A 143,370-nucleotide genomic window follows, 5' to 3' on the forward strand; every position below is an offset into this window, starting at 1 on the left:
GCTGTCTTATTTGATCCTCAAAAAACATGGGGCGAGCATTATTATCTGTATTTTACATATGGAAAACAGAGGTTTGGGGAGATTGAGTTCTCTAGGCTGCCATAGCTAGCGAAGAGAATTGAGATCAGAACCCATGTCCTGTGCTCTTCCCCACCATAGCCAGTTGAGAGGAAGGAAGGTGGAGGCAGAGATCCACCCATTCTATAAGGAGGGAAACCAGAGTTTAGACAGTCGAAGTCACACGTCTTTCTGGCCACTAACAAGCATCTTAGCTGGGGCAGATCCAGGACAGAAACACAGCATCTTTAGGACAGCCAGCCCATGCCTCTCTCCCCAGTCTGGACCCAGGCTGTGTGCTGGGACATGATGGGACATCCTTTGGAAAGAGGGTAGGAGAAAATGTACTTGGAGAAAGAAAAGAGGAGGAAGGGAAAAGGAGGGAGGAGGTCTAGAGAGTGAAGGAGCTTAAGTAGGCATAGACTGCATAGCCTGGCCAGGCAGAGCTGTGACATAGGGGAAGTTCATTGTCAGAGCTCCCAGCTACCCCTTTCTTTGCCCCCTTTTCCCCACCAGGTGCCCTCTCCCCCCACCAACCCATGCCGCCCTGGGGCCAGATGCCCACTGATACTCCCATGCTTTTCTCCCATCCTAATGAAACCTGCTCCGGGAGGGAATCCAATGTATTCTTTGATGCTGTGGGGCAAATGCCTGATAACTGCCCAGTGTTCACCATCCTCCTGGATGACAAGCCCCAGGGAATCAAATCCTGAAGTAAAAGAAAGGAAGCACTACTGAAATGTCAGACTCCTGGAGAGAAAAGGAATTTGGGAGCAATAGGGCCCACCTGTGACAGGAGAGGCTATGTATAGCACCTGTTTGCAAGGTGACTGCTGGGTTTGCATGTGCATACAGCTATGGGCAAATGTCGTAGAGGTTAGCAAGGTAGAGAGAGGGGTCCTGGGATCTGTGCTTTGAATGCCTTCTGCTTCATCCTTCAAGTCTCAGCTCAAATTCCACTTCACTGTGAAACCTTCCCTGATCCCTCCCCACTCTCCAAACACTTTGCTTGTACTCTACATCTTGCATATCACATCCTTCAAGCCTTTGCATGTTGCTTTTTATTAAATCGTGAGTTCCTCAAGGGGCAGGAATGTCTGATTTCCCTGTGTTTCTCCTACAGCTCTTCCCAGAGGGCTTTGCACAGTCAGGACTCAATATTGATGGGACGGATTGAATTGACAGGCGTGCACAGCACACATTTCCCCACACAAGGGGTAAGGACTGGGATACTGACAGCAGAAGGGCCAGGGGCAGGCACCCCAGCTGACTCCTGGAGACTGAAAGGTGTGGGGCACTTATTTGTCCCAGACCATCAGCGACCACTATTGAGTGCTTATGTCCTACCACTGTGGTGGCTGCTCCGGGAGAAGGGGCAGCCCCTCCCAGGAGCAGTCAATCCACCCTCTAAACTATGGAGCAGCATGTGACACTTCAGCCTCATCCTGCCCCGGCTACTCCATGCCTTACAGGATGCTGGCTCTGGGGTTAAACCTGATGGCTCTAGCTCTCTGGCCCCCTCAGAGCCTCTTGCTTCAGTGATAATTTGGATTTGCTGGCCCTCCAGTCAAAGTGGAGTTATGATATAATAATTCTTTTAAAAGATAGTTTTTAGGGGTAAGACAGGAATAAAGACACAGACCTACTGGAGAACGGACTTGAGGATATGGGGAGGGGGAAGGGAGAGCTGTGACAGGGCGAGAGAGAGTCATGGACATGTACACACTAACAAACGTAAGGTAGATAGCTAGTGGGAAGCAGCTGCATGGCACAGGGATATCAGCTCGGTGCTTTGTGACCACCTGGAGGGGTGGGATAGGGAGGGTGGGAGGGAGGGAGACGCAAGAGGGAAGAGATATGGGAACATATGTATATGTATAACTGATTCACTTTGTTATAAGGCAGAAACTAACACACCATTGTAAAGCAATTATACCCCAATAAAGATGTTAAAAAAAAAAAGATGCTCAACAACGCTAATCATCAGGGAAATGATGCAAATCAAAACCACAATGAGATATCAACTCACACCTGTTAGAATGGCTATCACCAAAAAGAACACAAATAACACATGTTGGCAAGGATGTGGAGAAAAAGGAACCCTCGAACACTGGGTTCCACTGTTGGTGGGAATGTAAATTTGTGCAGCCACTGTGGAAAACAGTATGGCAGTTTCTCAAAAAACTAAAAATAGAACTACCACATGATCCAGCAATTCAACTCCTGGGTATATATCGAAGAAAAAAAAAATGAAAACACTAATTCAAAAAGATATATGCACACCAATGTTCATAGCAGCATCATTTGTGATAGCCAAAATACGGAAGCAACCTAAATGTCCATCAATAGATGAATGGATAAGAAGATGTGGTATGTGTGTATGTATACACACACACACACACACACACACACACACAATGGAATATTACTCAGCCATAAAAAGAAATGAAATTTTGCCATTTGTAGCTACATGGATGGACTTAGAGGATATTATGCTAAGAGAAGTAAGTCAGACACAGAAAGACAAATACTGTATGATATCACTTATATGTGGAATCTAAAAAATACAAGAAACTAATGAATATAAGGAAAAAGAAGCAGACTCACAGATATAGAGAACAAACTAGTGGTTACCAGTGGGGAGAGAGAAGGGGGAGGGACAATAGAAGGGTAGAGGATTAAGCAGTACAAACTATTAGATATAAAATAAATTACAAGGATATATTGTACAATGCAGGGAATATAGCCAATATTTTATAAGTATAAACGGAGTATAACCTTTAAAAATTGTGAATCATGGGCTTCCTGGATGGCGCAGTGGTTGAGAATCTGCCTGCCAATGCAGGCGACACATGCCATGGAGCAACTAAGCCTGTGCGCCACAACTACTGAGCCTGCACTCTAGAGCCTACGCACCACAACTACTGAAGCCTGCATGCCTAGAGCGCGTGCTCTGCAACAACAGAAGCAACCGCAATGAGAAGCCCGTGCACCACAGTGAAGAGTAGCCTCCGCTGGCTGCAACTACAGAAAGCCCCTACGCAGAAACGAAGACCCAACACAGCCAAAAATAAATAAATTTATTTTTTAAAAATTGTGAATCACTATATTGTACACCTGTAGACTTATATAATATTATACATTAATTATACTTTAATAAATATATGTATATATGATCTGATTAAAAAAAAGAAGAGGGCTTTCCTGGTGGCGCAGTGGTTGAGAGTCCGCCTGCCGATGCAGGGGACGTGGGTTTGTGCCCCGGTCCGGGAGGATCCCACATGCCGTGGAGTGGCTAGGACCGTGAGCCATGGCCGCTGGGCCTGCGCGTCCGGAGCCTGTGCTCTGCGATGGGAGAGGCCACAACAGTGAGATGCCCGCGTACGGCAAAAAAAAAAGAAGAAGAAGAAGAAGAAGAAATGATAGGTATTGCAAATTAAATAAAAAGAAATAATTTCATTAAATAAAGAAATAAAAACGGCTCCTTGGACTTGAATCAAGATGGCAGATGCAGAACTCATCTGCACCTGTGAACACATCAACAATGTATCTATATGTGGAACAACTCTCACTGAAAACTAACTGGAGACTAGCAGGACTCCTGCACAACCAAGGCTTTAAGAAAGATCACACAGAATTGGGTAGCAAGGGAAGAAAAGCAATCAGGTCAGGATCCGTGCCCCTGGGAGAGGACTCAGAGTAAAAGAGAGACTACACAGGTGGAGACCCTCCCTAAAGAGTGAGTGTTTTGAGCCACACACTGGGTGCCCCAACACTCAAATCCAACAAAAGGATGATGAGCCCCTTGGCTGACTGGAGGACCAGTGAGACTAACAGGAGGGCTGTGGGAAGCCTGGACTCTGCTGCAGAGGAGTGCATAAACACTTGCTTGCTTCCAAAGCAGGGCAGAGAGGGCAGACTGAAACTGCTTGAGTGACTGACTGGTGTCTTGTGACCACCCTGGTACCTGCCCCAGCCTGAGCTGATTGAACCCTCCCGCACCACTTACCTGGCGTTGCAGCTCCACACTGGAGCAAGGGCTGCCATGACTAAGGAAAAGGCTTGGCTGTGAGATGCCGAAGTAGTTCAAACCATAAGCAGCATCTGAGCAGGGAGGGGGCAGCCATTACAGATGATTGCAAAAGGCAGCCTATCAGAGGCAGTCTGGATTTCTGATAGCAGCCAGACAGCAACACACCATGCTTGACCCTCACCAGATACCCACACCAACCCCTCATGCTCCGGTACTGCTCTCCTCTGGGGCGAGGGTTTCAGTGCTGGGAGGGGGAAGAGCACGCACTTAAAGGGAACTGACTCAGCTTGGAACTGACCCTCAGGGATTCTGCTCCAGTAGCTTGGGACCTGACCTCACCCCCAGTAGGGCAGTGACAGCCACTAAGCAGAGAGGAAGTCCCGCCTCACAGCCAACTCTGGCTCTAGCCCTTCTATTTTCAGCCCCACTTCTTACCAAGGTGATAGCTGCCAGCACATCCTGAGGAAAGACAGGACTTGTGTTCATGTCAAATACAACTCTCCCACCAAAGCCACTGGACACACACAGACTATAGGGAAGCTCCTACATAAGGACACTCCTTCAAGACTGCTATAGGTAACTGTTTCACCTAATTTCATAGAGACAGAGAAATATAAGCAAAATGAGAAGACAGAGGAATTTGACTCATTTGAAGAGCCAGAGAAAAACCCTGGAAAAAACCAATGGACAGAAATAACCAATTTACCAGATAAACAATTCAAAGCATTAGTGATAAGAATGCTAATGGATTGGGAAAAAGAATAGATGGACATAGTGAGAATTTTACTTAGGAACTATAAAATATAAAAAAAAAAAACCAGTCAGAACAGATGAATACAATAACTGAAATGAAAACACATTAGAAGAAATGAACAGCAGTCTTGGTAATACAAAATAATGTGCAAGTGATCTAGAAGATAGAATAATGGAAATCACCCAATTAGAACAGCAAAAAGAAAAAACATTCTCCAGGATACAGCACATGCTAGGCCACAGAATAAGTCCCAGCAAGTTTAAGAAGATAAAAATTATATCACGTATTTTTTCCAACCACAATGGTATGAAAATAGAAATTAATTACAGGAAGAAAAATGGGAAAAGAACAAACATGTGGAGATTAAACAACATGCTACTAAAAAACCAATGGATCAATGAAGAAATCAAAAGGGAAATCAGAAAATACCTCAAGACAAATAAAAATGGAAACAACTTTCCAAAATCTATGGAATGCAGCAAAAGCAGTTTTAAGAGGGAAGTTTATAAAAATATGGGCCTATCACAAGAAATAAGAAAAATTTCAAATAAACAACCTCAAATTCCATATAAAGGAATTAGATAAAGAAAAACAAACAAAGCCCAAAGTCAGCAGGAGGGAGGTAACAATAAATATCAGCAGATAAAACAGCAGATAAAAGAGACTAAAAAACCCAGAAAATATCAAAGAAACCAAGAGCTGGATCATTGAAAAGGCAAACGAAATTAATAAACCTTAGCCAGGCTCACCAAGAAGGAAAGAGAGAGGACCTAAACAAACAAGATGAGAAATAACAACCAATACCACACAGATACAAAACATCATGAGAATACTATGAACAGTTATATGCCAACAAATTGGACAATCTAGAAAAAAATGGACAAATTTCTAGAAACATACAACCTTTCAAGACTGAATCAGGAAGAAATAGACAATCTGACGAGACTAATCACTAGGAGTAAAATTGAATCAGTAAAAACAAACAAACAAAAACAAAACAAAACAACAAAACCTAGCAAACAAAAGTCCAGGATCCAACAGCTTTACAGATAAACTCTACCAAACATATAAAGAAGAACTAATACCTATAATTTTTAGACTATTCCAAAAATGAAGAAGATAGAACACTTCCAAATTCATTCTATAAGGCCACCATTACCCTGATACCAAAACTAGATAAAGACACTACAAAATAAAAGAAAATTACAGGCCAATATCTCTGATGCAAAAAAATCTCTACAATTATCAGCAAATCAAACTCAATAATCTATAAAAAGTGTCATGCACCAACGATCAAGTGGTATTTATTCCAGGGAACCAGGAATGATTCAATAATCGCAGGCTTCCCTGGTGGCGCAGTGGTTAAGAATCTGCCTGCTAATGCAGGGGACACGGGTTCGAGCCCTGGTCCGGGAAGATCCCACATGCTGCGGAGCAACTAAGCCCGTGTGCCACAACTACTGAGACTGTGCTCTAGAGCCTGAGAGGCACAACTACTGAGCCCACGTGCCACAACTACTGAAGCCCATGTGCCTAGAGCCTGTGTTCCACAACAAGAGAAGCCACCGGAGTGGCCCGTGCACTGCAACGAAGAGTAGCCCCTGCTCGCTGCAACTAGAAAAAGCCCGCGCACAGAAACCAAGACCCAACACAGCTAAAATAAGTAAATAAAATAAATTTTAAAAACATAAAATGATTCAATAATCACAAATCAATGTGATTTACCATATTAACAAAATGAAGGATAAAAGTCACATGATCATCTCAACAGGTACAGAAAAAGCATCTGACAAAATTTAACATCCATTCATTGTAAAAACTCTCATCGAAGTTCGTATACAGGGAACATATCTCAACATAATAAAAGCTATTTATGACAAACCCACAGCTAACATCATACTCAATGGTGAAAAGCCAAAAGCTTTCCCTCTAAAATCAGGAATAAGAAAAGGATGCCCACTCCTGCCACTTCTACTTAACATAGTATTGGAAGTCCTAGCCATGGCAATCAGACAAGAAAAAGAAATAAAAGGCATCCAGATTGGAAAGGAATTCTTAAAACTGTCACTATCTGCAGATGAAATGATACCATATATAGAAAACCCTAAAGTCTCTACCAAAAACGCACTAGAACTAACAAACAAATTCAGTAAAGTTGCAGGATACAAGATTAATAGACAGAAATCTGTTGCGTTTCTGTATACTAATAATTTCTCAGAAAGAGAAATTAAGAAAATAATTCCATTCACAATCACATCAAAAAGAATAAATACCTTGGAATAAACTTAACCAAGGAATGAAATACCTATACTCTGAAAACTATAAATTATTGATGAAGGAATTTGAAAATTATAGAAAGAAATGGGAAGATATCCTGTGTTCTTGGATTGGAAGAAATAATGTTGTTAAAATGTCCATACAACCCAAAGCAATCTAGAGATTTAATGCAATCCCTATCAAAATACCCATGACATTTTTCACAGAACTAGAACAAATAATCCTAAAATTTATATGGAACCACAAAAGATACCGAATTGCCAAAGCAATCTTGAAGAAAACAAGAACAAAGCTGGGGGTATCACACTCCCTGACTCAGTTCATACTACAAAGCTACAGTAATAAAAACAGCACAGTACTGGCACAAAAACAGACACATATATCAGTGGAATAGAAAAGAGATTCCAGAAATAAACCCACACACTTATGGTCAATCAATCTACAACAAAGGAGGCAGGAATATACAATGGAAAAAAGACAGTCTCCTCAGTAAATAGTGCTGAAGAAACTGGACAGCTACATGTAAAACAATGAGATTAGAACATTTCCTCACACCATATACAAAAATAAACTCAAAATGGATTAAAGACCTAAATGTAAGACTAGAAACCATAAAACTCGTACAAGAGGACATAGGCAGAACACCCTTTGACATAAATTGTAGCAATATTTTTTGGATCTGTCTCCTAAGGCAAAAGAAATAAAAGCAAAATAAACAAATGGGACCTAATTAAACTTAAAAGCTTTTGCACACCGTAGGAAATTGTTGACTAAACAAAAAGACAACCTACTGAATGGGAGAAAATATATTCAAATGATATGATTGATAAAAGATTAATATCCAAAAAATATAAACAGCTCATACAACTCAATATCAAAAAAGCAAAGAACCCAATGAAAAAATGAGCAGAAGACCGGAACAGACATTTTTCCAAAGAAGATATACAGATGACCAACAGGCACATGAAAAAATGCTCAACAGTGCTAATTATCAGAGAAATATCAATCAAAACCATGAGATATCACCTCACACCTGTCAAAATGGCTATCATCAAAAAGACCATAAATAACAAATGCTGGCAAGGATGTGGGGAAAAGGGAACGCTAGTACGCTAGTGGTGGGATTTTAAATTGGTGCAGCCACTCTGGAAAACAGTAGGGAGGTTTCTCAGAAACCTAAAAATCAAACTACCATATAATCCAGCAATTCCACTGCTGGATATCTGAAGAAAACGAAAACACTAATTTGAAAAGATACATGCACGCTAATTATCACAGCAGCATTATTTACAATAGCCAAGATATGGAAGCTACCCAAATGTCCATCAAAAGATGTATGGATAAAGAAGATGTGTACACACACACACACACAATGGAATAGTGCTTGACCATAAAAAAAAAAGAAATTCTGCCATTTGCGGTAATGTGGATGGACCTAGAGATTATGCCTAGTGAAATAAGTCAGATAAAGACTAATACTGTATGTTATCACTTATATATGGAATCTAAAAAATAAAACGAATGTAATAACAAAACAGAAACAGACTCACAGATACAGAGAACAAACTAGTGGCTACCAATGGGGAGAGGGAAGAAGGAGGGGCAAGATAGGGGTATGAGATTAAGAGACACAAACTACTATGTATAAAATAAGCAAGCAACAAGGATATATTGTACAGTACAGGGAAATATAGCCATTACTTTGTAAATGGAGTATAATATATAAAGATATTGAATTACTATGTTGTACATCTGAAACTAATATAATATTGTAAATCAACTATACTTCAGTAAAAAGATAACTAAAACATTGACAAGAATAAACAATAAGTTTGTGTAAAAAAAAATTAAGGGACATAAAAGAGGATGTTATTAAATGGAGATGCATACCAAGTTCCTGAGCGGAAAGACTCAAGAGTATATAGATGTCAATTCATTCCCAAATCAAGTCTATAAGCTGAAGGAAATTTAAAAAAAATTTTTCAATAAAATTCTTTCTGGAACTTGAAAAAACATAACAGCTCTTTTAGTAACTTTTACAACTTGTCTCTCTAGAAAGAATGTGTATCTTTGAGTTTGGAATTTAGCAGTGTCATTAATTAAAAATTGCTGCTTTTTAGTAAAAGGTGAAATAAAAGATTTACATGTGTTCGGTTCCATTAATGTGGCCAAAGGACTTAAGAGGAGCTTTGCTTTAGATCTTCATATTCTTGAAATTTGAAAGATAAACAGTTTTGGGGTTAGCACTTCTTTCATTCCAATGAATTAAAATAGTAATTATACGGTTGAAAATGAATGTTTCAGTTAAAACCTTTAAGTCTCCAATAGTGACGGCATAAAAATAGGCTTTATTTCTTTTGCACATTTGATTTCCTCCAGAGTCTCAATGTCTCGGTGTTTTCAACAGGGTATCACATTAGCAGAAATATACTTGCATGTGGGCGTTATGAACTTTTTATTAATGTTGTGAAATGAGAAGGCTTGGTGCTTTACCAGCTGTGTTTTGACTACAAACATCAATCATGGAAAAATTATTTGAAACAATTTTCTTTTAGTTCAGTCTATTAGACCCTTGTTCATGTTATAACTTTAGATAAATTTGAATAGTTCACGACTATAACCAATTACTCAGTTTCAATTACAATTCCTAATTGATTCAACCCTATTAGCACCATCTCTAGCGATAGTCTGTTACACGATGTTAGTAAAAGGCCAGTGGTTTGCGCCTAATGAATGTCTATGTATTGAGTAATTAAAAACAGAAGTCTGCTTCTAAATATGTTAGGGTGGCACTGTCTGGTGGGTCCAACAGTTTGGATTCCTGGTCCCTAAGTACCATGCTTCTCAAGCCAGGGATTAGCACATTTTGGGAGCTGCAAAGAACTTAGAAGGACAAAGAACCTAACTTAGGACACACAATAACTTATTCGTACTGGTGATACTAGACCAGGATCCTGCTCCCTCACAGTTCTGTAACCTTCGCTCGGTTTTTTCTCAATACAAAGGAAAGACACCATTCTTTCCTCATTGATCCTTCTAGTATTAAGTACGGTGGTAAATTAATAAACTTTTAAGAACCCCTCCCCCAACTTTGAGAATTCAGAAATTTACAGCTTTTGTATAAGAAATTAGAGTTAAGACTCTTTTAGACCCATGTTGGACTATGTCTACGTGGCCTGAGAGATGGAGCACGAAGATGACAATAGATGTGCTTTTGGGATACTGAAGAGAACCTGGAGTGTGGACAGAGGCAGTAGCAGAAAAATCGGGGAGACCATAATGTAAACTCAGCTCTAATCAACGGGGTTGTGGGTTTCGGGTCGGAGACACCAAATCACCTTACAAGACGTATGATAAAAAACCCACACTGCCCAGAACGGGCAGCTACCCTTAGGGAACCAGATGCAGGTTGATCCTTAGGCGCTGGGTGATGACGTACTGCCTTAGACCAGGTGGTGATTGGTTTCTGAAGAGGGGGGTTGGCCTCCAGTGCGACGCGGAGCCCTGTCCTAAGCCTCGCGAGAGCTGCGGTCCTGGAGCGGGATGGCCGCGGAGCCGAGCAGAGCTGGCCTTTGGCTCCTGCTTCCCGCTCTCTGGCCTGAAACATGGCCCGGGGTCCTGGCCCGCTAACCCGGCCTCGCCCCGGCACAGTCGCCATGCCCAAGAGAGGAAAGCGACTCAAGTTCCGGGCCCAAGACGCCTGCTCTGGGCGAGGTGGGCGAGGGCCGGGGCGTTGAAAGGCTTGGGGCTGGAAGCAGGGAGGGGGCTGGACAGCACCGAGGCGAGTGCTCGCCTGCCTGCGACGGGAGGGCGGCTGGACTGGGGACTTGGAGTGAGCAGGAAATCTTGGTGGGGAGGAAGCTGAGGAGAGAAGGCCTCCTCCTTTGAGGTTTGGTGCTGTGTTTCAGTGACTGTGGCGGATTATGCCAACTCGGATCCGGCCGTCGTGAGGTCTGGAAGGGTCAAGAAAGCCGTCGCCAATGCTGTTCAGCAGGAAGGTAGGCTTCCGACGAGTCTTTTCAGACTCAGTGAAGAGAGAACTAGGTGCTTTATTTTCCTGGGATTCTGCCTCAGTGTTTTTCTTGCAATCCTTTAGGCATCTTCCTGTAAACATGTTTGCTCTCCTCGATGGTTACTCATATATTCAGGGGAGGGGAAGCATTAGTCAAGAGCAGTAGCAGTTTCTGTAGCAGAAATATTTTATTTCTGTCTTCCCATAAAAAAACAAACAAACAAAAACCTTTGTGTACTCTTCTTTGGTTTCCACAGCTTTCTTCCTGGTTATTAATCTTATTCCTGTTGTTCACATATATTCTCCACTTAACTCTGCTGTTTGCTTCTTTGTGTAATAACCTTGAAGTATTCTTTTCCTTTTGTCATGCTTCTCTTACTTTCAAGCTTCTTACTCAGGGGTCCGTGAAGCTTGTGTTTTCATGATATGTACTGTCTCCAGCCCAGGAATAAGGTTAAATTGGGTTTAATTCCTCTCAAACACTGCTCCTCAGAATTTATGCAAATGAAAATAGCATTCACCTTTTGCTTTTACCCTGAAGGGTTTATAGTGGAGAATAATTCACTCCCTTTTTCTTCAGGTCTTAAGCAGTTTCTGCAACTTTGGAGTCAGTTTGCTCATTACTTTCCAATTTTTTGTGTTTAAAATGCTATTTTTTTTTTTTTTAAGATTCTCAGCTTCCTTTAGCAGACTCTCACACAGCTTTTGCTTTTTTTTTCTTTTTTCTTTTCCTTATGGATGCTGATATCCTGCCTAAGCCATGGTACTCTGCCATCTCATTCTCTTCTTATTTTCTTCTAGTAAAATCTCTTTGTGGCTTGGAAGCCTCCCAGGTTCCTGCAGTAGAAGCTTTCTCTGGGGCTGGTGAGCCCTGTGACATCATTGACAGCAGTGATGAGATTGATGCCCAGGAGGAAAGCATCCATGAGAGAACTGCCTCCAGAAAAAAGAAAAGCAAGAGGCACAAAGGTACAGGGCTCGCTCTCTTTTGGATTATTAGTCCTATCTGTGGTGATAACTTGAAGCTGTCACTTTGTCAGTAGCACAAGAGGTGATACCAGTGGAGAACCAGAGTTTGGATCTTTCTAGTGGGACAGGACTTCAATATACCAGGGCTTTCTACTTATATCTAAAGTTGAGAGGAAAGGAGATTGGTAACAGTAGTAGCCATTCATTGAGAACATATCATTATCAGGTAAAATCCATGTAGCAACAGGAAAACAAAAAGCCTTTGCATTTCTGGATTTCTGAATGTGTAAGGAAGCAGAGTTGTGACAAAAATGTTCTCTCTCCCAAATATGTGGATTGTATATAACCAATTTCACTTCAGCGAAAGTTAGATTATTATCGTGGACTTTTAAGTGCTCTGCAATTGTTAATGCCTGCTTTGTGTCTAGCAGGTACTGTAGGAAATAGAGAAATGTGTGATGTTTATGTATTAGTGGCAATAAAACTTACACAAATGAAACAAAGAAAGGTAAACTAATGGTATACAATGTGCCAATGCATCATTCACTGGTTTGCTCCAGACTTAAGGAATCAGACTCTTGGGGTAGAGCCCAGAATTCTTAAAGCTAAAGTGGTTCTGATGATCAGCTAGAGTTAGGAGGAAACTAATGTAATAAATGATATGTGTATTTTTGGTCTCAGATCTCTGAGAACTTTCACCTATACTTGAGAATCAGATGACAGACTTTTGCATATGTTAAAATATATTGAAATAATCAATAAATTAATGAGCTGACTTTGCTTTGAAGTTATACCAATTATTGTCAGTGATACCACTCTTTTCCGGAACCAAGAATGTTAATAGACATTCCTCACACTTCTTCGTTCCTTAATTTCTTGCTTTAAATCCCTACTCATCATCATCATTGTATTAGATATTTCTCTTGATTTTCCTTTTTGGTTTTGAGCACATTCCACAGAAGAGCTTACAGACTTTAAAAACATCTTTATTGAGATAAAATTCATCTCTTTAAAGTGTACAATGCAGTAGTTTTAGTATGTTCTCAGAGTTTTTTTTTTTTAACATCTTTATTGGAGTATAATTGCTTTACAATGGTATGTTAGTTTCTGCTTTATAACAAAGTGAATCAGTTATACATATACATATGTTCCCATATCTCTTCCCTCTTGCGTCTCCCTCCCTCCCACCCTCCCTGTCCCACCCCTCTAGGTGGTCACAAAGCACCTGAGCTGATCTCCCTGTGCTATGCAGCTGCTTCCCACTAGCTATCTGTTTTACATTTGGGAGTGTATATATGTACATGCCACTCTCTCACTTTGTCACAGCTTACTCTTCCCCCTCCCCACATCCTCAAGTCCATTCTCTAGTAGGTCTATGTCTTTATTCCCGTCTTACCCCTAGGTTCTTCATGACATCTTTTTTCCCCTTAGATTCCATATATGTTAGCATACGGTATTTGTCTTTCTCTTTCTGACTTACTTCACTCTGAATGACAGACTCTAGGTCCATCCACCTCACTACAAATAACTCAATGTCGTTACTTTTTATGGCTGAGTAATATTCCATTGTATATATGTGCCACATCATCTTTATCCATTCATCCAATGATGGACACTTAGGTTGCTTCCATCTCCTGGCTATTGTAAATAGAGCTGCAATGAACATTTTGGTACATGACTCTTTTTGAATTATGGTTTTCTCAGGGTATATGCCCAGTAGTGGGATTGCTGGGTCATATGGTAGTTCTATTTGTAGTTTTTTAAGGAATCTCCATACTGTTCTCCATAGTGGCTGTACCAATTCACATTCCCACCAGCAGTGCAAGAGAGTTGTGTAGCCATCAACATGATCTAAGTTTAGAACATTTCTATCAACTCAAATCTATTAGTATTATTCCTCATTCCCTCCCAACACTCTCTCCCACCCATCCCTTCTCCCAGGCAACCACCAATCTACTTTCTGTCCTTATAGATTTGCCTATTCCGGACATTTCATATAAACAAAATCATATAATATGTGGTCTTTTGCATCTGGCTTCTTTGACTTAACATAATGCTTTCAAGGTTCATCCATATTGTAGCATATATCAGTACTTTATTCCTTTTTATTGCTTTTTCTTTGACTGTCATAAATAATGCTACTATGAACACTCATGGACAAGTTTTTGTGTGAACATATATTTTCATTTTTGTCAGGTAGGAGTGAAATTGCTGGATCACATGGTAACTATGTTTAACTTTTTGCGGAACTGCCAAGTTTTTTATGAAGTTTCCATTTTATATTCCCACCAGCAGTGAATGAGAGTTACAGTTTCTCCACATCCTCCTCAACACTTGTTATTGTCTAACTTTTTAAACTATAGGCATTCTAGTTGATGTGAAGTGGTATCTCATGGTTTTGATTTGCATGCTAATGATGTTGAGCATCTTTTATGTGCTTATTGGCCTTTCGTGTATCTTCTTTGGAGAAATGTCTATTCAAATTCTTCACTCATTTTTACATTAGGTTATCTTTATATTACTGAGTTGTAAGAATTCTTATGTATTCAGGAGACCAGTCACTTATCAGATACATGATTTGTGGTTTACAAACTCTTAGCTATAATTCATCTTTTACTGCCTTGCTGCACTTTACCCCCATTAGGGTCCTTCATTCTCATCAAACTGGTCTTTTTTTTCCCCCTCTTTTTTCTTTTAGCTTTTTAAAAATGAAACATATACAAAAGAAGAGAGAATAGTGTAATGAATCCAATGTGGCTATTACATAGCTTCAGTTATCAACTCATGGTCACTTTTGTTTCAGCCACTACCCCCTCACCCCCACCTAACACACACACACACACACACACACACACACACACACACACACACACACACACACACACACACACACACACACACACACACACACACACACACACACACACACACACCATACACACTTGATTATTTTGAAACAATTTCCAGATATTCCATTTTTATGTCTGTAAATATTCTGGTAGTTATCACCAAAAGATAAATGCTCTTAAAAAAATTATCACATCTAAAAAAGTTAGTAATTTCCTTTTTTTTTTAAAGCTACTTTATTATTATTTTTTAAATTTATTTATTTATTTTTGGCTGTGTTGGGTCTTCGTTGCTGCGCGTGGGCTTTCTCTAGTTGCAGCAAGTGGGGGCTATACTTCATTGAGGTGCGCAGGCTTCTCACTGTGGTGGCTTCTCTTGTTGAGGAGCATGTGCTCTAGGCGTGCCAGCTTCAGTAGTTGTGGCACACGGGTTCGGTAGCTGTGTAGGCTGTAGAGCACAGGCTCAGTAGTTGTGGCACACGTGCTTAGTTGCTCTGCGGCATGTGGGATCTTCCCGGACCAGGGCTCAAACCCGTGTGGCCTGTATTGGCAGGTGGATTCTTAACCACTGTGCCACCAAGGAAGCCCAACAGTAATTTCTTAATATCATCAAAATCTTGTTAGACTTGTCTCTTTATTGCCCTCACATGTGTTTTGTTTTTTTAAATATCCAGGCTTCATGTTAACTGTTTATTTCACTTGGAATACTTTTCCCCTTAACCTATGAATATCAAATTTTTTGTCCTTCATAACTTACCTCCATGAAGCTTTCCTTTACTGATTCCATTTCCTACGTTTTGAAATTTCTTAATAATTGTGTGTAAAACATTGGCAATTTTTATAATTACTGAGTTTTGTCCCTAAAAACAGAAAATTTTTAATAGTACTCTGCTTTGTGAAAGTCCTCATGGGTCTCAGTGGAGGAAATTCTGATAGTTGTTTGCCTTCTCTTTTAGAGAGAGATTTAATGTGGGAGAAGGGGGCCCCAAATGTGGTAGGCTGAGCCTTAAATGGTTACTGGAGATATCAAGAAGCATAAGAACCAAAAAAGACGATGTTGTTTTAGAAGCATTGGTCTCTGTTATGAAGAACCTAATGCAAGAACCTGATTGAGTCATAGGGCTGCAGGAAGCAGCTAGAAAAGCAGAGGCAGCTTCAGGGAGGTAGTTGTAGGGGCTTTTTGCTCAGGAAACAGAAAGAAAAAAGCTGTGTTTTGGATAGCTATATAACTAAGTCTCAATTAAAGATTATGGTTAGCCCAGATTCTGGTATCTCTGTGGAGTGTGAATTTTTATTTGAACCTGACATGTATAGTGGACCTCAGGGTCAAGAGAATTAACCCTAATGAGGTCTGAAGGAGGAAGAGGTGGGGATACATCATCACAGGGTATCCTTGAACACTGGATGCTTGTGGCCAGAATTGTAGATCAAGCTGACAATGAAACAAGAAGAAACCAGAAGACACATATCTAAGGCAATTACTGAGTAATGAAAATACACTGTAACTTACTTGTTTTTTTTTATTTAGTTTGTACTTTGAGGTTTCCTCATACCATCTTAAAATCAGTTTTATTTTTTAAGTGACTGAATTGAAGAAAATGTTTGGTGGATGGGGACTGCAAGGGAAATCAAGGGCAGAATTTATAGTGAAAAGCTGGACTTTGGAGAAAACTGGGTTCTGTTTACCTTGAATACGTGCAACATTCTGTTTTCTTATAGTAAAATGGACACAATAATATTTTCCTTATTTCCACTGAAAAATTATTATAGTTGAATGATATAATGTATGCAAAGGTACTTTGAAAACTTCAAAATAGTATGTAAATAGTGGTTAAATAAAGACCTTAAGAACAAGACCTATTCACTTGGGCAACAGGAAACAAAAGTTTTCAGCAGCTAGAATAAGCAGGAAATGATGAGTTTCAGAGGCTTCCTTGGACCTATTTAAACCATTTTCTTAACTGTGCAAGCCCTGGGAGAATTGAAATGATTGGGGATCTTTATATGTGCATATAATAGAAGATCAAAAGTTATAGTTCTTTTTTCTGTTTCAGAAGATCTGGATGGGGCTGGAGGAGAAGAGTATCCCATGGATATTTGGCTCTTACTGGCCTCCTATATCCGTCCTGAGGACATTGTGAATTTTTCCCTGATTTGTAAGAATGCCTGGACTGTCACTTGCACTGCTGCCTTTTGGACCAGGTTGTACCGAAGGTGCGACCACAGAGAGCTCACTGTGTTATCTGTGTAGCTTATTTCTTGTTGTTTTTGATTTGGAGCTACTCTCTGGATGGTGACCTCTTTTCACTTTCTCTACTGCATGCCTGGGCATGAACCTAGCTTTGAATTCCTTGAGCTCCTCTTTAATTTAAAATTGATATTAATTCATCTGGTAATTGTCTTCCCTATGGTTACCCACTTTTCTTCAGCGGTTTATCTTAGTTAGAATTTTCAAAAGTTATAGATGCCCATCTGTTTATCTTTGCAACTGGATTTGTTGTTTCTTAGATTTGCTAGTCATCTTGAAGTATCATATAGTCTTTGTAGTTATGCTGCTCTGTGTATAGTTGTAGTGGTGAAGAGGGAGTGAATGATGTGATTAGTAAGAGGGCTGACTTTTGATGCAGGGTTAGAAGTGTAGTGAAGATTGTAAATCATCAGTAAGAATGTGGTGGAAGGGGATGGTGAGGTATCAGGGAGTAGAGAACTTTCTGAGACATGTGACAAGAGAACTTGGTGGATCTTCCCCAGTGCAGGTTCTTTTTGAGCAGCTGAAGTATATTGTACTGGTATAAAGTCAGAGACTTGCCCCTTTTTTAAAGTGAAATAGTGAGGATTTAAAATTTTTAAATGAATAGAGGAGTGCAGGATTACAAGGTATATTGGGTTTTGCATAGAAGAGACGCAAAAGTAGCTAAGAAGTGAAGGAGATAGTGATTTGTGTGTGTGTATGTGAGAGCACTAGGGACAAACTAACTACTGGCCAGTGGAATAGTATAGTAAAATTTGTACTGAGCCCAGGAGTCCTAGGAGACTGGCCTAGAGCAGAAGAGAGAGGTCACTTATTGGTAGGAGTAATGTGTCATGTTTTAGGCACTACACGCTGGATGCCTCTCTGCCTTTGCGCCTGCGACCAGAGTCAATGGAGAAGCTGCGCTGTCTCCGGGCATGTGTGATCCGATCTCTGTACCATATGTATGAGCCATTTGCTGCTCGAATCTCCAAGAATCCAGCCATTCCAGAAAGCACTCCTAGCACATTAAAGAATTCCAAAGTAAGTGACAATTAGTGTTGGGGTTTAACAAATGGACTCTTGTATAATGGGCCTGTTATCATGGCTTGTTTCCAGCTTCCTTGATGGGGTGGTCTAAGGCCATAAGTACCAGGCTGCTAAGGGACTAATGTAAACTTTCAGGGCTCATGGGTATCTCTTCTCCAAGACATTCCTGCTGTGCTGGGTTGGCTCATGTTATCTTTACCTTAAAGCTTTCTTGTGCTTTTAGCATATTCCTTATTCTCTTTATTTTAATTTATTTTCATGCCTTATACACTGGGCCACTTTAGATGGTTTAGATGGTTTGATGGTTTGGGCTAGGAAGAACACAACTCAAATGGTAGATGTAAACTATAATTCTTAAAAGGTGCTTTAAATCATGATACAAAGATATAAAACGACTTACTAATTTTCTTTTTCTAATGTGACCTTGACATCTGGATTTCCACTTTCTTGTTAACCTTAAAAGATTCTGGTGTGGACTTCTTCAGCATTTGCAAAGTGCCCACTATTGCCAGGCTCAGGGGTGGGTTGTTTCAGAGACTATAAGGTACTTCCACTCATAGACTTTAGCCCTCTAAAATTCTTACTGTGTTCTAGGCCATTCCTTATATCTTGGAATTTCCCCAGTAGTTTATATTTGTACATTGTATTCAAGGTTCTGGCATTCTTCTGATTTGTAAGTAGGTCTATAAGCCTTTGGTCCATTCTCTCCTTTTTTCTGCCATAATGAAATATCTAGTGAACACATCTTTGCCAAGCTAGACTAGTATAGCATATATGATTATTTAGGCAAGTTGATGTCTCGGCCTTTTTCTCATTCAACTAATACTATTGTCTAAATTTTGTATCTTTTGCGTTTGTTAATAATTTTTATTACTCTGTTCCTACCCAAAGTCTGGTGTTCTATAGCACTTCCTATTCTCTTCTGTTTTGTTTTTATGCTTTGGATGTTACATAATGATTCTTTTCCCCTAGTTCAGCTCTAGTGTGATAACATTCTACCTGATACGTATTGATTAAAAGGGTACTGTTGATTCAAGATCATCATGGTTCCCCCCAGGGTTGCAAACTGAGGTGGTCAGGGCCATTGGCTGAGCCAATTTAATGTCACACTAGCTGATGGATTTAGGGCAGGATTAGAATGCTGGGTGAGTAGAATTTCATTCCTTCTCCTTGTAATATGAGTGGACAGTGTATCATTTCACATTTATAGTTTTTCTCCCCCAAAAAACATTTGATCTTGTCAGGTGAGGTGGGGATCATCCCAAAGCTAACCATGCTAGGGGTGAATCAATTGTTGGGAGCAGAGCAGCATTGGGCAAACTCCTCATGCTTGACACATCCTTGCGGCTCCAGTGCACAATGCAAGTGCTACTGCCTAAATCTAAAATACCCATGTCTTCATATTCTTATAATTGTATATTAAGTTTTTTAAGTGGACTAAAAAAGTGACTTTTAAGTGGCTAAAAGTCAAGGTGGTGATAACTAAGGTCTTAATCCAGACAGGAAGGCTAGGCCACCTGTCTGCTGCTTTTGTACCTGTTGTTAGAGATCTTCTGAAGAGGATGTGGGACCTGCAGTGGCAGGTGTCCCATGCATGGCCTTGCTAGTATAACCACATTGCATGGCATTCAGGAAGTTGCCAGCATGCCTAAGGGAAGTTGTCCCATGTTCCTGGACTCCACCTTTTCGTATTTGATTCTCCCTCTCTCTCTTTTCAGTAGCATAGCTTGTGTGGGACACTGGAGCCGTTGTGTTGGCAGCAGAAGTGTTTGCCCCTTAAAGCCAAGCCCATTATTTTTGATGGAACAGCAGGACCTACAGGGCATGTCTGAAGGGCAGGACAGCTGGCACGGCGGACGACCCACCCCTTATCCCCTGGGAGGTACTTAACTTCTTGTGTTAACCCTAGCTGTAGCCTGACTTTCCTTGAGGGGCTTACTCTAGACTGAATTCAGCTCACCTCTGTAGTTTCCATACCGGCTGTCTGCTCCCAGAAGGTCCTGAGTGGTTTGCTCCTATTACGTACAGGGCTGGCTGTCTCTGCCTGCCTTATGGCTTTGTTATCATCTTGTCTGGTGGCTACTGGCTGCCCTTATATTTTAATATAGAGGAGTGGCCTGCTGAATCAGATAATGCCCCAGTCTCTAGAGACCATGTTTCTGTCTTTAAAGATGAGAACAATAGGGGTTGACCTCAATAGCATCTGAGGTTGACTTATATTGGTACCTCTTCTCTTTACTGAATAGCCTTGGGATTGTCTCTTTTCATGTTGCACCAGTGTCAAATTGTAGTGGTGGTGCGGGGGAGGTGGGGGTTTCTATCCGTGCCAAAGTAAAAATCTCAGCATTGGGACCGTGGCTGGCTTTAGAGCTAGCAAACAGAAAGGTTATTTTTATTTTCTTACAGTGCTTACTTTTCTGGTGCAGAAAGATTGTTGGGAACAGACAGGAGCCAATGTGGGAATTCAACTTCAAGTTCAAAAAGCAGGTGTGTGCTTTTATCATCTCTTTGCTTTTCAGGTAATATATTACTCTAATTTTACTAGACATAAAATTGCCTCATTAAAATCAGATAATACACATTAAAACATATAATGTCATAAAAATAAAAGAAAACTGTTTTCTATGAAAGAGGCACAAAGATTTAATAGCTTAATGCAAAGAGTAAACCTTGAGTGGATCCTGGATTAATGAACAAAGAGCAATAAAAGACATTTTTGGTACAATTAAAGAAATTTGAGTATGCCCTGGATATTAGATTATATGAAATTATTGTTAATTTTCTTAGGTGTGATAATGTTACTGAGGTTATATATGTATCTTTATTCATGTTGAATAAGGGTGGAATGCCAGTGTTACTTTCAAATGGCTTTGCCTCCCCTACCCCAAGAGTTCATGTGTTTTTTTTCTTAATATGTGAATATATATAAAATGAGAGGTGAGGGAGAGAGAAAACAAACGTGGCAAAATATCCAGTGGTAAAGGGTATACAGGAGTTTATTGCATGGTTTTGTTAACTTTTCTATATATTTGAAGACTTTAAAAGTGGGGAAAGGGAAAAACTTGTTATAACAATGTACTGAGGTTATTTGACTAAGAATTTTTTTGTTTTTCAAAGCAAATGTATTTGTAAACAACAATACTTCATATGGTTTTATATCTGAGGCAGTTTGGGCAAGCCATGGGGAGAGGGACTGCCAAGAGTCTATTTATAAGAAGAGTAGATACTATTGCACCTTTATCTCTGCCTTTTTCTTGGACTGTACCTGAGATCTTGGCTACAGTGAGGATCTGTTCTGCATGTCTTTACTTCTTGTCCTCAGCAGCCTCATTTCCTCCATCTGTCTCCCATACTTAGTATCTCACTGAGGTGACACATTACAAATAGAATTACAGTTATCCCTCACTTGATGACAAATGTGTTCCAGATAAGTTTGTATTTAAAGTAAATCATATTTTTACATTGATTTTTCAAAAACACGGTTCTAGGGATGAATTTTGGCTCTGATCATTTGCTTTTAATAAGATGTCCACAATCTATGATATCCATTAGATGTTGGTAGAAAGTCCACCATAGCACCTTTTTGGGAGGGAACTGAGGGGCAATCTTTACAGTGTATACAAGCTAAGACCAGAGCTGCTGCAGGAAAGTGAATGCTAAGATTTCCTCTAGCTCTGAGAGTTGTGACTCTTGTTTTATGATGCCTGGAATTAGATGACCACTTCTGCTTCCATCCCTTTTTGTGCAGCAGATGTTCTTTGGAGTCTGACAAGTCACAAGGAATTTGTGATCTCTCAAACATTGGAGGGCCTCTGATAGAGCTATAAGTTTCCATGTCTTGCCAGATGGTAGGAAACACCATCTAAATGAAGCACCCACTGTCACATTTCTCATCCAAATGTGTTTCCATGTCTTTCAAAGGTCAGATTTTCCTTGATCTGTATAGAAACTGATATGTGTATTAAAGAGAGAAGAGATAACAGAAAAATGGATCTCAGCAGCTTTAGTTAAGCCATACCATTTTCATTGGTGGAGTCTTAGAGCCATAAACATTTCCTCTAACCCATTAGAGTAATTCTTAATTCTCTTCAGTCCCCTAGATTAAAGAGCAAGTGTATGGGAGGATTGCAGCCTCCCATTCAGTACGAAGATGTTCATACCAACCCAGACCAGGACTGCTGCCTACTGCAGGTCACCACCCTCAATTTCATCTTTATTCCAATTGTCATGGGAATGATATTTACCCTGGTAAGTGGAGACAGGATGTCATCCTCAGCTCTTTCATAGACTCACTATACTTAGGGTTTGAAAGAAATTTGTAAATTTAACCATTGAGGAAGAAATCTTTCAAGAATAATTTTAAACAAAATCTGAAAGCAGACTTGTATACTAGGAATAGACATATTTGTGAAGTTAATTATGTCTGAGAATATTTTACTTCTGTTTCCTTCTCTATAGTGAACAGAATGTTTTTGCATCTCCTGTGTAGTGTTCATTAATGTTTGAGAAACATTATCCTGTTAAGGTTAATGATGAAGCTTATACATGAACACTGTATGTCAGGACCTGAGGCATGCATGTGGTATCATATATGGAATATTAAAATGTAGGGTTACCAGCTCTGTCTTTTGTGTGATGCTCTGACTATTCAAGGTTTAGCTAAGAATTAGATTTTAGCTAAGAATTAGATTAGTAAACAACAAATATGCTTCTGGTGTATTTTCCATGTTTTTAACATTTTTAACTGGATTGGCAACTGGAGAGTTCATGTAATTTATCTTCTCTGTATTTTAAGCTTATGTTCAGAGATGTTTCCCCCTCCACATTGAAAATAGCTTTATTCTTTTTTTAATGGTAAAATAAATAATTCATACTTCATGTGAAGAATTTAAATAATATATAAACACATTGAGAACAGTGAAGGTGACTTAGACTTCCGCTCTCCTATAACTGCAGTTAACTTTTGGGGAACTGTTCTTTAATGTATCTGTTAATATATATTCAATACATGTATACACCCACTCTCTTAAATAATTTTGTATAATTGAGATTATGTCATATATCTGTTTTTATTGTAGGCATCTCTCATTAAGCCACATTAATGACTTATTTATATACTTATTATACTCCATATACTTCCTACTCTTAGAATTCTATACAGATTTACGTATACATAAACATTTAGAGATTTTGTGGTTTATTTTCCAAAACAATGTGATCAGATCAGTTTCATGCATCTTGCTTAACTTGCTCAATAATATCTCATCAGAATCCCTTCGAGTCATCTCTTATAGCTCTAATCCAATTTTTTTAAATTGTCATTAAGGTAGTCTATGTGCATGTGTCCTAATTTGTTCAGCCATTGGAGAGGCTTTCTTTAGCACAGTTTAAATATATGAAGCTAAGAAAAACATAAAAATCACCCTTAATTTTTAATATCTTTGCAAAAAAAGATAGTATAGTGCTGTTGGTATAACTTAGAGATTATTTTGTGGCCTAGTTCATGTCAGTTTTCTAGATTGTCTCATTTTAGAGTGAGTCATAGGAAAACAAGGTTGTTTAATTTGAGTACTGAATTTATTTTTCCCTCGCAGTTTACTATCAATGTGAGCACGGACATGCGGCATCATCGAGTGAGACTGGTGTTCCAAGATTCTCCTGTCCATGGAGGTCGGAAACTGCGCAGTGAACAGGGTGTGCAAGTCATCCTGGACCCAGTGCACAGCATTCGACTTTTTGACTGGTGGCATCCTCAGTATCCATTCTCCCTGAGAGCATAGATACTGCTTCCCATCACTGAGGGCAGCCCTGAGCTAGGCCAGTCCATTTGTAATCAGATTCCATTTTGGAAGGGGCAGCTGATTGTATATCTGGTCAGTAATGCACATGCTCTTCAGGTTTCTGGGGCTCCTTCTAGGGGAAGGAGAAGGATTGAATCAGGAGTAAAAACATTATGATTTATAAACATATTTTAATGTAAAATTTTGCATTTGAAAGGTGAAACCTGGCCCTATTTTCTGTGTTAAACCCCATTTGGTGCTACTGAGTTTGTTCTTTATTCTTTTATCCCAGCCAGAGTGGATGATCTCGCTTTAGGGGAAAATTAAACTCTTAAATCTCCAAACAAGGAAATTTCAGCATTCCCTTATGGATCAGAGTAACCTTAGAGGCTTAAAATTGTTGCTACTGTTGCTTCCAATTTAGCTGCCCCTCAAATTCAAGTGAATATTTCCTCTTCTCCCTTTACCCCTCTCTAGAAATAAAGCAGGTGACAGGGTTTTCATAAACTTATGAGATTGACTTGTGTATCTTTCTTTAAAAATATTTGTCACATAAATATTTTTTTGCCAGTTTTGGATTTTAGGTATTTTTTTTTGGCATGAAGCTGATAGTAATGATGATGATTTTGTGCTACACTAGGAACTTTTCGTATCTCTAGTTCTCACAATCCTGCAAGGTAGGTGATACTATTCCCATTCTCTGGCTGAAAAAGCTGAATCAGTGACTTAAACAAGGCCATACTATCCAATAAGTGGCAGAGCCAGAATTCTGACCCAGGTCCTTTTGCTGTGCCACAATTAAAAAGGTCAGTCTCATTATTCTTGTGGTAGATGGTGGCACAGGGGAGTAGGCAGAGTGTACATAGATAGAAAGAGTAAAAGGGTGAGTAAAAAGTTGATTGTGGTATACCTTATCCCTAATCAGCCTAAAAGTTATATAAGATTGATGAAAGAATCTTTTAAATATGTGTTTCCAAGTAAAATGTAAAACAAATCAAGACAGTTATTGCAGGAAGTATAGTGATATTTTCATTGAATTGTTAGAAGGGCATTTATTATGAAGGTTCATTAAAAAATTGCATTCTCATATTGAAACCAGACTCCTGCACTATAAGAACTTAGTGACTCCTTTGCTCTGCTCTGCCCTGTGCTGCCTATGAGAGCTTGGCCTTTTATCCCTGCAGAAATGCTCATGTCCTCTTGGTGAGAGGACTTGGTATAGCTTGTGTACTCTGAGAAGAGGATCATGTTTTTGTTTTGTTTCTGCTAACAAGATAAGTTTGCTGCTTGTCTCCTCCCACCTGCCCCCCACCCAAATTAGCTAGGGAGCTGGATATTAGCTAGAGGTGGCATTACGACCATATTCTTTAAACATGAAAATCTCATGGGGGTAGTTATTATCATGAGCTTGACTGCTAAATTAGTGTGTTGTTTTTTCCTTACCATTCCCTACCCCCTGCTATTTAAAGAATATTCTTAGGAAGCCCCTGCTTAATACAGCTGCTAACAGCTAACCTTACCCTGCACTGAGGGTGGTACTAAAGCTGTTCACACAGAAAGTGAGCCTGGGTCAGTGAAAACCAGAATTTGGGCAGTTAAATGATAAAAACAAAAAACCCCTGAACAATATGCACCATCTCTACAATCAGAAGTTGCCTCTTTGAGGCAAGAGGAGAGAAGCACACAGTCCCTAGTTCCCTGAATTAAAGATGCCATGGAGCAGAAGGGAGTTGTCCTGGTGGATTTTGTGTCCCCCATTTAGGAGTTAACTTTTAGAAGGGGAGTGAAATAAATTTGGCTTAATAATTGTGTTCTGACTGATCTTCCTAGTTTTTGTATGAAACTCCATGGTATGATGATATTGCCTCAGCTGTTCTCTTAGTATAATATTGACAAACACTTGGTAAAGTATGTTATCAAAGGTTGTCATGGCTTCAGCCTTTCCTCTGCACTGACTGAGTTGCCTTTTCTAGGATGATTCCTGATTCATTAGTGAAAGGATATGAAGTGTCTCAGGGATTTCCTTTTGATGAGAACCTGAAACTACCTGGAGAAGAGTTGGAACTTTCTGAACTGCTTTTGTAAAAACTGCTTTGTACTTGTCACTTCCTTAAATATGTACCTTGATTTTGCTCTAAGGGTCAGACAAACAAAATACTTAGCTTCATTTCTTACCCCTCAAATAAATCGGAATTACTCAGATTTTCCTGCCTTCTACCAAAGATACGAGGAAACTAAGCCAAGAGGTGAATATACTGCGGGAAAGAAAAATATTAATTAATTAATGGTTATATGTGCCACTGATCTCAACTACAGCATTTGTTGCTGATATAGAACATGTGTGTGTATAAGTCTGTACACATGGCATGTATATAAAAATCTTTCACACTTGGAGCAGTGTGTACTGGGTATTGTAAAGGATTGAGTAGGCACTGTGATGATACTTCACAAACCAGATGGGAAAGATGCATTAATAGCCACCGGTGACAGGGTAAGGAGCAATTCAAGAAAATGTACAGATTTAACCAAAATTTGTCAGGAATTTTGGCATTGAGACTGTCTTCATACTATGTATATATAATAGACAAACATTTCATTTTATAGTAAGTGTTAGCACAGCCAAATACCTGAATTCAGGCAAGCGACACAATTCATTGAAGTGCACCCTAGGGAAATGTATCTGGATTAGGTTTCTCCACTTAAAAAATGGGTACAACCAGAGTAAAAGTAGTAAATGGGCGCAAGAGAAAGGTGACGAACCATTGGCAAACAATCACAAGGCCAGTACTGAGGCCAATTTAGAGAGCAGGTGGTTAGAGGCAAAGGTAAGTTCAAAGGGATATGTGCTGCACCTCACTGGGAAGGAGGCAGGACTCCGCTGGGCTCTGAAACTTTACTGGCGTTGGGTAAAAACCTCAGCTCTCCGCCACCTCGTAAGGGACTCTCCGGGCAGCACCAAGATGGCGCGCAGCATCAAAGAGGCTCCTGTGTCACGTGTGAGGGAGCGCCGGGGCGGAGGCGTGGCCTCGAGGGAGTCGGTCAGGCCCCGCCCTTGAGGTGGGGCCAGGGACTGTCAGCAGAAGGAGGGGGTAGGACCTTGAGGAGGGGCGCCACGGCGCTGGTGGAGGCTGCAGCTACGTTCGCGCCTGCTCGGCTCCCTAGGACGCGTCGGGCTCCCGGGGTCCGGGGTGGCTTCTTGCTCGGATACGAGCTGCCCGGCCTTCAGTGATTGCAGGCAGGTGAGCGTCCAGAGCCCGGGTTGGGGAAGGATGCCTCTTTTTCCCACTTTCAGCTCCCCTCACAGTTTGGGGAGGGCGTCTCAGTGTAGCGGTTCTGGGGAAACAGCACCTTTTTACTCAAATGTGTCGTCTCCTTTAGACTTCGCTACTGCTTCTTCTGCCGCCCCTCACCAGCCTTTGTAGTGCCCTGTGCCCTTGGAGGTGAGAATGGGGGGACGATGCCCGATTTGCGGGGAGGGCATGGAGTTCGCCTTCAGCTCCATCAGCTTGGGGCGGGGGGGCTGAGTTGGCAACTCTCCCGGTGGAAACTGGATGGACTGCGCCCCCATTTCCCCTCCAGGAGAGTCAGAGAAGAAGAGCCTGGGCCATCTCCGCTCCTTTGGCACAAGAGGTACTGAGGTCTTCGCTCTTCCCGGGGGTCTTATTCCTTCCCACGTTGCTCATATCACCCGTTCTTAATATTGCTAGCTCTCCATTCCTCGAACTGCCAGTCTCAGGCTGTGCCAGAGATGCCCCCATCTCTGCAGTGCCAGGGCGGTGGGGTGGAAGGAGCGGCCAATCCGAGGTCTGGTGAAGGTGGGGTTGAGTGTGGGCGCAACCATAAAAGAGTGCTGGAATACAGATTCCTGAGCTGGGAGGGTGGGAGTGGGGAACTGACTTTCGACCACGCAGTAGGGATGTTTTACCCGTACAGTTTGGTGGTGGGTGGGAAGAGAGAGGTCCGGTTGAAAGACTTGGAAACGAGGTGTGGCTGGGTTTTTTGTTTTGAGGAGGAGGGATTGAGGACAAGGTGCCACCAGGTGCTAAAGTCACCTTTGAGGAGAGGTATGCTGGTAGAGGGGTGGGGGAATTGGGGCTGCTGTCCTATGTGGTGAGCAAGTGGTTAAGGAGGAGACTCTGCTTAGCATGGAGATCCCCTCCTGGCGGGAGCTTAAGGGGCTCCTCCAGTAGCCACGTTTCAGGTTCTTCCCCCAGTCTTCCCCGTTGGAACTGGTACCTAGTACTTTGTTTGACATCCAACAAATGTTAATTGGGCACCTACTATAATGCCAGACACCATCCTAGGTGCTAAGTCTTCTGAAGGCAATTTAGGGCTATGGAGCACCTGAAAGGTACACACAGTAGACACTGTTAACAGCTCTGCACACCGCCAGCCCCCGCTCCCCGCCCTCCACCAGCCCCAATTTTGTTACATTGCTATTGGATAAGAAAAAGCCAGAGCCCTGTCCACATCCTTTCAAATAACTGTCTGAACTGGATTCCAACCTATCCGCCCCCTACCACTATTAATTAGCAGGGAGTCCCAAGGAAAACTACCTTAGCAAAAGGAACAGTTTGAATGATTTCCTTTGGCTATTTTCTAGGACTTTGTCCTGAGGTGTGAGGAGGCTGCCTGGGATAAAAGGTATCTCAAGATAAAAATGAAGCAATGAATGGCACAATGGTTATCGGGGGCCAAGAATGCACTAGACACCCAGCACAATGGGAGACACCATCTCTGGAAGATAGAAGAGTAGGGGTGGGGGGATGTGAAAGGGAAATCTCGTCCAGTGGTATCTGGGCATGTGCAGCTGAGCACGTCATGATGCCGGAACTGTGGCATGTATAAGGAAGGTCTGGCAGCTGGGTGCTAAGGAGAGATTGGAGGGGCAGGGCAGGGCAGGCAGACAGGCTGCTGGGTCTCCTTTCTAGGAGATTGCTGAAATCTTAGAGCTGAAAGAGCTGTCAGGGATTGCTTGTGGATCCTTTCAGAGAGAGCCTCTGAGGATAGCAGGGTGAGAGCTAGGGAGAGGAGCAGGGCCAGGGAGGTGGGGGCCAATGGGACTTTAGGATATGGGGGAGATAGCTGAGGTCTTTCTATGCCAGGGATACTCTACTCTGGGGCTTTAGGCCCTTGGATGGGTTGACATAGAAACAACGTGTGGTTTCTGAGTGGTACGGAGTTGTGTGTGGTGTGTGTGTACTGGAGAGGAGGAGTTGGTATGGAGCACGGAGGACTGAGTGAAAGCTGCCTCAGAGTCTAAGTCCCAGGTAGGGAATTGGGAGAAATGGAGGGGAGGGAGTGGGGTCAGAGGGAGGGATGAGTGTGTACTGCAGCCACATGAAGTCACCATACATCCCCCCCCTGGCCTGCTTGCTCACTGAGCTATAATTAGCTCTGGAGGGCGTGTGGTGCTGGCTCACAGGAGTGGCACTTGGGATGGCCAGCAGAGTAAAGAGTACTCAGAGGTGCTGGTGCTGGGCGAACTCTGAGAGGGGGTGTTTCTAGGGGACCTTTTCTGAATTGGGAGTGGCCTGTTAGGACCTGAGAATGTCATGGGGAAATAGCAGTGGGGGAAGGAGCTCTAAGCCAGGATGGTATGAAACTCCAGGGCTGGCAGAGCCTGAGGACTCCCCTCTTATCTCCTGGCCGCTGGCTTACCAGTCACACAAGAAGCATGATTGCTGCCCAGCTCATTGCTCTGCTTTCGGAGAGCATTGGGAGCGGCAGCCCCCCGCCTCCCTCGAGTGTCTTCTGTTCCCCCAGGTGAAGTCAGTTCTAATCCAGAGCCGCTTCTTGCCTGTCAGTCAGGGGCTGAGAGGCCTTGGCTGGGGTTGCTTCATCCTCAAAGAGCTGGAGGAGAAACTATCACCAGTTAATTCAGTTGGTCATACTCCAAGTGGTGCTCAGTGCTGACCCCCAGGCTGTGCCAGAGACTGAATCTTTGATCACATGCTACTCCGTATTGCTCCCAAATGATTACTTGTATATCTTAAGTTCTTTCAGGTAGACTGTGAACTTGTTAAGGGTAAAGATTGTATCTTACTTGCCTTTTGTATCCATAACAATTCCTAGCTAAGTAAGTAATCTACTACAGCATAGGAAGTCTACTGACAGTAATCGTTGGATTGAATTAAAGAGATCTGTCTTCAGATCCTCTGGGTTCAATGAAACCTCCTTGCAACTACAAATATTTAACCAGGAGCAGAGGATCCTCTGGGGACCCAATACAGTGGTATTACATCAGTGGGGGAATTAGATTCTATAGGCAGTGAAGTGAAAATTCCTAAATCTCCCATAAAGCCATGGTATGTGGTTTAGGTTTATAACTCTGAATAATAATACTAATGTACAGATATAGTATATATTATATAGTAATTATAAAAATACATAATGTATACAATGATTTAAAAGAGTATTTAAGTACAAGTATAATTTTGTAGTTAAGTGTCAGATGAAATAGCTGGTTTGCATTTAGAGGCCTTTATTGCTCACTTTGCCCAGTCAGTGGAATTTTATTTATTCTCATAAATTAAATGCATGTCTGATGTGACTTCATGGCCACTGTCTTCAGATAGATAACTGTCATTTTAAAGGAGAGATAGGTTTCCATTTAATTTAAGAAAAACTTCCTTAGGACAATGAGGGATTCCTCATTTAGCTGTGAGCTCCTTATTCCTGAAGGATAATCAAGTAAAGACTGAACTGTCAGGGATGTTGTGGAAGGAGCTCCCTCCCAGGGTGGGAGGTTGGCCTGCATGACTTCAGAAAACCTTTCAAGCCGGAATCTGCAGTTCCAAGTATGGGCAGGGGTGGGGGTCGGCACTGGATGATAGAGGTTCTTGACAGCTACTACAAAAGAGGATTTTCCTGTGTTTGGCTTAGAGCAGGGGTCCCCAACCCCCAGGCCGCAGACAGGTACCAGGCCAAGGCCTGTTAGGAACCAGGCAGCACAGCAGGAGGTGAGTGGCGGGCCAGCGAGCGAACCTTCATCTGCCGCTTCCCATCTCTCACATTACCACCTGAACAATGCCCCCGCCAACTCCGTCCGTGGAAAAATTGTCTTCTACGAAACCAGTCCCTGGTGCCAAAAAGGTTGTGGACCGCTGGCTTAGAGGATAGCTGCTGAGAGGAGGGCCTGGGAAGTGCAGCCAGGTCAGGAGCTTGACGTTGACTGTTCCATGAAGAGTGAGCATTCTGGGAGACTTAGGGGGTGACCACTGCCATCTCTAATGCACACGGAGCCCTGGGCTCGGGAGATTGGGCAGTAGAGCTCTGATGGATGGTGGTAAGTAGAAGGGTGGGCTCGGCCCAGTTCCTTGACCTCAGCTCACACTAGGCCAGTTGTGGAGTACCCCAAAATTTTGGCCCTTGTTTGGGACAGAGCACATGGAACAAGTGGAATTTTCATTCTTTCATTATTATCCTCATCCTTCCCTCCTTTCCCTCTCATACATTCCCACAGAAATTCAAGACCACATATACACTTACACTCTTTCATTACCAGTGATACGCTTTCATGATCATGCACACACACAAAGCTCTCACGGCACCCATGAGCTCTTATGAACATACATGATTTCATGACTCCCAGATGCATTCTTATGACTGCACACACACATGCATTCTCACGACCACAGTCGTATACCATCATGAGCCCTGTCATACACTTATGACCACACACATCCACACACAATCTCACCGTTATACATACTCATGCTCTCTCATGCACATGCGCTCAGGACCCCATTCTCATGACCATACTCTTACACACACACACACACACACACACACACACACACATGCTTCTCTTTCATGATTACACATTTACGCCACAAATTCTCATGACTATGCACTTACACACTCTGTTGTGTGAATATACATGCCTTCCCCCACGTTCTCTCTGTGTCATAACCACATATAGCCCCCATACTTTTGTGACCACATACACATACACACTTTTTGTGGTGCCTATATGTCTCTGGGTAGTTCTGTGTACTCTAGACCTTTCACACCCCAGCACCTGGCAGCACTCCCTTCTGGTGTTCCTGATTACCCCTGAGCAGTTCTGTTTTCTGCTATGTGACAGCTCTCTAATCTGATGGGCTGACCTACAAACGCAGAAACCTCTGAGCAGTTTTTTGTGAACACCAGAGGACCCAGATTTGTCCCACACAGACCTCTAGTTTGAAAGATTTTTATCCTCCAAATAAATGACATTTATTACTTTGTTTCTTCTTTTGCAAACATTATTTGAGGACATCTATAAGTGTTAATCAATGGCTCTGATTAGCAGAAGATGGTTAGGGTTACTGTACTTAATGATGTAAGTTCAGCGAAAGCCAGGTCCTGCCTATCTTAGCTTTTGTAAATAAATTATCTCTACTAGACATTTAGAATGTGGGCCCCCAGTGTCACCTGTGTAGCCTTCCCAGGTTTTTTTCTCTGTTGCATTGATGTGCTGCCTCTCTGAGAGAAAATGTATCTATTTTAGCAGAGGTCTCTGTAGACAATACTTACCAGGGATCTTCTAACCTCTTTTAGGCCTGGAACCCTTTTATACAAATGAAACCTTAATCACATGTCCAGTAAAATTGACAGACTTGGAGTTGATGAGATTAAAGAAAGGAAAGAGAGTTCAGAGCCCTTTGTGTCTGTCTCACCTCTTTCCCCTTTTTTCGTCCCGGGCTGCCCCAAAGGTACTCTATCATAAAGCCCAGTTTGCAAATCCCTGGCTTAATTTAAAGATGTAGTTGTGATGGCTGTAATTTTGAAGCGGAACTATTTTGGAGGTGCACAGAGACTTGCAGTCCTTCTTTCCCCACTAGCCTTTGACATTAGTCCTCCTGGGGTGGTGAGAATGAGAGTAACCATACGGCTAGGCATGCCCGGGGCAGCTGCAGTTTATATCTGTGCCCTGGTGTGGTTGTTAACAGTGCTTCCTTTCACTATCCTGGTTTGGACAGAAAGTTGTTTGCTTACCCAAATGATAGGCCATGTCTTAGCAAGAGGTGGTTCATAACTAACTCCTGGGGAGCAGCTGGAGGGATGGGCTTCACAGATACGGGCCCAGAGGAACCTGTCAGATAGAGAGGCCTCTTCCTGAATCAACAGAATGCACTGATGTTCGGAAGTTGAGTATCTGGGCTGGCAGTCAGTGCTAACCTGTGCTTGGGTAGCATTTTATACTTTTCAGAACAGTTTCATGTCTCTTAACTCCTTTGACCCTCATGACACCCTGTAAGATCACTGTATCGTGTTGTGTGTTACAACCTTCATTTTCCAGATTTGGGAACCTGATGCCCAGAGAAAGTCTAACTGCTGGCCTTTTAGGGGCCCAGGGAACTGGATGATTTAGAAGTGATTTGTGGCCAGCAGTGAGAAACTGTCAATAAAGCTTTTCCAAGAGTGTTTTTCTCTTGGAAGGCTTCCTGTAGCTAATATAGATTTTTAGTTTTCTTATTGTAATTGGAGTGGGCCCAGCCTTGAGGTGCTTCAGGAGCCTGGGGTGCTAAGAGTTAACACTTACTGAGTGTTTGCTGGACATGGATGTCAACACTTTGCATATGTTAACTCTAGTAATCCTCACATCAGCTATGTGAGGTGAATATTATTGTCATCTCCATTTCACAGATGAAGAACGGAGGCTCAGAGAGATTAGGTGTCTTTCCAGAGTCACATGTCAGTGGAGGAGCCAGCCCATCAACCTGCTCCAGAGTCTTCCTTTCGAGGCAGGAGTGGCCTCCATCTTGCTGTAAAGAAGCTTTAATTTTTCAGAGGGGAAGACAAATGAACCTATTCCCAGGCCTTGAGTCAGTTTTTTCTATTTTAGAGTTCCCCTTCTTTAAAGTTGGTCAGAGATGCACTTCGCAGAATGACTCTGTCACATGTATCCATTCAGCTCCTTGTATGTCAGGACCGTGGTAAGTGTTGGAGCATCCAAAGATAATTAGGTTATGGTTCTTACCTTAGAGTCTTCAGATGAGTCTATGTTGCACAAACAGAGGGAAAGGCTGTGCTGGGTCAGTGGAACAGCCAATCTTATGTATGGGGGGGAATCAGAAAAGGCTCCTTGGAGAAAGTGGTATTTAAGATGAGCTTAGAAGGGTGATCAGGAGTTCCTTAGACTAACATGGAAAGGAAGACTGAGGCAGGCCAGGTGAGGTGCTAGAAGCTCATGAGCAATAGGTGGGCTCTGAGAGCATGACAGTGGGCAGAGCTAGGGAGTAGCAGGGGAGAGAGGGCTTGACTGGGCTTTGGAGAAGAGGATGAGTGAGGGCAAATCTTCTTGGGATGTTGAGCTGGATAGGGAGAGGAACAAGGGAGGAGGAGAAGCTTCTCGATTAGAGGAAAAGAGAGGTGGGGAGTGAGACTTCATGCTACTGGGAGGATGGTATCTGAAAACGCCACAGGGTGAGTGGGGCTGAGGGCTCAGAAGAATGTGTTTCTGTAGCTCCTGTGGGAATGTGGTATGGTATGGGGAACTCAGGCAGTCTCCTTACAACTCAGTATGGAGCCAGCTAGGCGGTAGAGGGAGAGAATTGGATAGGTGGTAGATGAGGCTTTGGAGACAGGTCACTTCCAGTGGGGAAGTGACTGCCTCATGACCATGATGCCTGCTACACAGAGGCCTTCGCTCAAGCTAGAGGAGGATCAGTGGAGGAGGCCCGAGGTGAGCTATCCCTAGGCTGCCATCTCCCTGGATGAAGGCGACAAGGGCCAGGGCCCAAGTGCCTTGGCCTCTTGGAAGAAACACGATGCCAGAAGGAGTCATGTCCACTCCCTCTTCCTCCATCCCCTACCCCTCTTTGGAGTCAGACAGACTGGACTTGAATCCTAGCTCTTCCTCTTACTAGCTGTAATGGACTTGATTACATGACTTAAGTCCCAATTCTCACATCTGTGAAATGAGAAGAAGAATTGTGTCTTCCTTGCAAGGACTTGTGAGGATTAAAGTAAGTTAATATATGTCCACTGACAACACAGTGTCTGGCACATGGTAAATATTGAATAAATCATAGTTGCTATTATAATTGTTATTATTTTCCTAGATGACCACTTCCCTCCCCATTTCCTCAGGTCTTCACCCTTTTGGGTGGGTATCTGACCTTCCTCTCTTACCTCTTTACCTTGAAGCGCCCTCTTTGTGTGGCTCATGGCCCACTTAGACTTGAGCACAGCTCCTGGAAGCTTTGCCCTGGCCCTTTGGCTTCTATGGGAGCTGGTAGCTTTGCCTTTGCTGAGCTGTCTCACCATGGTGGGGCCTGCCATCTGGCAGGGCAGTGGGGAGCCAGCCTGTCTGTGTGTGCATGTGGCCAGCTAGAGCATCAGACCCAAGTGCCCATCCCTCCTGTTTGTTAGGAAAAGATGGGGGTGATTTGGGGGGAGCCAAAGAGGCCTCAGAGTCTGCCTCTTCTGTGTTTAAAAGCCCAGAGGCCTGGTTTTCATCTGACCCCTCCCTCCTCACACACACATCAGCTCAGTCTGGAGCCCTTCTTTGTTGTGTCACAGCCTGCCCACACTCCTCACTTGGCAAAACCCCTCACATATGTTTGCTTTGGGGGCTGGTAGCTTTCGTCTCTGAATCAGGACTTGTGAGTGTTACTTAGAAATTATGCAGGAGTTGAGGAGGCTTGTGTTAGGCTGAGATGATAATTGCGCTATTTAAAGATGGCCATGGAACCAGGAAAAGCCAGGCGTCCTGATGTGGCTGTCTTCAAGCTCCCTTCTGCTCACCATGCTTGTGCAGTTTGTGGGGACAGGGAGAGGAAGTCCTGGACAGTCATCTCAGGGGCATCTGTCTGGCATACATCTCTGGGCTCATCTTCAACCTGCTCTACATGATGCCAGTTCACTAGGGTAAATGGAGTCGCTACCTGGCTCTCGGTTTGGAAGGAGGCTGGGAAAGGGCTGATGGCACTGAAGCCAGCTTCTCAGCTACCAGAATGACTAGGAGGATTTGAGGAGGCCAAGTCAGTCCAAATGGCCAGCACATCACTGTGGGCAGCCTGAGGTCCTATGTTTCCTTCCTGAGAACTTCCCAACCCCTTTCCCATAAGGAGTCATAAAAAACCCACCCACAGGGCTTCCCTGGTGGCGCAGTGGTTGAGAGTCCGCCTGCCGATGCAGGGGACATGGGTTCTTGCCCCGGTCCGGGAAGATCCCACATGCTGCGGAGCAGCTGGGCCCGTGAGCCATGGCCGCTGAGCCTGCGCGTCCAGAGCCTGTGCTCTGCAACGGGAGAGGCCACAACAGTGAGAGGCAAAACCCACCCACAGGCCCGCCTTTGCCCACTACTAAGGTAATTCATACTCCCCTACAATTGTGGGGTGCTTCTCCAAACTCTTTATCCATGATCTCATCCCTCTGAGGTGGACTAAATAAGGGCTGTGGGTTCTTACAGTAGAGGCCTTAGTAGGTCATGACAAGCCCAAGATCACTCAGCTGGTCTGGCAGAACTGCAGCTCAGGTCTCCAGAGTCCCCGCTCTGGGCTCCTTCCTCTATATTACACTGCAGGCTGCCTGGAGATCTGTTGGACTGAGTCCCTGAGCTCCTGAGCACACTATACTCTTCTTCAAAAGACAGCCTCTGCCATAGGGGGCCCCTTCCCCAGACTGGCCTTCTTTTCTGCTTCTCATTTCTTCTTGGGATGGGGGTAGGGGAGTGGGAAGGGATGAGGGCCTGGCTGTTGATGAGCTTGGAGAGGTATGGGGGGCCAGTGTGGCCTTTAAACCTCACAGATTGGAGCTTTAGGGTGAAGTGGGTTGGAGAATCAGAGGACTTGCTGTTATTAGCATTAGTGAGATGGCACCTCTGGCAAGACTGGGGTAGCAGCCCCTCCTACCTGCTCCCAGCTGCTCTGTGGGGCAGCGATATTGGTGTAAGGTAGGGTGCAGACCAAGGTGCTACTTTTCACCTCTTGGAACCCTGCCCTTTATGGTGGCTGTCCGGCTTGGGGAATGGATCCCTGGATCAGAGTGTGTATCCAGTTTTTGTGTCTGGGAACATGTGTATGTCCTAAGTCTCCAAGTTCTTGTGTCTCCCTGTGTGCCTGTGTGGGCACGCCCACATGCTGCCTGAACTACTGGGCCCTCTGGGAATGGCTGTGGGTATGAGCTTGGGAGTTCTCAAGCTGGCACTCTAACTTTTATCTTATCCATGCCCAAGTTCCTCCCCAGCCTCACCTTGGCTATCCCCCGTTTCTGGGGGAGGGGATAAGGGGATGACAGGGGGGTTCAGGTAGAAGAGACACGGCCCGTTTTTGGTTCCCCTGCTAGGTTCAATCCTGCCACAGGCCAGAGGTTCCCTGTGTCTGACTTTTCACCTCATACTGGGTCCAAATGCCGCCTGTCCTCTCCCTGACCCTCCCAGTCTGCCTATTCCCCAGTCTGCTACCTGAGGGGTGAACAGGAAGCTGTCTCTGTGTCTCCCAAATGGGGATGGGGTAGGGAAGGAAGGAAAGCAGCATTTACGGGGCTTCTCTGAGTGCCCATTACTGTGCTGGGTGTCTCACATCCCATCTCTCATAAAACAGGAGCTCTGAAGACAGCTCCCTCTGAAAACTGATTAAGGTGGTGGCCTTCCAGCAGCGAGCAGGGAGGTTGGAAGCTGATGGCAGGCAGAAATCCCTAGCTGCATGCTGCCTTCCTCGGTTCACCTTCCTTTGCTCTGACCACTGGGCTTCTCTGTGCCAGGCTCAAGGCGTTACTGCCAGGCTGTCAACATGCTAACCACCCTAGCTGGTGACTTTCTGACAGTGCCAGCATTGGGAAGTTACATGGAGGGAGAAGATTCCCAGACACGAGCAGGGGCCCCACATGGAAGCCCTGCCCTAGGAGAGTAACATCTCCCCCACCTACCAACATGAATCCTTTACATCATTCTGTCTCTGCTCCAACCCAGAGGTGGTAGGCCATGAGTTCAGAATGGAAGCCTGCTGTCTGCCAGGTTTCAGGAGTAGGGGATGACTTGAGCCAGAGCCTCCTCCCTGAATGATGGGCATGGAGCAGGTCAGGGCTGTCTGCCTGCCCCAGTGTCCAGCCTGTGCCTTTTCAAGGAGCCATGTTGTGCCAGTGGTCAGGGTAGGAGGTACTCTGTCCCTGTTTCCTATGAGCCCAGTAGTCCATCCTGTATGGGACTCACACCCACTAAGAGCCCTTTAACCCGTTCTGTGCTTGCCTTGGCCTGAATGTGGGGGAGAAACCTATGGGGTGGGGCAGGGACCCTATTTCCTCTCCTCCCACTCTCACAGCCCCAGGTCTCGGGAGGACTCTGGGCAGCCTTCCGGCTGCTCCCTTGCCGCTTACTGAATTATTTCTATATTTGGCCAGCAAGCCACGTGGGAGGGGGAACCACTCCACTGCGGCTGCACTTCTGACAGCTGTGGGTGGGGGAAGCTGGTGACAGAGGCTACAGCAGTGGGCATGTGCATTTCTTGGGAGAACTAAGGAAGGCACCATCTGAGTGAGTAAGCCCGGAGAAGGGGCATGTGCCAACTCTTCACCCTCTTTCCCCACGTTCTGGTCCACGTTCCTGCCTCCTCTCCCCTCACCCACCTCCTGGATGCCCTTCTCTGCTCAGCTGTTTCTCACAGCAGTCTCTTCTCCAACAGATCACTGCCCTCCGGAAACGATGGTTGTTGCTGGACCCAGCTGGGACTCTGCCAGGCTCCAGTGCTCAGTCTAAGGAAAGGGCCCTCTTCCAGCCCTGCTCTCCCTGCCTGTCATGGCCACACTCAGCTGCTGCCTGCTTGCCTGGGGACATAGGGCACCCAGCCCCAGCGCTGAGAGGTTAAACCAGGCCCTCTCACTCCATTTCACAGGGGCACTCTGGGCACCAGTCCCCTTTCAGACCGAGAGCAACTGATGCCATGGGAGAAGCCCCTGCCCATCTGTTCACTCACCTGGTACTGCCTGCTCTGAGACCCCTACACGGGTCGCCCTGGAGGTGCCAACCCAGTGAAACCCTCCCCTGTGCCCTGACACTGAGAAGGCCCTGCCCACCCCCACCATGTGTGAAGTGATGCCCACAATCAACGAGGGGGACCCCCTGGGGTCTCCCCATGGAACGGATGCTGACGCCAACTTTGAGCAGCTGATGGTGAACATGCTGGATGAGCGGGAGAAGTTGCTAGAGTCCCTTCGGGAGAATCAGGAGACTTTGGCGGCGACACAGAGCCGGCTCCAGGATGCCCTGCATGAGCGAGACCAGCTGCAGTGCCACCTTAACTCTGCCCTTCCCCAGGTAAGGCCCGATAGTCTTTCATCTCCCTCATCCCCTTCCCCTCACCCAGCCTTTCAGAGCCCTCAGCTTCTGGGCCCTCAGCTCTCTTCGTCTATTAGCATCTCAACAAATGGAATTCACAGAGCATTTACTCTCCTTCGCCTTGCTTCATAATACTTTTCCCTGTTACTCCCAAGCTCCTCAGGCTGAAATTGGCTCCACCTGGAGAAAAGGATGGACTTTGATGCAGGAAGAAAACCCAGCCTTAGTTGCCAACTGCAGTGAACCCATGCAGCCAGAAGGTGGCAGGCTATACTGGAAAGACACCTCCACCATGGAGGCTCCTCACCAGGGTCCTATTCTTGGAAGTGGTGGGTGGCGAACCACAGAGAATGGAGATGGGAGAAGCCTTAGAGGTTATCTAGTCCACCTCTCATTGCACAGATGAAAAAAACAAGAGGCATCACATGGAATATTATAGGCAGAGCTGTGATACCCCTCTTATTCTCCTCAATCAACATGACTACTAGCAATAATGGTCACCATTTATTGTGTTTTCTGTGTGCTAAGCACTTTGACTGGAATTTCCTTCACTAAATTCCACAGTGCTGAAGTTAGTGCTGTTATCGCCATCATCTCTGTTTTACAAATGATGAAGCTGAAACTTGAGGAGATTGGTAAACTGCTCATGGCCACCCTGCCTGTGGGGGTGCTGCAAGGGTTAGGGAGGCAGCCCTGAGGGGCCACACAGCTCAGGACTCAGCTCCAGGCCCTTTCCACACGTGTGGGGAGAAGAACCAGAGTGGCTGAGTTTCCTACCCAGGGTCCAGAAGCGTTCGGGGGGCAGAGTCTTGTGATGCTCTGTAGATAGGAATATGGAGCCCTGGTGAGGAATTGGGGTGGGAGATGGGCCCATCCTATCCCACTGTGTTTGGAGCCCTGAACAAGCCCCCCCAGGATGAAGGAGCCAGTCCCTGCCCCCAGGGAGCTCGAACACTAGAAAGGAGATAGACAAGAGCCCAAATGATAGGAAGAAAATGTGGAGGAAGAGAAGAGGGGCCCCCAAAGGATTGTTAAAACAGTGTCAACACCTAAAATAGCTTCCAGATAATTGATCCTCAGAGCAACACTTGAGGGAGGATTGTCTTTCGGATTAGAGGTTCAAAGGGGTTAGGTATCTTGTCCAAGGTCACCAACGGGCAGACCTGAGATTTGATCTCAACCCCTCACTGGGAGCTTCATGAGGGCAGGGATTATGTCTTTTCTGTTACTGTGTTTCCAGTGACCAGCACAGGAGCTGGTACATGGTAGGTGCTCAGAGTGCCTGTGTTCGTAACAGTTTTCAGAGGAGGGAGAAAGCCTTCCACTGGGAAGTCTGGAAAGGTCCCAAGGAGGTGTGTCCTTTGAGATGGACTTTGAAAGATCAGGTGTTGACAGAAGATTGGGCTTTCAGGGGTCGGGGGAGCCCACTGAGCAAAGGTGTGGAATTAAGAAGTTTACTAGTGACTGTAAACAGCGGTTACCCAGGTTGACCAGGTCTTAGGGTGTATGGAAAGGATCTGTGCGAGAGAAGCTGGAAACCAGGATAATAAGTTTGTATTTAACGGTGTAAACAACACTGTGCTTTGGGAGATTACCCTGGCAGCAGTGTGTCAGAGGGGTTAGAGTTGGGGAGGGACGTTACTAATGCCAAACCAGAAGTGAAACTCCCCTCCATCCACTTCTAAAGGGAAATGTCACTGGATTGTTGGAGAAACAGAAGTACAAAATGGGAGGGAGGACATAATCAGGTTATATTGGTGGCTGGAGGGGGAAGGGGCGCAGAGCAGACCTGGTGGCTTTCTCACTCTTCTATGCAACTGTATTCCATTGCACCCTACCACACCCTTGGAATGCTTCCCCTCTGGAGAAGCACATGCTAGTAGTATGGATGGATAGGGATATTTCTGGGGACAGTTGGTGGAAGTAAGGGACGAGTGAGAGGATCCCACCACTGACTCGGGCGTGCAGGATACTGCTTAGGTGGTGGATCCCCAAGCACTGAGGGGCCTTGGGGGTTTTCAGGAGTTTGCCACCTTAACCCGGGAGCTGAGTATGTGTCGGGAGCAGCTTCTAGAGAGGGAGGAAGAGATATCAGAGCTGAAAGCAGAGAGGAATAACACAAGGGTAAGTGGGGTGACCTGGCGTGTGTTTGTGCTTTGGGGGTGGGGGGTATGACCAAGGGAGCAGGCATGGCCAGGGCCAGCACATCCCCAGCCCTATCCTAACCTCCTCCTGCCTTATATCACCCTGGGGTGATAGTCAGTTTGTTCAACCATCAGTGCTAGGCTTTTCACCTCTAGTTCGGGGTCAAGGGAAAGGTCGGGGTCTTGGGAGAGAGGCTAGGGCAGGTATTCAGTTGGGGCAGCAGCTGTTTACCCACATAGAAGTATTTCACCATTCTGACAATGGTACACATGGCAGTACTCGTGTCTGCTGGGTGTTCGTGTGGACCCTGCTTATAGCCCCTGGGGCATAGGCTCACAGCCCTTCCTCTTGCCCTCCCCTTCTCTCTGCCAGTTGCTTCTGGAACATCTGGAGTGCCTAGTGTCCCGTCATGAGCGGTCACTGAGGATGACTGTGGTGAAGCGTCAGGCTCAGTCACCTTCAGGGGTTTCCAGTGAGGTGGAGGTGCTGAAGGCTCTCAAGTCACTGTTTGTGCACCACAAGGCCCTGGATGAGAAGGTACCTAGGCTGGCCCACAGCCTGCCTCCACCCCCAATCCAGCCAGGCTTCCCCAGAGCCTCCGTGCATCCCTTCTCTGAGATTTCTGAATCCTGTGTTTAGGGAAAACTGCCTTCTAGCTTCATAACTGGCTCCCTCCTACCATTAATCCAATTTCCATGTCATCCTATTAGGTTCCCTCTCAGAAATTTGCCCCTTGGCAGGTCCTTCTCTTTGCCTTATGCTCAGTGGTGGTAGACCAAGCCCAGGCTTCTCCAACTTGAGTCCATTGGGGTCCCTGTTTCTTTCTTCATCTCCCCTTTTATCTTGGACAGGTGCGAGAGCGGCTCCGGGTGGCCCTGGAGAGAGTGACCACCTTGGAAGAGCAGTTGGCAGGTGCCCACCAGCAGGTAAGCTGCTTGCCCTCCCTCCATCTGTAGACTACAGCTCCTGGAAGCCAAGGCTGGTTTACCCCTTTTCCCCACTCTGTTCCTCATCAGATTTCTCCCGTCTGTCTCAACTGGAGACTGTTAGCCAACAGGAGACATCTCTCTCTAGGAGGTGGGAGACTTGGAAGGGTCTGGAATATATAGGAGGTTCTCTTCTCTTTGACTCATTGCCCTGGGGACTGTGCCCTACAGGTGTCTGCCCTACAGCAGGAGGCAGGGGTTCAGGATGGAGTGGCAGAAGAGGAGGGGACTGTGGAACAGGGACCGAAATGCCTGTGGAAGGTGGGTCATGGGGAGCTGCATAGAGGGGACATGTTTTACCCCAGACAGGAGGTGGGGCCCCTGCCCTGCCTTAGTGCAGTAGAGCAACTGCTTGAATTAAATTTGGAGCTTTCTCCAATGGTACCATCTCTCTTTCCTTCTTCCCCCTACCCCATCTGCAAAGAACTCTACAGATTTTTGTTTTAGTGCCCAGTACACACACTGCTAAGCATATAATGTGTTTGTTCACTTGCATTGTTAGGTGCCATGTACCTAAGAGATCACTTCTCTTTCTGAGCCTCTGTTCCCCTAGTCATGCCCCTTCCTAGGTTACAAGAGGCTGAAATAGCAGGTAAAACTAGGCATGATTATTTTTCAAGAGATACACAGGAGAGTGAGAGTGTTTGGTCATTGTCTGGAATGAGCTTCTGGAGGCCAGAGGAAGAAGGGTGTACCTGGAGGTGTGCTCTAAAATTGGGGGCAGAGCTGTGATCTGCTCTGGTTGTGCTGTCCCTCTTCCCACCTCCCCAGAGCAGGGCAGGGGAATGGGATGCCCAAGGCTCTGATGACTGACTGATAGTTCACTGTCTCTGGAGCATGACGCGGGCCAGGTAGAAGAGCTGCAGGAGCTCCTGGAGAAGCAGAACTTTGAGTTGAGCCAGGCCCGGGAGCGACTGGTCACCCTGACAGCAACCGTGGCCGAACTTGAGGAGGACCTGGGCACGGCCCGCCGGGACCTTATCAAGTCGGAGGAGCTGAGCAGCAAACATCAGCGGGACCTCCGGGAAGTGAGCAAGGGCCTGGGCCCGACCCTATCTTTCTGGGTGCAGGTATTTGGCACTCAGGAAGGTAGCTGCTGGATGTCCTGGGTGTAGAGGGAGAGCCAGGCAAGGGCTGAGGTGTGTAAGACTGAACACTTGGTAGGGTCCAATGTGGGGACGAGTGGTAGGAGGGATGGGTCAAGGTCAGAAACTGATAGGGTAATGTGGATGAGATATAGCCAGCCAGATTTGGTGGGGAGGTGCGGACACGATTAGGGCAGGAAAAAGCTGATGACATTCATCTCATCCTCTCCTGTACTGCTCAGGCTCTAGCCCAGAAGGAGGACGTGGAGAAGCGAATAACCACACTGGAGAAGCGCTACCTGGCTGCTCAGCGTGAGGCCACATCGATTCATGACCTCAACGACAAACTGGAGAATGAGCTGGCCAATAAGGAGTCCCTGCACCACCAGGTAACTCCTGCAGATGGGGTTGGGGGACACTGTACTTGACCCTGGATGTCCTAATGATCATGCTGGAACCTCCCCTTGGTGGCCCAGGAGACCCTGAGGTGCTGGCCGCCTTGGGAAGGGAAAGTCAGGTATCTCTGGGTAGCCAAGAATCAAGATTGCTCCCTGCGGCTTCTGACCTATCACTTGCTCTCTACTGAGGATGGGCCAGGGGGTGGGGGAAGCTTCAGTACTCCCTCTTGACTCTTCTCCCCACCCCCTACTTTGCTAGTGTGAGGAGAAAGCCCAGCATCTGCAGGAGCTACTGGAGGTAGCAGAGCAGAAACTGCAGCAGACGATGCGCAAGGCTGAGACGCTGCCAGAGGTGGAGGCTGAGCTGGCCCAGAGAATTGCAGCCCTCACCAAGGCAAGCGGGCCAAGGGCCTGGGAATCTTCCTCTGTTCCCTGCTTCCTGAGCTCTTATGTAGCCAGGCAGTGAATGGAGAGAGTGGGAGGCACGTTGGGCTGGGGGCCAGGAAACTGCTTCTCATTGCATGACTCCAGGAAACACACTTTGTTGTTGTGTCTGTCACATGGAAGAGTAATCCCTGCCCTCATCACCCCACAGGGATGTGACAGTCCCATAAGAAGGGATGTAAGAGTACTTTAATAAGTAGAAGAAACTGTGCTGATGCAAAATATTTTTATTATCATTTACACCATTGTAGTTAATACTTCCTTTGGGGGGGGTCTGAAGTGGAAAAAATAGGACTTTCATTTCTGGAAAGGTGAAATCTGAGAGGAAATATGATCAAAGTTTATACATCTCTGAATGGGGTGGGAGTTTAGGCTGAGCATATCTTTTTTTTTTTTTTGTCAAATTGAAGCATTCTAGATCTAGGGACCATCCCTAGCTGTTTGAAGGCTTCAGCTTTTGGACAAATAAAAGGGAATATAATTTTACCCAATGGATAGCTAACTTTATGGAGGTATGCAGGCTGAAAACATCCTAGGTCTGGAAGAGCTATGTAAATGCATGGACATCTACATGTGGTGGCTTAATCAAGAGAATTTAGGAGTGTTTACAGCGGGTCGGAGGCTTTCAGGGGTGCCTCATGTGGGATCACCATAGCTACCCACCCAAGCAATGGAGAGAAGAAAACCAATATTTAATAAGCATCAGACCCCAGAGCCTCTGGAGGATAGAGGCTGGCCATTGTGCCAGTGTGGCAGCTTGGGGGCTCTGGGGATGGAACCTGCAGCCTGGCTGTACCTCGGTAGACCCAGGACCACGTTTGCTTCTGCCACTGACTTGCTCTGTGACCTGGGAAAAGTCACTCCCTCCCTAATTGGGCGTCTGTGTCATTATCTCTGTGATGATGTCATCATCTCTATAATGATGGGGTTGAATTTGGTCGTCTCTAAGGCCTTTCAGGCCCCTAGGAATGAAGGGCAGAGTTTAAAGTGCAGCAGAAGACATTATGTGTGGGATGCTGAGCAGTCAGTTTTAGTAACTCTCAAAACTGACAAGAAGGGATGGACTGAAGTGATTAATATGTTCAAGGGAGTCATAGTAGAAGGGCCTTAAGGAGGGATTTCCTGACTGTAAGATGTGTGATAGTCTGGAATACCTTGTCAGAAGAGGCAGTGGGGTCTCCATCTCTGAAGATGCATGAATGGAAGGGGAGACCACTCCACCCAGGCTGCTTTAATAACAAAGGTAATCACCATGGCTACCATTTGTTGAGTGCTCATTGTGTCCTAAGTGTTTGCCATGGATTATCTCCTTTAGTCCTTGCCATGGGCATAGGTGCTGTTATTACAACTGAGGAGATAAAGGCTCAATAGAGGTTCAGTAACTTGCCGAAGGTCACACAGCTGGGAAGGGAGGGAGCCAGGATTTGAACCAGTCTGGTTTGAGTCCATGCTCTTAAGGGCAGTTCCATCTATCTGGAGGCATAGAGATTTATGGTCGCTCATACTTTCAAGTGGGGTTTCTTTCTGGAAGCATAGGGAGAATTTAGCCTCTTGAGCTGCCAGCTCTGGGATGTTTCAAGGCTATAGCCCTGAGCAGGAAGGAGAGGGTATGGGGGCGGGGGGAAGCGGCAGGGTTGGGGTACTTGGGAAGAAAGGCAACGGCGGTGGCAATTATGCTCCAAGATGGTAAGTGGAGAGCTTGGCTTCCTTGGTCCCTGAGGCCCTGATTCCCAAGGGCCGCTCTGGCACCTGGGTGCATGGGATACAAGGTCTGAGCAGGAAGGCAGATGATCTTCGGGCTGCACTGATCCATTCCTCCCTCCAGGCTGAAGAGCGGCATGGCAGCACTGAGGAGCACCTGCGGCAGCTGGAGGGACAGCTGCAGGAAAAGAACCAAGAGCTGGCAAGGGTGAGCTTACCGGGCCAGACTCTCGAGCCTCCTCTCAACCCCAGGGTGGCATCCCAGGATGGTCTGTGGGTAGGGAAAGGAGGAAGAGTGAGAGCTAGGGAAGGACCTGTCTAGGGACAGAGACAGAGCCACAGAGGGGTGGGAGGAGGTGGTCAGGAAAGCTGCAGACAGGGGCCCCCGGAGGATAAGAAGGGGACAGGTGAGTGGGCTGGAACCACAGCAGGAATGAGTGGCTCCCTGGGATTGCAGTGAGATGGCCCTAGGGTGGCTTGGTGCAAGGTGGTCTGGTTATGCAGGTGCGCCAGCGGGAGAAGATGAACGAGGACCACGGCAAGCGACTGTCAGACACCGTGGACCGACTGCTTAGCGAGTCGAATGAGCGCCTGCAGCTCCACCTCAAGGAGCGCATGGCGGCCCTGGAGGAGAAGGTGCTGTGGGTGGCGGGCCTGGATGGGCAGTGCTGCCCGGAAGGACGGCGCTGGCGGAAAGGGGCGGGGTGGGTAAAGGTGTGGGTGGAGCCGGGCGAGCAGGAATGGTTGGGATGTGAGAGCTTAGTCGGGAGCGGGCGGGGCTGGGGGGCTGGGCGAGGCGGGGAGTGCGGAGGGCTGTGGAGTGGAGTTAGGCTGAAGAGGAGCAGCCTGGGCTGGGGGTGGGGCGGTCTGGCAAGGAGAGGTAGGGCTGGGAGAGCAGACCGGAAGGCAGATCTTGCTGGAAGGGGAAGGCCTGAGCCGGAGTAGAGGAGCCGGGGTGGAGGGGAAGGGGGGCATCTTGGCTCACAGCTGTTCTCCCCCAGAACACACTGATCCAAGAGCTGGAGAGCTCCCAGCGGCAGATTGAAGAGCGGCAGCATGACAAGGTACCCAGCTGCTGGCCAGCCCTGCCAGCCCGGGAGGGCTGAGCTTGCTGTGAGGAAGGAACACGCCTGTGTTTCAAGCAGCTGCCCTAAAACCCAGCACTGTGCTAGCCAGTTTGTTAGTCCATGTACACACATTATTTCACTAATCCTCCCTAAAGCCTATCGTAGTAGATGCATCACCCACCCACCTGTAAAGAAGAAACTTAGCCGTAAGCATAGGGCAGAGAGTGGGTAGCAGAGAGGCAGGAAGGACTGTGAAGCCCTTCATAGGGCTGTGAAGGACTCGACAGAAGGATTTGGTGGGGCCGCAAACCTGGTGAAGCTCTTGCTTTCTGGTGATTTGGGGCGGATTAGCCACTATCCCTATGCTAGCAATGTCTGTGAGGTCTGGGAGTTCACTGAGGGCCCCTCTGCTGCCCAGCCTTATTTGTCATGCATTTGCTTGTTAGTGAGGGCTCAGCAGGCCTGTTCTGGTAGAGTCCTTCCAGACAGACCTTCCTTCTGGCCCTGCCCCTGCCAACCCTTCTACTCACTCTCCAGTTGGACCTCTTCTCTTTTGGTGTCATCTGTGGGCTTGGCCTTGGGTCCCTGGCTTTGGACTTTGCAGTGCTTTCTTCTGCTTCTCCCCAACTCTGCTGTTCTCTTGGTCCTTCTCTCCTCGCTCTTCCCCTCCCTCGCCCCTACCCCCACCATGGCTCTGCCTGGCACAGGGCCGCCTGTCTGAAGAGATTGAGAAGCTGCGCCAAGAGGTGGACCAGCTGAAGGGTCGAGGAGGGCCATTTGTGGATGGCATCCACTCCAGGTACTGGAGCTCAGGAGGCTTAGTGTGCTGTGATGGAGTCCTGGACAGACCTAGATGGGCCCTGGGGGAGGAGACTTCCTCCCACCAAAACACCGCCCAGGATCTCAGGGTCCTGCTCACATTCAGGGTGGGACACTGAGGCTTAGAGAACTTTGTAAAGTCACCCAGCTCACTTGGGCAGTTTAGAAGGGAGCACCTGTCCTCTGAGGGATGCTGAGAGGCAACTAAAGCACAGGATGATCCTTCGCCACTGCCATGAGACACAGGGCATGATTCCTGCTTCCTCGACAGAGGGCACGCCCTTGAGAGGGGTCTGCTGAGTTACATGCTCACCTACGTCCCACAGGGCCTGCTCACAGGGAGTATCTGGTTCACTCTAGTTACTTTTTTTTTTTTTTGCATTACGTGGGCCTCTCACTGTTGTGGCCTCTCCCGTTGGGGAGCACAGGCTCCGGACATGCAGGCTCAGCGGCCATGGCTCACAGGCCCAGCCGCTCCGCGGCATGTGGGATCCTCCCGGACCGGGGCACGAACCCATGTCCCCTGCATCGGCAGGCGGACTCTCAACCACTGCGCCACCAGGGAAGTCCCACTCTAGTTACTTTGAGACACCTTATTTACGGCTCTGAACCTAATGCTTAAATTAGGCCCATGTTTTAGGGAACTTCTGGATTTTTCTTCATATTTTGTGAAGCATTTGGCAGTGAACTCAGACCTCAAACCTGCGCTCAGTTCTTTGCCCAGAGAGGCAGGCTGACGATCGAGGAGACTGAAGTGGATGATGCCACTCAAGGTTCATGGCTCCTGGATATTTTCTGTCCAAACCAAAGTCTCTTAGATCAGAACACATAAGGTTCCCTATGGTCATGCTCTCGTTATATCAGGGAAATAGGGATCAGCTTCTTTGAAGAGAGGTTAAAGGAAAATTGTACATGTATATGTGCAGAGGGGTAGGGCTTAAATTAGGGAAAGAGATGTTGAACGTGAAGAAGAGAAGCCTGTGGGTTTCTGGGGTGTTAGAGACTTGGGTATCAATTTCAAGTTTGTTAGGAATATTTGTATAGGAGTGTGGAGAGAAGCAGGGAATAGAGACAGAAAATGGTAGTTGGAATTCCTCCTACTTCTCCCTTCCTGTAGGTTGCTCAGAAGAGACCAACCCCCTACGCCAACTAAGAAGGCACAGCCCAGAGCACACCAAGCTATTTAGCACTGCTTGCTTTCCTTAGTGGTTGGGAGTTCTTGGCTTTGACTGTAGAAGCACTGGCCCCATCATGGAATTGGGACTGAGTTGCAGGGAAAAGGGGGGAATAAGCAGAAACTCCCCCATCCCTCCAGATAGCTTGTGTAACCTGTTGTAGGCTCACCCTGTCCCTTTGCTCTGGGCTCCCTCAAGTTCTAAACTGGGAAGGCATAGGGAAGAGATGTCAGTAGGGGAGGCTCCAGATATTCCAGAGGATCATTACTGTGATCCTAAAATTTCAGGGTTGGGATAGACCCTTGGGGCAGTCAAAATGCTTTCTCTAGCCCATGTCTCTGATACAGTGTCAGGGCCTCCTGAAGCTTCCTGGGGACAGGGAGTATGCCTGGCTTGAATTTTGGCCAGGGATTTAGTCCAGAGGAAGACCAGAGGTAGTTGCTAGGGAGAAGACCAAGAAACAAAGACGCTCAGAATTCAAAGGACTTTTAGAGCTCATTCCTTCCAACTTCTCTTGGTGCCATGATCCCTCCCACACATTCTTGTCAGGTGGCCAGAGGGTCTCCACCTGAATACCTCTCTGAGGGGAGTGCAGCTTTTTTAAAGCTACCAGTTGTATCATAAGCCAGCTCTTGCTATTTGAAGGTGCCTCTTGTGTTAAGTGAAAAGCTGCCTCCCTAGAACTTTCTCCCCTGGATCATACTGATCCCTGGAGCACCAGAGAATAAACCTAATCTCTTGCTTACGTGGCAGCCCTTAAGGCATTAACAGAAGCTCATGTCCTGCTAAGACTTCTCTTTTCCCAGCTGAAGATCCCTTAACTCTTTGGGCCCAGTGGGTGTAACCTGGGGCTGTCAGTCCTCAGGGCTCGTCTTCTCTCCCCCATCCGCCACTCAAGGGCGCACATAGGCAGTGCAGCAGATGTGCGGTTCTCCCTGAGCGCAACCGCCCACGCACCTCAAGGTCTGCATCGTTCCTACTCAGCACTGCGGGAAGAGTCTGCCAAGGTGAGGGGGTGGAGGGGTGAGTGTGGATGGGTCTACCCTGGGGAGTTTGGGGTCAGTTCAGCCACGCGCCTTGCTCCAGTTTCACAGACGGCTGGTATGATGCAAATCCTCCCCCTACCCTCCCCCGTGTCAACGACAGCTGCAGCCTTGGGGTTGGGGCCATCACTGCAACAGCTGTGTCTCGCCTCGACCTCCTGGTGGGCAAGAGGTAGAGGCTGGTGGGTGGTCAGCTAGTCCCTGAGGCCCCACTGAAGCCTGTGCATGTGTACCTGGGTGTGCAGGCACGTATTTCTAGTGGTTGGGCTGGGGGATGCAGGGGCAAGATGGAATTGGCAAGCTTTCTGGAACAAAAGCTGTGGTTTATGGGTAGGTGAGAGAGGATGACAGGTTAACTGGCCATGGGACGGCACCTGAAGTTTTCTGAGAAGCATGTAGCTCATGTGGAGTCTGCCTAGGGAGATTTAGAGGGAACAGGAAAGATTAGGGGCAGAAAAGGACTGACTTCGATCTTTTGGGGAAGTCTGATTCCTTCCTAGCCCCATAATTGTTAACCGTGCTCTGTCTCGAGCCCAGATCCTCTACATGCTCTAGGGCACTAGAAGATATAGGTGGAGAAGGAGGGAACTCCTAGTCTGATGGCGGAAGATTCATCTCTGCCATTAGGAAACGCCTAGTGTGAGGGGGGAGTTGAAGTCGGAAGTCATCTCTTTTCTCTCTCCCCTCTCTCCCTTTCCTCTGTTTATAAGAGCACAGCAGCTACCCAGGACCTCAGTCTAAAGGCTGCAGGAGTGGGAAAAGAGCCCTAAGGGGATCTTGGGGGTCTGGGTCATACAGGATGGGGTTAGAGATTACCTCTTTCCTTTTCTTCCGCTGCTCTTCTCACACTCCCAGCCCAGTTCTGTGCTCTTTCTGCTTCTGGACCTTTGTCTACCGAAGGGGTTTGTAGAATGATTTCTGAGAAGCTACCTCCTCTGAGGGTTGATCGGAGGGTCCTGTAATGTGCTGAAACTCTGAGACACAAGACAGTCATGCCTGCTTGGCTTTTTCTCGTTCCCTATATCTAGTCACCTTTTGTGTGAGTAGAAACAGATTGCCTTTACATAATGCTGACTTGGTGCCAGACCCTGTGCTAAGTGCCTTACGTGCATTTCCTAGTTTAATCCTCAGAGCTACCTATGAAGTAGGTACTATTACCATTCCCACTTTACAGATGAAGAAACTGAGGCACAGAGAGGTGAAACAACTCTCTTGTAGCTTGTATTGGGTGGAGCCAGGATTCAAAGCAAGGCAGTCTCTGGAATCTGTTCCTAACCATTCTGCTATCTGGCTCCTTGAGTTTGCGTAGTATTTCTTAGACTTTAACATACAAGTAAGTTACCCGGGATTTTGTTAAAATGCAGATTCTGAATTAGTAGGTCTGGGATGGGGCCAGAGATTTAGCTTATCTAACAAGCTCCTAGGAGATGCCAATGCTGCTGGTATAGGTTGGGAGGGTCCTGCTCCTTAGTCATCTGGTGTGTCTTATTACTACTCCTCTACCCTCCTTCTCTGCTAAGGACTGGGAGCCATCTCCACTGCCTGGGGTGCTGGTCCCCACAGCCACCCCTGCCTTTGACAGTGACCCTGAGATCTCTGATGTGGATGAGGATGAGCCAGGGGGTCTGGTGGGCTCCGTGGACGTTGTCTCCCCCAGCAGCCACTCAGACGCCCAGACCCTGGCCATGATGCTGCAGGAGCAGCTGGATGCTATCAACGAGGAGATCAGGTTAGGGCAGGGGTGGAGGGCCTGGGAGGTTCCTTGAAGGACAGAGGCTCTTTGTGTTTGGTCACTGCAGGAGAGATTCTACATGTGTTTGCTTGTCTTTTACAGCTGGACCTTAGAGTGCCACAGTTTAGGGACCCTGTGTGGAGCATCAGGCAAGGTTCTGGCCCAGTGCTGGACAGAGAGGGGTAGGACCTCAGATTGACTTCTTAGGCTTCATTTTCTCTCCCAGGTCTATGGAGACTGTGTTCCTGAAGCTCCTGAAGCTAAACATAACCATTATGAGTGTAGTTCCCACATACTGAGGCCAACTCAGGGTGAGAGCTTTGGTCAGTCTAATCACAGTCACTGGAGGAGACAGCATTATCTCCATTTTATAGACAAGGAGACAAACCAGAGAGATTAAGTGATTTGCCCAAAGCGATGCAGTAAGTGGCAGAGCCAGGATTCAAACTCGGGTCTAAACTCAGTGCACTGTGTCATGCCTCTGGTCTCTAATGAGGCATCAAACAGAAACCATTGGCAGGGAATGCTATGAAGACCTGCACTTCACCCTGCCTTTGTAGAGAGTTTATTAATGTTTGTGACAAACAGCAAGAGAAAATCCAAACCAGAGAATGTCAGAGCTTTACAGGGCTGTAGGGGTCATCTGGTTCAATGGTTCCCACACTTTTGGATTTCACAGACCAGCTAAGAAGAAAACACTAGACACACACACACACACACACACACACACACACACACACACACACACAAAGAGAAGGGTACTAACACAGGACTGCCAACTTTCATTCTGCAGAATGAAACATTAAAGATAATTACCATTTCCTATCACAACCATTCTACAAAAGAAAGGATATTTTAACATCCCTAAAGTTGGAAAGACATGCTCTGAGAATAAAGATAGGTCCTGTTCCTAAAGGATAGTTGGCATGTTTACATTAGTTGTGTGTGTGTGTGTGTGTGTGTGTGTGAGAGAGAGAGAGAGAGAGAGAGAGAGAGTGTGTGCGTGTGTGTGAGTGTGCACACACACATTCCTCTCTGAGTGCCCCCTTCATACACATAACATTATCACTATTATTCTAATTTTTCCCTGGAACAGGAAAGGCTCCATCAGGGATCAGTATCAATTAAAGGTCCTGTGTTTGAGAAATACTGGCCTAGACCATTCCTGACATTGGGTATATTGGGAAACTGAGGCCCTATAGATAGTGGTAGGTCAAGAATTCTGACTTCCATGAAGGTTTATATTCCACTGACTAAATTGCCTTCTTTCCCAGCAACTGCTTTTGTTAAATTAGGGAGTTTTGTTACATTAGGCCAGTTAACAAGAAAGAGAGAAAATTGTCTAAGCTGCAGTGGGATAGAACCAACTCTGCCCACAGGGCCTTGTATGTCCCTGCAATGCCGAAAACAATGGGGCACACCTGGCCATTGCCTTCTACCTGGGGTCACTGGGTGGTGACTGCAGGCAGTGCCCACATCTGCCTCCTGCTCGTCCTCTCTGGGGCTAATCATGAGATCCGGTTTTGCCTGCCTCCCAGGATGATCCAGGAAGAGAAGGAGTCCACAGAGCTCCGTGCTGAGGAGATTGAGACACGAGTGACTAGTGGCAGCATGGAGGCCCTAAATCTGACCCAGCTGCGCAAACGTGGTTCCATCCCCACCTCTCTGACTGCCCTGTCCCTGGCCAGCGCATCCCCTCTGTTCAGCGGCCGCTCCACACCTAAGCTTACTTCCCGCAGTGCTACCCAGGACCTGGACCGAATGGGGGTCATGACCTTGGTGAGAGTCTTGGGGCAGTTGGTGAACAACCTTGTCATCACTGGGCTTGGCCGAGGGGAGTTGAGAAGGCACAGCAGGGCTCACTCTCTCTCATTTGGGCCCCAGCATCTTCTTCTCATGATGTGTGCAGACCCTGGCATACCAGGTCACCAGCATGTCCTTCTGGGTCTGGAAAGGGCTATGTAGTATCTTCCTTACCCTCTCCCTTGGGTAATGCTTAAGAAACTCACCCAATGCCCATACCTATTTCTTTCTTCCAGAGGTAGCCCTGATTTATTTTTTCAAGCCAGTTTTTTTTTGTTGTTGTTGTTGCTTTGTTTTGTTTTGCTGTGATATTCTCTTCAGGCCTGTGTGAGGCACTGAATCCTATCTTCTCATCCTAAGACCACTGGGCTCCCCTTGGGGTAGACTTTCAAGCAACCAAAGGGTGAGTCCAAGCTCACCCTTCACTCTCTCTTCCAGCCCAGTGACTTAAGAAAGCATAGGAGGAAGCTGCTGGTGAGTGCTGCCTGATGACGCAGGTACTAATAGGTTAATTCTCCCAGGCCTTTCCCTTTTGGCTTCTCCCCACTGGGCCCTTGAATCTGAGTCTGAACTCTGAGAGGCCCCTAGGGCCTCCCCTCTGCTTTTCTCCATGCTCCTCTGCCTGTCTGGGCTGGGTAGGCAGGCCCCAGGTCTCTCCCTCTATCCCCTGACGGCTTCACTGTCTGTTCAGTCACCAGTGTCTCGGGAAGAGAACCGAGAGGATAAAGCCACCATAAAATGTGAGACTTCTCCTCCTTCCTCACCCAGGACGCTGCAGCTAGAGAAGCTTGGCCACCCAGCCCTGAGCCAGGAAGAAGGCAAGAGGTAAATGGAGCAGACCCCATATCGAGCCTCTCCATTCCCAAGTTTATCTCGTCCCTCTCTCTGCCTCTGAACAGGCTGCATCTCACTTGTCCCAGGTGTCTGAACATCTCACTTGTCACACCATCGGGGAAGGACAGTTCCATGTCTCCTTTGGTCACATGCTCTGATCATACCCCCTTAACCCTCCCAACTCTGACACTTACTGTAAGTTCTTCCTGAAGTCTAACTTCCATCTCTCATGCTGTAATTTAAGTATGTTTCTTCTCATTCCACCCCCTCCTGGCTGTCATCCTGTAGTGCTTTGGAGGATCCAGGCAGCAACCCCAGCAGCAGCAACAGCAGCCAGGACTCCTTGCACAAGGGCACCAAGCGCAAGGGCATCAAATCATCCATCGGCCGCCTGTTTGGGAAGAAGGAGAAAGGCAGGCTGATCCAGCTGAGCCAGGACGGAGCCACCGGCCATGGTCTCTGTCTCCTAGTAAATGGGTGCGAGTAGAGGGCAGAAGCAGGAGGGTATCCTTGGATCCAGTCTTCTCTGCCTGCCTCCCAGGGACCAGTGGGCAGAAGCCACAGACACAGAGATTCAGCTCCAGAGAAGAAGTTTTCTGTTAGAGCTATTTCACAGCGGGAAGGGCTACCTCATGAGGTGGTAGCTCCTGCCACGAGAAGTGTCAGGCATCAGTGTCAGGCTGTTTATTTGATATGCTGTAGAAGGGGTTCCTGTATTCAGTGTGAGGTTGGACCTCTGAGGTTTCTTCCAATCTGGAGGTTTTCTGAGGTACTGTGCTCAGGACCTTCAGGAGAAATTTCTTAGTTCTTTCTCTAAGAGAGTCAGTTCTTAATTCCTAGTATATCTTGCCTTCAGGACTCAAAATATCACAATGCCTAATCATGACTTTGTAGACATTATAGTCAAGTAAGTGCTTGGGCAAGGGTAGCATTATTAACACCTCTATGATGATATAAAGTTCCAGTGTGTGCTTGGTGTGTGGTAGGTACACAATAAATGTTAGCTGTCTTCCTCTCCCTTCCCCTATTCCTTCTTTCCTTTCTTCCTTTCCCTCCCTTCCTTCTTCTCTTTCCCTCATCTATTCAGTTATTTGTTCAATAGACACGTATTGAGTAACTACTGTAAACAAGGCTTAGTATTAGGTATCGGAGCAATAGTGCATTCCTTCAAGGAGCTCAGTTTCTAATGAAAAGGAAAAAATAAAGAGATGATTCTAAAACAATATTAAGATAGCAATAGGCTCTGGGTGCTTCTGGAACTCAGAGGTCAGCCATGGAGTGGTGGGGGCGACAGGAGAAGCTTTCTCTGCTGGGCAACACCTGGGCAGAAGCTTGAAGGCTAAGTGGGAATTAGCCAAGCCAAGAAGAGGTGTGTGTGTGTGTGTGTGTGTGTGTGTGTGTGTGTGTGTGTGTGTGTGTGTGTGTGTGTGTGAGGGGAAGAGGCGGGGGGGTAGGGGGGATCTGAGAAAGGCAAAGATTCATGGGTGTGAGAGTTTTGTAAGCAGTTGAGTCTATTCAGAGTGGGGAGGGAAGAGGGTGGGGGGAGCAGAAGAGGTGAGTTTAGACCCTAGGCTGGGGCCAGCTCATAAGGGCCTTGCAAAATATATTGTGGAGCCAGCCACACATGGGAGGGGGCAGGGCTGAGAAGGTCTGGTCAGTGGACGAGGCATCTCGTGTTGAAGCCTTATGATTTCCTATGTTCCCCACACCACATTGGCACCTAAACCTAAGACAGCATCCCAGATTGGCTTCTGGATTACCAACACCCTCGGTCCTCTGTGCACTTGTGAGGAGTGACCAGGGCTTAAATGAATTGTAAAATGCTGCCCCTGCCATGAACTCTAGCATCAGTTCAGGAGATCCTTAACAGAAGAGGACAGAGCTATGCATGTTCCCTTTTGAGATTTGTGCAAGTAAGTGGCTCTGAGAAAGAGGCCCAGACACACATCTCTGAACGTGCCTCTTTCCCCACCCTCAACCCAGGTCAGGATAATTCTGTCTGAGCCTCGAAGCCCACTCTGGCTCTCTGGGTTTCCTTTTCCCCTTGGTTTGGAGGAGGGACAAGTTCTGTCTAGGATTCTGCTGCCGTTAGGGTGGAACGACTTCCATCCGTCTGGCTGAAAAACACCTCCAGGGCTGAGGCTCCCAGGGGAAGGCTCTCTGGGCTTGGGGTGACCCACTCGATGGCACTGTGGGACTGCCTGGTTGTAGGGATGTCATGTGGAGGCTCCAGGAATAATGGGTTGTCCCATCAGACCCTCGGGTTGTCACATGTTGAGGAGCCTCCTGCTGGTCTGCTCCCCGGTCCTGGCCCAGGCCAAGGGAGGAGAAGCAGAGAGGGCCTCGCTGATATGCCATCTCTTCCCTTCTAGTTCTGCTAATAGACTCTGAGCTTGGTCTGCAGGAGCCCATGGTACCTACCAAGCTGGGGACCCAGGCAGAAAAGGACCGGCGGCTGAAGAAGAAGTAAGAGCCACCGGCCAGTCTCTGCCAGGGTGGGGTCCAACCCCTCACACACTCTTTTCCCTGGACTGCCATGGGACTGAGCTCAGGCAGCCAGAGCCCAGCAAGGCCCTTTCTGGACTGAGTTGGTCTGGTCTAAGTGGGCACAGCAGGGTTTGGGAGGTTGTTCTTAGGATGACCTGAGTGAGAAGGAGACAAGGGTGCTGTGGGAGAGTGACCCAGCATCTGGGGATCTCTGGCAGAGCAGAGTAGAATGTGTTTCAGGCCATGTGCAAACAAAGCGAGAGCCCTCACCTCTGGGAATGGAGAGGTGTTGCTGCTTCATGTCTTGGTGTCACACTGCTTCAGGAATAGAGCAGGGGTGGCAGTCCAATGGTGGGGAGAAGGGGTAGTGGGAGTCCAACTCTTGGCACAGCCCATGGTCCCTGGGAGTAAGCTTGTTGGAGAAAGAAGGAAGGACTAGTGAGTCTGTTGTTCCTCTTCCTGAAAGACACCAGCTGCTTGAAGATGCCCGCAGAAAAGGAATGCCCTTTGCCCAGTGGGACGGCCCTACTGTGGTCTCCTGGCTAGAGGTAAACCTGGGCAAAGGGAGTCTAAGTCTACTCAGGGGTCTGGTGGGAAGGATGTGTGGACTGGGACAAGGACTCCTTGGGCAAAGGGGTGGTATTTCTAGAATTTTCCCAGCATGTTTCTCCCGTGCCAAGTGCACAGTGCCATACCTAGCACTTAGCCAGAATCGATGCTATATACTCATGCCTCTCAAGCAGCTAAGTCTGGATAAGGGCAATTAATCTTCACTGAGCCATTAAGACTTTCACAGGTGGTTTCATTCTTCCTATAGGTGCCCCCAGGAGCTAATCACCCATGCAATGTTGGTAAAGTCCCTTCACCTTCCCAGGCCTCAGATTTTTCATCTGTAAAATGGGAAAAAGAGGCATTTGATGATGGTCATCTCCACATTTCTAAATTCCTCTGCTCTTCATTTGCTGTTCTGAGGCCATGGATGAGGCCTGGCCCTTGCCTCTCAGTATTGCCAGACTTTTGCAGTGGAGCCCAGATCTCGGGAAAGGGGCTGAATTTACCCTCTGTGCCCCATATCTGCAGCTCTGGGTGGGGATGCCTGCTTGGTATGTGGCAGCCTGCCGGGCCAACGTCAAGAGTGGGGCCATCATGTCAGCCCTCTCGGACACAGAGATCCAGCGGGAAATTGGCATCAGCAATGCCCTGCACCGGCTCAAGCTCCGGCTGGCTATCCAGGAGATGGTGTCGCTGACCAGCCCCTCTGCCCCGCCCACCTCCAGGACTGTGAGTGGCCTCTCCCTCACCCAGGACATTTTCAGAAGCCCCAAAATAGTGTTTACAAAGTTTCATATTGGTCATTGGGAAGATGGTAGCATTTGAGTCCTGCCCCTTACTTCCCATCCCCACAAAGGGTTCCACCGGGTCTCCAAGAGGAGGTAACACTGTTGCTAGCAGAATCCCAGCAGGCCTAGTTCCCTGCTTCCCACGTACCACTCATGAGCTCCATCTCCCCATACCTACCCTGCCGGTAATTTTAGATCTTTGGGCAGAGTTTCCAAAGACAGGACTTCTGGGTTCTGTGTTTTTGCCAGATTGGGGTAGCAGAGGGAGTAGGGCATTTGTAAATTCTGGTCCTCTAAGCTCTCCACAAGAATGTAAACCTCTCCATGGACCCCCAGGGTAAAATCTTTCACTGTAGTCCATCTCTGTGATTGGGGTCAGCCCTTATTCCAGATTCACACCATTTATTCATATTCATTCAGGAAACATTTGTTGGGTACTTCTATGTGCCAGGCACTGTGCTAAGCAGTGCAGATACGGTAATAAAAGAGAGTTGCTCAGAGCTAGACGATGTGCAGAATTCTGGGCTGGGCCTGTGGGAGGACTCAGGGGAAGGGAGCTATGTCTTGTCCTTAGGGCTCCCAGCCTGATGGGGAGCCTAGGAGCTCACACGCAGGACCAGCTAGGTCTCCTCTCTGCTTACAGTCTTCTGGGAATGTCTGGGTCACCCATGAAGAGATGGAAACTCTGGCAACATCCACTAAAACAGTGAGTCTGGCCCTGGGCCCTGGGCCTGGGGTTAGGGCTGCTGACTTGCATGAGGATGAGGGAAAGGTTGTGGGAAGTCAAAGGGGCTTGTAGCTGATCTAATACGAGATTGGTATCCCTGATGTGTGATGGAGTTCTGGTCTCAGGGTGGCGGGTGGGTGGGAAAGAAGTGAGAATGGAAACAGTGTGTGTGTGTGGGGGGTCTATTCCAGCGGGCCACAAGTTCACCCTGGGCTACTGGTATACTCCAGTGAAGAAGAGCAGGGCTTGGGAGCGTTCTGCCCTGCTATTGTCAGGAAGCCACAGAGTCCTTAACCCTTGTGCTTGAACCTTGGTGGAGGAACAGGGAGGGTTGGGAGGACCTGGCACCTCGCCAGACTGTGTTTCTGCCACACACACATTTGATCCCCTCTCACTGCAAACACAGGCGCGTGCACCAGCCTTCTGTGCTCTCTTAACCTTCCCAACAAGCTTTCCCTAGTCACCCATTCAGCTACTGGGGTGTCTGCTCCTCCTTCTTGATGGGACCTTGGCTGGAGGCTGCTAGGTTTCTTGACTTTGCCTGTTTCCCCTGACATGCTGCACTCATTCCTAGGACAGTGAGGAGGGCAGCTGGGCTCAGGTAAGAACCCCTCCTCTTGTCCAGAACCAACTCTCGGCAGTTTGGGGTAGTGTTCTCCCAGCAGGTTCGCTCCCCTGCAGGACTCTCTGAGCCCCAGTCTTTTAGGTCCCTCTTCACACAAAGAGTCCTGGGCACAGGTTCTCTCCTCCGCTGAAGCCACCCACCTCGATCCTTCCTCATTCCCCTTTAGCTACTTCTGGTTTTTCACCATGGCAGGTGAGGGGCCTTGGAGGGCTGTGCCCCCAGCATGCCTGCCTCTTCCCCTCAGTTCGACCCTCTTTCCAGGAGTAATGAGACTTAGATTAGTATGAATCCTCTTCCTCTTCCTGTCCCTCTCAGGGGTACCCCTGGTGAGCTGAGCAAAGGGCTTTCATTCATTCACTTGGTGAGCAAGGATTTATTGAGCAGCTACTAGGTGTTAGGCCTTTCTATGCCCTCTGGATACAGAAGTGAGCAAACTTAGTCCTCATGGGGCTTATATTCTAGGGGAGAAACAGACAGTAAACAAACAAATAAATGGATAATATATCAGATAGATGTAAGTGCCATGAATAAAAATGAAGCACGTTGCACTGTTCATACTTGTTGGGCAACCCCATCAACAGGAGACTGGACAGATCAGTTACAGTATGTTCTCACAGTAAAACACTATTTAGCAAAGGGAATGGATGACTCAGACATATAGTGTAAAGTGAAAAGTGTAAGTCCCCAAAGATTTTCTATTAAAACTCAAAAACAAGCAAATTTAAACATTATTTAGAGAAATATACCTTGGTGACTATAAGAACATTTTTTCAAGCAGGGGCATCATGGACAGAAAACTCAGCATGGTGGTTACCTCTAGGGGGGCAGTAGGGCATAAGATGGGGAAAAAGAGCATAAGGATGGATGCAACAGTGTGGATAACATGGATGGTGTCCAAGGATGTCAACTTCGTTTTTATGCTTAGTAATGAACATACGCTACATATGTTTTATATGTATCAATCGTTTTATTTTAGAAGATAACAAAATAAAATGTTCAATTCTAAAAAAATCAAGGTGGGTAAGGAAAGAGAGTGATGGAGGGTTACCATTAAAATTCGTTCTAAGGATAGATGGTTAAGGAGGTCCCTGCCCTCAAGGCAGGAGGCAACGACTAAGTGGAGCAGGCCTCTCAGAACCAGACTGGGTGGGCGGTGGGGCGCACAGTGTATGGTGGGGTGGGGAGGCGGCACACGAAGGACCTAGAGAATCTCTGGAGAGACAACCAAGCCTTAGAGAAGAGCGCTGGCAGGCGCAGTTCACCTTACTTCATTTTTTTGTATCTTTAGCCAAACGTAACTCCCTGTGGACCGTGTGAGGCCAGTTTCCCAAGTGAGACTGGCTTTCTTTGTCACTCTGCAGGCCCTCTGTAATGCAGCCTATCCGCTGGGCTCAGCAGGCTTGAGGCTGACTGAAAATCAGGAAGGCGAGTCTGCCTTACAGCACCACAGATGCATTTCAGAGTCGATGGGAAGGATTTCCTATGACTTGCTGCCTAGGTGGCTGCTTCTGTTCATTAGTGTAGATAATTGATAAGTGAGTGGGAATATATCATTCCAGGATCTTAAAAAGCTCCATTTAAAATCCTCACCTCCCGCCTCTACCAGCCCCTCAGTGAAAGTAAGCTGAATTTTTTTTGAACTGCTAGCTGCAACCTGCCTGCGCTGCCTTTGCCCCCAGCCTCCTCCATCTTGTTCTCCAGACCCTGGCCTATGGGGACATGAACCACGAGTGGATTGGGAACCAGTGGCTGCCCAGCCTGGGGCTCCCCCAGTACCGCAGCTACTTCATGGAGTGCCTTGTAGACGCTCGCATGCTGGATCACCTCACCAAGAAGGACCTGCGGGTCCACCTGAAGATGGTGGACAGCTTCCACCGGTGAGCCAGGCTGGAACCCGGGGCCACCTCCCTACACAGGTCTCCCCCAACTCTGGGGGTCTGTCTCCAGGAATAGAGGTGCTTCCATCTCTTTCTTTGCCTGTTCTGGGTGGTAACAGGTCTCCCTTTGGGGAAAGCCAAATCTTTGTCTCCCCTGCAGTTTGAGGGTTTAGTCCTCTCACCTCTAACCCTTAAGACACAGTCATTTCTCTTTAGCTTCACTTGGAAAATTTCCCCCCTAGATATGAATTTTATTTCTTGTCATTGAGCTTGCTGAATTCTCTACATTTACCCTGAGAAGACTCACACTGAACCCAGCATCTATTTTAGGTGTCTAATTCCTTACAAGATGAGAGGAAAGTTCTTTCTGGATGCTTGCCCTGCCAACATCCCAGATCTGAGCCTCTCAGTTTTAAACACACATCCTTTTGTACAGGAAGTCATCCAGTGTTCTCCTCCTCTTTGTTGAAAAGGTCTTCTGTGCAAAAGTATCTGCAGTGGAGGTCACAAACTGGTAGCCTGAGGGCAGAATTTGGCTCACACATGTAATTTGTTTGGCCTACATTGTATTTTTAAAACTGTGACCTTAGCTGCCAATATTTAAACACTAGGAAATGTTAAACAAAATTCTGGATGTCTGGCTTCTCTTGAAAAAGAGAAAGCTCTATGGGCACATCCCAGCATGGAAACAACCAGCTGGAGCTAGGGAGGCAGCCCTCCTAAGACATAGGTTTTCGGTAATGGTTCCAGGAGTTGATAGGTTTTAGGAAGTCCTTTTTAACATCCAACTTCAAATCACACAGGCTGCTATTTGAGCCAGGTCTTTTATCTTGAGTAGTTAATGTGACAAAGGGTGGAGCTGGGAGTGTGGCTTTTCAAGGTTCTTTTAGGGCTCTGCAGGTGTCCCTTGGTCTCTCCAACTCACAAACAACAGAAAGTTATATTTGGAAGGGATCTAGTTAGCCTCCATATTTTATGGGTGAGGAAACTGAGGCATGGGAAGGAGCAGCGGCCCGAGGTCACGCAGGGATGCTACCAAAATGCAAGTCTCCTGACTGAAACCCAGTTCTCTTGCCACCACATTGCAGAGCCACCTATGCTGGAACCCCCATCTGTGTCTGCCCTGAGCACCACCCCTCCCTCACCACCGGGGCTGAAAGAGAATCTTTTGTTTCTGTCAATCTGGGAGGCTGCCAGGCCTAGCTGCACCTGTTCCCTCCTCAGTGATTGATAGGGCTGGGGAGAGAAGGGCCATTCCCCACCAAGCTGAGATGTGGCTCGGCTGCTAGAGGATCAGGCAGCCCAACCCTATACAGCATTATGGAAGTCCTTCCCCGACCCTTTGCCCATGAGAGACTCTCAGCCTATATACACGGTTCCAGATTTAGCTCTAAATCTTGGGTACTTCACAGTTTCTAAAACATTTCCACATTTCTTACCTCAATTAGGTATATAACTGCTTTTTTTCCACTTAATATTTCATAAGCATGTTCTTATATCTTTAAAAATTCTTTTAAATCATACTTTTTTAACGATGAGAAAGAGTTATTTAAAAACTCTCCGTTCACAGATGGGGAAAACAAGTCCAATAGAGATTGAGTGTCACCAGGTCACTCAGCCAAGTGGTTACAGAATGGGGCCGGCAACCTTCTTTCTTGACACCCAACTCAGAGCTCTTTTCCTTAGACCATAGTGTTCTATTGAGCAGGTTTCCATGAGAATCTCCTATTTTGATAGGAGAAAAAGCACACACAATAATTAGTAATGTCCTCCCAAAAGTGGTACCATTACTGAATGCCTCTGATGTTCAGGGGCTGGTCTAAGCCCTTTCATACAGGATCACCTTTAATGCTCACAGTAACTCTGCAGGAGAGTTATGACCCCCATCTCACATATGCTGAGTGCCACTCAACTGGGAAGTGGCACAGCTGGCATTCAGATCCAGGTTGATCTGACTTTAAGGCCTTTATATTTTTGCTAAGATGTGCAACAGCTTTGAAAGTCATAGGAACTGAACTGAAAATTATAGTAAGTGAGATTGAAATTAGAGGCATTTCCAGTTAGGAGGTATGTGTGCATCTGCCCCCTCCAGGGGACCAAGGATTAAACCAGTGGCCTTGAGCAGGATTCCTTAGAAGTGGTGTCTCTGAGCTATAAGGGTTTGTTCTAGGCAGATGGGCTACCTGGGTAGAACTGAGGGGAGAGAAGTAGGGAGAAATCAAGCATAATTTAATCTCACAAAGCAATGGCCTCAATGATAGAGTCAAAAGTATTTGGAATTGGGAGAGACCTATTTTATTCCTCCACTTTGTAGATGACAAAACCCAGAGAGGCTGAATGACAGAGTAGTGTTCAAGTTTAAAGAAGAACACTACAGGGAAAGCTGCCCAAGATGGAATGAGCTGCATCAAGAGGTAGTGAGTTCCCTGTCACCAGAGGTATTTAGGCACAGGTGTTCATAATACTCAGAAGGCTGTTACAGAGGTGACTCCTGCATTAGGTGGGGAGCTTGGACTGATAGTGTGTGGGGTCCCTTCTAACCTACGGATTCTTTGATTCGTGGCCTGGCTTAGTAATTATTTATTGAGTGCTTACTATGCACCTGGTACAGTTTAAAGTACTTTTAGTACTTTATGTGAATTATTTCACATCATTCGTTTAGCATTTATGGTGTTTACATTTGTGGAATGTGTCAGGCACCATCCTAGGTGTTTGAGATACATCAGTGAACAAAACAAACCTCCTTGCCCTCATGGAGCTTACATTGTAACTGGGAGAGACAGACAAGGAATTATAAATATATAGAATGTTAATAGATAAAAGGTGGTAGAAAAAAAAATTAGACCAGAGTAAGGGGGATTGGTGGTGCTGGTGATGTTGCAGTTTTAAATCAGGTGGACAAGGTAACTACTGAATTTAAAATATAACATTTGAGCAAAAACTTAAAGGAGACAAGGGGGTAAGCCATGTAGCAGACTGGGGGGCAGGGAGGGGGTGTGTTCCAGGCAGAAGGAGCAGCCACTGCAAAGGCCCCAAAGCACATAGGCCAAGCGTTCCTGCCATGTTTGAGGAACAGCAGGGCTCTCAGTATAGGGGCAGATCATGTATCACATTGTAGGCCATTGTAAGGACTCTGAGTGAAATGGGGACACAAAAGAATATCTGTAGGGTTCTTTGTCATTCCAGTGCCTGGAGAGGGAGGGATATGTTGCTATCATTCAAAGAACTTTCCTTTGTCAAGCAGGCCCACACCCTGGCTGAGAGGGAGGGCTTGGGGTAGGCAGAGAGAGGGAAGTGGCCTTGTGATGGATTATGTCTAAGCCCTGGGGGAAGGAGGAGAAGGAGTGGGCTGTGATGCTCTTTGTGCTGGAGCATATAGGTCTTGATGGGCTGTGGTTGGTGCTGGATATGGGGCAGATGTGGTAGAAACGTGGCCCCACTGAGGCTCTGGCTCAGGGGGACTGTGTGCCTGCAGAACCAGTCTTCAGTATGGCATCATGTGTCTGAAGAGGCTGAACTATGACCGGAAGGAGCTGGAGAAGAGGCGGGAAGAAAGCCAGCATGAGATCAAGGGTAAGCTTGTCAGGTTCAATAAAGCCTCCTCTGAAAGTTGTGGTGGGAGCGGCCTTGGGGGAGCAGGGACCTGCCTCACTGATCCCTGCCTTGGGCTGAGTGAAGGGAGAAGAGGCATTCTGTGCCACAGGGAAGCTCCAAATCTAAGAGGGAAGACACAGCCCTTAGGGAGCAGGGAGCTCCCAGTCTGTTGAGGGAGACGCAATCCATGCCCAAAGGATGCTGCCATCTGGTGGAGGAAAAATAGCCCCTGCCCAATCAGCTGCAACATCCCCCTCCCCAACACATTAGACGATGGCCACCAACGAGACAAATGCAGTGATCCCCTTGGGTTAGTGCTACAGACTGGTGTGAGAAAGTGCTCGTGGAACTTGGTGATCTGGGTGGGGCTGGACAGGAAAGAAAGGCAAGTCTTAGGAGAGACCTTGAAGGTAGAAAGAATAAGAAGAGGGCCATTCCCGCCTGGGGGCAGTGGATGACTGGTACAGGGGCTCTGGGGAGAAAGCCTATTAGCCTGACCCTGAGTCTTGCAGGCTGGCAAGAATGGAGTGGTGTGGGGCTGGTTCTCCAAGAGCCCAGGTGCCAGGGAGGACAGAAAGAAGATGTGGAAAGTTGAGGGGGGTAGGGGTGGCTAGGAGCCAAGAGAACAGGGTGGACTGGGGCTCTGGGTCTAGGAACCTCTATTTCTGTCCCTGGAGGGGCCTTGGCCAAACCTGTCTCTTTCTGCTCCTTTTCTTCCCCTGCCCTCCAGATGTGCTGGTCTGGACCAACGACCAGGTGGTTCATTGGGTCCAGTCTATTGGGCTCCGGGACTATGCAGGAAACCTGCATGAGAGTGGTGTGCATGGTGCTCTGCTGGCCCTGGACGAGAACTTCGACCACAACACGTTGGCCCTGGTCCTCCAGATACCCACGCAGAATACCCAGGTAGGCTGTAAGTCTCAATCAGTCTGATCTTGGTCATCAGTCTCAATCTTGGTCTCTCCCTTTCCTCCACTCTCTTGCTCTCTCTCCCTCTGATATGCGCAAGTTTATGGATTGGTGGGAGGGCTTTCTGGAGGCCTGTTCTAGAGGGGATCACAAATGTCCTCAAACCTCCAAGTGGTCCCTGTGCATAACCAAGCCCCCCTAGGAAACAAGTGCCCTTCACATACAGAGCACGTTCAGCACAGGCCTGGAATACTGTGTTAATCCCCACACTGCAGTGAGCACCCCCATCTCCTCCCAGCCCCATCTTTACGGCTGAGACTTTTCCTCTACTTGCTTCTCTGACCTGACTATTCATAGAAGAAAACTAGCGCTGGGGCCCACAAGGACCAGAGAACCCATATCCCCTTTGTTCCCCCCCCCCAACCCCCCGCCCCAGGGATCTGTTCCTGGGTCCCTAGGCTTTAGAAAGTTAAATATACCAAATAACACAGCCCAGAGCTTCTCCGTGCCAGGGCTTTGCCTCCCTGTCAACAGCTCAAAAGATTAGACATCTCCTTCCATTACATTTGATAATTATTATGGAGCTGTCATCTAAGAATATACCTAAATTCTCTTGAACCTATTTATATGTTTGGCTTTTTTAACTTCCTGTGGGTAATGGACTCTAGAATTACTACCTGTTGTGTAAAGTACTACCTAATTTTATTTGTCCTAAATGTACCCACAGTCGGCTCCCCCGGGGAAGAGAATTGCCTCATCCTAATTGTCTATGATTTAGTACGGGTATTTGTATTTGACTAGCTCTCACCTTCTGTGATTTCATAAACTCTGATTGTGTTGCCTCTGGGTCCAAGCTTTTGTTTCTTCAGACAGAGTGGTCTTAATTCTTTTAGCCTTTCCTCATATAGACTTGTCTCCATGCCCTGATCATTTTAGCTGCCCTTGTCTGGACTGTTTGCAGCTGTCAGATCTCTTGAAATTCAGCCACCAGAGCTGCACAAGCTATTCTGGGAGCAGACGAGTTTTCGCTTGTGTGAGGATAGGGCTGAGTTGTCTTGTAATTTTGGGTGGAGTGTTGGCCTTTTAGGGGTGATGGCAGCACACAGGGCCAGGGCATCCTACAGTCTCTCTGCAATGACCCATCCCAACCAGTCAGAATGGATAGCACAGATTCCCCTCGCTCTCTAGGAAGAGCTGAGATTTCCCCCAAGCTGCAATTTTTCTTATTTTAATCAAGGAGTCATTTTAAATTTTATTTATTTATTTATATATGGCTGCATGGCACGCGGGCACAGTAGTTGTGGCTCGTGGGCTCCAGAGTGCAGGCTCAGTAGTTGTGGCACATGGGCTTAGTTGCTCCACGGCATGTGAGATCTTCCCGGACCAGGGATTGAACCCATGTCCCCTGAGTTGGCAGGCAGATTCTTAACAACTGCGCCACCAGGGAAATCCCAATGCAATTTTTCTATGCTTGCCCATTTCCAACCCCATCAGCTGCTTTCTTGCCCACTCATACAACTTTGTGAAATGTTTCTGAAGTTTGTAAATGTCATAGTCACCTTTCATTACCCAGAGGAACAGTGTCACCTGGATACTTGAAAATTAACTATGCTTCTCCTTTCTGATCACTTAAAAAAATATTATGTTCCCAATACCAACAAAGACTGTCCCCACAGAATTCTATGGTTAATATTATCTACCCAGAAATGGGCTTGTTTTTCTCTCATTTCCTATCTCTAAATACATCCAGTTTTTGTGGACAGCAGTACATCTGTAAAGAGTAGCAGGGCTACTCTCTGTTGCTCTCTAACCGTTCTTATTATTCTGACCCATTCATTTAGCTTAGCTATTAGGGGAAGTAGGATCTGACCCAATATGGAATCCTTCATTAAAAATGGTTCAGAATATCTGGTGGTAATTTTGAAAATTTTCTTGTTTCTGGCATTTCTCAAATCTCCTAGCGAGAAATTGCTGGGAGGCCTATAGAGAAGGCCTTTATGCCCCACTCAGCCCAAGGGCCACCAATATCCATGACTGAGCAGTTTTCCTAAGTTTAATTTTTGATGTGGAACTTTATAAAATACATTTATATAATCTAAATAAGTTAAATCTTCATTATCCATGGTCTACATGCTTAATTTACCCCTCCAGAAAGGCAGTATGGCATGATATTCCCTTACAGAGACAAACTGTGGGGGGGTTTTCCCCAGTAGGTGAAGTCTGTCCATCCACGTGTTCTATGATCCTACTTTTTTAAAAAATTATAGTTTTCTAATTTGCTCCATATGAAAAAAATTGTAAGGTTAACATTTTGACTTCTCAGAGGACACCGAGGTTAGCTCAAAGGAGCGGCATCAAGGGCTAATGGGTTAAATGCACTGAAAACCCCATCTCTGCCCTTGGACCCCCTAGGAAACAGGTGAAAGATGGCATTAGAGGTCACTAACTATAGCCCCTCCCTTCTCTCCCCCTTTCACCCTGTGGACTCCAGGCACGCCAGGTGATGGAAAGAGAGTTCAACAACCTGTTGGCCTTAGGCACAGACCGAAAACTGGATGATGTGAGTACCTGGCTGTGAACTGGTCACTGTTGGTTTGTTGGAGTTCATGAGTTCTGCTTTCCTCGGGCTAATGACTGGTGGGGTGGCCTAAGGGAGGAGAGTCATAGAGGATGGGCATGATATCAGGGGGTTGGGGAGGCAGGGACAGGCCTAGCAATAGGCCTGGAGAAGTCTCTATGAAACTCCTTCTGGGTACCTCTAGCCTCTTCCAACTCTGTGCCCTAAACCTCCTAACCACACAGGATCAGAGGTTTTCCCCAAAGGTCATCTCTTTGGGATCATACCTTTTTCTTTATCTTTTAGAGCCCCTCTCTTCAGGGCTGTGAGCACAGCATATCTCCAGCCTGCTAAGTTTCCCACCCATCCAATAGTGTGGTTGTTTGGAGGTAGACATTATTCTGAGGTCATTAAATGACAGGTTTGCTCACATGTCCCTCAGTGCAGTTTGACACAGCTAAACACATGGCTCAGGCCTCTATCATCCCAGCTTCCTTTCTAGTTTTACTCTTATGCCCCAGGTCACTGAAGAAACAGTCCCTTCCAACTGAGTTTCATCAGGCCTTCTCCTTGAGTTCAGGTTGGACTATGTCTTGGAAGACTCCGAAGTTCTAGCCATAATGCTCCTGTTAGAGATGCTCCTAATCTAGCATTAGGATGCTAGATTGATGCTCCTAGCACAATGCTCCTCCTAAAACATACGTGTTTCCTGAGGGCACAGCCCCCTCCCCAGCCCTGGCCTCCTCTCCCCTCCCTCCTCCCTCCTCCCTTTCTTACCATTAACCTTGCCTGCCTTCCCTGTCAGGTCTGCCTTAGCTGCCTTGGTTCCAAACAAGTTAAAAAAGAGCCCAGACTGTTTATTTTTAGCTTCTCCATCTTCAATCAGAACTCTTTCTGATCCCCATTTTCTCTGCAGCACCCCTACCTCTACCAATGCCTCTGTTTAGACTTCTGGGCCTCCTTGTGGGACACCATTAGTGTTATCTGCTTATCAGTTAGTCTCTTCTTAGTTGGGTTTAACAGGGCTAAACCCCACCTTTGTGGAATGACTACTGCACCTCGGTAGATAGGACAGACTCAGAAACATACAGAATTTGTGGAGGGGTGTTTTCTTCACAGAGGTGCCTTGAAATTTGGAGTGTGTTATTTACACACACACATATTACATATGTATGTGTGTGTATTCCACTCAAGGAGAGAAACTGCCAGACCCCACCAGATGTCCCCACTGTGAGATCTGAATCTTCCCAATGCCCCTGCAAGGTGGACCCTCCTACTTATTCCCCACCCACTAGGTTCTAAGCTTTCTTTGATACAGCTTTCCCATATATCTTTAAATGGTGCTTTCTAATTTAGAAAACTCTTCACCCCTTCAATCCTAACAAAAATATTCTCTGAATGCCTACTCTGGGCCAGGCATTGGGCAAGGCATGGCGGTGCAGTGATGACAGACATCTTATTTTATGCTAACAATCATCATGTGAGACAGGTTATTATGCCATCTTACAGATGAGGAATTGAAGCTCAAAGAGGTAACTTACTTGCTGTCACAGATAACTTACCTGCAGTCACAGGCTGACATGTGGCAAAGCCAGACTGGAGCAAAAGTGTATCTGATTCCTGTGTTCTTTTTCCTACCTCCTGCTGCCTCCTAAAAGTGGAGACAGCTGTCCTATCAGGCTTCAGGCATTGGGGTGGTTACTGAGTAGGTGACATCATCTTGGCAATGTAGTGGGCTTTCTGGGATGCAGCTAGGTGTGGCGCTGGAGGGAACTGATTCTTTAAAAGGAAGCTTAAGTAGAAGGCCAGGTCCTAGGAATAAGGTGAGATTTGGGGGTGGGGGGAGTGGCAGGTGGGAGGGTGGAGATCCAAGAGACTGCCTCCTGTCCAGCCATCCAGCACACCATCAGCAACCTTGAGCTATCTCTTTCAACTGTTTCCTTTGACAATTCTGGTTCTCAGTCTCCCCTCTCAAGCTTCAAGGCCCTGGAGGGCTATATCCAGGTCTCCCATGCATGGATGTCAGGACTCAAGGGAAATGAGGAGATGAGGAACACAAAGAACATCTGACTATTAGGGGACAGGGGAGAAAAACAGAAACTAGTCCTTAGGGTTGGCTGAAGATAGAAATGGAGAGAGAGAGAGCGTGCAGAAGAGAAGGGTCTCTAGATTAGGTTAAAGATAGGATCATGGCGAAGACAGAAATGATGAGGAAAGTTCCTGATAAACTCAGGGATGGGATGCCTGCCTAGGGAGCCAGCTGCCATTTAGCAAATATTTATCGAGGGCCTATGGTGTTCCCAGGCACTACTCAGGTCTGCGGATATATTGGTTGGAACAAAAAAGATCATAATCTCTGTCCCATGAAGCATAGAATTTGAAAGGGTAGGGTGGGGGGAGGAAGAGAGGGAGAGAAAGGAATTGATGAAATAATCTCATAAGTACATTTAAAAATGCTATGATGAATGCTATGACAGAGATACATGGTGCTAAGAACTGATGGGGGCATTTGGCCTACTCAGAGCACAAACAACAAACCCTAATGGGGTTGGGAGAGGTTGTTTAGGTGAGAACTGGTGGGTTAGTGTCTCTTATTCCTGCTGCTAGCAGTCTACCTGCACCAGTTCCAAGAACATAAGCATTGAGGGGGATTAGGCATGGCTGCCAAGCAGGATGGATGTGGGCTCTGAAGGGTGGGGTGGGTGCTTGTGCAGAGGGACATCCTGTAGAGTTATGGCTCTGGGTGCCCTCTGGCAGAGATAGTTATTTTGGAGACTTGGCTGGCATGGGTGAGAGGGCAGACAGCAGGAGCCTTTGGAGGAACCTGCCTCTGATTGGCCATCTGCCTGACCCATCACTATCAATGGGTCAATGTTCTCCCCTGATCCCCTCAGGGATAGGCAGCCTGAGAAATAGGTAGGGCAGATGCTGTTATTCCTATTTCACATTTACAGATAAGGAAACTGAAGCTCAGAGAGGTTACTTGCTCAGGGTCACATAGCTAGTTTTGATAAAATGGAAGCCAGGTCTCCTGACTCCTGACCCAGCGCTCTTTCAGCACACCGGTGCTGCAGCCATACTGAGGCCCCAGAAAGGCAGGGAGGAGTGAATGGAGGCTGGCTGGTGACTACTTCCCATGGATGAGCCTGAGAGGAGGAATACTTTAAAGGTCAATGGGCACCCCAAGCCCAGTTTGAGATGATTGGGGTGGGCAGAGAAACAGAGTTCAACTGCAGGATGCCACATCCGAACAGGGGGACCCCACCCCGCGAGCCAAGAGACAGGGAACTTCAGAGTCACAAGGGCTCCCCGGAGTCATCCACTTGCCCCATTCACTTTACACAAGGAAAAGCTGAGGGCCTAAAAGCGGACGTGACCTTGCTTGCTTCTTTCCGAAGAGAAAGGTACCCCTAGAACCAGCCATTGACTGTCCTACCCCAGGCAGGGAGTGAGGGTGGCAGTTCCAAGGTAGCCCTGGTCCTTTGCGTGTCCCCACGGTGCAGGGGGAGGACAAGGTGTTCCGCCGCGCACCCTCCTGGAGGAAACGCTTCCGGCCGCGAGACCACCATGGCAGCGCCATGCTCAGCGCCTCTGCCGAAGCGCTCCCGGTAGGCTTCCGCGTGTCCACCCTGGGGCCATTGCAGCCTCCACCGGCCCCGCCAAAGAAGATCATGCCTGAAGGTGAGTGGCAGGCTGGCTGGGCATGGCCGCAGCCCAGCAGGACTTGGGTGCCCGGGCGGCGGAGTGGGACGGGCGCTGGCGCTCAGGCGAGGCCGAGGCGGGTGCACAGCTCCCGCGCCGGCGCTGCACTAACTAACGGCCGCCGCGGGCAGGCGCGGCCGGGAAGGCCCCACGGGCGAGCTGTGCGCGCACTAACCCGCCGCTCTGTGTTCTCCCGCGGCTGCCGACTCCTCCCAGCCGGGACGGCGGGGGCGCAGAGACTGGAGACCTCCACGGTTCGGACCTACTCCTGCTGACCCCGCCTCCCGCCCCGGGTCTGACGGGGCTGTGCCCGTGGCTCGGGGTAAGTGGGCCAGGCCCTGGGCACGGGCGCTCTTCGGCCCGCCCTCCGCCCGCACAAGGCCTCCCCGCACCTGTCCCTGGCCTCCGGCCGGCAGTGCCGCTCCCGCCCTGCTCGCGCCCAGTGCCCGGCTTACCCCTTCTGCTTTCTTTGGCCTTGGGCGCTTGGAGCTTGCGAGCACGCCGCAGATACCTTGCAACCCGTCTCTCAGGGACTCACTGCCAGCTCACCGCGCAACGCCTGTCTCTTTCTCTCTCTCTTAGCACACTCTCACTATCTCTACGGACACATGCTCTCCGCCTTCCGGGACTAGCTACAGCCCCCAAGGCCAGCTTCCTTCTGCTTGGTTTCACAGGCTCGGAGAGCCCTTAACCCTCCTGCTCGGTCCCCTTACTCCCACGGCTCCTAGTCTCATATCTCAGAATATACTGTCTACCCCCTAGCCATCCCTCTACCCCAGGTGCAACGTGTGTCCCTTGTAAGGCTCTCCGGGATGTGGCTGGGTTTCCTGGTGTTGTGGAGGCAACCAGGTTGTCCATGCTTGTGGGTCTGCGGGAGGGAGGGGAAGGCAGCCCAAGATGGATGGACTCCACCTTCCCTCTTCTGCATCTAGCTGGTCTGGACTGCAAACTCCACCAGAGACCAGGACACAGCGTCAAGGGCTGGGGATGGCCCTTCCGAGAAAACGGCACTCCAGACTGCCTTGCTTGGGTTATTGGGCTTTCTGGTTTCTGTCCGCCTCTTGGTTGTACTAGATGGTCTACAGCTGCTCTTGGCACCTTCACCATTATCCCTCCCCCAACTCATCTGCATAGCTGCAGCTCCTGCCTCACCTCCAGGACCTCCTTGGGGGCTGGGAAGGGCTGTAGAAGGCCCCATTCTTCCTCAGGATGATGAACCTGGGAAGAGGGAAGGCTAAGGTGGAGATTCTAGGCCCTGGTTTAAGTTGAATCCCAAACACCAAGCATAAGGATGGGGAAACTCAGCCCTCCTGCCCAGTGAGAGGTGCAGGCAGGTCAGCTAGAGGGAGAGCCAATGGCCTGTGGCAGCCTTAAGCCCAGATGGCAGCGGGAATGCCTCCTGCCCCAGCTGTAGGGTAGCGCTGCTGCTGGGCTGGGGGGAGAGGGAACTGTGTGGATCTTGGCTGTGGATCAAGCTAACCTTGCACTGCCAGCTATGCTCCCAGGATTCCTTCCCTTTCTGTCCCCCTCTGCCCCACTTCTTTGATAATTCCAGCCCCGTAAGAATATACCTAATGGGTGGATTGAGTATATACATTGACCTTAAAGTCTGGTTTGGGAAAAAGGTAATCTGAGGCTTCCTTCCTCTGATCTCCCAGGAAGAAAATAAAGATTCCCCTGTAGTGAATCATGTCCTAGGTCCAGGAAATCCAGTGTTGGTGAAGACTGTCATTCTCTTGCTTGTCCCCACACCACTACCCCCTTGTTCAGGGCTCTTTTGGTGTGCAGGGACTGCTTCGTCCAGAAATTCCTGAGACCTGCCCAGTTTCAGTTGCTTTCCCCAGTAGCACGGCAGCATCCAGGGCTGAGGGATACAGGTCCCGCTTTGGTAGGAATGTTATTTCCAAGAAATCCCTCTTCTTAACCCATGTACTCATCCTGCCAAGGTGCCTGGAAGTGTTTGGGACCCAAGTTCAGGGTGAGCTGATGGAACCTAAGGTTTCATCCAAATAAAAGGAGAGGAAAAGTGCCTGAAGCATGTTTCCTGGAGAGGAGCCAGTGAAGCGCCACCCTGCAGGTGGCTGAGCAGCTGGTTTGCAAGCTGATGACTTGGATTCTGAGTGGCGGCTAGGCTAGCAGGTGGGATGATGGGTCAGAGCACCCTGTCCAGAAGGAGTGCTGGAGCCTGGGGCAGTACCAGGCTTACAGGTTTCTGCTGCTTTTCAGTAGAGGAGAGGTCCACCAGTGGTGGGGCTAGGTGGGCTCCCATGGGTATGGGCAAGGCATCCAACTTCCCTTGCTCTCCCTCATTGTTCCCTGCACTTCCTGTCTGTCAGGCCACTGGGAATGGAGCTGGAGTTCTTGAGCAGAAAATAAGTTGGATGGAGAGAAAGAGCTCCTATCCCTGGGTAATGGATGTTAAGATTATGGAGAAACCCCAGATTCCTAAGATTGGTGAAGTTGGAGACCACAAGGCCATCTGACTCCTTCAGGGAACTCTGATAGGCTAGCATAGTGGGAAATTCAGCCCCAGCCTCTCCTCTACAACTCAACCCTATCTTAATTAGTCATGTCATAAGGCAGCAGCTGGCAGGACCCAGGTCTGTTCGGGGCATCTTGGGATTATTGCAGGGAGGTGATGCATACAGTGATGGAAGGCTCTTGTCTTGGTGTATCCCTTGCCTCACAGTCAATATACTTTTTATTTGGGGAGTCACTTGTGACCCATACCCCCTCACCAGCTTCCTGTATCTTTTCAGGTCCCTTCTCAGTACCGTACTACCGACACAGTGCATCAGGAATGGGTGTATGGGTCTGTATGAGTGTGAGAGTGTGTGTTTGTGTGTGTGTGTGTGTGTGTGTGTGTGTGTGTGTATACATACCAATAAATAACCTGGTTTTGAGACAACATACATATGGCTTTGGTCTTTTTTTTTTTTTTTAACTTTGAGCTTACCTGATACATCTAGCTTATTCCACAGTCCTAAGGGCTGCTGTAATCTGGAAAGTAAATATCAGAGTTTTTTAAACTTGTAGTCAGTAACCTTCTGTTTACTTACATAACCATGGGTTGATAGATTAGTGTTTGAGCTACTTGTGCCAAGGGAGTATAGGAAAAGGAGTGAGGAGTCCTGACTGCTGGGATTGATTTATTTCTTTTTCTTCCTCTGTACACACCTGCTTCACTATCCTCATAGACTTTCCTACTGATGCAAGAGTTACTGAAGCTAAACACCCATTAGTCATATCACGCTGCTGTTCGCTTTTGTAGCAGCTCCCCAACACTGAGGTCCAGCTCCTCAGTGTAGGACAAGAGGCCATCATGACTTCTTCCAACAGTCTTGAGTCCACCTAACTCAGAAATGTTGCGTCTACCCAGGCCCATCACCAGAAGGCAGCACAGAATACTTCTGCCCTTGCCTTTGCAGCTGTGAACCTTCCAGACCCACTTCAAGTATCACCTGGGAGGCATTGCCTGCCTCTCTTCAGAAGAATCAGATAACCAGCAACCTTTTGTGCCCCTGGCACTCTGTGCACACTGTGATGCTGCCCAGCCATTGTCCTCTCTTTGTCTGTTTCCCACTGGGCTGTGGGGAAGCTCCTTTAGGGTTAGGTATATATTTGAATGAATAAATGAACCAACCTTATCTCAGAGGGTTTTTATAAGGATTATTATTAAATAAAGCTAAAAATTATTGAGAACTATTGTGTGCCAGGCACTGTTCTAAGCATGCTAAACGTATTGGCCCATTAAATCCTCCCAACCCTGTGATGTATCCTCATCACCATTTTGCAGAACAGGAAATTCTAAAGCTGAGACCATGCAGCTAGTGAGATAGATGTGCAGATGTTTGTTAAAACTTCTGGCCTGGTACCAGGAGTGCTTAACAGATATTACTGGCTTCTCTTTTAAGTGAGCCCAAGACCTTACACTGAAGTTAAGCCTCTCGCAGCTCCCTTTCTCAAACTCTTACATCTGTACCACTCATGCGGTACTTGGCTCCTGTGATTTTCATGGAGCCTTGTTTCTTCTGTTCATCTGAATGGTGAACTCCCTGAGGGCAGCGTAATCCACCATCCAGCCTTGTATCCTCTCCAAGGCTAACTGACCCGCTGATGATACAGGATGGCAGAGTCCATGGGCACAGATGGCAGGATGGGAGTAAGACAAGGCAACTTGTGACTCAGGGAGGCCAAACAGGCAAGGGAAGATGCTGGCCTAGTGCCTACAAGCCTCTGGGGGTCCCCTCCCACCCTCTCAATGATCAAAGGTAGAGTTGACCAGCCTTGGTGACCAGCTGGCTACAGGAGTGAGATCTGAAGGAATCCAGGAAAACTACAGTTTCCCAGAGTTGCCATCTACTGGGCTGGGGAATGTAGAGGGAACAGGCTCATGTGAAAATGTGAGCTTGATATTGGACATGCTGCATTTGAGATGAGACCCCAACATCATGTTTCTGTCAGCATTTGTAAAAAAGAAAGAAGACTCTAGGTTTCTTTCCTAGAACACCTTCCTTTGCCTTCCTTAGGAATGGTCCCAGCAGAGTGAGAGGCAGAGAATCTGGATCAGGTGGTTGCCTGTGGCTGAGCAATGAGGGACAGCTAGAATCGCTGTGGGGTTTGCGGATCCCATTTGGGCCTAGGTGGTGCCTCCTTAGCCAAGATCCTAGACCAATTCACAGCCTTCAGTTCTTCCTGAGCTTTAGGTCACCTCCAGGCATCTCTGCCCTAGCCTGGAGCCCGGAAACCAGGAATTCAGACAAGTCCAGGGGACGTGACATGGTGGGTCTTATCCAAGAAACAGATACCTGAGCTGAGGGGGCTCCTCTTCTCTCACCCTCCATTTTACCCCCTTTACCTCCCTCTCCAGTTGGTCCAACCTCCTACTACTATACCTGCAGCACTTAAAAAGGTTTTTCAGTCTGCCAAATAGGTTACTTTGAGAAGTTAGATACCTAAGGATGTTTATTGGAGTGTAGCAAATAGTACTTTAAGCATTCTGCAATTGACACTATCTAAACACTCCAAGAAGTTCCTCTCTACACACTGACAATTGGTATGTCAATTTCAAATCTTATCTTTTTATTCTAGCAGATTCCCTAAAGTCCGTTATTAGGCAACATTTGTTTAACTTTGATTTATTGCATGTGCTTCCAGGGGAGACCAGATGTAAGCTAATTTCCCCAAAGAACTATCACTCATTACTCGTTAATTGGAGTCTTATCTGTAATTCAGTTGGGCAGGTCAAGCATTTGTTAATTTAAGAAAGTCCCTGTGCTTTGATGACAAATGTTTCTTCTGTGAAAATAATGAGTGAGGCTGGGCTCCAGTTTGGCAAAGTTTGCCATTCACACATGTGAAGTTCCAGCAAATTGTTTCTTCCTGGTGGGAGGCTTAAGGACTTAAAGACTGGAAAAGAAATAAGCAGACAATGACTACACCTGACAATGGTCAGGAACAATCGACCTTAATAGCCATTGCTTAGAACTGTTCATTCGTAACAGATTATGAATATGAACCTCAGATTCCAATTGACATGATAACTGAAGAGGAATAAACTTAAAAAATATATCCGGCAACCCGAGAGCCTATCAGTTCCTTAGGAGAGATGAGTGCCTTTCTCTTGGCCAGACCGAGCCCACAGTAAGAAGGAGGGCAACTGAAGGCAGCAGGCTTGTATCTACCCTAGGAGCTTGGGAGGTACCAGGGGCAGAGGAAATGAACCCGAGGGGAGAAGATCCCCCTTGAATGGGTAGTTCAGTATTATTGGTGCATAATAAGGGAGTGAGTATAGATTGGAGAGCCAAGGTGTTGCCATCCACACATGTTACTCTCCTCATCTCCAAGGGCAGGGAGCCAGGGAGAGCTAAGAGTTGTGGCAGTGACCTAGGTATTCCTCTCCAGCCTTTCCAAGAAGGTAGAACTGTGCCAACTGAAGAAAAACACACAACCTAAAAGTTGCAAGGTATGTTTTACTCAGGGAACTTACTGAGGACTATAGCCCAGGAGACAGCCTCTCAGATAGCTCTGAGGAACTGTTCTGAAGAGTTAAGGGAGGAGCCAGGATATATGGGAGTTTTTGCTGGAAAAAAAAAAAAATGTAGTCAGATGTCAAAGATTACTGCTAATCACAAAAAACAGGCATATCAAATTAATGATTTTAGTGCTTTTCTATGTATGGGAAGATGCAAGAGTCCAGGCTCACTGAAATTATTCCTTAGGTGTGCATCTTAACAATCTAGGGCCAGTATCCGAAGCACATAATGCTTCCTGTTTTTTCTCCATCCTGGATTCCCCTCAGGGAGTACCTTGCCACTACAGTGGATGATAGTTTGATGGCAGGCAACGTTTGTTGTTTCCTGGGATGGCAGGCAACATTCCCTGTCCACAGCTGTAAACACAATGACATAAACCCAAGAAGAAAATCCCACAAACGGGGACAGATTAGGCCAGTTTATGATTCCCAACAGGCCCAGCCCTGACTGGTGGTTTGGGATGAGCATGCCCCGGCGGGGACCCTCCCTTCTGCACCCTCACCTGAGTTCTGTGAGCCTACTTCACCTTTTGCTTAAATGGAGTTTCTGGAGAAACCTCTGGGAGCAGTGTGTTGACTCCCCTCTCCAGGAACAAATCAAGAGGACAGGTGTGGTAGAGACGGCCCAGCTGAGCCCAGAGCAAGTGCAGAATGGGTATGAGGGCCTGGTTGATAAAACTGGGTTAAGTGTTTTATAAAGGGCCCTGAGGAATTGAATGCAGGATGGAATGTACCACACTCTGAATCCCCTGACTTCTGTAATGATTCTGAAACTTATAAGTTGCAATAAATCAGACACACTTAGCGTGAAGCAGTTGGAATTAATAAAGGTTTTAGTCCATTCAAATTCTAGCTCCTGATGCCTTCTCGGTTAATATGCGATCTCTATCCAAATTCTTTCTCCCCAATTCTTCACCCACCTTCTCCCCCTCAGGAAGCCAGTCTTTGGAAGATAGCATCCCACATGAAGAGAGCCCCAGCTTTGTTTCCTTTGTAAGCCCCTTCCCCTACCCCCAGCAGAATTGCCTTCATTCTCTGAGCTGTAGACAGGGACCAGAATCTCTTGCAGCCTGGAGGAATGGAAGGGTGTGGTAAGGGGACATGCTAGTTGGCCTGGAAGAAAGTGATAGTGTCTGACCCTAATCACCCTGATTGAATTACCTCCCACTTCCTCACAGGACTCCTGCTAATGTGGCACCAGAGGAGAGGCAGGGATAAGAGAGGGGAAACCCACAAATTCCAGCTCTACACCCCTGTCTGCTGGCTGTGGTCTGAGTGCTAGGCATGTGAGCATGCTCAGTTAATTGGAAGGGAATGGACCTATTGGGATATAAGATGGAGTGTAGTAGACTGTGAACAGTGTCTATGAATTAGAGTGCAACAGAATGCTCAACAGAATTTCCTGCATGTCCCACAAGGATTTCTGTAGAATCTTGTCTTCGCCCGGCCAATGGACCAGACCTGGCTTCCTTTGTAATGGTAAAAAGAGCAGGGATCCCAGCGCCTAGTGACCACCAGCAACATGGTGCCTCTGACGCTTTTGGAGCCCCATCTGCTCCACAAGCCCTGGCCCTGCCACGTGTCTGGACCACTGAGGTGGGAGAGGCTATAGCATTAGTCATCTCCTCCCTCTATATCATCACAGACACTCTTCTAGCACCCAGTCTTTATTCATTTTTTAAAAAAGAAATCCAAATAAGTTAGCAAAAAAAAGAAAAAAAAATATACAAAACAATGGCAAAACCACACGATGCTTAGTTAACAAAATAAATCACCCCAGGTGTCCCTGCCCACCCCCCACCCCCACCTGTCCCTGGCAACGTCAGCACAGAGACCTTGGTCAGATGGCAGCTTTACAAACAACACACAAAACAAAACAAAACATAAAACCATTGGAAGGTTCCCAGCATTCACTGCAAAAGCTTGGCCCCCCCAGTGACTTGGGAACAGAGGATTGTTCCTCTCCCTTCTCTCAATTCAGGGCAGGCCCAGCCTAACCCTGGCATAGGAAGAGACAACAACAGGAGATGTACATAGTCTGTCCAGGTCAGGACACTGTCATCGTCTCTCAAAGTGTATCTTTTCACGGGGTGGAATTGGAGGCTGCATTATGATCAAAGGGAAGCTCCTGAGTTGCCCCCTGAGCCAGGGGGCTTACACAAGGGGGCACTCCGGTCCCCTGCTTTATCTCCCTGGAAACAGAACTGCTCTCTGCTCTAAGGAGTTAGCTAAATGAGAGCATCCATTCCCTCTCTGGGTGGTGGGTTAACCTTACATGGATGAGGAGGGGGATAGTCTGGCATTTGGCAGCCCCAAGGCTGGCTTCCTGGCATCAGGACAGCCTGGCTTAGGAGAGCCCTGCTGCAGAAGTGGTGGCATCTGTGGCCAGCTTGGGGGGCTCTCATGGTTGCCCATTTTGGCAGACAATCTCAGTTGGGCATGGTTTCATCTGGGAAGGCCACGGCGACATCCTCCACGGTGATGCTGTCCACGATGGAGGTGAGGGAGTGCAGATTGTGGACATCCGTAGGGTCAGCTGTGAGCAGATGATCTGTAAGCAGAAGGTAGGAAGATGTTACCTGGGTGATAAAAGTGTGTGAAGACCCAAGACAGGGGCTGAGCCCTTTGGAGTGGCACAGGTTTTCCCGGAAAGCTGGGTGAGAAAAGCTCAGGGTCCTACTCCCCAGCCCATGCCTTTCCTAGTGCTATGTGCACGTGTGTGTGCAGATGTGTGTGTGAACGTCAGTGTGTCCTCTCTGATATCCCCTGGTGGGGTTAGAATTCGGAAGCAGTTATTCTGAAGTGGAGCCAGAATGGTGTATCCTGGGAGACTAGAACTGCCCTTTGCTGGCCCAGTTTTGCAGCACTGACTCAGCAATTCCCAGGGACCCTTGGGGCAGGGACATTGTCCTCTCTGTGGGGAAGGTCATCTACCAGGCACCAACTGGGGAGTTGCAGGAGGCCTAGACAACTCCTTAGCTGGTCAAGGCTTCATGGAGACACATGGCCTTCTAGCCCACCATTTGGGGCCCTGGGTTCAAAAGGTCCCTAGAGAGGCCAAGGGACGAGGACTAGAGCAGGGAGTAAGATAAGAGGGGAGAACTGGGCTTAGAGATAGCCTGTGGGGTTTGAGTCAAAGTAACCAGGGTCCTGGTCTCACTTACCCCCTGGGTTGGGACCAAACTCCAGTGCACTGCCCCACTCTGGACTGCAGGAGGCACTATGGGAGCTGCATTCACTGGGCACCTGCAAGACAGGGCAAAGGCCCAAGGTCAGGGCACTGCCATTCCTGGTGGTGTCTCTTCGTCCAGTCCCAATGGGCAGAAGTACCTGTGGTGGGGTTGGAGGGTGGGCCACAAGCTGCAGCCCTCCAGCCTGGCCCACCCCCTGTTCCAGAATCTTCAAAATCACCTCCCTTCATGCCTTTCTCTGGCCACAGAGCCCCTGCTTCAGGGCCATTCCTAGCATCCATTCTGCGTGGTGATTCTGCCCTCATAGGACACCCAGCCTAAGGGGGTCTGTGGTTTTCTTGACCTTGGGATAAGGGTGAAGGAGGCATAATGTCTGGCCCAACCAGGGCCGCTTTTGTGCAGGCCTGTTGGGGTTCCATGAGAGAGACTGAGTGGGTTTGCTCTCTGCTCAGCCATACCCAGGAGGGGGTCGGGTGAGGGGCAAAGCAGTCTTCTCAGGTACACTTGGCCTTGACTTTTAGGCCCTGTCTTCCCCCTTATCCAGCTGACTTTGGACTTGCTCCTGGATCCCTCCGTCAGTCCCGTTCCACCCCCCTCCACATGCTTCTTCTCCCCACTGCCTTTATCTTGTCTGGAAAGGACACAGAGACACAGGAGGTCAGCTGGGCAGCCTAGCTCTAACAAAGGAAGGCATGCTGCAGCCTCCTAAGACCCTGTCTGGCTCCTGCTCTAGCCATCTGACTGAGCCCCACCGCGGGGTCCTCCAAGGTTATCCAGGTGCCTGCTGCCCCCCCTCCCCCCTGGGGCAGGTGGGTGGGGTGGCCACTTACCCCTGGTTGGGGTCCGCCCCCGCCTCGGTAGCGGAGATCGCGCTCCTCCTGGTTGAGGGAGCTGAGCAGGGCCTGCAGGCGCTCGATGTACTGGATGGCACTGCGCAGGATCTCCACCTTGGGCAGCCGCTGGTTGGGGTTGAGCAGGGTGCTCCTCTTCAGGGCCTCAAAGGCCTCATTCACCTTCTTGAGCCTGCGCTTCTCCCTCAGCGTGGCCGCCCGCCGCCGGTCCACAGACACCGACTTCCTCTTGCACACCTTACACGCCCACGGCAGGCACTGGCCTGGGCAGTGCTCGGGGGTCCCTAGCCCCTTGTCTTCGAGGGGCACTCGGGCCTCGGGGCTCAGGCTGAGCTCAGTCCGCTCATAGCCCGGTGGCTCGAAGCCCTGGAGGTGGACGGGCAGGTAGTTTTCCCCGTCATAGAAGTGGGGTTCCTGGTAGAAGTAGGGGGATGTCTCATACAGCTCCATGGGGTCAGAAAAGACTTGTTCCTGCCACCAGCCCCCAAGCTCCTGCAGCCCCTCGCGCCAACTGCTGGGTGCCATTTAAACCCTCCCCGCTGGCATGGAACCAGAGATAAATATAGCCAACGCCACAGAAACCTGAGCCCCCTCTAAGCTGTTGCTGCACATCAAGACGTTTACAGTGGATTAGATGTGATTCCCCTTCCCTCTCCCCCTGTGCGCCCCCACCCCTGCCCCCAGCCAGCCTACCCCCATCCGGCTCTTGTGCACGGGTAGGGAGGCCATAGGGTGTAATTTGACTAGTTTTCATTTCTCAACAGCCTCCATGGGGGCTGGGGAGGTGGGGGAGGACACACATTCTCCTCTCATCTGCTCCTTTCAATTACTCCTAGCTGGGCGGCCTGCCTGCTTCTAGTCCCAAAGAGGCGGGATGGGGGTGGAGGGAGGAGTAAGGAAGGGGTAGGTTTAGGCTGGAAGGGGCCTTAAGAAGTCAACTTATTCATCCCCCTGCTTCCTCACAGCACCTTACCCAGACTATATCAGTCAGATGAAACTCTGAGAAAGATTCCCCTCCCAGAGGGTGAGAGTGCTTTAAATTTGGGGCATGTATTGATACTCAGTGTCCGAGGTAACAAGGATTGGCAGATGGATTCAACTTCTGGGTTTTCAAAGAAGCCTTGACATCATATGTCACTTAAGTCTCATGTGATTGGGGATAAATTGAGGCAAAAGGAATTTTTTGGTCTTATTTTTCTTTTTTGGTATGTGTCAGTGGAAGTTTTCTCTTTAATACAGCTGGCCGGGGTCAGAGCAGAGATTAGAACTTAGCAGTCTACACATCTCCACCTTCCCCACAGAGGCAAGGTCAAGATCTACTGAGCCCTCTGTCTCCTCCCTTTCTCACTCTGAATCATTTATCTGTCCTCCCATGGCACCTCTTCAGCTCTGTTTCCTGCCCCATTTAGACACCAGGATTTTCCTGGCTCCTCACTGTGGGTGGGGTAGAAAGGAGAGAAAGCAGAGACCTTCAAACTCAGTTTAAATATGCCCTCTCCTTGACCACTTGGCTTGGTTGTTCTGGTCTTCCCTTCTGAGCCATCAGCTTTACATATATCATGCAGATCTCAAATATCAGGTGGAGGAGGGACTACTTAATCTTTGGGCTTCTTCGTCCACGGCCATCTCTCAGCAGAAGATTTGGGGTCTGAGAGGACAGTGGTCCCAATATAGTAGGGGGGCCTCAGAAATCAGCAGTGAACAAGGCTCAATCTTGGGACTGAAGGATTACAGCGATGCTCAAGGCAGGGTCTCTACCCTTGAGGACCTTACCATCTAGTAGACCCTGCTGGTCACCTGGTTCTACCCAACCCCTGATGTCCGAATCCCCTTCCCAGGTGGCCATTGTCCGACATCTGTTGTCCTCACAAGGCAGCCCATTCCACTGATGTGCAGGGAGACCTTCTGGGTTTTGAACCGCAATCTGCTCCCTCTACTATCTTCTGTCCTGTGGTCCCAGTTTTTTTCCCTAGGACACTCTGGACTAAGTCTGATTCCTCTTCCTAAGACAGGTGAGGCTGATGTTATAAGTTCCAAGCAGTGGCAAGGATAACAAGAAGAAGAAGAACTGTGCTAGGGACTCAGGGAAGACTTCACAGAGAAGGTGAGATCTGAATGGAGCTTGAAAAACCCAGCTTTCCTCCGTCTCATTGTCTGTGGTGAGGAGCCAGGAAAATGCCGATGTCCTTTTGGGGTAAGGAACAGAGATGAGGAGGGGACATAACTAGACAATTTTTTTTAAAAACCCAAGCATTTTGAGGGGGAGCAGCAAGGTCTTCATTTGGTTTTTGGCCTTACCACTGTGATACAGAGTGGCAGCCTGGGGGCTGTGGGTTGTAAACCTTGCTTTGACTCAGAACAGATAGGCTGAAGAAGAATCTCTATTTCTAACATACATCCCATCAAGAAAAGAAAAAATAAAAGAAAACCCTTGTCTCAGTTTACACTCTAATCCTCTGAGCGCTGAGAAAAAAAGTGATGTTGAAGTTACTATAGAAACCCAGAAATTGCATTATTTTGTCCTTTTGGGATCCAGTCTGCCTCGCCCCTAAACAATGTGCCCACATCCTCTAAAAATGGAAGCAGGAGAATTGGGCTTGTTCTGTGATTATTTCTAGGATCTTACTCTCTAGTTGATGAGTGTGGACAGTGTGTGAATGTTAAATTACAATGCAAGAGAGAGCTATTTTAATTCAGCAGTAAACATGGGGGCCACGACCAATTGTAAATGAGTGGGTTCATCAAATGAGTGTTGAAGTTTACAGAAAATCAAAATCACCGAAGGCTGGAAGGGGAGGAGAGCCCTGGGCTGGGTCTTGGAGAAAAGGTAGGATTTGGATGAGAAGAGGAGAGGAGGGTGAAGGGAGCATTGGGTAGATGGGTTTGTATGGAGCTTAGGGTTCAGGTAAGTGGATGATTGGACAAGCCTGCAAAAGACGAGAGGAGGCCCACCTAGGCAGAATGGAGGGACTTGAAAATCTGAGGCAAGGAGATGGCATAGAAGACCATGACAATGACCCCGGAGTGAAGCGCTGAAGACCTGAACAAGCCACTCAGAGGCAAGGGGATGGATTCAGCTGGGAGAGGATGTATGTTTCAGCTGGTAAAGGGATGGTACATGTGTATTATAGGGGAGTGGTTGTTGTATTGATGAAAGGGCACCTGGCACATGGAAACACCTCCAAAACATTAGTCCCCTTACTTGCTTTGTCCTCTTCTCCACTCCTGGCCTCTCCCTCAGGCTATTTCCCTAGCTGTCTTCATTGCTTCTAGGGGACCAAAACAGCAGGGAAAACCTGGCCCCACCCCACGTGTGTATATATTTATTCATTCACTCTTTCATTCAAGGAACAGGTATTGTGCACCTTGTGCTGAGTGTGAGAGTCACTGATGTGAATAAGATGTGGTCTTTCTGCCTGCCAGGTACTCACAGTTGAGTGAGGAAGATGATTATACAAAGTAGGTGATAATAGAGTAGGCTAGAAAAATGCTACTATAATCCAGAGAAGGAATTTATTCATTTACTCCTTTCTCTGCTCAACTCAATTTCCTGAGAGCCCACTCTCTATTATTCCCCAGGCATGACTGGACATAGGCAAGAGCAGCAAATAAGATCAGTCCCTGCCCTCAGTCTGGGTGTGAGTTTGGCCTTAGATCTGTGTGACCTTTGCCTCTGACCAAATGTGAGGGCAGGACTGGGAGGTTAGGGGTGACCTTGTGTGTCTAGGTTTCAATGAATCCCTCCCTGTCTGTGGATGTGTTTGTGTATGTCTGTCTAAGTGAGTGGCTTGGGGACTATGTTAAGTCCCAGCTGTGAGGCACAGACCCTTCCAGGACTGAGAAGATAGGGTGGCCCAGGTGTCTCTCACCTCAGAACCCTAATGGAGCGATTGACCCTTTTCTCTCCTTGTTCCTCTCTTAGAACTGAGCTGAGGAAAAGCTGCCCCTAGAGGCTCCCCCTGCATATTCCTCCACCCCATGAAAACTGCCCTCTGATGGATGGGAACACATTGGTGCCAAGCACAGAACAGCCTTTGTGCTCTGCCACCAGTGGTGATCCATCAGCTCTAACTTGACAGCAGGGCGTCAGGCCTTAATCCTCACCCCTGCTGGCTTGGGCACTCAGGGCCCCCTGCTCTGACTGTAGCCTCCTCCTCCAGCAGTCCTGCTCCCTCCAGAGGAAGCCCTTATCCCTGGCTCGGGCTCCAGGGCCAGGTTGTTTGTGCCCCCACCCTGACTGTCTCAACTGGACTCTGTCTATTTGCATGCTGGGCTGATCTCATTTGCATGGTAGTGCTTGGATTTCAAAATGCTCAGCGATCCCCTTCACCTGCTCCTGACTCTATCCTTCCACATCTGCTGCATACCCAGTCCCAACCTTCCGACTCCCAGCATCTTCCAGTCCCTACTGACCTCACAGGGGGGCTGACCTGGGCTGCTAGTTTACTTGACTCGCATCAAAGCAAGTTTCCCATCCCAGAGTCTCACGTGCCTAGGTATAGAGGATCAAGGAGAAGGTTCTGGAAGAATGGGAGCCTCTGGCTTCTCCAAACAGGCCCCACATTTTGTTTGCCTAGGCTAGTTCTCTGGTATTATGGATGAGGACCAGGCGGGAGGTGGGTGGCGGAAATGCATGTAAATTTCAATAGGACCTAGATGCAAGAACAGGTCATGCAAATCAGCATTATTTGTGGGGCTTTGTAGCAGGGTGAGAACAGATCACAGAATCATAGAATGTCAGAGGTGTAAGGTAGTCTAAGGATCAGCTAGTGCACCTTCTTCCTTCTACATACTGGGTGCACAGAGCACCAATGTCAGAAGTGTGAACACGAGTGTTGGCTCTTGGACTACCTAAAGCTCTTGGACTGCCTCTTAGGCCTCGGGGCTGAATGAAGGTGCCTCCTCTCCCTCTCTGAGGCTGACAGGTGAAGAAGGGTGCTTCAAGTGAGTACATGCTTTCCAGGTGAGCCTGAGGCCACAGGTGGGAGGCAGTGAGGGAACTGGAGGTGCTCTAGGTTTCAAATGGAGCGTTGAGAGAGACATCAGGAGAGGTAGTGATGGAGAGATGAAAAGAAGACACAAGAGAAGGGTGAGAGACAATAGGCTGGGGAGACCAGGGGGAATCCTGAGGGCTTGAGACAGGAGGAGAGGTTTGGAGGCAGATGGGAGCCAGGGTGGAGAGATGAGGGGGAGGGGAGGGCTCCAGGCCTCCAGAGGCCACACATTGTTTCCATTGAGAACTGCGCATCAAATAACCGCTGGGAAATCCGTCCCTGCCTGGAATCTGGAGCTCAGAGCCAGGCTCATTCATCAAGAATCTCTGGCCTTGGGGTGGGGAAGTGCAGGTCTGGAGGTGGAAGGGGATAGGTCCTCGGGAAGTTAGGGTCATGGAGAGGTGATTGGTAGACACAAAGCACAGAACTAGTTTTTTAAATAACCAGACCAGAGCTTAGGAGAGTGTGTGGCAGTGTGAACCTGAGGGCCTTTGGAAATATAGGTGAGGATTTCTTATGAAATCCCTATGAGGGCTGGAACTTCAGCTCCTGGTTGAGACAAATACTGTGAGAATGTTCAGGGAAAGAGGAAGAAGAAACCCTGGATAAGGAGTCAGGGCATATTACTGTCATTTCTCCTCTCTGGTTCTCAACTCCCCTGTTTGTAAATCCAGATACTGGATTGAATGATTCAAACGGCCCTTTGAGAGGTGACATTCTTTTTCTGACTCAGCATGTGGGGCTGGAGGAAGTGCTCCTGGGGTCGGGGGTAGGAGGGCTGTTTTGAGTGTTGTTTGAATCAGACCTAGCTCTGAAGGTGAGCTCATAGGATCAGAGAGGGCAGGTTTCCTTGGATATTTTGTCCCTTCCCATCTCCACTTCTGCTCCCATATTTAATCTCACTGAAAGGCAACTGGAATGTTCTCTGGACCCATTTCAGCCTACCTAGAACTGCCTGGCATGTATTTGTCATACTCATCTCTGAACCGCAGCCCCTCTCCCGTCTCCCTTCCCTTCCAGCCTCTCAATTCTGCCCTCCTTGTGGGCCGAGAGCCCTAGCATGCCACCCCACCCCCCTTCTACTCCCTGGACAGCTTCTATTTCTGCCTCTTTGACAAGTTGTGACATATTTGGGAGCAGCTGCTGACTGGGTGGAGGTGCCTTTGCTTTTCTCCCAGCTCTGTCTTCTCCTCCCCAATACCTCTCCCAATAGCCACCTCTTCCCAGAATGTGCTAGAAGACCCTCCCTGCATTCCTCTCTCTGGAACTCAGGCACCCAGCTTTTCCTAGGTTCCTGCAGGGGTGCGCAAGGCTCTAGACTGATATGGAGGGAACCTTGTGGGATAGGAAGTCAGGTGGCCGGGTGTAGGGGATAGGATCTCTTCTGCCATGTCCCAGGCTGTATGGTTTGAGGCAAATCTCTTCCCCTTTGGGATTCATTTTTCTATCTTTAAAATGGGGATGATGAGTACTGTCTTCCTTGCCAACCATAGTGGTTTTGCCACCTATTTACTGTAGATGACTAATGCCACCACCCAGTAGTTCCTCTCTATCTCTTATCCTTCCAAATCCAATTAGTCGAAAGCCCCTCAACCTCTGTTCCCCTCTGTATCTTAACAATTCCTAGCTTCACATAAAGCCAGGAATTGTTTGAACTTCCACTGGTTTTAGCAAGAACCTCACAAAACAGTCACACCTTAGTAGTAAAATGAAGTAAAAGGTACTCTAGATCTGCTTTTAAAAAGTTTAAAAATAAGCCTCAAGCAAAGGGTCGAGCTAACTTAACTTCCTGCCAGAACAAAGTCCAACACTCTTCAAAGGAATATGATAAAATTCAACACTCAGTTATATAAAATTCACAATGTCAGTTATTCAGTCAAAAGTTAGTAGGCAGCAAAGAAGCAGAAAAAAATGTGACTTACAATCAGGAGAAAAACTAGTAAATTGAAATAGTCAGTTGACCCAGAAATGATAGAGATGATAGAATTAGCAGATAGGGACATTAAAAGAGCTATTATAAATATGCTCCATACGCTTAAGGATTTAAAGAAAAACATGAGCATAATGAAGAGAGAAATAGAAGATATAAAAAGAAATCAAAATTTCACTGGATAGGATTATGTATTAGTCTGCTTTGGCTGCTATAACAAAATACCGTAGACTGGATGGCTTAAACAGAATTTTATTTTCTCACAGCTCTGGAGGCTAGAAGTCTGTAATCAGGGTACCAGCATGGTTGGGTTCTGGTGAGAGCTCTCTTCCTGATTTGCAGATGGTTGCCTTCATGCTGTGTGCTCACATGACCTTTCCCTGGTGCACAGAAAGAGAGATCAAGCTCTCTGGTGTTTCTTCTTATAAGGGTAATAATCCCATGAGATGAGGCCCCCACCCTCATGACCTAATTAACTCTCCAAAGCCCCATCTTCAAATATCAATACAATTACGTTGATTATATTGAGGGATTAGGGTTTCAACATATGAATTGGGAGGGGGGGTGAATACAAACATTCAGTTCATAACAGATTAATAGCAGATGAGACATTGCAGGGAAAGAGTTCATTGAATCTGTATACAAAGCAATAGGAAAAATAAAAAATGAAACACAGAGAAAAATTATTTAAAAAAGAGCTTCACTGACATGTGGGACAATATCAAGTGGACTAACAGACACGTAATTGAAGTCCCAGAAAGGGACAGAAAAATATTAGAAGAAATAAGGACTAAAATTTTTACAGATTTAATGGAAACTATGAACTCACAAATCTAAGTCACTTAATGAACCCCAGAAAGGATAAAAAGAAAGAAAACCACACCAAGGAACATCATAATCAAACTTCTGAAAATCAGTGATAAAGAGAAAATTTTTAAAGCAGTCAGAGAAAAAGAGGCACATTATGTCTAGAAGAACAAAGATTTTTTAAAGCTGCTGATTTATCATCAGATACTATGAGGGACAGAAGATAGTAGAACAATATCTTTAAAGTGCTGAAAGAAAAGAAAATCTATCAAACAAGAATTCTGTACCCAACAAAAAATATCTTTCAAGAATGAAGGTGAAATAAAGACTTTTTTTCAAATAAAGATAAGCTGGCAGAATTTATCATCAGGAGATACTCACTATAATAAACGTTAAAGGAAGTTCTTTAGGCAGAAGGAAAATGATACAAAATTGAAACTTGCATCTACATAAAGGAATGAAGAGCATCAGAAGTGGTAAACATGTGGGTAAATATAAAAAGAATTTCCCCCCCTCATTAAAAAAATTTTTTAAAAGATAGTTGTCTATTTAAAGCAAAAATAATAACAATGTACTGTAGGGTTTATAACATAAAAATAAAATATATGACAACAATAGCACAGAGAATGGGAGGTGGGAAAAGAAGTATACTGTTGTTGTAGGGTTCTTACTTATATGTGAAGTGGTGTAACATTACCTGAAAGTAGCAGGTAATGCTACTTATATGTGAAGTGGTGTAAATTGGAATATTAAATACTCAGTTAATCTGGAAGAAGACAGGAAAAGAGGCAAAAAGGAACGAAGAGTAATAGGATAAATTGAAAACAATTAGCAAGATGGTAGATTTATACCCAACCATATCTATAATTGCATTAAATATAAATCAGCTAGATTAAAAAAAATAAGATCCAAATATAGGCTGTCTAGAAGAAACTAATGACACAAATACACAGATAGGTTGAGATAGAAAAATGATAGAAAAATATATACCATGAGAACACTAATCATAAGAAACCTGGAGTGGCTGTATTAATATCAGAAAAAGTAGGTTTCAGAACAAAATATTACTTGGCATAAAGGGATACATTATATAATGATAAAGGGCTCAATTTATCAGTAAAACATGTTAGTCTTAAATGTATATGTACCTAATAACAGACCTTCAAAATACATAAAGCAAAAATTAATGCATAAAGCAAAATACATAAGGGCAAAACTGAAGGGAGAAAGAGACAAATCCAAAATTTTAGCTAGAGATTTCAAAAATCCTCTCTCAGTAATTCATAGAACAAGTAGATAAAATCAACATGGAAATAGAAGACTTAAACGACTTTATCAATCAATTTTGCCAATTGATATTAGTAGGATATTCCACCCAACAACAGCTGCACAAGGTTGAGATATGCTGGACCACAAAACAAGTCTCAATAAATTTAAAAATATTGACAATAGAGAGCATGTGCTCTGACCGCAATGTGATTAAATTAGAAATCAACAACAGAAATTTCTAGAAAACCCCCAAAATATTTGGAAATTAAACTTTTAAATAACTCATGGGTCATTACCTATTGAGCCCTTTCTTCCAGGCCCTATGTTAAGTGCTAGATAACCTGTAATTCATTTAATCCTCGCAATAATTCCTTAAAGTTACTATTACCACCATTTTGCAGATGAGGACCCAGAATTCAGAGAGGGTAGGCAGCTGGTGAGTCGTAAAGCTAGGACCAGAAACTCATATCTCTCTAATGCCAATGCCCAGCTCATGATCAGTATGTTATTTAGCAGTCAACTAGTTAGAGCATTTGAGATGGGTGCCTCAGAGAGAGGGCTTGTCGGGCTTGGGGTTAGGGGAGTATGTGGCTCAGCTGTTGACGTGCTGTTGTCTCCTTATCAACTCCCCATCCCCAATATTACTTTCAGGCTTGGTGCTCAAGAGCCTCCCCTGTGGAAAATCTCCCATTGGATGTTTCCTTGTGTTCTCCCCAACCCTAATTCCTCTCTGTTCTGGGGCTCCTCTGTCCCTAGCCAGCTCTCTCCATGGCAGGCTCATGGGCCTTTCTCAGGTGCTCTATCTAAACTTTTCACAAGACTACCTGGTCTTCCTCCTCTAGGAATCTCACCTTCACTGCCCTCGCTTCTGGCTTGCTAATCTCAGCAGCCCTGCTTTCTGCCCCAGGCCTGCTTTCTGACCCTTATCCCTGGGCTCTGAGCTCCAAACAAGCCTTAAGACTGCCCATGCTCCTGAGGCAGCCTTCTTGGACCAGAACCACTGTTGCTGGTCACCTGGAATCCCCAGACTGTCCAGCACTGCCTAGGGGCTTGCTTTTTCTTTCTCTTTTATTTTAGAGACCCTTGAGCCAGACTGCCTGGGTTTTAATCCTAGCATTATCACTTTCTAGCTGTGTAAGTGGCTTGACCTCTCTGTACCTCCATTTCTTCATCTGTTTAACAAGGATAAAAATAAGACCTCTCTCATAAAGTTGCTGTTTGGATTATATGAGTTCATATTTATATGAATGCTTTTTCATGTAGTATGTACTCAGTAAGCTTTAGCTCCATGATTATTATTGAACGTACCTTTGTCTGTGTGTCCCCCATCAGACTGGGAGCTCTCTAAGAGCACAAGTAGTGTTTATTCTATTCCTGGGAGCTCTCTGGGGAAAGGGGCTGAATCTCCCTAAAGAGTGAGAGCTACCTGATATCTCCCCCTTCACACAGGAACTGTGTCTATGCCTGAATTTCCTTCTTTGCCTGCCCCTAATCACTCTGGGTGTGAATATGTCAGTCCCAGTGGAGCTCCTGGGCAGCGAGGTTGTCTTGGAGAGTGGTCCTGGGAGATGTCTTATCCTGGTTGAGAAAGCCATGGGATTCTAGACAGAGATTCCTACCCAGGGCAGGGTGGCCCCCACAGCAAGCTCACAGCTCCAGGGACAAGGTCACAAGGCAGCCTCCAAGGACTACTTCTGCTCTTAGGAAGGGGCAAGCCGGGTGTTCTCCCTAGACCTTCTGTCCATGCACACCATTCTGAGGATGTCAGCCCCAGACACAATCTTACTCCTTTGACAGGAGATGCAATGTGGTGCAGGGCAAAGATCAGATCAAGTTGGCATTGAATCCTAGTCCTGACACTTGCTAGCTGTATGGCCTTTTATTCATTTAATATCTTGGAACTTTCATTTCCTCATAGGCAAAATGGAAACTAGAAACCCTGTTTCTCTGAGCATATCATGTACTCAATAAATGTTTGTTGAATGAATGATTGCATATTCATTTCCTTCCTTTTGGGGGGTTTAGAGAAGAGTATAACCAGCCCTGCCTCTGGTAAGTTGATTCCTGCATCTGTGAGCCAAACAGGTCATCAAGATGACATTTAGTTCACTCGCAGCCTTTAATCCATTCCAAGCACACACTTAAATAAGTTCCCAAAATGGAACCTTTGGTAATACATTCCCATTCTTTGGTCATGAGAAAATCCCTTCTAACATCGCTTTATCCCCTCCCTACCCCATCTCTAACGGCACATCACAGGCATGTTTTGTCTTCGACACTCTTCTGTAGCTGGATGGTACAATGATTGGGTCAAGAGTCAGGACATCTATACTCTAGTCCTAGGTCTGCTGATAACCCCAATGTGACCTTGAGAAACAGAAGCTAATATTTACTGAGTCTCTACTGTGAGTTGGCCACTATGCTAAGTGGTCTACATACATTACCTCACTCACTTCTTACAAGTGACACAGTCCCTTTACAAAGAAGAAATCTAAGGCTCAGAGAAGTTAAGAAATTTGTACTAAATCACATAGCTTTTAAGCGGTTAGTTCATGTTTCCCTGACTCCACAGCCTCTTTCAATTGTGCTATGCTGACTTCTCTAGGGGCCTTAGTTTCCCGATCTGTAAAATGAAAGAATTAGATTCGGTGTTCTGGAAGGTCCCATCCAGTTTGACCTTTTGTCACTACCTGCTCAAGGCCTCTGGAAGGATCTTAGGAAACTTCAGCACAGCTTCCTGGCTTTCCCTTTCCTGACCTTTTCTTTTGTTAGTCTGTCTCCAGGCCCTCCTCACAATCCTCTACAGTGAGTCAGTGTGACAAGGACCCAAATGTTTCCCCAAGTCAGGGCAGTTCCATCTGCTACGTTCCCTGCATAGCGAGCTGTGGGAACACTGCATTCCACTCTCCAGATCCTGGTGCCTGGAGTATTTTCCCTGAGCCATATTGCCTCTCTGCATTCCCCTCTTTGTGGGAGCTTGGGCCAGGCCAAAGCAGGACCCATTTGCTTTTCTGCCTCTGAAAGCATGTGGCCTCCTGGAAGTAAGTGTGTAGTTGGGTTAAACTTGCTTCCTGGGTCCAGGGACTTTTCCTCAGCAGGCTGTTTCCATTCCTAAAGTTCCAAGCCTCACTCTCAGACCACCCATGGAATTCACACATCAAAACATTCACCAGCTCGTATGTTCCATGTCCCCACCCCATCTTGGCTCCATAATGATGGAGACATAGCCCTGACTTCAAATTTCTAGCCATAGCCACTTCAGCCTATAGTTTGCTTTTCTGCATTTATAGATGGGGAAGTCGAGGTCTTGGGAGGTGGGTCAGGGGACTAGACTGGGATAGGATCTCAGGCACCTGCCCTTCCCTCACCCTGTTCCTTCATCCCTGTTCTCTTAATAGGGCTGCTTTCACAAACCTGTGTCTGGCTTCCGAAGTCTCCAGTTGTCTTTCTCATCTTTCTTGACTGTATCCAGATTTCTGAAAGTGACAGTTTCCTTTGTTTGCTAGTGAGGGTCTCACGCTTCCTGGTCCAGGAGTGAGGGGAAATGTTTTCTTGTATTCCTGAACCCACAGCCAGCTGCATTCTCTATCTAGTATCACCCAGTGGGTGTTGGATAGTCAGGGAAGTACCCTGGGCCTGAAGTAGGATTGACTCAGGGGGGACAATGTGACCATCATCACCATGTCATCATCAACAGCTACATCATCATTTAGGACTTTCCTGTTTGCCAGGCACTATTTTGTCTCTACAATGATTCTATGAAGCAGGTATCTTACAATTTTCAGACTGCGAGTTCTAGTTAAGAAATTTTCTAATGGTACTGACTGAGGATAGATGCAGGATTAGAACCCAGCCTGACCAACCTCAAATTCAGTGGACAGTCTTTTCCATTATGGTCTGCTACCTCAGACTCAGGCCTTGGATGACCTTGGTAACCAACTCCTCTTCAGATTGGGTATATAGTAGGTACCCAGCAAGTGCACATGGTGGCTGCATGCTTACTACATGCTTACTAATTAGCTGAGCTAAACAATGAAGCCCATCAAAGCAAGTCCCTTCTATGGCACAGAGTGAGAGTTCAGGGTCACTTCTCCTCTGGGTTGACCTGAACATCATGGCCCACGTGCTTTGTGACCTGGGGTGAATTCCTGGCCCTTTGGATGTTACTGATACCCTTTGGGGAATAAAAACGAAGATGTGGCTCAGAGGGACATAGAATTGTAGACTAATAGAGGCAAGAAGCCCGACACCTTGACCTTAAAAAGGATTGTTGCATTCTGAGGAGTAGATGAGCTGCATCAAGTTGCCTTGGTGCTTTGTTTATTCTGAGACAGCCAGCCTCGCTCCTGGAGTCATGAATTTGGGAGCATTCTATCCACCAATTGGCGGGCATGCCTGGCACCAGCGCATAGCCCTGGGAGTGGATGTTGGCATGATCAGTGGTGCTCCCTGCCACACAGAACAGATGGCGCCTCCTGACTTGTCTTCCTTTCGCTTTGCTCTTGCTGGCTGTTCTTGCCAAGGCTTGGTTCTTGGCCTTGGAGGTTGATAGCCAAGATCTTGACTTTTGACCTCCGATATCCCCAACACTCCTCTTCCCCACATTTGCTAACTACAGTGAAATCATAGATGCATAGATAATCAGAGCTGGGAAGAACCTTAGACCAACTGTCTTGTTTTAAAGAGGAAAGACTGAGAACTAGAGAGGAGGAAGTGGCCTGCCTGAGGTGACAGATGGCAGAGTGGAATAAGCCATATTGGGCTTCAACCCCTGCCTGCCTTGTCCTCAAGAGCCAGGATTTATTTATTGAATAAGCATTTAATGTCTTCTACTTATAATCACACTGCCTTTATCTGGGTGATCACCTGGATATACACACACACGTGCATTGTTCAGAGCTGCCCTTCTGCACATCTCCTGGGTCTGCGAGTTCCCTGGCCCCTTCCCCACCCCCATCAACGTTCCTGGTCCAGATTTCTATCCCTGTGATCTTGCCTCTTTAGGTTGCTAAGGGCTGATGTGACAGGGGAAGATATCTAGACCCTTTGCCTCTCCCCCCTCCCACACAAGCCAGGGTGCCAGACAGAGAACTTCACTACTTACAGCTATGAGGTCTTAGGATGGTTACTTACCCTCGCCAAGCCTCAGTTTTCTCATTTTACAAATAAATGCACTTACCTTAGTGCCTGGCACCCAGTCAGCTAATAACATGTTCGTTATTATTATTAGTGGGACTATTATTATTCCTAAAAGCAGCGATTCTTGGGAGGGCTTCCCACCTAACCTGGAGGATGGAGCTCAGGCTCCATAACCTTTCCATGGTGGAACACCCCCTCGCCAAATACACCAAAACCCACATTCTAGGAGTCCTTGTGGAGGTCTCAGTCCTTACCTTGGCTTCATCCATTGTCAGCCAAGCCACTGGCATTTCACGGATCTCAGCTCTGCCTGTTATAAGTTATAAATAACCCCCAGCCATCTGTTCTCTGAAACCCCAATACTGAGACCAAAAGCAGAAGCTTCCCTATCCTTCCCCATCTTATTCTGCTTCTGGCAGGATTTTAATTTTCTTTGCTTTGGAATTTAAATCTCTTCCCTTTTGTGCCTTCTTCCCCAACCCCAAGCCTGTGTGTGGACTTTCTGTCATTGCAAATATTGAGGAAATCTCTGGGGAACAGTTCTCTTAAGAAGGAAGTGCCCGTTTAAGGAAATTGCATGGAAACAGTGTACTCCCTCCTCAACCCTTGGCCGGGCAGGACCAGCAGCTGCAAGGCAGATGGAATGTGCACAGAAAACGTGAGGGGACTGTGAGACAGGTATCACCCAAGGCAAAGGGACTCAGAAGCAATGGCTTTCTAAGTCTCTAGAGCTAAGCAAGCCCTCAGCCTTGTTGGAGGGAATAAGGTGAGAGACCTTGAGATCTTTCTTCACTCTCATTCCCTACCCCTAAAAACACATATTCTGCATAAGGCCTCTGCGCCTCAGCTCCTCTCAACCTGCCAAAGTGATAATTAGCTAATCTGGGTGACCATATGTTATGGACTGAATGTTTTGTCCCCACCAAGTTCATATGTGAATGATATGATAATGTGATGATATTTGGAGATGGGGCCTTTGGGAGGAAATGTTAGATGAGGTCATGAGGGTGGGACCCTCATGAGTGGATTAGTGCCCTTATAAGAAGAGGTACCAGAGAACTTGCTTTCTCTCTACCTGCACTGAAAAAAGGCCATATGACCAGAGCAAGAAGGCAGATGTCTGCAAGCCAGGAAGAGAGTCTTCACCAGAATCTGAACATGCTGGCACCCTAATCTTGGACTTCCAGCTTCCAGAACTGTGAGAAAATAAATTTCTGCTATTTAAGCCACCCAGTCTATGGTATTTTGTTATGGCAGCCTGAGCCAGTGTTATATTCTATATAAACAGAATGGTTAGAACATTCCCTCTTCTCAGGAAGAGCATTTCAACAGGGCCTTCCTGGAGACAATGTCAACAACTGTGGTCTGCTCCTTAGTGAAACCTGATACAGAGGCAGCCATGTTTTTTCCATCATGAGCCACATGATCAGAAATCTGTATTAAAGATTTATATTTTATATATATTTATATGTAAATATATAATTTACATATATTCACATAAAAGACAAAGTTTTAATTGTATCAAAATTTACTAATTATAAATTAATATTTATTTATAAGGTATACAGTATAAAAACAATTTAACAAACACTTGTATTCCCACCATCCAGTTTAAAAAAGAAAACATGACAGCATTGCCTTTGAATGCCTCCCTGATCTCATCCATTCCCTCCTTAATCTGAGGTAACCCTCATCATTAATTTTGTGCTTATAATTCTTTTGGTTTTCTTTACAGTTTTATCATGTTTTTAATCCCTAACTGGCATAATGTTTGAGTTTATGTGTTTCTGAATACTTTATCAGTGGAGTCAAAGTGTACATCTTCTCTTGTGACTAACTTCTTTCATCTGTGTTATGTGTACTGCAATTCATTTTCTTTTCTTTGTAGTGCAGAATTCCATTGTGTGAATACATCACAACTAACTTCTCAATTCTATTGCTGATAGAAACTAATTTTTTCCCAGTTTGAGAGTACTGAATACTATGCTACAACGAATATTCTTCTTCATGTCTGCTGGTGCATGTGTGGAAGAGTTGCTCTAGGCTATATACATAGAAATAGAATTGCTGGCTCGCAGAGTATATGCATCTTAAACCTTGATAGATAATGTAAAAACTGTTTTCCAATGTATTTGCACCAATTTATACTTCCACTAATGATGATATTTTCCGACTTAATTTTTGTTTGTTTGTTTGTTTATCTGGAGGGAACAAAATGGCATCTCTTGTGGTTAAAATCTGCATATCCCTGATGACTAATGAATATTTTTTGAGATTTTTTTTTTGGCTATTCAGATTTCTTCATTTGTGAAATTCCTCTTCAAGTATTTTGCCCATGTTTCCATTGGATTGTTTGTCATTTTCTTATTGATTGTAGGTGTTTAAGGGCTCCTCATATATTCTCAGTAGGCTTTGTCAGATATATGTATTACAAATATCTTTTCCCACTCTGGTTTGCCTTTTCACTCTCTTAAGATGCCTTTCCACTTCTTTTCCTTTAGAGTTAATGCTTTTAGTTCCTATTTAAGAAATATTTGCCTACTGCAAGGTCATGAAAGTACTCTTTTCTGTTTTCTTCCAGAAATTTTATTGTTTAACCTTTACATTAGGTCTCTTTGTCTGGAACTGAGTTTTGTGTGTGATGTGAAGCTGTTGGTTACCTCAGTGGTGAAAGCTGTCCATGTCTTCTGTGGAGCAGGCCTCTGAGATCTGTGACAATGAACACTACAGGGTCCTCTGTTGTGAAAGTTGTGGGGAGCCTGCAGCTGTCATGGGAGCTGTTGAGGTCCTTAGTGACAAAGGCTTCCAGAGTTCTCCATAGAGCAGGCCACTGGGAACTGTGATGACACTGATACTTATAGCTCCTTCCCTTCTCCTTTATTCCTAGTCATCTCCAGACATCTCAGTCAAGCCAATCTCCCTAATAATCTGGTGTGGAAGATTATCTTTGTTTTTTGTTCCATGGTGTTGCTGTAGTTCTTAACTGGACTCTTGGGCCCTCCCAGAGCTATTTTTGTTTGTAGATAGCTGTCTGTTATTTGTTGGGAGAAAAGTGCTGCTATCTCTTACTCTGCCATCTTGCTGATGTCACTCCAAGGTTATTTTTGCTGTTTATAAAATGCTACATATGGTTATTTGTTTTCCACACTTTAAAGATGTCATTCCATTGTCATCTGGCTTTCATTGTTTCTCTTGAAAAGTTCACTAATTGTATTATAGTTGCTCCTTTGCAACAATGTTTGTTTTTACTCTGCCTCCTTTTAACATATTCTCTTTGGTTTTGTTTTCTCTAGTTTACTATGATATATTTAGATTGGGGGGGGAGGGTGGTTTTATGGATGTTCTTCAGTCTGTGGTTTCATTTTGAAATATTCTAAGATTTGGAATACTTCTATGTGAAGTATCTCTTCATATACTGCATCTGTCTTATTCTTTTCCCTTTCCTCTGGCACTCCAATTACATGTTATGTTGGGATTTTAACTATGTACTATATGTCTCGCACATTTTCCACCCTTTTGGGGGTATGTATTTTAATCTGAATATTTTCTATTGCTTCATCTTCCAATTTACCAATACTCTCTTTTGCTTTGTCTAATCTGCTGTTAAACTCATCAAATTAATTCTTTTTTTTTTTTTTTTTTTTGCAGTACACGGGCCTCTCACTGTTGTGGCCTCTCCCATTGCGGAGCACAGGCTCCGGATGCGCAGGCTCAGCGGCCATGGCTCACAGGCCCAGCCGCTCCGCGGCATGTGGGATCTTCCCGGACCGGGGCACGAACCCGTGTCCCCTGCATCGGCAGGCGGACTCTCAACCACTGCGCCACCAGGGAAGCCCCATCAAATTAATTCTTAATTTATGGTATTGTATTTTTCAGTCCCAGAACTTCCATTCAATCTGAATTATTTTCTTAAATACATTAATCATAATTATTTTAAAGTCTGTATCTGGTAAATAAAAAATCTGAATCACCTATGTGTCTGTGTTTTCTTTTGGAGGGAGGGGTCTTTTTCTTGGATTTTAATCTTTCTTATTTTGTCAGTTTTCAATTATTTGCTGGATATTGTTTTTCTCAGAAACTGTAGAAGCACTCAATGATGTTAACTTCCTCCAAGTAAGGCTTTAATTGTCTTGTGGTAGGTTATGATCGGATTAACTTGATCCAATTGAGACTTATCTGTTTCCATGTTATCCTTAATTCTAGGCTATCTGGTGGCTAAACTGAAAGCCTGGGGCCCTGAACTCTAATTTTGTCTCCCCTGATCCATAAGCATTACCAAAAGTTTCTACTTGCTTTTTTTTTTTTGCTTTTTATTTTATTTTATTTTTAACATCTTTATTGGAGTATAATTGCTTTACAATGGTGTGTTAGTTTCTGCTGTATAACAAAGTGAATCAACTATACATATACATATATCCCCATATCTCTTCCCTCTTGCATCTCCCTCCCTCCTACCCTCCCTATCCCACCCCTCTAGGTGGTCACCGAGCTGATCTCCCTGTGCTATGTGGCTGCTTCCCACTAGCTATCTATTTTACATTTGGGAGTGTATATATGTACATGCCACTCTCTCACTTTGTCCCTTCCGCCTCCCCGTATCCTCAAGACCATTCTCTAGTAGGTCTGCATCTTTATTCCCGTCTTGCCCCTAGGTTCTTCATGACCTTTTTTCTTTTTAGATTCCATATATATGTGTTAGCATATGGTATTTGTTTTTCTCTTTCTGACTTACTTCACTCTGCATGACAGACTCTAGGTCCATCCACCTCACTACAAATTACTCAGTTTCATTTCTTTTTATGGCTGAGTAATATTCCATTGTATATATGTGCCACATCTTCTTTATCCATTCATCTGTCAGTGGACACTTAGGTTGGTTCTACCTCCTGGCTATTGTAAATAGAGCTGCAATGAACATTGTGGTACATGACTCTTTTTGAATTATGGTTTTCTCAGGGTATATGACTAATAGTGGGATTGCTGGGTCGTATGGTAGTTCTATTTTTAGTTTTTTGAGGAACCTCCATACTGTTCTCCATAGTGGCTGTATCAATTTACATTCCCACCAACAGTGCAAGAGGGTTCCCTTTTATCCACACCCTCTCCAGCATTTATTGTTTTCTACTTGTTTTCTTGAAGCTTTTCCTCACGTGTGCAACTTAGGCACATTTGTCTTGATAGAAAATTGTCTTTAGAGTGTTGGGCTCAAAGGAGCACATTTCCCTTTGCTTTGGATCTTGGCTCTTCAAGTCATGGCTGCCAGCTTTGTGCCTTCAAACACTTTAATCCAGCTTTTAAAGTTCTCAGTGTGAGGAGTAATCTGATGCCAATTATTTTTTCAGAGGTAGACATATATTCCCTCTTAGATGAAAAACTCAATGAGAGCAAGTACCTTGTCTATCTTGTTCATCACTGTATCCTAGTGTCTAGAGCAGTGACTAGAATATAGTAGGTGCTTAATAAATGGGACAGCCCAGTCCTTGGCCTCTACATGGGTCACAGCAGTTAACTGATTTGCCCCCTGCACTGCAGGTGAACTTCAAAACCTTGTTGGATGCTGCACCTGAACCACATGGCATCTCTTGGAATTTTGATTGGAATTGCATTGAAACTATAAAATAATTTTGAGGAGAATTTGACATCCTTATAATTTTGAGGAGAACTGATATATTTATATTTTTGTATTCTAAACCATAAATAGGATGTCTCTCTCCATTTATTTTTTTATTTTTTTCACCAAGAAAGACAACCTAATACAAGATTCTATAGCCAAGCTGCTTTGGTTCAAATCCTACCTCTGTCACTCAGTGGATTTGTAACTTTGTGATATTTTCTAGTTTCCTTAACTGTAAATGGGATGATTATAATAAAAGTCCCTTTCTCATAGGAGTGGTTATGAGGATTTATTAGGTTAATAATTGTAAAGCATTAGAATTACTTGACATGCAGTAGGTTCTGCACAAGTGTTTGTTACATGAAATAATAATTTTCCTTTAATGTTTTTTCAATAAAGTTTTAAATATTTCTTCATAAAAATCTTGCAGTCTTTTGTTAAATTTATTCCTAGTTACTTATATTTTGATGTTATTTTAAATGGCTATAGTTTTAAAGGTTACATTCTTTATCTGTTTTTGCTGGTTCATGGAAATAAAATTAAGTGAAATTGATCTTCGTATATTGATTTTTTTGGCCAGTAACCTTGCCAAATGCTTGTATTTATACTAATCATTTACCTGTGGATTTCTTAGGATTTGCCAATAGATGATCTTATCACCTGTGAAAAATAACAATTTTGGTTCCTCCTTATTCTTATAACTTTCCTCTCTCTCTTCCTTTTCTCCTTTCCCTCCTCTGTGTCTTGCTTAAAACTTCTAGGTCAGTGGGGTGATAATGTACATTCTCCTCTTGTTCCTGGTCTAGTAGAGAAGATTTCAAGTATTTACCATTAAGAGTAATGTTCACTGTGAGTTTTTTTTTTTTTTTTTTGCGGTACGTGGGCCTCTCACTGTTGTGGCCTCTCCCGTTGCGGAGCACAGGCTCCGGACGCGCAGGCTCAGCGGCCATGGCTCATGGGCCCAGCCGCTCCGCAGCATGTGGGAGCTTCCCGGACCGGGGCACGAACCCGTTGTCCCCTGCATCGGCAGGCAGACTCTCAACCACTGCGCCACCAGGGAAGCCCCACTGTGAGCTTTAAAAAGCTATCTTTTATCAATTTCCTTCTGCTTCTAGTTTGCTGAGTTTTTATCATGAATGGAGAATCAATCAAATGCTTTTTTCAGCAGCAAGTAAGATGATTTTTCTCCTTTAGTCTGTTAATATGGTGAATTGTATTAATTATTTTTTTAAAACAATTATAAGGCAACTTTTATTTCTAGAATTAACCTATCTCTGTCAAGATGTAGTACATTTTTACATGTTGCTCTATCTGGTTGCTAATATTTTGTTTAGATTTTGCATGTGTGTTAATAAACAAAATGGCCTAAAATTCTGTTCTCATGCTTTTTTAAAATCTAGATTTGGTATTAAGATTATTCTAGGTTCATAAAATGAGTTCACAATTTTTCATTGTTTATATTTCTGGAAGAGTTTTTGTAAGATTGGAATTACTTAATTCTTGAATTTTTGGTAGAACTACTGACTCAATTTCTTTACTGGCTAAAAGACTATTCAGAGTTTTTTCTTCTTGAGTTACTTTTGGTAAGTTTTTTTCTTTTTAGAAAATTTTCCATTTCACCTAAATTTTCAAATATTTGGCACAAAATTTTTCTTAATATTATCTTCTTAAAGCCCTTGTAGCCTATGTAAATTTGTGTCCTCCCTTTATATTCCTGATATTTTTGAGTTGTGTCTTCTTTTTTTCACTTGATCATTCTTGCCAGAGTTTCAGCAGTTTTATTAGACTTTTCAAGAAACAAAATTTGATATTATTGATCTGCTATATTGTTTTCTATTTTATTAATTCTGGTTCTTATCATTTTCTTCCTTCAATTTCTTTGAGTTTATTTTCTATTTTATTAATTCTGGTTCTTATCATTTTCTTCCTTCAATTTCTTTGGGTTTAATCTATTGTTCTTTCTTGAATTTCTTTTATTTATTTTTTAATTATAGTTGATTTACAATATTATATTAGTTTTGGGTGTACAGCATAGTGATTAAATATTTTTATAATTTATACTCCATTTAAAGTTATGTAAAAATTTGCTGTATTCCCTGTACTGTACGCTGTATCCTTATATCTTATTTGTTTTATACATAGTAGTTTGTACCTCTTAATCCCTTACCCCTCTCTTGCCCCTCCCCCTTTCTTCCCCCCACTGGTAACCACTAGTTTGTTCTCTATATCTGTGAGTCTATTTCTGTTTTGTTATATTCATTCGTTGTTTCATTTTTTAGATCCTACATATAAGTGATAACATAGAGTAGTTGTCTTTTTCTGACTTATTTGCTTAGGAATAATATCCTCCAGGACCATTCATGTTGTTGCAAATGGCAAAATTTCATTCTTTTTTATGGATGAGTAATATTCCATTGTATATATATATACGACATATTTTTTATCCATTCATCTGCTGATGGACAGTTAAGTTGCTTCCATATCTTGGCTATTGTAAATAATGCTGCTGTGAACTTTGGAGTACATACATCTTTTCAGATTTGTTTTTTTTGTTTGTTTGTTTTCTCCTGACACATACCCAGAGTAGAATTGCTGAATAATATGATAGTTCTGTTTTTAGTTTTTTGAGGAGCCTCTATACTGTTTTACATAGTGGCAGCAAAAATTTACGTTCCCACTAACAGTATTCTAGGTTCCCTTTTCTCCACATCCTCGCCAGTATTTGTTATCTGTGGTCATTCTGACGATAGCCACTCTGACAGGTATGAGTGTGAGGTGATTTGAATTTCTTAAGTTCAAAGGTTAAAACATCGATTTTTCAGTCTGTTTTCTTTTTTTTAATTGAAGTGTAGTTGATTTACAATGTTGTGTTAATTTCTGCTGTACAGCAGTGACTAATGTATACATATATAGGTTCTTTTTTATATTCTTTTCCATTATGGTTTATCCAAGGACATTGAACGTAGTTCCCTGTGCTATATGGTAGGAACTTGTTGTCCATCTATTCTATATGTAATTGTTTACATCTATTAACCCCAAGCTCCCAGTCCAGCCCTCCTCCATCCCACCCCTTTGGCAACCACAGGTCTGTTGTCTATGTCTGTGAATCTGATTCTGCTTTGGAGATAAGTTCATTTATGTCATATTTTAGATTCCACATATAAGTGATATCATATGGTATTTGTCTTTCTCTTTTTGACTTACTTCACTTAGTATGATAACCTCTACTTGCATCCATGTTACTGCAAATGGCATTATTTCATTCTTTTTCATGGCTGAGTAGTATTCACTCATATACATGTACCACATCTTCATTATCCATTCATCTATTGATGGACATTTAGGTTGTTTCCATGTCTTGGCTATTGTGAATAGTGCATGTATCTTTTCAAATTATAGGTTCGTCTGGATATATATCCAGGAGTGGGATTGCTGGATCATATAGTGAATCTATTTTTAGTTTTCTGAGGAACTTCGATACTGTTTTCCATAGTGGCTGTACCAACTTACATTGCCACCAATGGTGTAGGTGGCAATACTACTACTTAACTCCACACCCTCTCTAGCATTTGTTATTTGTAGACTTTTTAATAATGGCCATTTTGACTGTATGAGGTGAAACCTCATTGTAGTTTTGATTTGCGTTTCTCTAATCATTAGCAATGTTGAGCATATTTTCATGTGCCTGTTGGCCACCTGTATGTCTTGTTTGGAGAAATGTCTATTTAGGTCTTCTGCTCATAGTTCAATTAGGTTGTTTGTTTTTTTGTTTTTGTTGAGTTGTATGAGCTGTCTGTATATTTTGGAAATTAAGCCCTTGTCAATTGCATTGTTTGCAAATGTTTTCTCTCATTCCATAACTCGTCTTTTTGTTTTGTTTATGGTTTCCTTTGCTGTGCAAAAGCTTGTAAATTTGATTAGGTCCCATTTGTTTATTTTTGTTTTTATTTCTATTGCCTTGGCAGACTGACCTAAGAAAACATTTGTACAATTTATATAAGAGAATGTTTTGCCTAAGTTCTCTTCTAGGAGTTTTATGGTGTCTTATCTTATGTTTAAGTCTTTAAGCCATTTTGTGTATGGTGTGAGGGTGTATTCTCACTTCATTAATTTACATGCAACTGTCCAGCTTTCCCAGCATGACTTGCTGAAGGTACTGTCTTTTCCTTATTGTATATTCTTGCCTATTTTGTCAAAGATTAATTATCCATAGGTGTGGGTTTATTTCTAAGCTCTCTATCCTGTTCTATTGATCTGTATATCTGTTTTAGTGCCAATACCACACTGTTTTGATTACTGTAACTTTGTAGCATTGTCTGAAGTCTGGGAGGGTTATGCTTTGTTCTTTTTCCTCAGGATTGCTTTAGTAGTTCTGGGTCTCCTGTGGTTCCATATAAATTTCAGGATTATTTTTTCTAGTTCTGTGAAAAGTGTCATGGGTAATTTGATAGGGATCACATTAAATCTGTATAATGCTTTGGCTAGTATGGCCATTTTAACAATATTAATTTTTCCAATCCAAGAACACAGAATATCTTTCCATTTCTTTGAATCATCTTTAGTTTCCTTTATTAATGTTTTACAGTTCTCAGCATATAACTCTTTCACTTCCTTGGTCAGGTTTATTCCTAAGTATTTTTTTTAGTGCAATCTTAAAAGGTTTTTTTTTTTTAAACGTTCTCTTTCTGATATTTCACTGTTACTGTAGAGAAATGGAACTGATTTCTGCATGTTAATCTTGTATCCTGCTACCTTCCTGAATTCATTGATCAATTCTAGTAATTTTTGTGTGGAATCTTTAGGGTTTTCTATATATAGTATCATGTCACCTGCATATAATGACAATTTTACCTCTTTCCTTCCAATTTGGATACATTTTATTTCTTTTTCTTGTCTGTTGGCTGTGGCTAGGACTTCCAATACTATGTTGAAAAGAAGTGGTGAGAGTGGGCATCACTGTCTTGTTCTAGATTTTAGCAGGAGGGCTTTCAGGTTTTTACTGTTGAGTATGATATTGGCTGTGGGTTTGTCATAAGTAGCTTTTATTTTATTTTATTTTGATTTTTTATTGGAGTATAGTTGATTTACAATGTTGTGTTAGTTTCTGCTGTGCAGCAAAGTGAATCAGATGTACGTATACGTATCTCCACTCTTTTTTAGATTTCCTTCCCATTCAGGTCACCACAGGGCATTGAGTAGAATTCCTTGTACTATACAGTAGATTCTCATTAGTTATCTATTTTACATTGATATATATGTCAATCCCCATCTGTCTATTCGTCCCACCCCCTTTCCCTGCCTTGGTAACCATAAGTTGTTCTCTACATCTGTGACTCTACTTGTGCTTTGAAAATAAGTTCATCTGTACCATTTTTCTAGATTCCACATATAAGCGATATTATGCAATATTTATTTTTCCCTTTTGGCTTACTTCACTCTGTATGACAGTCTCTGGGTCCATCCATGTCTCTGCAAATGGCACTATTTTGTTCCTTTTTATGGCTGAGTAATATTGCATTGTATATATGTACCACATTTCTTTATCCATTCCTCTGTCGATGGGCATTTTTGTTGCTTTCATGTCTAGGCTATTGTGAATAGTTCTGCAATGAACATCAAGGTGCATGCATCCTTTCAAATTATGTTTCTTTACGGATATATGCCTAGGAGTAGGATTGCTGGGTCATATGGCAGTTCTAGTTTTAGTTTTGTAAGGAACCTCCATACTGTTCTCCATAGTGGCTCTACCAATTTACATTTACACCAACAGTGTAAGAAGGTTCCTTTTTCTCCACACCCTCTCTAGCATTTATTGTTTGTAGATTTATGATGATGGCCATTCTGACTGGTGTGAGGTGATACCTTTTGTAGTTTTGATTGGCATTTCTCTAATAATTAGTGATGTTAAGCATCTTTTCATGTGCCTGTTGGCCATCTGTATGTCTTCTTTGGTGAAATGTCTATTTAGGTTTTCCACCCATTTTTTATTGGGTTATTTGTTTTTTTTGACACTGAGCTGCATAAACTGTTTGTATGTATTGGAAATTAATCCCTTGTCAATTGCTTCATTTGCATATACTGTCTCCCATTCTGAGGACTGTCTTTTCATTTTGTTTATGGTTTTCTTGGCTGTGCAAAAGCTTTTAAGTTTAATTAGATCCCTTTTCTTTATTTTTGTTTTTATTTTCATTACTCTAGTGGTGGATTGAAAAAGATCTTCCTGTGATTTATGTCAAAGAGTGTTCTGCCTATATTTTCCTCTAAGAGTTTTACAGTATCCAGCCTTACATTTAGGTCTTTAATACGTTTTGAGTTTATTTTTGTGTATGGTGTTAGGGAGTGTTCTAATTTTATTCTTTTACATGTAGAAGTCCAGTTTGCCCAGCACCACTTATTGAAGGAGCTGTCTTTGCTCCATTGTATATTCTTGCCTCCTTTGTCATATACTAGGTGGCCATAGGTGCATGGGTTTATCTCTGAACTTTCTATCCCGTTCCATTGATCTATATTTCTATTTTTGTGCCAGTAGCATACTGTTTTGATTACTATAGCTCTGTAGTGTAGTCTGAAGTGAGGGAGCCTGATTCCTTCAGCTTCATTCTTCTTTCTTAAGATTGCTTTCACTATTCGGGGTCTTTTATGTTTCCATACAAAAGGTAAAATTTTTTGGTTCTAATTCTGTGAAAAATGCCCTTGGCAATTTGATAGAGATTGCATTGAATCTGTAGATTGCTTTGGGAAGTATAGTTATTTTCATAATATTGATTCTTCCAGTCCAAGAATGTGGTATATCTCTCCCTCTATTTGTGTCATCTTTGCTTTCTTTCATCAGTACCTTACAGTTTTCTGAGTACAGGTCTTTTGCCTCCTTAGGTAGGTTTATTCCTAAGTATTTTATTCTTTTTGATGTGATGGTAAATGGGATTGTTTCCTTAATCTCTTTCTGATCTTTCGTTGTTAGTGTATAGGAATGCAAGAGATTTCTATGAATTAATTTTGTATCCTGAGACTTTACCAAATTCATTGATGAGCTCTAGTAGTTTTCTGGTAACATCTTTGTTTGTTGTTGTTTGTTATTTTTCACATCTTTATTGGAGTATAATTGCTTTACAATGGTGTGTTAGTTTCTGCTTTGTAACAAAGTGAATCAGTTACACATATACCTATGTTCCCATACCACTTCCCTCTTGCATCCCCCTCCCTCCCACCCTCCCTATCCCACGCCTCTAGGTGGTCACAAAGCACCGAGCTGATCTCCCTGTGCTATGTGGCTGCTTCCCACTAGCTATCTATTTTACGTTTGGAAGTGTATATATGTCCGAGCCACTCTCTCACTTTATTACAGCTTACCCTTCCCCCTCCCCATATCCTCAAGTCCATTCTCTACTAGGTCTGTGTCTTTATTCCCTTCTTGCCCCTAGGTACTTCATGACCATTTTTTTCTTAGATTCCATGTATATCTGTTAGCATATGGTATTTGTTTTTCTCTTTCTGACTTACTTCACTCTGTATGACAGACTCTAGATCCATCCACGTCACTACAAATAACTCAATTTTGTTTCTTTTTATGGCTGAGTAATAGTCCATTGTATATATGTGCCACATTTCCTTTATCCATTCATCTGTTGATGGACACTTACGTTGGTTCCACGTCCTGGCTATTGTAAATACAGCTGCAATGAACATTTTGGTACATGACTCTTTTTTTTTTTTTCTTGCTGTACGTGGGCTTCTCACTGCTGTGGCCTCTCCCGCTGCGGAGCACAGGCTCTGGACGCACAGGCCCAGTGGCCATGGCTCACGGGCCCAGTTGCTCCGTGGCACGTGGGATCCTCCCGGACTGGGGAACGAACCCACGTCCCCTGCATCGGCAGGCGGACTCTCAACCACGGCGCCACCAGGGAAGCCCCACATGACTCTTTTTGAATTATGGTTTTCTCAGGGTATATGCCCAGTAGTGGAATTGCTGGGTCGTATGGTAGTTCTATTTTTAGTTTTTTAAGGAACCTCCATACTGTTCTCCATAGTGGCTGTATCAATTTACATTCCCACCAACAGTGCAAGAGTGTTCCCCTTTCTCCACACTCTCTCCAGCACTTATTGTTTCTAGATATTTTGATGATGGCCATTCTGACTGGTGTGAGATGATATCTCATTGTAGTTTTGATTTGCATTTTTCTGCTGATTAATGATGTTGAGCATTCTTTCATGTGTTTGTTGGCAATCTGTATATCTTCTTTGGATCAATGTTTATTTAGGTCTTCTGCCCATTTTTTGGATTGGGTTGTTTGTTTTTTTAATATTGAGCTGCATGAGCTATTTACATATTTTGGACATTAATCCTTTGTCAGTTGCTTCATTTGCAAATATTTTCTCCTATTCTGAGGGTTGTCTTTTGGTCTTGTTTATGGTTTCCTTTGTTGTGCAAAAGCTTTGAAATTTCATTAGGTCCCATTTGTTTATTTTTATTTTTATTTCCATTTCTCTAGGAGGTGGGTCAAAAAGGATCTTGCTGTGATTTATGTCATAGAGTGTTCTGCCTATGTTTTCCTCTAAGAATTTGATAGTGTCTGGTCTTACATTTAGGTCATTAATCCATTTTGAGTTTATTTTTGTGTATGGTGTTAGAGAGTGTTCTAATTTCATACTTTTACATGTACCTGTCCAGTTTTCCCAGCACCACTTATTGAAGAGGCTGTCTTTTCTCCACTGTATATTCTTGCCTCCTTTATCAAAGATAAGGTGACCATATGTGTGTGGGTTTATCTCTGGGCCGTCTATCCTGTTCCATTGATCTATATTTCTGTTTTTGTGCCAGTACCATACTGTCTTGATTACTGTAGCTTTGTAGTATATTCTAAAGGCAGGGAGCCTGATTCCTCCTGCTCCATTTTTTGTTTTTGTTTTTGTTTTTTTTTGCGGTATGTGGGCCTCTCACTGTTGTGGCCTCTTCTGTTGCGGAGCACAGGCTCCAGACCCACAGGCTCAGCGGCCATGGCTCACGGGCCCAGCCTCTCCACAGCATGTGGGATCTTCCCAGACCGGGGCATGAACCCACGTCCCCTGCATCAGCAGGTGGACTCTCAACCACTGCGCCACCTGGGAAGCCCTCCTGCTCCGTTTTTCTTTCTCAAGATTGGTTTGGCTATTCAGGGTCTTTTGTGTCTCCATACAAATTGTGAAATTTTTTGTTCTAGTTCTGTGAAAAATTCCAGGGCTAGTTTGATTTGGTAACATCTTTAGAAATTTTATGTACAGTATCATATCATCTGCAAACAGTGACAGTTTTATTTCTTCTTTTCCAATTTGGATATATTTTATTACTTTTTCTTCACTTATAGCCATAGCTAGGACTTCCAAAATTGTGTTGAATAAAAGTGGCAAGATTGGACATCCTTGTCTTGTTCCTGATCTTAGAGGAAATGCTTTCAGTTTTTCACCATTGAGAATGATGTTGGCTGTGGGTTTGTCATATATGGCCTTTATTATGTTGAGGTAGGTTCCCTCTATGCCCACTTTCTGGAGAGTTTTTATCATAAATGGGTGTTGAATTTTGTCAAACACTTTTTCTGCATCTATTGAGATGATCATATGGATTTTATTCTTCAATTTGTTAATATCATGTATCACATTGATTGATTTGCATATATTGAGGAATCCTTGCATCTCTGGGATTAATCCCACTTGACTTTGGTGTATGATCCTTTTAATGTGTTGTTGGATTTGGTTTGCTAACATTTTGTTGAGGATTTTTCCGTCTATGTTCATCAGTGATATTGGCCTGTGATTTTCTTTTTTTGTAATATCTTTGTCTGGTTTTGGTATCAGGGTGATAGTGGCCTCCTAGAATGAGTTTGGGAGTGTTCCTCCCTCTGCAATTATTTGGAGGAGTTTGAGAAGGATAGGTATTAGCTCTTCTCTGAATGTTTGATAGAATTTGCCTGTGAAGCCGTCTGGCCCTGGACTTTTGTTTGGTGGAAGATTTTTAATCACAGTTTCAATTTCATTACTTGTGATTGGTCTGTTCATATTTTCTATTTTTTTCTGGTTCAGTCTTGGAAGGTTGTACCTTTCTAAGAATTTTTCCATTTCTTCTAGGTTGTTCATTTTATTGGCCTATAGTTGCTTGTAGTAATCTCTTATTACCCTTTGCATTTCTGTGGTGTCCATTGTAACTTCTCCTTTTTCATTTCTCAATTTTATTGATATGAATCCTCTCCCTCTTTTTCTTGATGAGTCTGGCTAAAGGTTTTTCAATTTTTTGTTTAGCCTCTCAAAGAAACAGCTTTTAGTTTGATCTTTTCTATCATTTTCTTCATTTCTATTTCATTTATTTCTGCTATGATTTCTTTCCTTCTACTAATGTTGAGTTTTGTTTGTTCTTCCTCTAGTTGCTTAGGAATAAGGTTAGGTTGTTTATTTGAGATTTTTCTTGTTTCTTGAGGTAGGATTGTATTGCTATAAATTTCCCTGTTAGAACTGCTTTTGCTGCATCCCGTAGGTTTTGGGTCATCGTGTTTTCATTGTCATTTGTTTCTAGGTATTTTTTATTTCCTCTTTGATTTCTTCAGTGATCTCTTGGTTATTTAGTATCATATTGTTTAGCCTCCATGTTTTGTGTTTTTTACAGTTTTTTCCCCCTGTAATTGCTTTCTAATCTCATAGCATCATGGTTGGAAAATATGCTTGATATGATTTCAATTTTCTTAAATTTACCAAGGGTTGATTTGTGACCCAGGATGTAATCTACCCTGCAGAATGTTCTGTGTGCACTTGAGAAGAAAGTGTATTCTTCTGCTTTCATATGGAATGTCCTGTAAATATCTAATAAGTCTATCTGGTCTAATATGTCACTTAAGGCTTCTGTTTCCTTATTAATTTTCTGTCTGGATGATCTATCCATTGGTGTAAGTGGAGTGTTAAATTCCCCACTATTATTGTGTTACTGTCAATTTCTCCTTTTATGGCTGTTAGCATTTGCCTTATGTGCTCCTATGTTGGATGCATAAATATTTACAATTGTTATACCTTCTTCTTGGGTTGATCCCTTTATCATTATGTAGTGTCCTTCCTTATCTCTTGTGACAGTCTTTATTTTAAAGTCTATTTTGTCTGATATGAGTATTGCTATTACAGCTTTCTTCTGATTTCCATTTGCATGGAATATCTTTTTCCATCCCCTCACTTTCAGTCTGTATGTGTCCCTAGGTCTGAAGTTGGTCTCTAGTAGACAACACACATATGGATCTTGTTTTTGTGTCCATTCAGCCAGACTGTGTCTTTTGGTTGGCGCATTTAATCCATTTACATTTAAGGCAATTATCAATATGTATGTTCCTATTACCATTTTCTTAATTGCTTTGGGTTTGTTTTTGTAGGTCTTTTTCTTCTCTTCTGTTTCCTGCCTAGAAAAGTTCCTTTAGCATTTGTTGCAAAGCTGTTCTGGTTGTGCTGAATTCTGTTGGCTTTTGCTTGTCTGTAAAGCTTTTGATTTCTCAGTCAAATCTGAATGAGAACCTTGCTGGATAGAGTAATCTTGGTTGTAGGTTTTTCCCTTTCATCACTTTAAACATATCCTGCCACTCCCTTGTGGCCTGCACAATTTCTGTGAAAAGATCAGCTGATAAGCTTATGGGGATTCCCTTGTATGTTATTTGTTGATTTTCTCTTGCTGCTTTTAATATTTTTTCTTTGAATTTAATTTTTGTTAGTTTGATTAATATGTGTCTCAGCATGTTTCTCCTTGCATTTATCCTATATGGGATTCTCTGTGCCTCTTTGATTTGACTATTTCTTTTCCCATGTTAGGGAAGTTTTCAACTATAATCTCTTCAAATATTTTCTCAGACCCTTCTATTTCTCTTCTTCTTCTGGGAGACCTATAATTCGAATGTTGGTGTGTTTAATGTTGTCCCAGAGGTTTCTGAGACTGTCCTCAATTCTTTTAGTTCCTTTTCTTTATTCTTCTCTGTGGCTGCTATTTCCAACATTCTATCTTCCAGCTCACTTATCTGTTCTTCTGTCTCAGTTAATTCTGAGATCAATTCCTTCTAGTGTATTTTTAATTTCAGTTATTGTGTTGTTCATCACTGTTTGTTTTTTTCTTTAGTTCTTCTAGATCCTTGTAACCGTTTCTTGTATTTTCTCCATTCTGTTTCCGAGATTTTGGATCATCTTCGCTATCATTACTCTGAATTCTTTTTCAGGTAGATTGCCTATTTCCTCTTCATTTTTTTGACCTTGTGGGTTTTTACCTTGCTCCTTCATCTGCAACGTATTTCTCTGTCTTCTCATTTTGTCTAAAATACTATGTTTGAGGTCTCCTTTCCACAGGCTGCAGGGTCGTAGTTACGCTTTTTTTAATTTTTACATTTTATTTAATTTATTTTTTTATACAGCAGGTTCTTATTAGTCATCAATTTTATACACATCAGTGTATACATGTCAATCCCAATCACCCAATTCATCACACCACCACTCCCATCCCCCCATGGTTTTCCACCATGGTGTCCATACGTTTGTTCTCTACATCTGTGTCTCAGTTTCTGCCCTGCAAACCAGTTCATCTGTACCATTTTTCTAGGTTCCACATATATGCATCAATATACAATATTTGTTTTTCTCTTTCTGACGTACTTCACTCTGTATGACAGTCTATAGATCCATCCACATCTCAACAAATGACCCAATTTCGTTCCTTTTTATGGCTGAATAATATTCCATTGTATATATGTACCACATCTTCTTTATCCCTTCATCTGTCGATGGGCGTTTAGGTTGCTTCCATGATCCGGCTATTGTAAATAGTGCTGCAATGAACATTGGGGTGCATGTGTCTTTTTGAATTATTGTTTTCTCTGGCTTTATGCCCAGTAGTGGGATTGCTGGATCATATGGTAGTTCTATTTTTAGTTTTTTAAGGAACCTCCATACTCATACTGTTTTCCATAGTGGCTGTATCAACTTACATTCCCACTAACAGTGCAAGAGGGTTCCCTTTTCTCCACACCGCCTCCAGCATTTGTTGTTTGTAGATTTTCTGATGATGCCCATTCTAACTGGTGTGAGGTGATACCTCATTGTAGTTTTGATTTGCATTTCTCTAATAATTAGTGATGTTGAGCAGCTTTTCATGTGCTTCTTGGCCATCTGTATGTCTTCTTTCGAGAAATGTCTATTTAGGTCTTCTGCCCATTTTTGGATTGGGTTGTTTGTTTTTTAAATATTGAGCTGAATGAGCTGTTTACATATTTTGGACATTAATCCTTTGTCCGTTGATTCGTTTGCAAACATTTTCTCCTATTCTGAGGGTTGTCTTTTCTCTTGTTTTTGGTTTCCTTTGCTGTGCAAAAGATTTGAATTTTCATAAGGTCCCATTTGTTTATTTTTGTTTTCATTTCCATTACTCTAGGAGGTGGATCAAAAAAGATCTTGCTGTGATTATATCAAAGGGTTTTCTTCCTATGTTTTCCTCTAAGAGTTATATAGTGTCTCATCTCACATTTAGGTCTCTAATCCATGTTGAGTTTATTTTTGTGTATGGTGTTAGGGAGTATTCTAATTTCATTCATTTACATGTAGCTGTCCAGTTTTCCCAGCACCACTTATTGAAGAGACTGTCTTTTCTCCATTGTATATCCTTGCCTCCTTTGTCATAGATTAGTTGACCATAGGTGCATGGGTTTATCTCTGGGCTTTCTATCTTGTTCCTTTGATCTATGTTTCTGTTTTGGTGCCAGTACCATATAGTCTTGATTACTGTAGCTTTCTAGTATAGTCTGAAGTCAGGGAGTCTGATTCCTCCAGCTCCATTTTTTTCCCTCAAGACTGCTTTGACTATTTGGGGTCTTTTGTGTCTCCATACAAATTTTAAGATTTTTTGTTCTAGTTCCATAAAAAATGCCATTGGTAATTTGATAGGGATTGCATTGAATCTGTAGACTGCTTTGGGCAGTATAGTCATTTTCACAATATTGATTCTTCCAATCCAAGAACATGGTATATCTCTCTATCTGTTGGTATCATCTTTAATTTCTTTCATCTGTGTCTTATAGTTTTATGCAAACAGGTCTTTTGTCTTCCTAGGTAGGTTTATTCCTAGGTGTTTTATTCTTTGTGTTGCAATGGTAAATGGGAGTGTTTCCTTAATTTCTCTTTCAGATTTTTCATCATTAATGTATAGGAATGAAAGATTTCTGTGCATCAATTTTGTATCCTGCAACTTTACCAAATTCATTGATTAGCTCTAGTAGTTTTCTGTTGGCATCTTTAGGAGTCTCTATGTATAGTATCATGTCATCTGCAAACAGTGACAGTTTTACTTCTTCTTTTCCAATTTGTATTCCTTTTATTTCTTTTACTTTGCTGATTGCCGTGGCTAGGACTTCCAAAACTACATTGAATAATAGTGGTGAGAGTGGACATCCTTGTCTGTTCCTGATCTTAGAGGAAATGCTTTCAATTTTTCACCATTGAGAATGATGTTTGCTGTGGGTTTGTCGTATATGGCCTTTATTATGTTGAGGTAGGTTCCCTCTATGCCCACTTTCTGGAGAGTTTTTATCACAAATGTGTGTTGAATTTTGTCAAAAGCTTTTGCTGCATCTATTGAGATGATCGTATGGTTTTTATCCTTCAATTTGTTAAAATGGTGTATCACATTGACTGATTTCCATATATTGAAGAATACTTGCACCTCTGGGATAAATCCCAATTGATCATGGTGTATGATCCTTTTAATGTTTTGTTGGATTCTCTTTGCTAGAATTTTGTTGAGGATTTTTGCATCTATATTCATCAGTGATATTGGTGTGTAATTATCTTTTTTTGTAGTATCTTTGTCTGGTTTTGGTATCAGGGTGATGGTGACCTCCTAGAATGAGTTTGGGAGTGTTCCTTCCCCCACAATTTTTTGGAAAGAGTTTGAGAAGGATGGGTGTTAGCTCTTCTCTAAATGTTTGATAGAAGTCACCTGTGAAGCCATCTGGTCCTGGACCTTTGTTTGTTGGAGTATTTTGAATCACAGTTTCAATTTCATTGCTTGTGTTTGGTCTATTCATATTTTCTATTTCTTCCTGGTTCAGTCTTGAAAGGTTATACCTTTCTAAGCATTTGTCCATTTCTTCCAGGTTGTCCATTTTATTGGCATAGAGTTGCATGTAGTAGTCTCTTAGGATGCTTTGAATTTCTGCAGTGTCTGTTGTAAGTTCTCCTTTTTCATTTCTAATTTTATTGATTTGAGTCCTCTCCCTCTTTTTCTTGGTGAGTCTGGCTAATGGTTTATCAATTTTTTGTTTATCTTCTCAAACAACCAGCTTTTAGTTTTATTGATCTTTGCTATTGTTTTCTTTGTTTCTATTTCATTTATTTCTGCTCTTATCTTTATGATTTCTTTCCTTCTGCTATCTTTGGGTTTTGTTTGTTCTTCTTTCTCTAGTTCCTTTAGGTGTTAGGTTAGATCGTTTATTTGAGATTTTTCTTGTTTCTTGATGTAGGCTTGTATAGCTATAAACTTCCCTCTGAGAACTGCTTTTGCTGCACCCCGTAGGTTTTGCATCATCGTGTTATCATTGTCATTTGTCTTTAGGTATTTTCTGATTTACTCTTTGATTTCTTCAGTGATCTCTTGGTTATTTAGTAACGTATTGTTTAGCCTCCATGTGTTTGTGTTTTTTACATTTTTTTCCCTATAATTGATTTCTAATCTCATAGTGTTGTGGTCAGAAAAGATGCTTGATATGATTTCAGTTCTCTTAACTTTACTGAGCCTTTATTTGTGACCCAAGATGTGATCTATCCTGGACAGTGTTCCATGCTCACTTGAGAAGAAAGTGTAATCTGCTGTTTTTGGATGGAGTCTCCTATAAATATCAATTAAGTCTATCTGGTCTATTGTGTCATTTAAAGCTTCTGTTTCCTAATTTATTTTCATTTTGCATGATCTGTCCATTGGTGTAAGTGAGGTGTTAAAGTCCCCCACTATTATTGTGTTACAGTCGATTTCCTCTTTTATAGCTGTTAGCAGTTGCCTTATGTATTGAGGTGCCCCTACGTTGGGTGCATATATATTTATAATTGTTATATCTTCTTCTTGGATTGATCCCTTGATCATTAGGTAGTGTCCTTCCTTGTCTCTTATAACATTCTTTATTTTAAAGTCTATTTTACCTGATATGAGTATTGCTACTCCAGCTTTCTTTTGATTTCCATTTGCATGGAATATCTTTTTCCATCCCTTCACTTTCAGTCTGTATGTGTCCCTAGGTCTGAAGTCGGTCTCTTGTAGACAGCATATAGATGGGTCTTATTTTTGTATCCATTCAGCAAGCCTGTCTCTTGGTTGGAGCATTTAATCTATTCACGTTTAAGGTAATTATCGATATGTATGTTCCTATGACCATTTTCTTAATTGTTTGGGTTTGTTTTTTCAGGTCCTTTTCTTCTCTTGTGTTTCCCTCTTAGAGAAGTTCCTTTAGCATTTGTTGTAGAGCTGGTATGGTGGTGCTGAATTCTGTTAGCTTTTGCTTATCTGTAAAGCTTTTGATTTCTCCATCGAATCTGAATGAGATCCTTGCTGGGTGGAGTAAGCTTGGTTGAAGGTTTTTCCCTGTCATCACTTTAAGTATATCATGCCACTCCCTTCTGGCTTGTAGAGTTTCTACTGAGAAATCACCTTAACCTTATGGGAGTTCCCTTTTATGTTATTTGTCATTTTTACCTTGCTACTTTCAATAATTTTTCTTTGTCTTTAATTTTTGCCGATTCATTTACTGTGTCTCCAAGTGTTTCTTCTTCTGTTTATCCTGTGTGGGACTCGCTGCACTTCCTGGACTTGGGTGCCTATTTCCTTTCTCATGTTATGGAAGTTTTCAAGTATAATCTCTTCAAATATTTTCTCTGGTCCTTTCTCTCTCTCTTCTCCTTCTGGGACCCCTATAATGCGAATGTTGCTGCATTTAATGTTGTCCCAGAGGTCTCTTAGGCTGTCTTCATTTCTTTTCATTCTTTTTTCTTTATTCTGTTCTGCAGCAGTGAATTACACCATTCTGTCTTTCAGGTCACTTATCTGTTCTTCTGCCTCAGTTATTCTGCTATTGATTCCTTCTAGTGTAATTTTCATTTCAGTTATTGTATTGTTCATCTCTTTTTGTTTGTTCTTTCATTCTTCTAGGTCTTTGTTAAACATTTCTTGCATCTTCTCGATCTTTGCCTCCATTCTTCTTCCAAGGTCCTGGATCATCTTCACTATCATTATTCTGAATTCTTTTTCTGGAAGGTTGCATATCTCCACTTCATTTAGTTGTTTTTCTGGGGTTTTATCTTGTTCTGTCATCTGGTACATAGCTCTCTGCCTTTTCATCTTGTTTATCTTTCTGTGAATGTGGTTTTTGTTCCACAGGCTACAGGATTGTAGTTCTTGCTTCTGCTGTCTGCCCTCTGGTGGATGAGGCTCGGGTCGTAGTTACTCTTGCTTCTGGTGTCTGACCCCAGTGGGTCTGGTTTGTCCAGTCGCTTGTGTAAGCTTCCTGGTGGGTGGGACTGGTGCCTGTCTTCTGGTGGGTGGAGTTGGAGCTTGTCCCTCTGATGGGCAGGCCCGCATCAGGTGGTATGTTTTGGGGTGTCTGTGGGCTTTGTGTGCCTTTAGGCAGCCTGTCTGCTGTTGGGTGGTTTGTGTTCCTGTCTTGCTTGTTGTTTGGTGTAAGCGTTCAGCACAGGTGCCTGCAGGCAGTTGGGTGGAGCCGGGTCTCGGAGTTGAGATGGAGACCTCTGGGGTTCCCTGGGGCTGGGAATTCTCTGGATTTCGAGTTTCCTGGACTTGGCACTCCAACCCAAGGCTCAGGACTGACCCCCGGCCTGGGAACCAAAACCCTGCAAGCCACACATCTTGGTTAAAAAGGGGAAAAAAATAAAAGAAAAAAGAAGAGAAAAAGGTCAGGATGAAAACAAACAGACAAACAAAACCCAAGACAAATGGCAAAGCAAAACAAGCAAACTGCATCAACAATAATTAAAAACAAACTAACAAAACCCCAGATAAATGGTAAAAGCAAAACTGAACAAAAACAAAAAAACACATACATACAAAAAAGAAATATAAACAAAAACAGAGAAAACAAAAAACAAGAGGACAACCAGACAAACAAAAGGACCCCCAAATGAAATCAAACAATTAAAAACAAAACATAAAAACAAAGAAAAGCAGAATGCAAACTGAAGGTAAAAGGAAAGAAAACAAAACTCTCAAAAATGATTAAAAAAGATAACACATAGAAGATGGGGAGAAAAGATAAAAACAAAATAGAACAAAGGAAAGAAAAAAACAAGGAAAAAACACAGAACAAAAAGGTAACATAGAAATAGAAATATAAAAAAATTTAAAAACTAAATAAAAACAAATAATAATTTAAAAAACAACAGCAGAACAGAACAAAGCATAAAAAAATAGTAAAAATTACATTTTTCTGGTGTTGCAGCTGTCCTTGACCCAACTGTGAGTCACTGCTAACTTCCACCTCCCCAGGAGGCCCTCAAAAACCTCTAGGTAGGTTTCTAGTCCCTCTGTGGGCACTATGGGTGCGTCTCAGACTCTGACGTGGCCCAACTTTCATGGGTACTAATCCCCAAAGTCCACAGCTGCTAGAGCTAGACCACTTTCAGTTGTGGGAACACTCATTGTCCATTCAGATATTCCATAGATGCAGGGTTTACCAAGCTGATTGTGGGGTTTTAAACTGCAGTTTGTGCAGTGTCACAGAAAGATTTTCATTCCTCTTCATTAGTTGCCCTGCCCCTGGGACTCAGCTGTGGTTTTAGCTCCACCTCTGCATGTGGGCCATACACAGGAGTCTGCTCCCAAGGCTGCCCTGGAACACTCTGGTCTGCCCCGGTGAGGACAGGGCATGGAGATTGCATGACTGCCTGTGTCATAGGGTTCCTGGTGGCAGCAGGTATGCAGGAAAGCTGGCGGCCATGGATGTGAGAGATCCAGCCCTAGTGGAAGACTTTCCTATCACCTGGCAGCCAGCACGAGAAGGTCAGCCCTGGTGGGGGCTTTTCCTAGTGCCTGGCAGCAAGTGAAAGAAGGCCAGCCCTAGTGGGGGCGTTTCCTAGTGCCTGGTGGGGCAGGGGACTGACATGTGGGGAGAGAGAGGCTGCAATGGCAGCTCCACCCCCTGTGCATCACTCAACAGTGGCGCCTTGCTTCTATGGCAGTCTGGGTTTCTTCCACAAGCATTTCCAGTTGTAGATTTCCTCCCTCCCGTCCCCTCAGGCTGTCTCCTCACAGCCAACAGCTTTTCTCCCCTTAGGTTTTCTCTCTAGTCCCCACGTTCAAGCTCTCAGCCCCAGTGTGCACTGGTGGACACATGTCCCAGTCTGGGGCATGCAAGGCTGTGTCACAGACTGTCTGTGTAGGTCTCACTCTGTCCTGCCTGCCAGAGACTGTCCATTTCACCCTCCTCTGACAGCCACAGATATTCCCCTTCTGTCCCAACTGATTTCCCCATTGGTGAGGAGGTTTCCCTGAATTAGGGAACCTCTTCTCTGCCTCAGTTCCCCCCCAGGGGTACAAATCCCATCCCATTTCTTCTCCTCTTCTTTTTCCCTTCTTTCTTTTGTCCTACCCAGTTATGCGGGGATCTTTCTTGTCCTTTCCAGTGTCCAAGGTCTTCTGCTAGTGTTCAGCCGGTGTTCTGTGAGAATTGTTCCATCTGCAGATGTATTCTTGATGCATTTTTGGAGAGAGATGAACTCCACATTCTCCTACTCCTCCACCATCTTGGTGAAATCCAGCATAGTACTTTAGTGATTGATCCTCTCACTAAGGAAACCTAAAAATGCTGGACAAAATAATTAAAACCTATTTTTAAATGCATCAATAGACTGGGAAAAAATTACAGGTAAATTCAGAAGCCTTAACATCACATAAAAACCAGAAATATAAGCCTGTACTAATTTCAGCATTTATAATGAGTTTCAATTTTCACAAATCTTGCAAGGCATGGAGGACTTGTCAAATGTAAAAAGTCTAACAGGAGTCCACACTCCCAGTATAATCCCATAAACCTGGAACCCAAAGGCTACAATTCATCATAAGGGTGAATTAAAAATAAGGCTGTGCTCTACCAACCTGCCTTAAACCTGGCACTGAATAGAAGGGAGAAAAACATCTCTCTTGAGAATTAGTAACTACCAGCTAGCCCTTGTGCAGATTTGCTGCACAAAATTCACACTATCCTGATGGTTCAAAAAACCTACATCCAAATGTTTATTTTTTGTGTGATCCTGAGCTGTCAGTGTCCTGAGGTGCCTAGCAGTAGCAAATGGAAAACAGTCCCAAAGGAAAACATTTCAATCTAGGCATCAGAGAATTCCCACAGATATAGGTTTAAGAAACATGAGCTTACCTAAAAAAATCACAAAACACAAGGAAACAAGACACCATGAGTGAGGTCCCATAAGGGAAAAAGTAGAGGGCATATAGTCGTTCACAAGCTGGGGCAATTTTGCCCTCCAGGAGACATTTTTGGTTGTCGCAATTGGGAGGGGAATGTGTGTGCTCTTGGCATCTAGTATGTAGAGGTCAGGGATGCTGTCAAACATCCTCTAATATGCAGGACAGCCTCTTACAATAAAGACTTATCTGGCTCAAGATGTCAATAGTGCTAACGCGAGAAACCCTGAGATATCAGAATCATGCCTGCAAAGCTTCTGTTTTGGAATCATCTGAGAAAAACATACATAATAAGTATAAACTTAAGGAAAATGAAAGGAGAAATTTAAAATATGCATAAAGAGCAAGGGAATATATTATCAAGCAGATTTGAAGAATGCAATAAAATTTCTAAAAATGAATTAAGTAAAACAATTGAAATAAAAATTTCAGTGGAACAAACATTTTGAAAAATAGCTTGGAATTATCTAGTAAAATTAAAGGTATACATAACCTGTGACCCAAAAATTCCACTCCTAATACATAGCCTTAAGAAATTTATGCACATGTGTTTCAATATACATACACAATGATGTTCATAGCAACATTGTTGAAAATAGTCTCCACAAAAAGGGGAAAGAACTAATCCAAATATTCTTCAAAAATAGAATAAAAAATTATAATATTCTCATGAACTATACTACTTCCCAGCAGGGAAAATTAGTGAACCACGGGTACAAACATGGATTAATTTTTAAATATTATGTTGAATAAAAGATGCAAGACCCATAATACAGAGTGTTACATTAAAACAAACAAAAATTGATATATAGCTGGTAAACTATAAAGAAAAGCAAAGAAATGATTACACTAAAGTCACAGTGATGATTATCTCTGGTGGAAGCAGTGGTGGTTGGGGATCAGAAACAGAGACACAAGGGACTTCTGGACTACTGATAATGTTCCATTTATAGGGTGATTATTTGGTATTTGTTTCATAATTAATTGTTAAGCTATACATTTATATTTTTGCACTTTTCTGAATTGTGTTACATATTCTCAATGTAAAAAAAAGTTTAAAAAATGAAGTGGACAGGTTTAACAGCAGCTTAGAAAAAGCTGAAGTGAGAATTACTGTATTGGAAGACAGATCTAAAGAAATTGTCCAGAATGCAGTTCAGAGAGACAAAGAGATAAAAAGTAGGCAAGAAAGATTGCATTGGAATTCTAAAAGACATGAGACAAAAAAGGAGCAGTATTTGAAGGGGTTGATGGCTAAAAATTTCTCATAACTGAAGAATAGATAACTGACAAAATTGGGAAGCCCAAGTAATCACAAGCAGTTTAAATAAAAAGTAATCCACACCTATAACACATCATAGTGAAACTTTCAGAATGTCTAAAATTTTTTTAAGAAGTCCACATATGAGAATGCTCATAGCTCTTGGTACGTGGCCCAGCTTCTGTCAAAATGTCTACTGCTTATGAAATTTTGTACAAGCCTAACCTGAAGGGTGATTACATTACACCCTCAAGTACATACAGGTCAGTCAAAGCGTACAACTCTGATGCTGAGTAGAATGCTTTGAACATTGAAACAGCCATCAGGACCAAAGGTATAGATGAAGTTACCATCATCAACATCTTGACCAAAGGCAGCAATGAACAGAGATAGGATATTGCCTACCAGAGAAAGACCAAAAAGGAACTTGCATCAACACTGAAGTCAGCCTTGTCCAGCTACCTGAAGACGGTGATTTGAGGCCCATTGAAAACACATGCTCAGTATTATGCTTCTGAACTGAAAGCCTCCATGTAGGGGCTGGGGTTTGATAAGGACTGCCTCATTGAGACCATTTGCTCAAGGACCAACCAGGGGCTACAGGAAATTAACAGTCTACAAGGAAGTGTATAAGATTGATCTGGAGAAGGACATTGTTTTTGACATATCTGGTGACTTCTGCAAGCGGACGGTTGCCCCTGCAAAGGGTAGAAGAGGAGAGGATGGCTCTGTCATTGATTTTGTATTGATTGACCAAGATGCCTTGGATCTCTATTGTACTAAAGAGAAGAGGGGAGGAACTGAGGTTCTCAAATGGATCAGCATCACGATCAAGTGTCACCTCCAGAAAGTATTTGAAAGGTACAAGAATTATGGACCTTATAACATGTTAAAGAACATCAAGAAAGAGGTCAAAGGAGACCAGGAAAATGCTTTCCTGAACCTGGCCTAGTGTATTCATAATAAGCCCCTGCATTTTGCTCCATGAAAGGCAAGGGGACTCATTATAAGGTGTTGATTAGAATCATGGTCTCCAAATTGCTGTACTACTACATCCAGCAAGACACCAAGAGTGACTACCAGAAAGTGCTCTGTACCTGTGTGGTGGGGATGACCGAAGCCTGAGACTGTCTGAATGTCCAGAAGTAGTGCTTCTATGCTTCTAGCTAACAGTTCTAGAAAATCAGCTTGCTACTAACAGCCCCCTTGTGCCCATTCCCTGTGAGGATGATGTTAGTATTGCTCCCCTTGGCCCCAACCTTATTTTAGTTGCCTAAGCATTGCCTGCCTTTCCCTAGTCTCTCTTTCAGCCAAAGAAATGAATATTCCAAGGAGTTGGAAGTGCAATCTATGATGTGAAACACTTTGCCTGTTGTGTACCTTGTCATAAATAGATGATAAACTAAATTTTTATTTTAAAAATTAAGAGAAAAGAAAAGATATTAAAAGCAGTCAGAGAGAAAAGATATATAACCTTCAAGTAAATGACAATTACATTAACTCCTTTTTTCATCAATAGTGAAAGCTAGAGAACAGTACAACAATATTCCTAATGTGCTAAAGAAAAAATAAGTCTATTCCTAGAATTATTAAACTTAGTGAAAATAACATCCATGAAAGAAAGAGATCTAAAAACATTAAATAACTCATGGAGTAAAGAGTAATTGAAATTAAAAATATTTAGAAAGGCTTAGAGACAAAACACTACATGTCAAACTTGTGAAATACAATTAAAGTGGTACTTTAGAGAAAAATTATAATCTTAAATGCTTATATTAGAAAATAAAACAGAAGGGAGATCAATATGGTGGAGGAGTAGGTCGTGGAGCTCACCTCCTCCCACAAATACATCAAAAATACATCTCTGTGTGGAACAATTCTCATAGAATATCTACTGAACACAGGCAGAAGACCTCAGACTTCTGAAAGGGCAAGAAAATCTCCATGTAACCAGGTATGACAAAAGAATAAAGAAAAAGAGAGAGAGAGAGAAAGGAATTGGAATAGGACCTGTGCCCCTGGGAAGGAGCCATGGAAGAAGAAATGTTACCACACCCTGGAAAGTCCCCTCACTGGCGGGGAGACAAGCCAAGATAGAGGGGGAACTTTGGAGCCTTGGAGGAGAGCATGACAACCAGTCTGTGGAAGGCAAAACAGAGAGAGACCTTCACAGATGGTCGATACCACCACTGTGCACTCCCCAGCCTGAGACGCTTGTCCCCGGTGTGGTCGGGGGCTGGGTGCTAAAGCGTGGGCTTCAGAGGTCAACTTGGGGAGAGAACTGGGATTGGCTGAGTGGAGACAGCCTGAAGGGGCTGGAGCAGGGTGTGGCTGCAACTGAGGGTATATGCAGAAGAAGCCTGAGCCAGCCAGAGTGGCAAGGCACCATTGTTGGGGGGTGCTCAAGGAGAGGGGTGGGACCACATAGGAAATTCTTTCCCCATTCAGGCTGTCAGGTAACAGGACAGCCTATACAAGCTCTGGGGGTGGGCGTGAGCCCCCTCTGCCATCATGGGCTTTGGAGGTGGGTGTGGGTCCCTGCCACTTCCGAGAGAATCGGGAGTGAGTGCCAATCACTGTCCCCACCCTGTCATGGGCCCAGGGAGTGTGCTCAGACTGCTGCCACTGCTGAGAGACCCATGAGCAAGAGTCAATTGCTGCCCCTGCTGTTGCAGCCCCTGGGAGTATGCATGAGCCACCACATCTGCACACCCCCTATCAAGGGGCTAACAGCCAGGACATGCTGAGGAAGGAGGTGGAAGGCATCCAAACTAAAAGCAGCTCTCATGCCAAAAATATTAAATCCACACAAGTTACACAGGGATGCTCCCACATATATCTAGCCTTTCAAGACTACAGTAGATAACTGTTTCTCCTAAACTCACGGAGTAAGGGAAACGGAAGTAAAATGAAGAAGCAGAGAAACCACTACCACTTAAAATACCAAGAGAATTTCCCTGAAGGAACAAACAATGAAACAGACCTCTTCAGTCTAATAGACACCGAGTCAAAAAGGGGTAATGAAAACACTGACGGAATTAATAAAGGCTATCAACAGAAATGCAGAGTACTGTAAAAAGGAATGAGAAAATATAAGGAGGAGGCAAGAAAAATTAGAAAATTCATTTGCTGAGACAAAAGCTGAACTAAAGGCAATGAATAGCAGAATGAATAATGCAGAAGAATGAAGAAGTGATCTGGAAGATAGAATAATGGAAATCACCCAATCAAAACAGCAGACAGAGAGACAAATGAAGAAATATGAAAGCCATATATGAGACCTATGGGATAATATAACAAGCCAATCTACACATAATAGGGATTCCAGAAGGAGAAGAAAGAGAAAAGGGGATTGAAAATGTATTTGAAGAAATTATAGCTGAAAATTTCCCAAACCTAAAGAAGCAAACAGATATCCAGATACAAGAAGCATAGAAAATCCCAAACAAGATGACCCCAAAGAGACCTACACCAAGACACATTATACTCAAAATGACAAAAGTTAACAAGTTTTGAAAGGGAATAATCTGCAACCTAGAATACTCTACCCAGCAAGATTATCATTTAGAATAGGAGAGATAAAGAATTTCTCAGACAAGCAAAAACTAAAAGAATACAGCAATACTAAACCTATCCTACAAGAAATAGTGAAAGGTCTTCTCTAAATAGAAAAGAAGGAAGAAGAAATAGGAAATCACAATTGGAAAGTAAATCACTTAAATAAGCCAGTATACAGATCAAAAAGGAAAAAAGAAATCCATCTGTGAAAACAATGATAAACACAAGGAACAGCAAAAGGATAAACATGAAGATGTAAAAAAGGACATCAAAATCATAAAGTGTGGGGGAGGAGAGTAAAAAATGTAGATTCTTATTACCTTTTTTTAGAATTTGTTTGAGCCTACATAACTATCAGTCTAAAGGAAGCAGATATAGGAAGGGGTTAACATACTTGAAAAAAGGGGTAATCACAAACATAAAATAGATGCACAAAGAACAGAAAGAAGAGAACACAAACATAAAATAAAAGGAAATCATCAAACTACAAAAAGAAAAGGAAAGGAACAAAGGAGAAAAAGAATCAACAGGAAAACAGGTTTAAAATGGCAATAAAGAGAGGGGGAAGGGCTTCCCTGGTGGCACAGTGGTTGAGAGTCTGCCTGCTGATGCAGGGGACACGGGTTCGTGCCCCGGTCCGGGAAGATCCCACATGCCGCGGAGCGGCTGGGCCCGTGAGCCATGGCCGCTGAGCCTGCGCGTCTGGAGCCTGTGCTCCGCAACGGGAGAGGCCACAACAGTGAAAGGCCCGCATACTGCAAAAAAAAAAAAAAAAAGAGAGAGGGGGAAGATGGCTGAAGAGTAAGACACGGAGATCACCTTCCTCCCCACAGACACATCAGAAATACATCTACATGTGGAACAACTCCTACAGAACACCCACTGAACTCTGGCAGAAGACCTCAGACCTCCCAAAAGGCAACAAACTCCCCACATACCTGGGTAGGGAAAAAGAAAAAATAATAAACAGAGACAAAAGAATAGGGATGGGACCTGCACCAGTGGGAGGGAGCTGTGAAGGAGGAAAGGTTTCCACACACTAGGAAGCCCCTTCGCGGGCGGAGACTGTGGGTGGTGGAGGGGGGAGCTTCGGACCCGCAGAGGAGAGCACAGCAACACGGGTGCAGAGGGCTAAGTAGAGAGATTCCCGCACAGAGGATCGGTGCCAACCAGCACTCACCAGCCCGAGAGGCTTGTCTGCTCACCAGCTGCGGCAGACGGGGCTGGGAGCTGAGGCTCGGACTTCGGTCGGATCGCAGGGAGAGGACTGGCGGCGTGAACACAGCCTGAAGGGGCTAGTGCACCACGGCTAGCCGGGATGGAGTCCAGGAAAAAGTCTGGACCTGCCAAAGAGGCAAGAGACTTTTTCTTCCCTCTTTGTTTCCTGGTGCACGAGGAGAGGGGATTAAGAGTGCTGTTTAAAGAGCTCCAAAGACGGGCGTGAGCCGCGACTATCAGCGCAGACCCCAGAGACAGGCATGAGATGCTAAGGCCACTGCTGCTGCCACCAAGAAGCCTCTGTGTGAGCACAGGTCACTATCCACACCTCCCCTCCCGGAAGCCTGTGCAGCCTGCCACTGCCAGGGTCCCGTGATCCAGGGACAACTTCCCTGGGAGAACACATGGTGCGCCTGAGGCTGGTGCAACATCACACTGGCCTCTGCCTCCGCAAGCTCGCCCCACATCTCTACCCTCCCTTCCCCCGGCCTGAGTGAGCCAGAGCCCCCGAATCAGCTGCTCCTTTAACCCCGTCCTGTCTGAGCGAAGAACAGACGCCCTCCATGACCTACATGCAGAGGCGAGGCCAAATCCAAAGCTGAACCCCGGGAGCTGTGTGAACAAAGAAGAGAAAGGGAAATTTCTCCCAGCAGCCTCAGAAGTAGCGGATTAAATCTCCACAATCAACTTGATGTACCCTGCATCAGTGGAATACCTGAATAGGCAATGAATCATCCCAAATTGAGGAGGTGGACTTTGAGAGTAAGATTATATTATTTTTCCCCCTTTCCTCTTTTTGTGAGCATGCATATGTATGCTTCTGTGTGAGATTTTGTCTGTATAGCTTTGCTTTCACCATTTGTCCTAGGGTTCTGTCCATCTGTTTTTTGTTTGTTTTACTTAAAAAAATTTTTTTTCTTAATAATTATTTTTTAATTATTTTATTTTATCTTAATTTTATTTTATTTTATCCTTATTCTTTCTACTTTTTCTCCCTTTTATTCTGAGCCGTGTGGATGAAAGGCTCTTGGCGCTGCAGCCAGGAGTCAGTGCTGTGCCTCTGAGGTGGGAGAGCCAACTTCAGGACACTGGTCCACAAGAAACCTCCCAGCTCCACGTAATATCAAACAGCGAAAATCTCCCAGAGATCTCCATCTCAACACCAACACCCAGCTTCACTCAACAACCAGCAAGCTACAGTGCTGGACACCCTACACCAAACAACTAGCAAGACAGGAACACAATCTCATGCATTAGCAGAGAGGCTGCCTAAAATCATAATAAGGCCACAGACAACCCAAAACACCACCAGACGTGGACCTGCCCACCAGAAAGACAAGATCCAGCCTTATCCATCAGAACACAGGCACTACTCCCCCCCACCAGGAAGCCTACACAACCCAATGAACAAACTTTAGCCACTGGGGACAGACACCAAAAACAATGGGAACTACGAACCTGCAGCCTGCAAAAAGGAGGCCCCAAACACAGTAAGATAAGCAAAATGAGAAAACAGAAAAACACACAGCAGATGAAGGAGCAAGATTAAAACCCATCAGACCTAACAAATGAAGAGGAATAGGCAGTCTACCTGAAAAAGATTTCAGAATAATGATAATAAAGATGATCCAAAAGCTTGGAAATAGAATAGAGAAAATGCAAGAAACATTTAACAAGGACCTAGAAGAACTAAAGAGGAAACAAGCAATGATGAACAACACAATAAATGAAATTAAAAATACTCTAGAAGGAATCAATAGCAGAATAACTGAGGCAGAAGAACAGATAAGTGACCTGGAAGATAAAATAGTGGAAATAACTACTGCAGAGCAGAATAAAGAAAAAAGAATGAAAAGAACTGAGGACAGCCTCAGAGACCTCTGGGACAACATTAAATGCACCAATATTCGAATTATAGGGGTCCCAGAAGAAGAAGAGAAAAAGAAAGGGAGTGAGAAAATATTTGAAGAGATTATAGTTGAAAACTTCCCTAATATGGGAAAGGAAATAGTTAATCAACTCCAGGAAGCACAGAGAGTCCCATTCAGGATAAATCCAATGAGAAACACACCAAGACACATATTAAACTGACAAAAATTAAATACAAAGAAAACGTATTAAAAGCAACAAGAGAAAAACAACAAATAACATACAAGGGAATCCCCATAAGGTTAACAGCTGATCTTTCAGCAGAAACTCTGCAAGCCAGAAGGGAGTGGCAGGACATATTTAAAGTGATGAAGGAGAAAAACCTACAACCAAGATTACTCTACCCAGCAAGGATCTCATTCAGATTTGATGGAGAAATTAAAACCTTTACAGACAAGCAAAAGCTGAGAGAGTTCCACACCACTAAACCAGCTTTAGAACAAATGCTAAAGGAAATTCTCTAGGCAAGAAACACAAGAGAAGGAAAAGACCTACAATAACAAACCCAAAACAATTAAGAAAATGGGAATAGGAACATACATATCAATAATTACCTTAAATGTAAATGGATTAAGTGTTCCTACCAAAAGACACAGACTGGCTGAATGGATACAAAAACAAGACCCATATATATGCTGTCTACAAGAGATCCACTTCAGACGTAGGGACACATACAGACTGAAAGTGAGGGGAGGGAAAAAGATATTCCATGCAAATGGAAATAAAAAGAAAGCTGGAGTAGCAATTCTCATATCAGACAAAATAGACTTTAAAATAAAGACTATTAGAAGAGACAAAGAAAGACACTACATAATGATCAAAGGATGGATCCAAGAAGAAGATGTAACAATTGTAAATATTTATGCACCCAACATAGGAGCACCTCAATACATAAGGCAAATACTAACAGCCATAAAAGGGGAAATCGACAGTAACACAATCATAGTAGGGGACTTTAACACCCCACTTTCACCCATGGACAGATCATCCAAAATGAAAATAAATAAGGAAACACAAGCTTTAAATGATACATTAAGCAAGATGGACTTAATTGATATTTATAGGACATTCCATCCAGAAACAACAGAATACACATTTTTCTCGAGTGTTCATGGAACATTCTCCAGGATAGATCATATCTTGGGTCACAAATCAAGCCTTGGTAAATTTAAGAAAATTGAAATTTTATCAAGTATCTTTTCCGACCACAACGCTATGAGACTAGGTATCAATTACAGGAAAAGATCTGCAAAAAATACAAACACATGGAGGCTAAACAATACACTACTTAATAATGAATTGATCACTGAAGAAATCAAAGAGGAAATTAAAAAATGCCTAGAAACAAATGACAATGGAGACACGACGACCCAAAACCTATGGGATGCAGCAAAAGCAGTTCTAAGAGGGAAGTTTATAGCTATACAAGCCTACCTTAAGAAACAGGAAACATCTCGAATAAACAACCTAACCTTGACCTAAAGCAATTAGAGAAAGAAGAACAAAATACCCCCAAAGTTAGCAGAAGGAAAGGAATCATAAAGATCAGATCAGAAATAAATGAAAAAGAAATGAAGGAAATGATAGCAAAGATCAATAAAACTAAAAGCTGGTTCTTTGAGAAGATAAACAAAATCGGTAAACCATTAGCCAGACTCATCAAGAAAAAAAGGGAGAAGACTCAAATCAATAGAATTAGAAATGAAAAAGGAGAGGTAACAAGTGACACTGCAGAAATACAAAAGATCATGAGAGATTACTACAAGCAACTCTATGCCAATAAAATCGACAACCTGGAAGAAACACACAAATTCTTAGAAATGCACAACCTGCCGAGACAGAACCAGGAAGAAATAGAAAATATGAACAGACCAATCACAAGCATTGAAATTGAGACTGTGATTAAAAATCTTCCAACAAACAAAAGCCCAGGACCAGATGGCTTCACAGGCGAGTTCTATCAAACATTCAGAGAAGAGCTAACACCTATCCTTCTCAAACTCTTCCAAAATATAGCAGAGGGAGGAATACTCCCATACTCATTCTAGGAGGCCACCATCACCCTGATACCAAAACCAGAAAAAGATGTCACAAAGAAAGAAAACTACAGGCCAATATCACTGATGAACATAGATGCAAAAATCCTCAACAAAATACTAGCAAACAGAATCCAACAGCACATTAAAAGGATCGTACACCATGGTCAAGTGGGGTTTATCCCAGGAATGCAAGGATTCTTCAATGTACACAAATCAATCAACGTGATACACCATATTAACAAACTGAAGGAGAAAAACCATATGATCATCTCCATAGATGCAGAGAAAGCTTTCGACAAAATTCAACACCCATTTATGATAAAAACCCTCCAGAAAGTAGGCATAGAGGGAACTTTCCTCAACATACTAAAGGCCATATATGACAAACCCACAGCCAACATCTTCCTCAATGGTGAAAAACTGAAACCATTTCCACTAAGATCAGGAACAAGACAAGGTTGCCCACTCTCACTACTCTTATTCAACATAGTTTTGGAAGTTTTAGCCACAACAATCAGAGAAGAAAAAGGAATCCAAATCGGAAAAGAAGTAAAGCTGTCACTGTCTGCAGATGACATGATACTATACATAGAGAATCCCAAAGATGCTACCAGAAAACTACTAGAGCTAATCAATGAATTTGGTAAAGCAGCAGGATACAAAATTAATGCACAGAAATATCTGGCCTTCCTATACACTAATGATGAAAAATCTGAAAGAGAAATCAAGAAAACACTCCCATTTACCATTGCAAAAAAAAAGAATAAAATATCTAGGAATAAACCTACCTAAGGAGACAAAAGACCTGTATGCAGAAAATTATAAGACACTGATGAAAGAAATTAAAGATGATACAAATAGATGGAGAGATATACCATGTTCTTAGATTGGAAGAATCAACATTGTGAAAATACTCTACTACCCAAAGCAATCTACAGATGCAATGCAATCTCTATCAAACTACCACTGGCATTTTTCACAGAACTAGAGCAAAAAATTTCACAACTTGTATGGAAAGACAAAAGACCCCAAATAGCCCAAGCAATCTTGAGAACGAAAAATGGAGCTGGAGGAATCAGGCTCCCTGACTTCAGACTATACTACAAAGCTACAGTAATTTAGACAGTATGGTATTGGCACTAAAACAGAAATATAGATCAATGGAACAGGATAGAAAGCCCAGAGATAAACCCACACACATATGGTCACCTTATCTTTGATAAAGGAGGCAAGAATATACAGTGGAGAAAAGACAGTCTCTTCAATAAGTGGTGCTGGGAAAACTGGACAGGTACATGTAAAAGTATGAGATTAGAACACTCCCTAACTCTATACACAAAAATAAGCTCAAAATGGATTAAAGATCTAAATGTAAGGCCAGAAACTATTAAACTCTTAGAGGAAAACATAGGCAGAACACTCTATGACATAAATCACAGCAAGATCCTTTTTGGCCCACCTCCTAGATTAATGGAAATAAAAACAAAAATAAACAAATGGGACCTAATGAAACTTCAAAGCTTTTGCACAGCAAAGGAAACCATAAACAAGACCAAAAGAAACACTCAGAATGGGAGAAAATATTTGCAAATGAAGCAACTGACAAAGGATTAATCTCTAAAATTTACAAGCAGCTCATGCAGCTCAATAACAAAAAAAACAAGCAACCCAATCCAAAAATGGCCAGAAGACCTAAATAGACATTTCTCCAAAGAACATATGCAGATTGCCAACAAACACATGAAAGAATGCTCAACATCATTAATCATTAGAGAAATGCACATAAAAACTACAATGAGATATCATCTCACACCAGTCAGAATGGCCATCATCAAAAAATATAGAAACAATAAATGCTGGAGGTGTGGAGAAAAGGGAACACTCTTGCATTGCTGGTGGGAACGTAAATTGATACAGCCACTATGGAAAACAGTATGGAGGTTCCTTAAAAAACTACAAATAGAACTACCATACGACCCAGCGATCCCACTACTGGGCATATACCCTGAGAAAACCGTAATTCAAAAAGAGTCATGTACCAAAATATTCATTGCAGCTCTGTTTACAATAGCAAGGAGATGGAAGCAACATAAGTGTCCATCATCGGATGAATGGATAAGGAAGATGTGGCACATATATACAATGGAATATTACTCAGCCATAAAAAGAAACGAAATTGAGTTATTTGTAGTGACGTGGATGGACCTAGAGTCTGTCATACAGAGTGAAGTAAGTCAGAAAGAGAAAAACAAATACTGTATGCTAACACATATATATGGCATCTAAGGAGAAAAAAAAATGGTCATGAAGAACCTAGGGGTAAGACAGGAATAAAGACACAGACCTACTAGAGAATGGACTTGAGGATATACACTGTGGTAGTGGTAGTGGTAGTATACACTACCAAACGTAAAATGGATAGCTAGTGGGAAACAGCCGCATGGCAAAGGGAGATAAGCTCGGTGCTTTGTGACCACCTAGAGGGGTGGGATAGGGAGGGTGTGAGGGAGGGAGACACAAGAGGGAAGAGATATGGGAACATATGTATATGTATAACTGATTCACTTTGTTATAACGCAGAAACTAACACACCATTGTAAAGCAATTATATTACAATAAAGATGCTAAAAAATAAATAAATAAAATAAAATGGCAATAAATACATGTTTGTCAATAATTACCTTAAATGTCAACAGACTAAGTACTCTAATCAAAAGACGTGGACTGGCCGACTGGAAAGAAAAACAAGAGCCTACAATATGCTGCCTATAAGAGACCCACTTTAGGGCAAAGGAGACACATAGATTGAAAGTGAGGGGATAAAAAAAGATATTTCATGGAAATAGAAATGACAAGAAAGCAGGGTTCACAATACACATATTAGACAAAATAGACTTTAAAACAAAGGCCATAAAGAAAGATAAAGAAGGACACTATATATTGATAAAAGGATCAATACAAAAAGAGAATTTTACACTCATCAACATATATGCACCTAATATAGGAGTGCCCAAGTACATTTAAAAAAATGCTAACATACATAAAAGAAGAAAATGACTGGAATGCCATAATAGTAGGAGATTTAACACCCCACTCACATCAATGGACAGATCTTCGAGACAGAAAATCAGTAAGGCAACAGAGATCCGAAATGATACAATAGAACAGTTAGATTTAATTGATATTTTCAGGATATTACGTCAAAAAAAAAAGCAGAATACACATTCTTTTCAAGTGCACATGGAACATTCTCTAGGATTGACCACATACTAGGGCACAAAACAAACCTCAACAAATTTAAGAGTATAGAAATTATTTCAAGCGTCTCTTCTGAGCACAATGGCATGAAACTAGAAATCAATCACAGAAAAAGAAATGAGAAAAAAAAAGATTACTTGGAGACTAAATAACATGCTACTAAAAAACCAATGGGTCAATGAGGAAAGCAAAAAGGAAATTTTAAAATACCTTGAGACAAATGACAATGAAAGCACAACCATAAAAAAATCTATGGGATGCAGCAAAAGCAGGTATTAGAGGGAAGTTCATAGAGATACAGGCTTTCCTCAAAAAACAAGAAAAATCTCAAATAAACAACCTAACCTACCACCTAAAAGAATTAGAAAAAGAAAAATAAACAAAACTTAAAGTCAGCAGAATGAAGGAAATAATAAAGATAAGAGAGGAAATATATAAAATAGAGATTCAAGAAAAAAATAGAACGAAGAGCTGGTTCTTTGAAAGAGTAGAAAAAATTGACAAACCTCTAGCTAGGCTCACCAAGAAGAAAAGACAGAGAACACAAACAAAATGAGAAATGAAAATGGAGAAATATCAACTGATACTGCAGAAATACAAAACACCATAAGAGGATATTATGAATAATTATTTGCCAACAAATTCAACAGCCTAGAAGAAATGGACAACTTTCTAGAAACATACAGCCCACCAGACTGAATCAGGAAGAAATAGATAATTTGAACAGACCAACCACTAGAAATGAAATAGAATCTGTAATTTAAAAACTCCTTATAAACAAAAGTCCAGGACCAGATGTCTTCACAGGGGAATTCTACCAAATACACAAAGAAGAACGTATACTAATCTTTCTCAATCTCTTCCAAACTCAAACTCAACCATCATGCTGACACCAAAACTAGACAAAGATACCACCAAAAAAGAAAATTACAGGCCAATATCTTTGATGAATATAGACGCAAAAATTCTCAATAAAATATTAGCAAGCTGAATCCAACAACGCATAAAAATGATCATATACCATGACCAAATGGGATTCATCCCAAGTTCATGAGGATGGTTCAACATACACAAATCAATCAATGTGATATACCACTTAAACAAAAGAAAAGACAAAAACCACATGATCATCTCAATAGATGCAGAAAAAGGATTTGACAAAATTCAACATCCATTCATGATAAAAACTCTTACCAAAGAGGGTATAGAGGGAACATATCTCAACATAATAAAAGCTATTTATAACACAAACACATGGAGGATAAACATGTTATTAAATAATCAATGGATCACTGAAGAAATCAAAGAGGAAATCAAAAAATACCTAGACACAAATGACAAATAACATGACAATCCAAAACCTAGGGGATGCAGCAAAAGCAGTTCTAAGAGGGAAGTTTATAGCAATACAATCCTACCTCAAGAAACAAGAAAAATCTCAAATAACAACCTATCCTTACACCTAAAGAAACTAGAGAAAGAAGAAGAAACAAAACCCAAAGTTAGCAGAAGAATAAAAATCATAAAGAAGAGCAGAAACAAATGAAATAGAGATGAAGAAAACAATAGCAAAGATCAATGAAATTAAAAGCTGGTTCTTTGAGAAGATAAACAAAATTGATAAAACTTTAGCCAGACTCATCAAGAAAAAAAGGGAGAGGATTCAAATCAATAAAAGGAGAAAGGAAAAAGGAGAAGTTACAATGGACACCACAGAAATACAAAGGGTCATAAGAGATTACTACAAGCAACTATATGTCAACAAAATGAACAACCTAGAAGTGGAAAAATTCTTAGAAGGATATAACCTTCCAAGACTGAACAAGGAAATAACAGAAAGTATGAATAGACCAATCACAAGTAATGAAATTGAAACTGTGATTAAAAATCTTCCACCAAACAAAAGTCCAGGGCCAGATGGCTTCACAGGCAAATTCTATCAAACATTCAGAGAAGAGCTAACACCTATCCTTCTCAAACTCTTCCAAATAATTGCAGAGGGAGGAACACTCCCAAACTCATTCTAGAGGCCACCATCACCCTGATACCAAAACCAGACAAAGATATTACAAAAAAAGAAAATGACAGGCCAATATCATTGATGAACATAGATGGAAAAATCCTCAACAAAATACTAGCAAACCAAATCCAACAACACATTAAAAGGATCATACACCATGATCAAGTGGGATTTATCCCAGAGATGCAAGGATTCTTCAATGCAAATCAATCAATGTGATACACCATATTAACAAATTGAAGAATAAAATCCATATGATCATCTCAATAGATGCAGAAAAAGCATTCGACAAAATTCAACACCGATTTATGATAAAAACTCTCCAGAAAGTGGGCATAGAGGGAACCTACCTCAACATAATAAAGGCCATATATGACAAACCCACAGCCAACATCATTCTCAATGGTGAAAAGCTGAAAGCATTTCCTCTAAAATCAGGAACAAGACAAGGGTGCCCACTCTCACCATTATTATTCAACATAGTTTTGGAAGTCCTAACCATGGCAATCAGAGAAGAAAAGAAATAAAAGGAATCCAAATTGGCAGTGAAGAAGTAAAACTGTCACTGTTTGCAGATGACATGATACTATACATAGAAAATCCTAAAGATTCCACCAGACAACTACTAGAGCTAATCAACAAATTTAATAAAGTCACAGGATACGCTGTTAATACACAGAAATCTCTTTCATTCCTATACATTAACAACAAAAGATCAGAAGGAGAAATTAAGGAAACAATCCCATTTACCATTGCAACAAAAAGGAATAAAATACCTAGGAACAAACCTACATAAGGAGGCAAAGGCCTGTATGAGAAAACTATAAGATACTGATGAAAGAAATCAAAGACTACACCAACAGGTGGAGAGCTATACCATGTTCCTGGATTGGAAGAATTAATACTGTGAAAATGACTACACTATCCAAAGCAATCTACCGATTCAATGCTATCACTATAAAATTACCAACGGCATTTTTCACAGAACTAGAACAAAAAATTTTACAATTTTTATGGAAACACAAAAGACCCTGAATAGCCAAAGCAATCTTGAGAAATAAAAACAGAGCCAGTGGAAGCAGGCTCCCTGACTTCAGACTCTACTACAAAGCTACAGTAATCAAGACAGTATGGTACTGGCACAAAAACAGAAATATAGATCAATGGAACAGGATAGAAAGTTCAGAGATAAACCCATGCACCTATGGCCACCTAATCTATGACAAAGGAAGCCTGAATATACAATTGAGCAAAGAGAGCCTCTTCAATAAGTGGTGCTGGGAAAACTGGACAGCTACATGTATAAGAATGAAATTAGAACACTCTCTAACACCATGCACAAAAATAAACTCAAAATAGGTTAAAGACCTAAATGTAAGGCCAGACACTATAAAACTCTTAGAGGAAAACATAAGCAGAACACTCTTTGACATAAATCTGATCTTTTTTGAGCAAGATCTTTTTTGACCCCCCCCCAGAGTAATAAGAATAAAAACAAAAATAAACAAATGCGACCTAATTAAACTAAAAGCTTTTACACAGCAAAGGAAACCATAAACAAGACAAAAAGACAGCCCTCAGAATGGCAGAAAATATGAAGCAACTGACAAAGGATTAATCTCCAAAATATACAAGCAGCTCATGCAGCTCAATAGCAAAAAAACAAGCAAGCCAATCAAAAAAATGGGCAGAAGACCTAAATAGACACTTCTGCAAAGAAGACATACAGTTGGCAAAAAAACATATGTAATGATATTGGTAAAAAACATATGTAATGATATTCAACATCGCTAATTATTAGAGAAATGCAAATCAAAACTACAATGAGGTATCACACTGGTCCGAATGGCCATCATCAAACCTTCTACAAACAATAAGTGCTGGAGAGGGCGTGGAGAAAACGGAACCCTCTTGCACTGTGGGTGGGAATGTAAATTGATACAGCTATTATGGAGAACAGTATGCAGCCACTATGGAGAACAGTATGTAGCCACTATGGAGAATAGTATATAGGTTCCTTAAAAAACTAGAACTACCATGTGATCCAGCAATCCCACTACTGGAATTTCCCACCCAGGGAAAACCATAATTCAAAAAGACACATGCACCCCAATGTTCATTGCAGCACTCTTTACAATAGCCAAGACATGGAAACAATCTAAATGTCCATCAACAGAGGAATGGATAAAGAAGATGTGGTACATATATACAATGGAATATTACTGAGTCATACAAAGGAATGAAATTGGGTCATTTGTAGAGATGTGGATGGACCTAGAGACTGTCATACAGAGTGAAGTAAGTCAGAAAGAGAAAAAGAAGTATATTCGCACGTATATGTAGAATCTGAAAAAATTGGTATAGACAATCTTATTTACAAAGCAGAAATAGAGACACAGATATAGAGAACAAACATATGGATGCCAAGGGGGGAAGGGGAGTGGGTGGGATGAACTGGGAGATTGAGATTGACATATATGAACCATTGATACTATGTATAAAATAGGTAACTAATGAGAACCTACTGTATAGCACAGGAAACTCTACTCAGTGGTCTGTGGTGACCTAAATGGGAAGGAAATCCAAAGAAGAGGGGATACATGTATACGTGTAGCTGATTCACTTTGCTGTACAGTAGAAATTAACACAACATTGTAAAGCAACTATACTACAATAAAAAAAATTTTTAAAAACAACGTACGATGCTATACCTCAGAACATGAAGTCCATAACTTAAAAATTAATAACAATAGTGAAGCAGGATGAACAAATTTATGGATTTTTAACAACACAAAAGCAGTATAAAAGCAGTTAGATTAACATAATTTATACAAAAGTGCACTCTTATAGGCCTATGCTAGATGTGGGTTGATTTTGAGAGCATTGATGAAGTCCATGAGGACAGGAATTTAAACAAATGGAGTTGTGGAGGGTGCTGCATCAGGGCACCCCTCAACACAGTCTCCAGATTTACTCACTAGTGATGTTTCTTAGCACTGCCCTCAGTGGTTTCATGAGAAAAGGAAAATGGACCCAAGTGTTGCCCAGAGCTAGACCACAGAGTAGGATATTTTAGACTCTGGGATTTATCCAGTGCTTTCTAAAATTCTAGGAAAATTGAGTCTTCTTGGTGAGCATAATTCACTTTCACTATAATCAGTTCCTTGGAAATGAAGCCCCACTGATAGGACTGATGCTTGGTGATTAGACACATCTTCAAGTTTGCACAGAGTGGTTAAGAGCACAGAAGTCAGACTGCCAGGGTAGAGTCCAGGCTCCCCCACTTAAAAGTCCTTCTTCTTAACCTCACTGTTAATATCTGTGAAATGAGAATAATGCTAGAAACTACCTCTTAGGTTTGTTGTGAGGCTGGAATGAATGAGTACATGTAAAACACCTAGGCTAGTCCCTGGAGCATATAAGCACTCAATGCATGTAAATTTCAAAAAGGTAAAAAAATATAAAACTTAAAGCAAGGTTCATACTTACCCAAATCTGAGAATTTCTCTTAAAAAGTGACTTTATGTCCATCAAACAGCACCGCATTTCTTCACTGTTGGTGATTTCATTGCACTTAATGTAGTGAAGCAATAAGAAATGAAAGCAGGTTCTAGTTGTCAGTCACTTAGTCCACATGTCCGGCTTAAGCTCAACGTGAGCACTTCCTCCATCCAATGCATCAGCAGTGTTTCACTTTCAAGATTAGAGTGTTTACAAGTCTTGTCACATCTGGAAGACATGAGCTGCCTGAGGTCTGATGAGTTGGGTCCCTCAAAGCCTTTTAATTCCCTGTGGTGGAGAAGCAGTTCAGTAAATCTTTCAACAAGTTTTCCATGACTTTACTACCCAACAGCATCGACATAAACAAGGTCTCCATACTCTGCTTCATCTTTTTCTAAAATTTCAGTAAAGCGACAATAGTAAAAGCACAAGAACAAAGAAAATTCACAACTTTGGTGACTTCCTCCATGGTATCATGCAATGAGGTGGGTTTCAAAGTTCACAGTACATATTCTTCAAACAAATGATGCAATGCAGATGCCTTTTGATGGGAATAAACTGCTGAGATCCCTCTGCCGCATCTATCCTTTTCTTTGTGGGAGCCCAATCTACCAACAGTGAGCTCAGTTATTGCATATTTATATCCGTACTCTCTTTAACAACCTCTTCTTGGGAGGCTGAGGTTCGGTCAAAAGTCTCTGGTGGACTGCCTTTCAGGGCCAGTGGGCCACACATCCCTCAACGGTTTTATGGAGAGAGGCAGCATGGTAAGTATGAATCTTGCTTTAAGTTTCTGCACTTTTTACTAGTTTTCTTTACTTAACATTTATTGAGCACTTACTACGTGCCAGGAACTATACTAGGTGTTTTCCATGCAATTCTTCCAACTGGGAAGGCAACAACAGGTTCCCTAAACCACAATTGGCCTTTCTCAATGGGGTGGTGGCAAAGGAAGAGTTGAGAGAACCAAATCAAAATGACCATGTGCCTCCAGACACACACTTACCCTGTGCTCCTCACCTTAGCCAGTGGTTCAACTCTCCACTCAACATCTGAGGTGGAAACCTGGCAGTCATCCTAGACCCCTCCTCCCTCCCTTCCCATATCCCATTTATTCCTGATCTCTCAAGGCCTCTCCCTCACTGGCTTATCTCTATCATAGCACTTTTCACACTGATCTGTAAGCAGCTGTCTCTCTGTCTATCTTCCCCTCTTAAGACAGACACTGTCTTTGATCACTGACTACCCAATGCCATAGGAGGTGCTCAAAAGTTGTTCACTAAATGAGTTAATGAATAAAGTTCTATTATTTCTACATAAAGATTTCTTGAGTTAATCCCTCTACCCTTATGCCATTAATTGCCCCAGTTTAGGGTCTTACTCCTTCTTATCGAACTCTTACAATAACCTCCTAATTTATGTTCCTTCTCTCCACTTTGCCCTGCTACCACCCACTTTCCTCATTGCCTCAACAGCCATCTCTCTAAAGCACAAATTAGAGTGTGCTATTCCTCTGATTAAACGCTTTAATCCTTCTCATTGCCCTTAGGATAAATTCAAGGCCTCATCTCTTGCCTCTGTTCCTCCTGAATCCTATGTTTAGCCATACTAAATGGTAGTATATGTGGGGGGTGTGTGTGTGTGTGTGTGTGTGTGTGTGTGTGTGTGTGTGTGTGTGTGTTTAGGCCCTGATGCCTTTGCACTTGTGCCTTCTCCCTAGGATGTTAGGACGCTACCCCCCTTTCTCTGTCTGATAATCTCCTGCCCAGTTTTTGAAACGCAGCTCAAATGTCGCTTGCTCATGAAGCCCTCTGCGAGCCTACGGCCTCCACCTACAGAGTTTTAGACCTCTATTTGAGCTTTTGTTGATTGGCTGTAATTGTTTGCTCACATATCTATGCCCCTATCTCTCTCTAGCCACTAGAATCTGAGTTTCTTGAAATCCTGACCTTGGTATCCCTAACTCCTTAATAGGCTTTAAA

At 44.1% G+C, this 143,370-nt stretch overlaps 3 protein-coding genes and 1 pseudogene across 28 annotated transcripts; 3 read left to right on the plus strand and 1 right to left on the minus strand.

Annotated features, from left to right (window-relative positions):
* The first annotated feature begins 10,612 nt into the window (after nucleotides 1–10,612).
* TMEM183A (transmembrane protein 183A) lies at nucleotides 10,613–25,818 on the plus strand. 10 transcript variants are annotated; one of them, XM_004282496.4, is made up of 8 exons: nucleotides 10,613–10,835; nucleotides 11,030–11,119; nucleotides 11,935–12,102; nucleotides 17,003–17,162; nucleotides 18,042–18,222; nucleotides 20,635–20,715; nucleotides 22,321–22,476; nucleotides 23,823–25,818. In XM_004282496.4, the coding sequence occupies exons 1-8, from the start codon at nucleotides 10,727–10,729 to the stop codon at nucleotides 24,006–24,008; spliced, it is 1,131 nt and encodes a 376-aa protein (XP_004282544.1). In that variant the 5' UTR covers nucleotides 10,613–10,726; the 3' UTR covers nucleotides 24,009–25,818. The 10 variants fall into 10 exon arrangements, 9 of the variants coding, with proteins under 9 accessions (XP_004282544.1, XP_033266318.1, XP_033266319.1 ...); XR_004478431.2 differs by lacking the exon at nucleotides 23,823–25,818 and adding an exon at nucleotides 21,980–22,149 and having other exon boundaries at nucleotides 10,630–10,835; nucleotides 20,655–20,715; nucleotides 22,321–22,449; XM_033410427.2 differs by having other exon boundaries at nucleotides 10,630–10,835; nucleotides 22,329–22,476.
* Nucleotides 25,819–27,076: 1,258 nt separating this feature from the next.
* On the plus strand, nucleotides 27,077–75,177 carry PPFIA4 (PTPRF interacting protein alpha 4). 17 transcript variants are annotated; one of them, XM_049713132.1, is made up of 33 exons: nucleotides 27,079–27,247; nucleotides 27,387–27,448; nucleotides 27,588–27,638; nucleotides 38,621–39,252; nucleotides 41,296–41,397; nucleotides 41,791–41,955; nucleotides 42,270–42,344; nucleotides 42,576–42,665; nucleotides 43,241–43,474; nucleotides 43,732–43,878; nucleotides 44,147–44,281; nucleotides 46,157–46,240; nucleotides 46,537–46,668; nucleotides 47,034–47,096; nucleotides 47,807–47,898; nucleotides 49,992–50,100; nucleotides 51,657–51,865; nucleotides 53,407–53,647; nucleotides 54,110–54,145; nucleotides 54,363–54,496; nucleotides 54,794–54,960; nucleotides 56,878–56,971; nucleotides 57,459–57,540; nucleotides 58,073–58,273; nucleotides 58,976–59,038; nucleotides 59,634–59,660; nucleotides 61,386–61,561; nucleotides 65,037–65,134; nucleotides 65,886–66,061; nucleotides 68,556–68,624; nucleotides 72,125–72,302; nucleotides 72,455–72,645; nucleotides 72,906–75,177. In XM_049713132.1, the coding sequence occupies exons 4-33, from the start codon at nucleotides 39,019–39,021 to the stop codon at nucleotides 73,083–73,085; spliced, it is 3,984 nt and encodes a 1,327-aa protein (XP_049569089.1). In that variant the 5' UTR covers nucleotides 27,079–27,247; nucleotides 27,387–27,448; nucleotides 27,588–27,638; nucleotides 38,621–39,018; the 3' UTR covers nucleotides 73,086–75,177. The 17 variants fall into 17 exon arrangements, 14 of the variants coding, with proteins under 14 accessions (XP_049569084.1, XP_049569089.1, XP_049569077.1 ...); XM_049713138.1 differs by having other exon boundaries at nucleotides 27,080–27,247; nucleotides 72,540–72,645; nucleotides 72,906–73,046; XM_049713165.1 differs by having other exon boundaries at nucleotides 27,080–27,247; nucleotides 43,241–43,432; nucleotides 72,540–72,645; nucleotides 72,906–73,046.
* A 4,831-nt stretch (nucleotides 75,178–80,008) lies between these two features.
* Nucleotides 80,009–82,920, minus strand: MYOG (myogenin). The gene is made up of 3 exons (XM_004282494.1): nucleotides 82,379–82,920; nucleotides 81,522–81,603; nucleotides 80,009–80,908 (listed from the first exon to the last, which is right to left on the minus strand). The coding sequence occupies exons 1-3, from the start codon at nucleotides 82,847–82,849 to the stop codon at nucleotides 80,787–80,789; spliced, it is 675 nt and encodes a 224-aa protein (XP_004282542.1). The 5' UTR covers nucleotides 82,850–82,920; the 3' UTR covers nucleotides 80,009–80,786.
* A 41,134-nt stretch (nucleotides 82,921–124,054) lies between these two features.
* Nucleotides 124,055–125,031, plus strand: LOC101272554 (annexin A2-like; annotated as a pseudogene).
* Nucleotides 125,032–143,370: the final 18,339 nt, after the last annotated feature.

Source organism: Orcinus orca, chromosome 1, assembly GCF_937001465.1.
Source record: "Orcinus orca chromosome 1, mOrcOrc1.1, whole genome shotgun sequence".
Lineage (NCBI taxonomy): Eukaryota > Metazoa > Chordata > Mammalia > Artiodactyla > Delphinidae > Orcinus > Orcinus orca.

Bases quoted from the DNA above. Each gene is read 5' to 3' on its own strand.
- MYOG (XM_004282494.1), bottom strand. From the start codon at position 82,849: ATGGAGCTGTATGAGACATCCCCCTACTTCTACCAGGAACCCCACTTC. The intron at 81,604-82,378 runs GTAAGTGGCCAC...CCTGTCTTGCAG, and splicing joins GGGGCGGACCCCAACCAGGG to GTGCCCAGTGAATGCAGCTC. The intron at 80,909-81,521 runs GTAAGTGAGACC...TTCTGCTTACAG, and splicing joins GTTTGGTCCCAACCCAGGGG to ATCATCTGCTCACAGCTGAC.
- PPFIA4 (XM_049713120.1), top strand. From the start codon at position 39,019: ATGTGTGAAGTGATGCCCACAATCAACGAGGGGGACCCCCTGGGGTCT. The intron at 42,666-43,240 runs GTGGGTCATGGG...CTGTCTCTGGAG, and splicing joins GACCGAAATGCCTGTGGAAG to CATGACGCGGGCCAGGTAGA. The intron at 46,669-47,033 runs GTGCTGTGGGTG...GTTCTCCCCCAG, and splicing joins TGGCGGCCCTGGAGGAGAAG to AACACACTGATCCAAGAGCT.
- TMEM183A (XM_033410420.2), top strand. From the start codon at position 10,727: ATGGCCCGGGGTCCTGGCCCGCTAACCCGGCCTCGCCCCGGCACAGTC. The intron at 11,120-11,934 runs GTAGGCTTCCGA...ATTTTCTTCTAG, and splicing joins CAATGCTGTTCAGCAGGAAG to TAAAATCTCTTTGTGGCTTG. The intron at 18,223-20,654 runs GTAAGTGACAAT...TTTCTGGTGCAG, and splicing joins GCACATTAAAGAATTCCAAA to AAAGATTGTTGGGAACAGAC.